The sequence below is a fragment of the Antechinus flavipes genome, chromosome 1, assembly GCF_016432865.1.
Source record: "Antechinus flavipes isolate AdamAnt ecotype Samford, QLD, Australia chromosome 1, AdamAnt_v2, whole genome shotgun sequence".
NCBI lineage: Eukaryota > Metazoa > Chordata > Mammalia > Dasyuromorphia > Dasyuridae > Antechinus > Antechinus flavipes.
The window spans coordinates 245,478,501-245,622,679 of NC_067398.1; the positions used below are offsets into that span (position 1 = coordinate 245,478,501).

Below are 144,179 nucleotides of genomic sequence, written 5' to 3' on the forward strand. Positions count from 1 at the left end.
TAGAATCAAAGATTTGGTTGTTAGGGAAAAAAAATCTTCACAAAACCTTTCTTCATTTTACAGATGATCAAAATGAGGCTCCAAGAAGGTGAGCTGCTTGCTAAGGTCACATAAGTCATGGCAATGGCAAAGCCAGAATTTGAATCAGGTCCCCTGAAAGTCCCATCCAGGACTCTTTCTATACTCCCCCATTATGCTGCTACTCTTCAGATCTTATAGCAGCTAGTGACTCAGAGGGAGAGGGATCTCCCTCTAAGAATAGGCCTCTCCCCAAAGAAGTAATTGGAATATCTACTCTTGGAATTTGAGTCTCAAAGATAATAGGCAACCTAGGTGGGAGATGTGGGGGACACCTGGTAAAATTCAGAGCTATAGAGAAATGAAACAGAATATTTAAACATACCCTGATTCAAGCAGACACCCACTTCTTCCTTCAAGGCAGTTGTCTTGGGAGGACACATGCATAGGGGAAAGACTACTCAAACTACTCAAATCACATTTAGACTCCATGGTGTACAGTGGAAAGAATATCAGCTGTAAGAATGGAGGACCTGAGTTCAAATTTTGCCTCTAAATACTTACTAGAGTCACTTACTAAGGGCCAGCAGGTAGAGCAGAACCTGGAGTCAAGAAGACCAGAATTCAAATCTGAACTTAGACACTAATTGAACTTCCTTTTGCCTCAGTTTCCTCATCTGTAAAATAGGAATAATACTAGAACTTATCTTGCAGTAGTCTTGTAATATTTGTAATAATATTACATATGTAACAAAGGTCATATTTGTAAAGGGCTTAGCACAGTGCCTGGCACATAGTAGGGACTATATAAATGTCAGCTATTATCATTACTAATACCACCATCACCACCACCACTACTGCTACTAGTACTTCTTGTGTGACCTTGCTTAGGTTACTTAATCTTCTTGAACCTGTTTCCTATAAAATTAGAGGAATGGACTAGTTGGCCCCTAAGGTCCCTTCTGAGTCCACAAAAAGACCAGCTTCACCTTATATATTCTCTTCAATTTAGATCCCAAAGGTCCCCAGTTTGACCAATTCTCACTTCATCCTTCAGTCCTGGGAGAGAATATTAGCCAACTTTGTGTGCAAGCCAAAGATAAAGCATTTTATTTCCCCTGTATCTCAGTTTCCCTTGCTATAAAATAAGGGAATCGAACAAAGATGATCTCTAAGGCCCCTTTCAGCTCTAATTCTGTGTTTTGGCTGATTTTCAAAAACCCAGTCTGTGGACCAACAGACAAGTCTATCTATAAATGACAGATGGACCCTGGCCAAGGGCTTGTCAAGAGTCAACACAGCATAGCTGTCAAACCCATCTCTGGCAAGCACCTCTGAAAGGTTTCAGTATTTTGTTTATTTTAGGTGGATCAAATACTTTAATGTTTATATTCCTATCAATCCTCTTCTAAAGCATCCTTAGTGCCTTAGGGGACTCAAAATAGTCAACAGGGCTGCCCATCACCAGAGTCCTTAATGATATGCTCTAATCTCAATTTTACAAAGCATTTATATGACTGTATAGGTATATATAAAATATGAAAAATATTTACAACTAGAAATAAATTTTTATTTATACACATATATTTATATATACCTACTTCTATAAGTGTCAACATATATGTATCTTCCTTCTGCACATATATTGAATATATAAAAATATATTTAAAAATGCTCACACACAACCCATAAATATTTCTTATACATATACATACATATATTTATAAATTCTCACATATTACATACATAGTACATGCACACACATATATGTAATGTTGGGGTTTGGCACTAAATGTTGGGGTTTGGTCATATGAAGCCTTCACAATTGCCTTTGTCTTTGGTAAAAGATACACATATTTATAAGTTGTTACAGTCAAAATTATATATAGCGTACATATATAATATATAACCTAGATACACATATTATACATTTCTACAATTTGTATTACACACTTATAATCAACACATAAATGAACATATATTTATAAATATCAAAACACAATATATGTCCATATACATGTGTATGCAAATATTAATGTATGTGAATTATTATGCTCATATATTACATATACAGAGTACACATGTATTTAATGTATATACCCAGCTATCAATGCTCACAAACTATATATGGATACTATATAATATATGTATAGTATTTAATACATATTCCTACACAAGTATATAGCCAATACTAACTACGAACACATCCACAGCCAAACCTTAATCCTAACCCGAGGCCTCTAAATAGTTCTTCCACTTATACATGCCTGAACATGTGTATAATATATGTATGTATATGCATAATATATACATATAAACATACATTTTAAAATACTCAACAATATGTATATTACACATATACATATCTACATATATTTGATTTATACACATAGATATATCTAAAAAAGGTGAAATACAATATATGCATATTAATAAAATCTAAATCTATACATATTTACCTGCATCTATTTATTTTTTCTTCAATTGTCCATTTTTTAATGTGTTTATTTGGGGCTGGATCTAGCTTTCCTGCTTCTAAGAAACTCCTAATGAGGAAAGTCTCTCTTACAATACTGGGTGGCACTTTTTACTTCACCTTCCAAGTTTTAGAGGGCTGCTTAGGGCCACTGAGAGTTTAAGTACCTTGTCCAGGGTCATTTAGCTAGGATGTGTTAGATAAAGGACTTGAATTCGTAGGGTTTTCTTGATTCTAAGACCAGATGTTCTGTTTTACATTCATTTAAGTTTACAAATATTCATTTAAAATCACACACTTATATTGAGTATGTGAGGTATCCCCAAAGTCTGCTAATAGCTTAAAACTGCGCTAAGACTTTGGGGATATCCTGTATAATGTAGAGCATACTTTATATCAAAAGCGCTCATATAACATTAAACACAATATGTAAAGGAAATCATATAAGCATAGTTTGCTAGAGTATCAGAATAAATGTTTGCATAACCAATATGAAACACCAATTTAGTATATTAGATATGTGTGCATGCTTTATTACAAAGCTGGTGTAAAACTGTTTGATAAAGGGAAGATCTTCATCTAAGAATTCCCTATACTATTCAAATCACAAGTCCAGTCCTGCCCCATTTATTCACACATATTTTTTTATGTTGGTCATAGACTGTAGTAGAATATCTTTGTTAAACATATAATAAACATATAAACATAAACATATAAGCATATGTTGAAAGTGCTGCATGAGACTAGGGGCCTAGGGGGAAGGTATTCCCAGTTAGGACAGTCTGGAAATATATTCTGGTTGGGGAGACCATTCGAAGTCTGAAGCTTTATTATTTTGGGGTTATTCTAGATCAGTGATTCTCAAAATGTCCTTCAGAGGATCCTGGGGATGTGATTGAGATTCAGCACACCAAATAATGAGATTGAGGAGAGCAATTGGCACCAAATGTTGGGATTTGGTCATATGAAGAATTCATAAAGACCTTTCTCTTCGGCAAAAGGTACATTTATTTATGATAAGAGATTACAGACAAAATGAAGAGGTAAAATAGACAGTGGGAGTGGTAAATATGAAATAGAATTGGGAGAGCATATGGTTAGCAGGAAAGTGATTTTAAGAATTAACAATGGAAAAGACAAGTCTCCCTGTGGAATTTATAATTAACCAGGAGAAAGGGAATATACCATCAAGTGGGAGGATATCATTAACTGGCAGAGAGGAGTTTAATACCCCAAAAGAATTACTTAGCTATAAGAAGGAGAGAGACACTGAGCATGGTGGGATGAGAAGAGGAATGACACTATAAGGCATAAGGGAGGGGGCAAGATGAAAAATACCATGAAGGAACGTTGTGGCTGGCTAACCCAAAAGGAATTCAGCAAAGAGGGCATGGATCATAGGCAGATTTATAGGAGAAATTTAACCTCAGGGGTTTGACATAATAACTTGGCTTTCTATTGGATACAGTAAAGTGGGATTACCCAAAACCTTGAGTTGTTCTCTTCCCTACTTACCTCATGGAAAAATCAGGCTTTCTCTGCCAACCCCACCTAGTGACCCAGGACCTCAGCACTGAGGTATCTGAAATCCTTCCAAAGGGTCTGCAAATTAAAAATTAATTTTTATTTCTAAAATGGTAAATATCTGTAAATACAACCCACACAGACAAAACCAGTTCCTCAATAAATTTCAGTATTATAAAGACATTGAGAAAAAGTTCAAGAAATACTGTTCTAGGTGGATCAGATATATTGCTATCAAATATCGGTGTATTAAATGCATATAATTTCATTTCAGTAAGTACGCGTTGAATACTGCTCCTCACTATCATAGATGTTGTCTGAAGTAAAAAGTGCTATGTTAGTAGGCGGTATTGCTATCATTATTAATATTATAAAAGAAGCACCTGATCTTAAAGAACTCACCATCTAATTGAATAAATAAGACCTTACTTTATAGATAGGAAAATGATTTATAGGGAATGTAAATAACATGACCGAAATCATACAATGTCAGTGATAAGGCCGCGACTAGACTCAAGTAAAAGGTGCAAAAGTAGAAATAAAATTCTGCTGTTATGAAGCTTACAGTCTAATAAGGGGTAAATTCATAGGTAACAATAATATACATTAATGCATTAATGATGTATTAAAAAATAAAGGAGCCAAATGAATTTGAGGGAGAAGTTTATTACTAAGGAAATATCATGGGACACCTGGAGCAAGTGAAGTCTGATTTGGGTTCTAAAGGATGGGTAGGAATTTAACAGGGGGAAAGGGAGGGGAAGATATTTAGGAAGAAGGAACAGGGAGAAGATGAAAGGCACTGGGGCAGAAGAGCACAGGCTATGTCCTAATTTGGAAGGGAAAATTCCATTTCTGGAATAATGAGGATATGGAGGGTACTACAGAAGTCTGAAATGTTCCATAGCAGTAGATTATGGAAGACTTTGAATGCCAGACAAAGAAGTCTGAACTTTATGGGGAATCATTGAAGACTTTTGAGCAGCAGCGTGACCTTTCTTACTTTAGACACAATTCCTGCCTTTACGGAACTTTTGGCTATAAATGATTTAATGCCCAAGTGAGAGATAAAACTACTGCTATTAATAGCTAGCCTTTATATAGCACTTCAAGGTTTGCAAAATGCTTTTGATTCTCACACCAACTTTGTGTAGATAGTATTGTTATCCCCATTTTATAAATAAGGAAGCTGAATCTGAGAGACATCACTTGACTTTGCTCAAAGAGAGCTCTAGATAGTAAGGATAAAAAGAGTTTGGAGGAAGATGAAAGCATTGTGGGTTGGGTGTTAAGAAGAAGCTTCATGGAGAAGATGGGATTTGAATTGGCCCCAAAAGAATGGGTAAGATCTATTTACACAGAGAGGCATAAAGGGCATAAGAGGAAAGGGGATGGCATGAATGTGGAAAGACATCTGAAGTTGGAATTGGCATAGAGTGGGCACAGTAGTAAGGAGTCTTTCCTGAAGGGATTCCAGGTTTCCTTTGCTGGTTGGGGTTGGTAAAGAAAAATTCAGGATACTTAGTCAGGGTAATCCACGGGTATACTGGAGCTGGATCTTACCAACTCTTAAGCTGATTACTAAATTTGCAATGTAAACATTTACACCTTGGAAATCAGCAAATACTATGTATTAGAGATTAATTTATCATTTTGTTAATTGTCTAAATTTAAGAAAATGATGGAGAAAATGTTAATGATGTGGATTAAACTCAAAAGTATGTCATGTGTTTATCTCCTCTCTACCACTACCTCCTTCCCAAACATTTACCAATACACCCTTGGTGTACTCTGAAGGTGAAAACACTTAACCAGCAAGGGCTAGTTATGAGTCCATCTATTTCTTTTTCTATACACACACATATGTATAGTTAGGTAAATACAGAGATATTTATTTCTATAGATAGAGAGATATTTCTGTCTCAATTTCTATAGATACCTATAGACACATATAGATAAACATGCCTACAAATATATAGATATATAAATAGATATGGTTTGATGTAGATATCTATAGATCCATATATATTCATCTATAGACATTAAATATAATTATAGATATAGATTTCTATTGCTATTTCTATAGATACTTATAGACAAATATGGATAAACATGCCTATAGATATAAAGAAATATAAATAAATATGATTAGCTATAGATATCTAGAAATCTTTTTTACTAAAGCTTTTTATTTTCAAAGCATATGCATGGATAATTTTTAATATTCAGCCTTGCAAATGCTTGCATTACAAATTTTTTTCCTCTCCCTTCTATCCACTCCATCCCCTAGATGGCAAGTAATTCAATATATGTTAAATATGTGCAGTTCTTTATATTTCCACAATTATCGTGCTGTACAGAAAAATCAGGTCAAAAAGGAAAACAAAATGCAAGCAAACAACAACAAAAAGAGTGAAAATACTATGTTGTAGTCCATACTTAGTTCCCATAGTCCTTTCTTTGGATGCAATTGGCTCTCTTCATTATAAGACCTTTGGAACTGGCCTGAGTTGTCTCATTGTTGAAAAGAACCTTGTCTATCAGAATTGATCATTGTATAATCTTTTTGTTGACGTGTACAGTCATCTTCTGGTTCTTTTCACTTCACTTAGCATCAGTTCATGTAAGTTTTTCCAGGCCTTTCTGGAACCATCCTGCTGATTGTTTCTTATAGAACAATAATATTCCATAACATTCTTATACCATCTTTGAGATACAAGCCTAATAGGAATACTGCTGAATCAAAGGGTATATGCACAGTTTGATAGCCCTTTGGGCATAGTTCCAAATTGCTCTCCAGAATGGTTGGATTCATTCACAACTCCACCAACAACGCATCAATGTCCCAGTTTTCCTTCATCCCCTCCAACATTCATTGTTATTTTTTCCTGTCATCTTAGCCAATCTGACAGACATGTAGTGGTATCTTAGAGTTGTCTTAATTTGCATTTCTCTGATCAATAGTCATTTAGAGCATTTTTTCATATGACTATAAATGGTTTTAATTATTTCATCTGAAAATTATTTGTTCATATCCTTTAACCATTTATCAATTGGAGAATGGTTTGAATTCATATAAATTTGAGTAAATTCTCTATATATTTTAGAAATGAGGACTTTATCAGAATTCTTGAATATAAAAATTTTCCCCCAATTTATTGCTTCCCTTCTTATCTTGTCTGCATTGGTTTTGTTCATACAAAAACTTTTTAACTTAATATAATCAAATTTATCTATTTTGTATTCAATAATGAACTCCAGTTTTTCTTTGACCATACATTATTTCCTTCTCCACAGATCTGAGAGGTAAACTATCCTATGTTCTTCTAATTTGCTTATAATATCACTTTTTATGTCTAAATCATAAAGCCATTGTGACCTAATCTTGGTATATTGTGTTAGGTGTGATGATATCTACAAATCAATATATATCCATAGACAATGAATAAATATGATTGTACATAAAGATCGTTCTCTATGGACATATAGTTAGCTCTCTATTGCTATTTCTATAGGTATCTATACCTATACACACACACACACACACACACACACACACACACAGGTATCTCTATATAGAGATACCTATAGACAGATAAAGATATATTTACAGATATATATATATATATATACATATATATATATATATATATATATATATATATACATATACATATCTTTAAATAGATATGGTTAGATCTATTTATCTCTCTGTCTCTATTCATCTCTCTCTGTTTATAGATAGATACAGTTGTACATATAGATTTATCTTTTTATCTCTAATTCTATCTCTGTCATCCCTTGGGAGCTATTGTAGGTTCCTTTTCTTTTTTCTTCCTTTTTTTTTTTTTCTCTCTGAGGCAATTGGGGTTAAGTGACTTGCCCAGGGTCATACAACTAGGAAGTGTTAAGTGTCTGAAATCAGATCTGAACTCAGGTCCTCTTGACTTTAGGGCTGGTGCTCTATTCACTGCACCATCTTGCTGCCCCTATTGTAGGTTTCTTAAAGCAAGGCTGTGACGAAACAAAAGGGGTACTTTTTTTTTTTTAATCCAATTTTAAAGTGGTACTTTAAGCAGATGAATGTGGCAGGATTATTTAGAGGGAGAAGAGATCCTGCATTTGGAGCTAGAAACACTGTTTTAGTGGTAGAGTGTCTAGAGAATTGATCATCAGGAAGACTGGTTCAGGTTTTGCCCCTAATTCTTTCAAGTTAGTGTGACCCTGACTTGACAAGTCCACATGATCTCTCGATGTTCTTTACACACCTGTGTACAAGTTGCCGAAAAGATATATTGGTAGAGGGAATCTCTTCCTCCATGAGCAACTTTTTTTTCAATGAAATCCAACTATGGCATCTATCACTAAAGAATTAAAAGAACAAGGTTTGAATTCTTAGCTTCCAGCTTTCCTTTTTCCTTAGCTCCTCAGGGTCTCTGCTTCCTTCTCTGTTCAAATGGAACAGTTAGAATAATACCCCTTGCAGCTCTGACATCCTGTGATTCTGGGATCAAATCAGCCTGTTGCCTGGATGAGGTCACCCTGAACCTTTCTGTTCCCCGAACACCTACGTATCTTGGATGGAAAGACTTGTTTCAACACATAACACATGCTTAGAAAAGCCATTTATAAAGCCTGTATCTCTCAAATACTAACCAATAGAAAGAAACTCCATAGGATTGCTAGGAGGCAGAAATGATCCTATTTCCTAATATAAGGATCATCCTGGTACACCTTAGCCCTTGGACTTTTGACCTGCCATCTAGTGGCCATGGCACATGATATGTGCCAATTTTCCTTTTGCTTTCTGCACTCCCCCCCAAATTTGGCTTACCCCCAAATTGGTATTTAAAAAGGGAGCAAATGTAGTCTGTTTTCCCTTAAACAACTTGGGTAATTAAGATGCAGAGAGACTACCTGATTTACCTAAGAAAATTCAGATAATCCAGTGATTAAGGCAGCACAGCAACCCAGCTAACACTCCTCCTTAGGTGTGTGCATATTCCCCTTGTTCTATTTGATCAGGTGGAGACCTAATTTGTGTCTCCCAAACAAGGAAGTCAGCAGACCCAAATTCTCTTGCTCATTCTTCCCGTGACATTGTGCATGACTGTTTAAATCATTTTGCCTCCCAGGGGTCTCAATTTTCTCATCTATGAAACAGAACTACTCATCCCCAGCATCTCCTGAGTTCATGGACTTGGTATGAAACCAAATAAGATAATGAGTATGTATTTTTTAAAGATAAGGATTATTTATTATTAGGCTTTGAGTATTTGGGGATAGAATAGGGCCCCATCCAGTTACCTGTTGGTTTACATTTAGAATTCTAGGATGACTGAAAAGGAAACTGAGGCACTTAGAGGTTAAATAGTTTGTCAGATATATGAAGTTAATGGAATATTAGTGTATTTTAAGAAATGATGAGTAGGCTGATTTCAGAAAAGCCTGGAAAGACTTATGCATTGATGTTGAATGAAGTGAGCAGAACTAAGAGAACATGGTACTCGGTAACAAGAAGATTATATGATGATCAACTGTGATGGGGCTTGGCTCTTTTCAACAATTCATGGTGATTCAAGGCAGTTCCAGTAAACTGGAAAGTGCTATTCACATCCAGAGAAAGAACTATGGAGACTGAAAGTAGATCAAAGCATAATATTTTTGCCATTTTTATTGTTTGTTTGTTTCATTCTTGTGGCTTCTTCCCTTTTGATCTGATTTTTCTTGTCCAGCATGATGAGTATTGAAATATATTTGGAAGAATTGCATGTTTAACCTCTATTGGATTGTTTGATGTCTTGAGGAGCAAGGAAAGGGGAAAGGGAAGGAGAAAAATTTGGAATACAAGATTTTGTAAAGATGAATGTTGAAAACTATCTTTGTATGTATTTGAAAAAATAAAATCCTATTAAAAATAAAGAATTAATATCTAAAAAACAAACAAATAAATAAATAGCTTGCCAGGATCAGCAGCATAGTAATTAGAGTATGACATTTATGATTTATTTATTCCTTTTAAAATATTTGTTCATTATTATTGTAATGAACTTATTTATTCATTTATTTATGAATCAGGAGTTCTGCATTCCAATTCAGCCTCTGATGTTCAATTCGTGGCCTTCATTGTATTACTCATTAAAATGACTTCATTTTAATTATCTATGGTTGAAAATACATTCCATATCCCTCGCTGTTGGGAAGGTACTTTATAAAAATTAAAGAGATAAAGAAATGTGAGTGATTATTATAAACCTGACTCATCACTTAGTCCGAAATCAGGTATTGTGGGGTAGAGGATAGAGCACTCAATTTGGAGTCAGAAGATGGCTCTTTCATTTATTAAACTTATGATTTCAGGAAAGTCACCTGACTTCTCATTTCTTCTGTGAAAGAAGTCGATAGACCAGATGACCTCTCATCTCTAGATCTATGAGCTTCAAAGAAACATCTGCTTATTTGGAGCCCATATCTGGGCTGGATCTTCAGCAATGCACAGAACAATCTTTAAAGTTTTTATTTGGACACCCCTGAGTATCTACTGTGGTAATAGGGCTGCTGGAGAAAATGCTTTAATTCCATATTTAATTAGATAAGAGTTTAAGAGCACATAGAGTTTGGGAGACGGCTGAGCTCTTGCAGAGGCAATTAAAGCATTCCTTTTATTAAGCTGCCGAAACGTGTATGAGTCCAGTATGTTTTGTACAGGACAGGGCCATGTAAATTTTTTATAGACACACAAGCCTATCACAACAGGTTAATTACAGAGTCATTAAGGATCACTAAAGAGTTAAGTTTGATTACTTTTTTCCTGAAATTCTTTGGGGTTCATTGGTTCTTAGTTATCTTGAAGAGGGCCAATACACCTTTTTGCCTGGAGGGATACTCTTTTCAGCTGAGCCTCCTGCACCCTCTTAACTGATCCAAAGCATTTGGTGAAGATTATATCTGACTGGAGGACCAGCTGTGATTTCCATTGAGCCAGAATTAGGAGCTAGGCTTACCCCACTTCCAGACATCCTCTTTAGTTCAATAGGGAAATTGTATCAGGAGGGATCTTGCTTTTCCTCTTGGCTGTGTGTTTTAGGATCAATATCCTGGGACAGGGGATGCAAGGGTATCTAAGAAGACTATTAAGAAGTGGAACGTGGGGCAGCTAGATGGCACAGTGTACCATTCCTGGAATCAAAAGGACCTGAGTTCAAATGTTTCCTCATTTACATAACACTTCCTAGCTGTATAACTCTGGCAAGTCACTTAACCCCAATCACTTTGCCAAAAAACAGAGACAAAAACTCCCGTCCAAATAAAACCCTCCAAATAAACAAATAAGCAAAAAACAAAGAAGGGGAAAAAGAGCAGCACCGGTTTTATCCCATATATTTTGCTTTATAGAATCAGCTGTTAGAGCTGGAAAGGGCATTAGAGGAAAAGGCCTTAAAATGACTCCCTCATTTTTATTGTTGTTCAGTCATTTCAGTTATGCCTGACTCTTTGTGACCCCATTTGGGATATTCTTAGCAAAGATACTGGAGTTTGTCATTTCCTTCTCGAGCTCATTTTATAGATTAAGAAACTGAGGCAAATAGGTTGAAGTGACTTGCCTACAGTAACAGAGCTAGTAAGTGTCTGAGGCTAGATTTGAATTCTCCCAATTTTAGGGCAGACACTCTAGCCACTATGCCACTTAGCTTCCCCTTATCTGTGATTTGATGACAAATGACTTGCCAAGGGGCACACAGCCAGGAAGTGTCTGAGGTAGAATTTTTTTTTCTTTATCAGTTGCATCACAGCTTTAAAATTTTTTTTCTTAATAATACATGCAAAACAATTTTTAGCTATTAAAAATTATTTGAGTTCCAAATTCTCTCCTTTTATCCTCTACCTCCTCCTTGAGAAAGCAAGCAATTTGATATAGATTATATATGTATAATCATGTAAAACACAAGGTAGGATTTAAACTCAGGGCTTCCTACTTCCTTATCTACTAGGCTATACTACATCTTAGCATAGAGAAAGAATCGATTTTTGTGGGAGGAACCATCTCTTTTTTTGCTGAAAAATTAAAATGAGCCTTTTAGACTCTTTTTTTTTTTTTTTTGCTTGAGATCTTGAGAGTACAATAGAACTGAAATAAAAAATCAAATTCATGCCAATACAGAAGCATATGGGAACTGACCTTCTTTGTCCAGAGGCACCCAGAAGAGGTTGTCTGGCTGACTTGGATTTTCTTTCCTTTGTTTTTCCTGTGCTTTTCTGAGCGCAGATCCGAGACCAGAAACCTAAGAATAGACTTTTCAGGTCTTAGAGATAGTAGCAGCTGGGAAATGATGGAATATAGTGGAAGCTCTCTATATGTTCTCCAATACACGTTCCAGAAGAGTCCAGGGATGATGTCATCCCTAAACTCTTGGAGGAGGGGGATTTCCTAGCCACCTGATCCCAGAATGTTAGTTTATTAACTTCCTGACTCTACCAAGTTCAGTTCCCTTTTGAGGGGAGTCTAAACAATGGTGTGTCATGGAATTAGAAGGTTTTCATGACCCTGGTGGAAATGGAAATGACTCATTTGAGAAGACAATTATGTTGTTTACTTATGGGCCATTGTGAATCTTTTGTGCCATCTCTATTTTCTATGGGGACAGGTAGAGAATAAAGACTGTCCTGTACCCCATATACATTTGTTAATCTGAGCATTTATATAGGATCTGAAAATTCTGTTAAGCCCATCTGTGGAAAACTAGATCTAAGCAATCTATGTCTGGTGATTTTCCTATGGTAAATTTCTGAGTTGAGGTAATAAAACAATGAGATATTACTCTCTTAAGGCAAAATCCCCTCAAACTCCTCAACTGACCCCTCAATATTGAACCCAATCTAAGGGAGCCCAGAGTTAGGGTGTCCCAAGCCTAGGGTCACATCCATTTATTTTTTTCTCCCCCCCTATTTAATAGTGCTTCCCCTCTCCCAATTACATGTAAAGATAGTAAAATAGTTTTTAATATTCATTTTTGTAAGATTTTGAGTTCTAATTTTTTTTCTCTTCCTTCCATCCCCTCTTCCCAAGATAGCAAGCAATCTGATAAAAATTATACATGTACAATCATGTTAAAAATATTTCCACACTAGTCATGTTGTGAAAGAAAAATCAGAACAATAGAAAAACCATGAGAAATAAAAACAAAAAAGTGAAAATAGTATGCTTCAATCTGCACGTCTATTCATTTTTAAACCCCAAATATTTATTATGCTGCTATTAAATGCAAGGCCTTATGTTAAATGATCAAGGCACAGTTGGATTACTTGATTACTGATCAAATTTAATAATAATAATAATAATACCTAGTATTTAGATACTATGAGCCGGGCACTATGCTAAATGACTTATAGTACTTGGATGAGGACATGGGGGGAACAAAGACTAATTCTGGCTCACTTTTCCCTATTGGTCCAAATGTGCTCCCTCCTCCCTGACTTTCTTTCTGTTAATGTCATTACTCCCTTTCTAATCACTTAGAATTTGAAAGTAATTTCTGACTCTCCTTTCTCTTACAGCCCCTTTATCCAACCAGGTCTTACTGAATTAATCCTCATAATATCTCTCATACTGTGACCATCTGAACTAAATCATTTGATCACCTCTTCTCTGGACTAGTAAAATCCACTTCTTCACAATACTTTCTTAACTTACTTTCTGAAGAATCCTAAAGCTAAATGCAGCCCATATTATAACTTTTTAATTTTTAAAATTCTGAACTTAAACACCAAAAAAAGAGCATTTCTATATTCACAGGAAAACATAAAAAGATTGCATATGAAACTCAAAATCTTTTTTTTTTTTGCTTTTTAAACTTAACTTTAACTTTGAAAAATTAATATTTTATTTCTCCCTAATTACACATAAAAACAATTTTAATGCCTTCTTTTTTCCCTTCAAATTTTGAGTTCAAAATTCACCCTCTCCCTTTTTCTCCCCTTCTCATTGAGAGACAAGAAATTTGATATAGGTTATCCATGCTGTTGGGTTTTTTTTGGTTATTGTTAAAATTTATTTTATTTTATTTTGTTTTTTTAAAAGCAAAAAATATAATAAATCCTATATGTTATTTTCAGAACTATTCTGTTTATTTTTGCTTCCTGCTGAACTTCCTTTTTTGTCTTCTGTGCATATATTATAAACTTTGACATTGGTATGGTGTCTTACAGTTTATAAAGTGTCTTCTCATCTGTTATTTCATCACTTGATGTTCCCAAGAAACTTAAGGTAGTCAGAACAGGAATTGATATCCCCATTTTTTATATGTTAACTTTATAGAGAGTTAAATGACTTGCTCAGTTACTAAGTAGAAGAGCTAGAGCTTGAATTCATCATCTTCTTGTCTTATGCAATTTACCAAGCAAATATAATTTTAATTATCTGTTGTGATTTTAAGTCCAGAATTAAAAGGTAATAGAGATCAGTCAAATTCAAAGTTTTCATTTTAAAGAAAATTAACTTTTTTTTAATGAACGAAAATTTATTTTCTCTTCCTCCTCAAAAATGGCAAAAAGAAAATAAGATTCTTCTTCTTTTTTTTAATATTTTATTTTATTTTATTTTATAATAACTTTATATTGACAGAATCCATGCCAGGGTAATTTTTTTTTTTTACAACATTATCCCTTATAATGTTGTAAAAAAATTATCCTGGCATGGATTCTGTCAATACAAAGTTATTATTAAATAAAATAACATTTAAATTTAAATAAAAAAAATTATCCCTTGCACTCGTTTCTGTTTTGATTTTTCCCCTCCCTTCCTCCACCCCCTCCCCTAGATGGCAAGCAGTCCTATATATGTTAGATATGTTGCAGTATGAAAACAAGATTCTTCAACAAATAAACACAGTTAAAAAAAAAGAAGTAAATTCCTGAAAAGATAATGTCCAAAAATATATTTCAGTCTGCACATTGAGTCTATTACTTCTCTATCAATAGACAGGTAGTATACTTCCATTATGAGTGCTTTAGAATCATGGTAAGTCATTGGGTTGATCTGAAGTTCTAAAATTCTTGGAAACAGAGTAAAGGGTTCTTAAGTTTTTCAAAATTGTCAGTCCCTTTATTTGACAAGTAGAGAAACTGACGCTCAGACAGCCAAAGGAATTTTCCTAAAGTGTTACATGTAACAACTAGTAGATCTAGGATTTGAACTCAGATCTGATGACTATAAGGACATTCTTCAAAATGCCATGTTATTTTTGCATTTTAGATTGTCCATGACCTCTGTTATTATTTGTTTATTTATTTTTTAATAAACCTTTTTATTTATAAAACATGTGCCTAGGTGATTTTTCAACATTGATCCTTGTAAAACTTTCTGTTCCAAATTTTTCCCTCCACTCTTTCTCCTAGAAGGAAGGTAATTCTATATGTGTTAAATATGTTAAAATATATGTTAAATCCAATATATGTATATATATTTACACAGTTATCTTGATGCACAAGAAAAATCAGATCTAGAAAGAAAAAAAATCTGAGAAGGAAAACAAAAATTCAAGCAAAAAAAGGAAAGTGAAAATGCTATGTTATGACCCGCATTCAGTCCCCACAGTCCCATATTCTAATCCTCCAACCTCCACTTCTTTCTCACCCCACATATTCACTGAATCTGTTGCCAAATCTTGTCTTTTTTTTTTTTTAACCTTTATAACTTTCTACTCATAGTTACTACTTTAAGCCCTCAACTCCTAAGAGACTATTGCAATGATGTTACTGGTCTTCCTGCCTCAAGTCTCCCTACTAACTGGAGTCAAATATCCTTTGACATTTAAAGCTCTTAAATTAAGACAACTCTGAGATACCACTACACACCTGTCAGATTGGCTAGAATGACAGGAAAAGATAATGGGGAATGTTGGAGGGGATGTGGGAAAACAGGGACACTGATACATTGTTGGTGGAACTGTGAACACATCCAGCCATTCTGGAGAGCAATTTGGAACTATGCTCAAAAAGTTATCAAGCTGTGCATACCCTTTGATCCAGCAGTGTTTCTACTGGGCTTATACCCCAAAGAGATACTAAAGAAAGGAAAGGGACCTGTATGTGCCAAAATGTTTGTGGCAGCCCTGTTTGTAGTGGCTAGAAGCTGGAAAACGAAAGGATGTCCATCAATTGGAGAATGGTTGAGTAAATTGTGGTATATGAACATTATGGAATATTATTGTTCTGTAAGGAATGACCAGCAGGATGAATACAGAGAGGACTGGCGAGACTTACATGAACTGATGCTGAGTGAAATGAGCAGAACCAGGAGATCATTATATACCTCAACAATGATACTGTTTGAGGATGTATTCTGATGGAAGTGGATCTCTTTGATAAAGAGAGCCTTAATTGATCAAAGATGGACAGAAGCAGCTACACCCAGAGAAAGAACACTGGAAATGAATATAAACTGCTTGCATTTATGTTTTTCCTCCCGGGTTATTTATACCTTCTGAATTCAATTCTCTCTGTGCAACAAGAAAACTGTTCAGTTCTGCACACATATATTGTATCTAGGATATACTGCAACCCATTCAACATGTAAAGGACTCTTGCCATCTGGGGGAAGGGGTGGAGGGAGGGAGGGGAAAAATCGGAACAGAAATGAATGCAAGGGATAATGCTGTAAAAATTACCCTGGCATGCGTTCTATCAATAAAAAATTATTAAATAAAAAGACATTTAAAGCTCTTTATACCCTCTTCCCTTCCTATCTTTCCAGCCTTCTTAAAATTTACACCCTTCTACCTACTGTATGATCCAATGACACTAACGTATTTATGGTTCCTTGAATAGGAGGCTCCATTGACATCTTCATGCATTTGCACTAACTGTTCCCCATGCCTCTTTCCTCATCTTCATCTTTTGGAATCTCCAGCTTCTTTTAAAACTCAGCTCAAATTTTACTTTCTAAAGGAGTTCTTTCCCAATCCCCTCAGATACTAGAGCTTTTCTTCTAAAGTTAGTTTTCATTTATTCTGCATAAAACTTGTATATATGTAGTTGTTGATATTAGATTAGAGTAACATTAGGTTATAAACTCTTTAAGAAGAGGAGCTTTTTAAAAAAAAACCTTGCTTTGCATTCCCAGTGCACAGTATATAGTAAATGCTTCATAAATGCCTACTGACAAAGAGATTTACTTTTTGGATCCTCACTTATAAAAACATGAGACATATCAGGTGATCTCTGAAATCCCTTTCAGATCTAAATCAATAAAATATGTGTGTTTTAAACACATGGTATTTTCCCTCCATTAAAGTCTTGTTCTGCTGCCTGCCTCCTGGTGGCCCGTAGGTGACCCTGAGTAGGTTCTTGAAGACCCTGCCAAGATGGTGCAAGTTCTGGAAGGCCAAATCTGCCCACCTCTGCCAGCTGGCAAGGCCTCCAGCTCAAGCTTGGTAACAGACTGTGTGTCATCTAAGGACCAGCCTGGCTAATAATACTAATATTAGCTCATATTTATATAGCTCTTGCAGGTTTACAAACAACTTTCTTCGCCACAGCTTGGTGAGGTAGGTAGCTAATTTCAGAAGGGCTCATCACTTACTTAGTTGATGAATATTTTTGGCCTTAGCAACTTCTGAAAATCATCTATTAAGGCTGATTAGGTGTCTTTGTTGGGATAAGGAATATCCACACTGATGAAATAACCTTGGAAGAAGTATGATTATAACTATCCTTCTATACCAAAAGTTGGAGAACAAGTCCTGAAGATTAAAACACACACACACACACACACACACACACACACACACACACACACACATGGAAAGTTTCAAATATAATCCTATTATACTTCATTAGAGGCTAAGTGGGACAGTGGCATAGAGCACTGAAACTGGACATCAGGAAGGTCTGAAATTAAATTAATCCCATCAATTATGTGAACCTGAATAACTCTGTGACTCAGTTTCTTCATCTGTAAGCTGTGGAAATTGTACTCAATGGCCTCTGAAGTCCTTTTGAATTCTAAATCTATATTCTCATTACCATTAGGAATATCTTATTCCTAATTTTGGGGGAGACTTATTAATATTTGGCATCAAAAGAGATGAACTTTTTTGGCCGTAGAAAATTTGGAAGACCATCTAGTAAATTATATTGGGGTTTTGATCTTGCCAGCAGAGGAGATTCTATATAGATAAAATGGAAGATTCTTGAAGTATTATTAGTTTCCAGTAAATCTCCTTCTATTGTCCCATCAGAGGTAACCGGGGGCCCTCACAGTCTATTCCCTAACTAAGAGTCTTTAAGTATGGATCAGTATCTGAGAACCAATCTGGTCATATGAAAAAAAAAAGACTCATTAAAAAAGTTTTTTTTTCCCCACCAGGCAAAGCTTTTAAAAGTAACCAGAGAGACTTATGAAAGTTATCTGTTAAGGAGGCAGCAGGGTACAGTGGATGGGAGTCAGAAGACTTTAGTTTGAATCCCACCTTGGATTCACTTTAGATGCACATTATCTTGAGCGACTTGGAGCAAATTACATAGTTTAATTGGAGTATAGTCTCTACCCTTAAGGAGCTTACAACTTAATGAGGGAGACAACATGTAAACAAATATTTACAAAGCAAGCTATAATATAGGATGAAAGGGAAAATGTTAGCAGAGAAAAGGCACTGGAATTAAATTGAGGAAGGCTTCTTGTAGAAGGTGGGATTTTAACTGGAACTTAAAGGAAACCAGGGAGACTAATAGTAGTTGGAGTAGTTGGAGTGGAGAAAAGAGAACCTCTCTCTCTCTCTCTCTTCTCTCTCTCTCTCTCTCTCTCTCTCTCTCTCTCTTTCTCTCTCTCTCTCTGTGTCTGTCTCTTTCTCTTTGTCTGTCTGTCTGTCTGTCTGTATCTCTGTCTCTGTCTCTGTGTCTCTGTCTCTCTCTGCTCTCTCTCCCTCTGTCTCTGTCTCTTTCTCTCTCTGTCTCTGTCTCTGTCTCTTTCTCTCTCTCTGTTTCTGTCTCTCTCTGTCTCTGTCTCTCTCTCACACACACAATCTATACATATATTTATATATATGTATATATATACAAGACACACGTAATACACAAATGTGTCTGTTGTATGTATATATGTATACATGCTTATATACACACGTGTATATACAAACATGCATATAGGTACATACAAACATGTGTATATATGTGTGTGCATACACATGTATTTATACATATAAAAATATTTTAAAGGTTCTTACAGATGCATAGAGAATCTTGTAAGTAGGGATTGGAGGTGGTCAAGGGGATGGGGAGGAAGGGCAGAAAAAAGGTTTTGCAAAGCTTGGCCACTAGATGGCAGTGGCCCAGCAATTGAAACTTCTGAGAATCTGCTTCCAACCAAGAAGCCTTTTCTCTTTTCCTGGAGTTAGGCTGCACTTGTATGGGGAGAAGGGTGGACGTTTTTCTGGCGAAGAATAACATCAGTCTATAACAACAACAACTTGCATTTACATACTTACCAAGAAAAATTAAAAAACGTCCCCACAGTGTTGAATAGATCCCATCCTAAAACCACCCCATGGATGGGAGGACACAGATAAGAGTCCCATTAAGGGATGGACTGCATTTTTGAAGGGAATGTCCAAGTCAATGAAATCATTGGTCTTATTATATGAAATTTTAAGTGTTTAAGATTTATAAAATTATTTCCTTGTTTTCCCCTCAATATTATTTTTATATTACTAAATAAAATATTATTTTATTTTCCCAAACACATGTAAAGAGAGTTTCAACATTTATTTTTGTAAGATTTTGTGTTCCCAATTTTTTTCCTTCCCTCTTTTATCTCTCTCCTTCCCAAGCAAACAATCTGATACAGGTTAAACATGGATAATTGATTTAAACATATTTCCATATTTGTCATGTTGTGCAAGAAAAATCAGACAACAGGGGAAAAACCACAAGAAAGAAAAAGCAAACAACAACAATAACAAAAAGTTGAAAATAATGTGCATTCAGATTCATGTGAATCTGCATTCAGTCTTCATAGTTCTTTCTTTGGGTGTGGATGGCATTTACTACCCCACATCTATTGGAATTGTCTTGGATCACCGCATTGCTGAGAAGAGTTGAGTCTAACATAGTTGAAAAGTGATTCCCTTGTGAAGAAGATAGGGACTATATTAGTATGCCCAAATTATAAATGAAGGAATTGAGGCTTAGGAATTATGTAATTTACTCAGGGCTACTCAGGGAAAGTGTGGAACCTTGAATTTAAACTTTGTTTCCCAGACTTCACATTCAGCTTTTATTCTTTTACACTCTCTTACCTAAGGAACAAGGATATGAGTGCAGAACTGCTACTCTTCTTGACTCTGGATTCTTCCTGGCCACTAGGAGAGTAGCTTTAGTCCATTCTGCAATTGTTGCTAGGTTACTGTTCAGGAAGCAGAAGGATTCCTATTATTCCTTTGATTACAGATCTACAAGGGCTACCCACTGTTGACTACAAATGGTCTTTTCATTTTTGAGAGCCCTGCCTAACATAGGCCCTCTCTCCAAGCTTATCTCGCACTATTTCTCAAGGTAACAGTCCATTCCAGTCAAGCTAGTCTTTTTGCAATTAAGTCAGAGGATTTTTAATTTTGGAAGAAAATTTTGTAGTATAGTGGATAGAGCATTGGATCCTACCCTTGTGATTCTTTTTGCTTCCGCAACTGGCATTTATATAGATACCATAGTAGTGGACAAAAAGCTGATTTCAGAGACACAATAACTATATAACTCTGCCTAAATCACTTAACTTCTTAGTAGCCCCTAGGGAATTCTCTATAAATTATAGATCAGCAGCTATCATGGACAAAGAGTTTCCACAAAGGAAGTTTCCCACAGGTCTGACTAAAAAGGACTATATAGTGCTTTGAAGTTAGCAAAGGGCTTTATGGCAGGGGTTCCAATCTCACCCCTGCCACTCACTGCCTCAATGACTTAGGGCAAATAATTTCCCCTAGCCTCTGTTTGTTCATCTGTAAAATGTGTGGGCTGAATATGATTATCCCTGAGGTCCCTTTTAGCTCCAGATTTTATGATCCTGTGGTCTAATTATCTGGAGTCACCAGATGCTAGGGTCTAATTTGTCATTTGCTAATGGGGATCTCCAGACCCCTTGTGGCTCCAGGGAACTGAGACAGGAACATAATAGATGCTTAGTAAATGTTTCTTCATCTGGATTAAATAGGGTAGATGTACCTTCTCTATCCTGGTCAAAGACCACACAAAGGTATATAGGACATGTTCAGTATTTTCATCTCCACTGTCATTTCATCTTTGAAATAAATGACTCAGTAGGGCAGGTACTATTTTCATTTTTTTTTTTTTTTTTTTTTTACAAATGGGATGAAAAGAGTATTGGCTTTAGAAGAAGCAGCCCTGGGTTCAAATTCTGACGATCTGAGTATTCTTTGGAATATCTCTGCTCTTCCTTTGACTCTTAATTTCCTTCTCTGTAAAATAAGGCCATTCAACTCAATGAGTTTAGAGGTCAACCACAATAAAAATGTTCTAAAATTCTGAAGGAGAAAACTGAGATCTAGAGTGGGGAAGAGATTTGATTATTGATCTATGGCTAGCAATTGGCAAAAGGGCCCGAATTGCAGTTTTTGTTTTGTTTTGTCTTGTATTGTTTTGTTTTTTGCTTTGTCTACAATTACGACACTGACTACAGCTCATGATGAAAGTGGATGAGAAACTAGGTGAAGACGTCCCTGGCACAGCTGGTAGAGATTGACTTTATCAATCTGTTGTACACATTGTCTTACATAATGTCCTAGCTCTAAAGCATTTTGGGGTGCTCTGACGTAGGTCCTGAGGCAGTAAGTCATACTTAGGTATGTCACTTCTGACACTTACCTCTCTGTGTGACCTTGAATAAACCACTTAAAAAAATAATACCTAACATTTACATAGTATTTACTATGTACCAGGCACTGTGCTAACTTGATCCTTATAACAATCCTGGGAAATAGATACTATTCTTATCCTAATTTTACAAATAGGGAAACAGAGGAAGACAACTACAAAGTGACTTACCTAGGGTCACACAACTGTTAAGTGTCTGAAGACACTGGTCCTTCTGACCCCAGAACTGTCACTTTCTCCACTGTGCCAAATACTTAATCTTCCCAGACTTTTGTTTCCCTATGTATAAGACAAAAGGGTTGAAATCAATGGTGTCTGAGATTCCTGTCATCTCTAGCTCTAGAATCCTGTGATCTAGGACAGTGCTTCTTAAACTTTTTCTACTCACCATCCCTTTTCACCCTTGAAATTTTTATGTGGCCCCTGGTATATAGGAATATAAAATAGGTATACAAATCAAACAAACATTTTCTGATAAACCATAATTTTGTGACCCCCCCCCTATATTCATGACCCCATATGGAGTCGTAACCCACAATTTAAGAAACTTTGATATAGAATAAAGGCTGAATGGGTTGAGTCAGGATTGGGTAAAGTTTGGAGGCAACATGATATAATGATTCTGAAGCCTTGGGTAAAATTTCTTCTCTCTGGACCTCAGTTTCCTCATTAATGAAATGAGAATATTGTATTAGATGATTTCTAAGATCTCCTGTTTTTCTAATAATTAATTTTACAGATATCTTTAAGGTTTACACAGTACTTTGCTATTGATTTGTGAGGTAGATTGCTAGTGGCAGTATTATTCTCATTGTCATTTTACAAATCAGCAAACTGAGTCTTGGGGGTGTTAAGTCATTTTCCCATGATTAGAGTCAGGATTTACCTAGGCTTCTTAATTCCAAGCCCCTTGATATTTTTGTACTTTATTCTCCTAGAGATTAGCACAGGGCCTTGAATTCAGATAATGCTTAATGAATATTTGTTGCCTCAACTAAGGTTTTAGTGAGGTAGGCTACTTTGCCAATGTGTAAGTAGGTCTGGCTTTGACTATAATCACTATATGGCTCAATTACGCCCATGGGTACTAGAAGAATAATTCTGGAAGAGAAAGGGAAAGGGAAAATTGACAACCCATATTCTTGCATTCTGGGTTGTATCCTCCTTTTCCTCAAAGATGAGAGCCTCCCTGTTTCATCCCAAGTCTTCTCATCCATGGACGCTTCATGGTATGGGGGAGATTCAGAGCCTTGTAAAACAGCATAGAAACTCTCAGGAAAACTCAACCAAAGGGGGATAAGAAGGGAGGTAGGGGGTATAGATGTATGTATGAATGTATATATGTGTGTACATGAGACAGAGACACAGAGACACACACATACACACACAGCGAGAGAGACAGAGACAGAGAGACAGAGACAGAGAAACACACAGAGAAAATAAATGAATGAATGAAGTTCCTGCCAGTTTGAGCTGGTAGACCAGTAGGCCAGGAGAAGACAAAGAAATGTTTCTCAAAAACTGCATTGCATTTTTTTGTGTTGGACAACAACAGGCGTGTGTGTGTGTGTGTGTGTGTGTGTGTGTGTATAGAGTTCTATTCTAGATTGACAGAATGTTAACTGGAAGGGAATCTTATCAATTCTCTGAGTATATCTAGGGGTATCTATGTCTCTCCATCATATTCTTCTCCCTACTTTGGTCAGGTACAGGCTAGATACCTGTATCTCTCAAATCTAGTAATTTTTAAAGGCCTAGAACAAATCCCACCTCCTCTAGGGGATGAGCTTGATGTGTGTCCTTTGAAATGCTTTCTTTTTTATCTGTACCAGCATTCTAGATAGTGAATTTTTGGAAGGTGACGATTTCATCTTCCTTCCTCTTCTTTTTTTCCAGGGTCTATCAAAGGTTTTTCAGCACATGGTATATGCTTAAAATAAACACTTATTGATTGAATTTGCAGGTCTGTTTATATATATTATTAAGTATGTTTATTTTTGAGTCTGTATTTGTACATGTGCATGTGAGTCATGCCTTTTATATACAGTGTAATGGGAAGAGCACTGATCTTGGGGTCTTAAGACTTTATTAGGACTTCTACTTTCAAGCCCTACTGGTTTCACTTCACCCGGTTGCCTGGGTGGGGAAGTCACTTAACATCTTTGTGTCTTTTTTTCCACATCTGTAAAGTGGTAATGATGATATTTACACGGAGACCACTTTGCTAAACTTAAAACACTATATAAATGTAAGCTGTTATTAAAATTTATCAGTCAGATGACCTGGAGTTTGCCTACTCACTCTGACACTTATTAGCTGTCTGATCTCTCCAAGCCCTTTCCTTTAAAGAAAGGAACTCAAGCCTTCTTGGATGAAAAAAGGGAAGGGGGTGTGCTGGCTTGGGAGATTCTCATTGTTAAATTTTCGATGTCAATATTTACACTTCGGATATTTGCAAAAGCTCTGAATCAGGATTTGGTTTATTGATTTGTTGACTGTCTAGACTTGAAAAAATTGATGGAGAAAATAATACAGATTAAACTTAAAAATATGCGGTGTTCATTTATCCTCGGGAGAGCCGGTTGTTAAATATTTGTCAACATATTCTTTCAAAGAAGTCATAATCCTTGCACCATCTACTTCCACAGGCTGTAGGGAAAGCGCTAGGTCAACTTTAGAGCGCGACCAGCAGGCAGGCGGGCTGGCTATTATTAGCAGTACATACCTAACTCTGCCTGGGAGGGTGATTAGGGCGTGTGCTTCATTCAGGAGGCGGGGCCTAGCTTTTAAGAGGTAGAAGGCGGAGTTTCGGGGAACGTGCGGAGAGTCGGCTTTCCATTGGGCGGGCCGACAAGAGGCGGGGCTTTGCCTCCCGCGGTGCTGTCCCGCTCCCCAACCTCCCTCCCCGCCGCTGCTCAGTCTGGCTCCGGCGCCGCCCTCATCGGACTGACGGCGCTAGCTTGTCTGCTGTCCCGCAGCCCCTCAGCTCGCCACTCTCCGTCCAAACCCAGCCGGCCCCGGGGGCCTGGGGTGGGGATGTATTGAGAGGAACCCCCTTTGCTCCGCCTGTCGCGGGAGGAGAGGTATGACCCTGCCTCGAGGTGCCGCCGCCGCCACCTGCCGCCCCCGGGACTAGACACCCCCGCCGCGTTCTCCAGTCGCAGCCCTTGCCTACCTCCAGTCTCCAGCCTCCAAGCCTCCAGCCTCCAGCCTCCACCCACAGCGGAGTCCGGCCCCGCGCCGCCGGCCTCAGCATGTCCGTCCCCAGAGGTAGGTGCAGGGCCTCCAGCCGCACCTCGGCTCTCGGGGCACTGTCCCCAAGCCGAGCTCTGCGCTCCCGGACCTCCCTTGGCCCTCCTTACCGCTGGTTCACTTGCACCCCTCTGTTCCTCTTCTCACCCCTCAGTTTCCCCACGCAGATCTCAGGTTCTCTCCCCAGTCACTCGGCAGCCCTCCTGGCATCTAGTTCTGCAGAGAGCTCCCCCTCGTTTTTCCCTTCCTTTCCTTACTGCTACCCTGAACTCTCCCCCCACCTTCTTCACAGCTGCAAACTTATCTGGAAATTACTATGCCTGTTCCTCCAGCCTCCCACCGCCTCCCAACTCTCCTTCCTTTGCTCCCCAGCTTGCAGCGAGCTCCTCCTGTCTTTTCAAGGCCTCTGTGCGCCCTGGCTGCCTTACCCTCCCTTCTATACTCGAGTTGGGGAGGATAACCTATCTTATCTAAGCCTTTCAATTTCAATTCCACATAATACCGCGTTAATCACTAAGCCTTGGTCGCACCCTGCGGAGTGTGCAATTGCACAGTCCCTTAATTTCTTGAATTGGGAGAAGCAGCGAGTTAAGGGTGTTGGGGAGCATTTTGGTGATTCTTGGGATCCTCCTCGTGAAGAACTCGGCTACTTTGCTTTGCTCCTAGGCTGGCTGACGCTTTCTGGGAAGGCTAAGGAGTGTTCTAATCTCCCCCACCCCCTCCTGGCTCCTTCCTGGAAATTTAGAAAAGGCAGTAGCAACAGAGAGGGATTTGTCATTCTGAGGGGAACTCAGGCCTGGGAGAAGCAAGAAAAGGGGCTTGGAAGGGGGTTATTTTGTGGTAAGGGAAAATGATGATTTGGCATGTCAGTAACTTGTATGAATGTTGAGTCTCTTTGAGCAATTTCTAACCTGACAGAAGAGTAGATTAATGTATCCTGCTAACAGGTTTTTCTTTTCTTAATTCACTCACTGTACCTTGGGGAATAGAAAGACAGGAAGCTGTTGGATGGGACCTGTTGCATAGGGGCAAAGGGAGAGCTATGGTGCCCAATGGTTTGTAAGCCCACTAGACCAGTAAATTAGGATCTTGGGGAGAGAGCAGCAAGTACCTGGACCTGTTTGGGTTTACATCCTGAAGATTGTGAAAAGGGGGGAAGCCCTGGCAAGCAGGGTTTGATCCTTCATTGGAAAATACACAGCAGAGGAAAATATGTACTGTAGTCTGTGTTGGTCATCAGTGGGGTGGGATGAATGTGTCATCACTTAGATTTCTGCCACCTTAGGTTTCCGTGACTTGAGCACTGAAGTATGGATTGGCTGGGGGCTGTACATTATTGAGGTCAGCAAGATTTTAAACTGTAATTACATCTTACATAAATGGGGATGCCAGATACCTGACCGTTGCCCAACTGTTCATGAGTAACAATCGAAGTACTTGGTGAAGGAGCATGAAAGAGGCAGCACGTGCCAGAGAATAACATGCTTCTCATAGTTGTTAAGGTATTTCAAAGATGTTAAATAAGAGATTTCTCTGAATATTCTTTGTCAGTGGTCAGTGGACAAACGAATTTATTTTGTAGAAGGACAGCTTTTTAGCATAGAAAGTCAGCTTCATAACCCATCTGGGGTTCAAGTCTTTTGTAATTAGGGTTTAATGAGAGCAACTGGCTTTAAATGATGATTACGGTTGCCTAGGGAGAGAAGTAAACAGGTTAGGCTGTTTGGTGTCTTTGAAAAAGAGAGAGATGATTTAATACCTGGTTGTCCCAAGAAGCATGTTTAGAAGACAGGAACGCTTGCTTTGTCCATCACTAAGGTATTATAAACAGGTTACTCTGTCTAGAGGTAAAATTAACTCTGGCACTCCTACTAAGCTTTTCAAGGGATCTTTTGAAGGTAGCCCAAGTTAATCTGTCATACCGATCTTGGCTTTGTTCTTTTCCTGTCTAATAAAAAGCTGTAAGATGTTAGGTCTGAGCAGAGCTGCTTTTTCCTGACATAAGAGTGTGTGTCATCAGTTTGAACCTATGAATGACACTGTGACCGCTTCTGATTCTTACCCCCCCAATTGGAATTGATTCTAGACCAGTTCTTTGGCTTCTCTTCATAGATGGGAGGGATGCAAAAGAGCAGCAAATAAACCTTGAAACAGGCTGCAGCACAGCTGGCTTTCCAATTTTGCTTTGGGAGTGGGGAGCTCCCCACTCTGAAGACTCCAAGGAATTTGAACAAAATAGGGAGTGGTTGTCGCTTGACCTTAAGGCTTTTCTTTGGCTTTAAGTCATTGAGCTTCCTTCTTTGCAGCTAATGACAGGGCACACCTTTTTTGGGGGGGCTGGTGGTGTATAGGTAGCTCTGTGGGGTTAAGTGCATTTTGAAAGTTTGCTGTGCAAAAGTGCAGCCCAGCCTGCTTAGCAACTGTATTTTAAGATCTCATCTATTTGATACTCTTTCTTTTTAAATGTTACAACTTTAGCAATCAAGTTAAGAGCTGTTGCATTTACAAAAGATAAATCTCTGTCACAGTCTAGCAGATTTGTATGTTCCTTTTGACTGTGGTGGTGGAGGATTGACTCTCCCAAGACTGTATCACCTTCAAGTCAAATACATGAGGTGAAAATAAAACCTTCAGGGGTCCACTGTCCTCCTGTTAGAGTTCTTTTTTAGGGACCCGAACCAGCTTTTGAATTTCTGGACTGATGACCAGCAGGCATACCACTTTGTCTGTCCATCTTTAACCCTTTTTATTTTTCTTTTTTGCCTTGGGCTCTGCTTGACATAAGAGTGTGTCATGGACCCGGAAATACATGGTACTTCATCTCTGCTGCTTTTTTTTTCCTTGATGGCAGCAGTACAGAATGAGTGGTAGAGGCAACACCGAGGGGGACTTCCCCCTCCCTTTGAGTGACGCACAGGAAGCGCTATATCAGGGTGCTTATGACTTGGGGTTTTCATTGAGCAGAGTTCTTAAACTGCATTTTTTTTTTTAAAGTGGGGAAAAGTGGACTCCAGCTTCCTGTGTAGCCAAGGTATGAATCAGCAGCAATAAAATGCTACTGAATGGGTTGCTGACTCACAGGCAGAACATGCATGTTGGAACCAGCCTCTTGACACAACAGGGTTGGATTGGCTGCTTAAAAGGGCGATGTTTCACCCCTCCCGGCCCCTCACCCCCACTTCCCCATAGATTCCCTTTCTAGGACTCTTGCTTCCTGGCTCAATTTGGCTAGAGCCCGGCTTTCCACTTGAGCAGCCTCTCACTTCCCATTTCAATAACCCTGATGCCATTCAGTAGTCCAGGAAGTTCTCCTCTGTGGGCTGAGCCTCTGCTTTCTTGGGAGAGCTTCCCTGAATTGAAAAGAGTGATTGCTGGTTTGATCTTGCACATGTTCCCCTCATTTGGGCAGAAAATAGTGACATCCTTATTTCATTCTGTCCCAAGGCATTACAGCTAATGTGTGGTCCTTTACTCTCTGAAGCAACTGATTACTAATATGTATTTGCACAGCCAATGTTTTTTAGCCTTCTGTAAGTGCAGAAAAATGATGATGAAATATCTTCCTATTAGGTCATCATCATGGCATCAAGGATTTGGAACTGGAAGGGCTCTCAGAGTTCATCTAGCCCAGGTTCCTCATTTCCCAGATGAGGAAAATGAGGCCCTGAAAAGTTAATGAACTTGCCTATGGTATGCAATAGGTAGCAGAACTGGGATTTGAACCCTTGTCTCATGACTATGTTGTTATCATTGTACCACACTACCTTTTCCCAAGTGCATAAGAAAAATAATTTAGGATTTCATAACCTAAGTCTTTTTTGGCTATGGATAGATTCCATTAAAAAATAATTCTCAAAGTTGTTTTTTTTTTTTTTAATAGTATTCTTGCTTCCCTCCCCCCTCCCCATCCCCAAATTCCAGGCATGCAGTCCTATGGTCTAAATCTCTGTGTCTGATTACTTCACTCTTGGATGAACTATTGCTAATACATATAGATGTGAAAATCTTTGCCATAGCACAAGGATTGTGAAGGCAGCAGGATGGCCTTCTGTTTTGCTCTTATGAAAATAACTAGGTTATATAACCGAGGGCTGTTATATGGAAGTGAACAAGGGAAAGGGAAGGGACCCAAATGAAATGAAGAAAGCAAAGGATCAGTATTGTTCTTGTAGGCCTATTCTGCTGGGCGATCACTTTCCCCTGACCCAATCTATTCTTCATGTTTCCTGTTTCTGATTCCTTCCTCTTTGGTCTTAACTAGCAGTAATCATAGAAACCCTCCAAAAGCAACACTATGAAAGTGAGCAGGACCAAGGATAGGGTGGACCTTTTAAGAGCCTCAGAGTGAGTTAGATGATAACCAGCAAATGCTTGACTTTATCTCATTGGTAGGTTTCTTTGGAAATTTTCGAGCTCTAGTGCTACTACGATCTGTCACGTTGCCTTATATTTAGTTAATGATGTGTGTGTTTTGAGCTTTTGATTCCTAATGGGAGATGCTGTATCATTTCCAGATGACAGTGCTTTTTGATTGAGTGAAGCACCAATAACTTTTCCCCTATCCCTCATTGAGTTCTTTCCATTCCAGATGCTAGTTCACACCTGGACAAGTCTATCAGTCTCCTGATTCCCCAGATGTTTGCACTTCTGTATATTGTTAGAAAGGGATTCCTAAAGCACCACTTCTCTCATGTTATACCCCTGTTGAAGATCCTATTGCTTTGGAAGAAAGCCCAAACTCTGAATCTTGAAGACCTTCCATTGTCATTTCTACTAGGAGACATTTGTTATATGGTAGATTTGAAATGAAGAGATCTAGGCTAAGATTTTAGCTCTCTTACTTTGGACAAATAACTTTGAGTTTGTATACCTCAATTTCTTCATTTGTAATGTGAAGATTTTGGATTGGATAATCCAAAGTACTATTAGAGTCCCACTATATGCTCAACAAACTACAATTATAGTTCCAACATGTCTTTTCAGCCTTTATTGGCCATTTACCAGACCAGGTCTATTCTAACCAGGCTGGTTTTCCTCACTGCATCCCAAATATACCATATTTATTTCTACCTCCATGCCTTTGCTTGTGCTATCTGCCTCATGAGCTTACCTCTTAACCTTTCCTTTGATTGTTAAGTCCTTGACCCATCTTTGAAGTCTTGACTTCTCCATGAAGCTGCCCTGACTTTCAAATCCTACTGTGATAGCTCCCTTCTTTGAACTCCTGTAGTCCTTACTGCAGCTAAGGTTTGGATTTAATTCTGTAATGAATACCTGTTAATCATGGGTTATGGCCATGCTCATTGTGCATTTAATCCTACACAGCTTTGAGTTGTTGTTTAACTGGTGTGTGTCTTTTTTCCTTAATGCTGGTGTAATCTTCTAAGGGCAAGGGCCACATATTATACTTTGTAACCCATAGCAGAGAGCTATGCACAGAGTGTAGGGATGGCACAGTTTATGCCCTTGTCATAGACTATCCTAGTTGGTTGCTCCTAGTTGGCTTGGTGCATCTGGTAGTGAAGAAGATCTGGGTCTAGGACTGGGCTAATTTGACTCCCTCCCCTCATCCACCTAACCCTCCTTCTCTTGTTCTTGGAATTTCTTTGCTGAGGTTACTGTCAGGGGGAACTATTTGCTTTTGGATCATAGATCTTATTATAGAATTGTAGATTTCAGAAGCTCATGGTGTTTACCTCAAATTGCAGGTACATTTTTGATATGTGTTATAACCCCTAATAAGTGCAAATTTCTTGAAGGCTCCTTCCCTTCCCTCCTCTCCCCTCCTCTCTCCTTTCCTTTCCTCCCTATTCTTCCCCTTTCCTTTTCCTTTCTTTCCTTTCTCTTTTCACTTCCTTTTCTCTTTCCCTTTTCCTTTTTCACTCCATTCCTTTCCTATCTTTCCATCCTTCCTTCCCCTGCACCCAGGACTGTCTGGTACACAAGACTTATTCAATGTGTGTTGATAGAATGACCCAGAAATTAACTTGCTCTAGGTTGCATAGGAAATAAGAAACACAATCAGGATTTGAATCTAGAACCTTTGATTCCAGAGTCAATGCTTTATTTTCTTTCTTTTTTTTTTTTGAGAGAAAATGTGGTTGACTTGTCCAGGGTCATATGGTTAATAATGTCTAACGCTAGATTTGAATTGAGGTCCTCCTGCCTCCAGCATCTATGCTCTATTCACTGCACCACCAAGCCGTCTCAGTTACAGTACCTGCAAGTATATCATACTTTTAGGATGGTTTATTTTATTGTTGTTCCATCCCCAAGATACCTTGAGCATTTTTAGCTCTGGAGCTTGGTGCTCAGTCTCTCTTTCTGAGTATAGTTATGTTCTCAAGGATCAAGGACCTCCAGCCATTAATTTTTTTTTTTAATGACTCCTTCAGTATGAGTTTCTGGTTTTTTTCCTCTTGGCAGTTTTTTCCAAGAATATTTTCATTCAACTTGCAGGATTTGACATTGTGTATGGAATCCTAATTGCCCCCCTGCCTGAGAAACTTGTCACTGAGGAAACCCCATCAAACAGACCAATGCAAACATTGTTTTCATATGCCACTTTGCTTCTTGATGGCTTCCTATAAGCTGTCATAGGAACCATCACCCTGGAGCCCAAGTATAAAAGTGACCTATCCAAGCTTCTTTGGGTACAAAATCTGGTTGTTGCTTTCTACCCATCTCTAGCCATTTGTGACAGTTCTCCAACTCTGCTGTCTGAGAAGGTTAGTGGGACATTTTTGGTCATAGGAGCACAGAAGAAGAATGGGTGCTGTTAGCTTGATGCCCTTTTTAAAGAAAGATACCTGACCCCTTAGCCAGGGGCATCACATCAAAACATTAGACTCATAGAAATGGTGTTGGAAGTGTTACATATTAATTGGGGTTCCATGGATAGATTTCACGAGGTCCTGGAAGAAAAGTGACATCTTTATTTCAATATAATTGGTTTCCTTTATAAACCTTTGGTATTTTTATGCATTTAAAATTTTTCTTCTGAGAAGGGTTCAGACACTTCATGTGTATATGATTCAAAAAAAATGAAACATCCCTAATTTAGACTAACTTCTAACTAATCCTCTTTACCTCTTTGCCAACTGTCCTCTACTTGAAGACCTCCATTGATGAGGAGCTCATGACTAAAGAAGGTCTAATTATTTAGAAATGTTGCTTAATTTGGAGCTGAAGTCAACTTTTTTGCCAACATTTACCCATGAGTTTGGATTTTGTCTTTAGAGGCCCAGCAAATAAATCAAATTTCTCTTGCCCCTGACAGTCTTAAATAAAGATATTTAAAGACATGATAACATTCTGTTTAAGTCATCTCTTCTGACTCCAGATGTGGATTAACTGACAAAGATGTAGGATAGGATAGGTGTTCTTACTTCCTTTAGTTTGGTTATTTTGTCTGTCTCCCCTCAGCTCAAGAGCACACACCAACTTATTTGAGAACATCATCACAATATTGACTCATATCAAGCTTCCAGGCCACGAATCTCCCACTACCTTCCCCCAGATCATTTTACATACATTATTTTGTCGTGTCATTCTCTTCACCATCCATATTCAATTTATTAACCTTATATTTTGAACACTCATTTGGTTTTTACATATATCCATTTCTTGGTTTTCTTTCATTGGATTCATCTACCATTCTAACCTTTTAAGATCTTTTTATTTTTTCCCCCATTCAATACTAACTATTCTTTTTAATTTTTGTCATATAAGTGTACCATTTATGATTTTTATCCAGTTTTAAAGAACAGAGGACCAAGGGCAGATTCTTGAAACGTCCTTCCAGAATGGAATCTGTTGCCTTTGGAAGTGGTTAAGTTCATTCTTACTCTAGGTCTTCAGACAGATATTGGATGATCGCATGGCAGGCATGTTGCAATTTTCAGTGTGGATGGAACTACTGGACCACTGAGTTCCCTCCCAATTCCAAATTCTGTGATATGTTGACATTGGTTATGATTTTGGGGGTTTAGTCAATCAGCATAATTTGAAGCTGTTATCTAACCTCTATCTGTCTATCTTATCCATGATGACATTGTGAGACCTTTTGTTAGCTCTCTTGCTGAAATCCTGGTAAGAGATATCTGTGGCATTTCCCTGATCTAATCTGGTAGATATTAAAAAGAAAAAAAATAAGGAAATGAGTTTAATCTGGCATGACCTGTTCTTTATAAACCCATGATGATGGCTTTTAAGTGATCAACATTTATCCTTCTGAATATTCAAAAATGATTTTTAAAAATAAGTAAAACAGTGCATATAATAGATGAGTATATATTACATATAATATATGTAATATTTGTGTATAAATGAGTGTATGAAATAATTGAATCAAATAGAATAGAAAAATATATAATATGATAGACAAATATCTAAATATTTTATACACACACATATATAAATTCTTATGTACATATGTACATCTGATAAATATGAAACTGATAATAGAAATCACATCATTTAATCACTTATATTGTTATTTTTCATAGGTTGGTGCCTGGCATTATGTTAAATTCTGGGTACAAAAAAATTAGCAAAAAGGATCGTCCCTGGCTTCAAAGAACTTATATATTCTCATGTTTTAGCTTATATGTTGTGATAAGGGAAGGTAACACTTAAAAGGGAAGATAACACCCTTGTAAAGCAGGAGTGTAGAGGTTACCTGCACTTGGGCAAGGCTGATGTGAAGGAGGTAAAGAAATTTGGAGATAGGAGGAGGGGAAATGAGCATGACCTCATGAAAAAGTCATCTAGCACAAGGACTGACTAGTTGATGCCATAGAGTCTAGAAATTAGCTCTAGAGTCAGAAATTAAATGATTTGCCTAATGTTACACAGATAGTAAATATCAGAAGCAGAATTTTAATTCATGTTTTCTTACTCTAGAATTAGATCTGTTTCTACAAGGCATGCACTTGTAGAAGGGATACACTAAGGGATTCTTTCAGTCCAGGAAGGATTTTTACATTAGCAAAAATCATAGGCTACCCTTGGAATGAGTACGAGATGAAGCTTAGAATGTGAGGTCTAACTTTGTCATTTTATGGATAAAAAGACTTAACTTGTCTAAGGTCATGAAACTAACTAGCTAAGTAATCCATGAAGGTAAGAATAGAGATCAGCTATTGACCCATAATCCATTTTTTTAAAAAATAATTTTTATTGACAGAAACCATGCCAGGGTAATTTTTTTACAGCATTATCCCTTGCACTCACTTCTGTTCCCATTTTTCCCCACCCTCCATCCACCCCCTCCCCCAGATGGCAAGCAGTCCTTTACATGTTAAATAGGTTATAATATATCCCAGATACAATATATGTGTGCAGAACTGAACAGTTCTCTTGTTGCACAGGGAGAATTGGATTCAGAAGGTATAAATAACCCGGGAAGAAAAACAAAAATGCAAGCAGTTTATATTCATTTTCCAGTGTTCTTTCTTTGGGTGTAGCTGCTTCTGTCCATCCTTGATCAATTGAAACTGAATTAGTTCTCTTTATCAAAGAGATCCACTTCCATCAGAATACATCCTCAAACAGTATCGTTGTTGAGGTATATAATGATCTCCTGGTTCTGCTCATTTCACTTAGCATCAGTTCATGTAAGTCTCTCCAAGCCTCTCTGTATTCATCCTGCTGGTCATTTCTTACAGAACAATAATATTCCATAACGTTCATATACCACAATTTACCCAACCATTCTCCAATTGATGGGCATCCATTCATTTTCCAGCTTCAAGCCACTACAAACAGGGCGCCACAAACATTTTGGCACATACAGGTCCCTTTCCCTTCTTTAGTATCTCTTTGGGGTATAAGCCCAGTAGAAACACTGCTGGATCAAAGGGTATGCACAGTTTGATAACTTTTTGAGCATAGTTCCAAATTGCTCTCCAGAATGGCCAGATGTGTTCATAATTCCACCAACAATGTATCAGTGTCCCTGTTTTCCCACATCCCCTCCAACATGACCCATAATCCATTATTCTTTCTTCTTTGTGTTGGAAGCACATTATCAAGTGTTTTCCTGCAAAATCATCATGGACCATTTCAAATCATGGCTTCTCCATTCAATTAAGGTCATCTGCACACAATTCACCTTAATTTAGTTTTTCCTTCCTCTTGGAATGCCTTCCTTCCTCCTTTTTTTCTTTTCTGCCAGTTCATGCAAGTCAACCAATCCAATACCTGACAAAGAATGTTTATGATTTCCTCCAAGATCTCAACGAAGCCTTTGACTAACTCTATTCTTTTTGGGTTACTCTTACTCTTACCCACCTTCCCCTTCCTTCCCCAGCTTGACCCTTTAGCATAACTTTATTATTGTGTCTTGCCTTTACTCACATGATATTTTTCAAATATTCTCTTTTTGTATCGTGTATATATTTTATCTCCTTCACTGCTATAGATGGTTATTTCTTTGAAGACTAGATGTTCTTTGGACATATCTCATGTAAGATCCTTAATTGGTTTTAAGGAAATAGGATGTTTTTGAAATGATGGGATGTTCAACTCTTTAGGAAAACACTGTCAGTGTTGTAAGTAAGAAGTTTATCAGAGTATAATATTATAGAGTTTCTTGATTTTATAGTGATATTTGATTATAATAAATTAGTGAGGTTGTGAACTGTTTTTGGCCAGGATCTGCAAGGGGCCTGGGGTTGGACTTTGTAAGAAGCTTTATAGAATCACACACACCAGAACTCATCTGGTGTAAATCCTCCTCCACTGAAGTATTTTGCTGGTCAGTGGTCATCCAGCCTGTGCTCAGATGCTTTTTACATTTGAGAGAGCTTCCTCTCTGTAAGATATTCCATTCCATTGTTCAATTATTTTAAATATTAGGAGCTTTTGTCCTTGTACTGACCTGAAATTCTCTCCCTGGAACTTTTTCCCATTCTCTAATCCTTGCAGGCCTTAAAAAAAAAAATGCTTCGGGCTTTTCTTTTGTATGACCATGGGATTTTCTTGGAGTGGCTAGATGACAGTATATATAGAGTGCACAGCCTGGAGGCAGGAATACTTGAATTCGAAGCCTGCCTCAGATACTTGCTAGCTGAGTGATCCTGGGCAAATCACTTAAACCTATTTGCCTCAGTTACCCCATCTATAAAATGAGCTGGAGAAGAAAATGAACTACTCTTGTGTCTCTACCAAGAAAACCCCAAATGGGGTCATAAGAGTCAGACACAACTGAAATGCTTGAACAACAACAAACAATAATTGTGTAGCATTTCCATTTTAAATGGAATTTAATTTCCATTGGAAATTTCCATTTATTTCTTAAATTCCTTGAGTGTGTTATATATCCAACTAAATATAATCCCTTAATTTATCTTGGTTGATTTGGTTTTATATCTCTTTTGCTTCTGATAAAGTATCAGATTCATTTGTTCTACTTAGCTTCCCCTACTCTGCTTTTAAGATGAATTATATTAGCTCTCTTTGCTCATTTAAAAATTTTTGTTGTTTTATTTTCTAGATTTCTCTCTGTCTTTCTTTCTCTGTCTCTGTTTCGTTCCCCCTGACTAGATTAATCTCATCTCTGTAACTTCTACCTCTTGGTTCTAGTTCTCCCTTGTTGCTGCATGAAATTAACCCACTTCCTCTTCTAGATGATAGTCCTTCACATATTTGAAGACAAATTTCACATATTTGCCTCTGGATTGAGAGTGGTGGGGGATTTTCTCCTTGAGAAAGTGAATTATTAGAGGCGATTTAAGCCTGATTTGTTTCATTCATCTGCTTTTTAAAATATGTTTTCTTTCTTATAATGAACTTAACAGACCCGAAGATGTCAATACAAAAAGAATAGAAAAGAGAATGGGATGTGGAACTATGAATTTCTGTAATGTACAGTTTGTTTTTTAAACTGTATATATTAACATAATTGCCCTGTTTGTCTGTGATTCTTTCTGATTTTCCTTTTGCTCTCTATTTTGTATTTTCAAAAATTTTAGCTGGGTTTTTTGGCATCCCTGTTACTGTCCATTAATTCTTCTCCCCCTATACATAGAAGTCTTCTCTTATAATAAGTATATTATTTTTAATAGCATTTTATTTTTTCCAATATCATTTAAATATAGTTTTCAACATTCAATTTTTATAAGATTTTATAAGATTTTGAATTTTTCTTCCTCCCTCTTCCACAAAACAGCAAGGAATCTGATATAGTTATACATATGCAATCACTGTAACAAGTATATTTGAGCAGAACATTGGTTCATCTCCTGTTTAAGAGGTGGGAGACAGGCTTCTTTGTCTCTCTTCTGAAGATTGGACTGGCTTCTGCATCAATCAGAGTTCTGTAACCAATTTTTTTTGATAGTAGGATCCTTCACTTGTTTGTGTATAGTGTGGTTTCCAGACCCTCCGCTGAGGATCCCCCCCCTTTTTTTTTTCATCTACCGTATATACTCGAGTATAAGCCGACACGAATATAAGCCGAGGCCCCTAATTTTAACCCAAAAATCTGGGAAAACAACTTATATCAGTAGGTTTAGGTAGCGCACTGGTGCCCGCAGAGGAAGAGAGCGGGTGCCAGTATATGTATATAGAGCAGTTGCCAGCATTAGTATACAGTCCGGTTACCAACTGTGATACTACAGGAACAACTGCATCACCGTAGCACTGGCCGTCTCTGTAGTATCACAGTCGGCACTCATGCTGTATACTACACAGCAGGGGGGCATTCAAAGGGATAGTTACACATGTTTTATCTAGTGACTCGAGTATAAGCCGAGGAGGGGATTTTCTGCCCAAAAATTGGGCAGAAAAACTGGGCTTATACTCGAGTATATACGGTAGTTTGTCAGTGTCTTTCAGGATGATTTGCTCTGAAGAGATGCTACATTCCATTTGTGGCTTGATGAGAAGAGCTGGACAAATTCTCAACTATTTCTTTCTGGGTGTTAGATTTCTCTTTATACATAGGATTGAATCAGCTTTTTTTGGGTAACCCCATCATAGTGTTGATTCATTGAGCTTATTTTAAGTAAATAGCCGATTAAGGATGGATTTCTGGATGGGAGTTTTGGAGATGGGTGCTAGAACAGAATTCCTTTCCTTTTGTGCTCCTGTCTTTGAGATGCTGCTTTCCTTTTATTCTTTAATTCTGTCCTTCTGGTCCTGCCCCACCACTCCTTGCTAAGCCCAGCACTTCCCCCCTGCATTCCATAACTTTGGGTGCTCAGGTTCGGCCAGCATCCTGCAGCTAAACAAATTGGGGGGCGACTTGCAGTCTGCCAAGAATTGACCAGGAGTGTGAGCCAGACATGCTAGGACTGGCCTTTTGAAGCGGGTATTTTGCAGAAGGAGCATGTTATGCATGGGACCTTTGTCTGACAGAGGCAGGATATTGGGTTGCACCTGCAGTCTTGGCTAGGCAGCTGTTTGTAGGCTGAGGGAGTCCAAGTGACTGCTGGCCCTGCAAAGTGATATCCTCAGCTCCTAATTCAGAGAGTGTGAATACAGCTCACCAGAGCTTAGTGACAGGTGAGAGATCCGTTGCTGCAGAAGTCAAGGTTAAAAATTCCATATCTAAGGGCAGGTAGTTGGCACAGTGGATAGACCAGCCCTGAAGTCAGGACCTGAGTTCAAATTTGACCTCAGACAATTAACACTTCCTGGCTGTGTGGCCCTAGGCAAGTCACTTAACTCTAATTGCCTCAGAAAAAAAAAAAAAAAAAAAAAAAAGGTACTGTATCTAGTAGCCTATGTTCCAAAGTCCTGGCCTCTCTTGGGACAGGAAAAGAGTGAGGGTGGGACTGCCTCTTATCAAGGAATATGTTTTAAATCTTGATCTTTTAAGATCTTGTCAAGGAATGTTTTTCCCTTCCCTCTCTCCATCGTGGAAACATATTTGCCAAGAGTAGGACTTGGGACCTTCAGCAGCACCCTGTCCCTTTCCCGGCTGTTTCCGGGAGATTCTTTAATGATTTACAGGGTGAGGCACACATATGGAAGGAGGTCATCTCAGTTGAAGGTGCCAAGTCCTGTTCTTGGCAAGAATCTGATCTCCCTCCCTCAGGTGAAGGAACTGCCAAGGCCCTGGTGCAGCCTTTGAAATCCCAGCTTTTTAGGCAAGAGATTTTTTTCCCCCTCTAGGCAGGTGGGTCATTGGTAGTCACACAGTGGGATACAGGGCCCACATACAAGAAGAAATCAGGGGCTTGGAGCAGTGGCAGTCAGATACTGATTGCCAGACACCGATTCCCACCGTGAAGCAGTAGGGTTCAGAAATTTAGTGATCTCTCCTTAGAGGAACCATGTTTCCTGCTGGTTTCTGAGTTCTGGCCTGGTGCCATTAGTCATTGGACTGAAGTCCCTAGGATCAGGGATGGAGGGGACAGGAGTCATGGCTATTAGCTAGATATTGTTTACCCCCAGGCCCATGTGGAGCACATGCAGGGAACTCCTTTTGTCCTAAAGAGAATATTCTGGTGCATATCAAAGAATTTGGGACTGAATGGTTTCTTCCATACAAATTTTTTTTTTTAAAACAAAGTAACTGTTACTGATATTTTACCTGTCAGTGTAACAAAGAAATACATTAAAATGGAAAAAGTGGCATGATAAATTTTAGTAAGAGACTAAGTAGATAACATTTCTCAATTTGGTAGAAGATGGAATGCAGGATGGAGAGAAAATAGAGTATTGATAATTGGGGGGGGGATATAATAATTTTTTTTTTTAAGTCCCAGGAAAGGCAGGCTAAAAGAAACTTCTCATTCTTTTACATGATAGTCAAATTGCAGGGGCTTAAGTCTCTATAGAGTGAAGAAATAAAGAGGGAGGAGGTCAGATCTTTACAAATAAAGATTTATTCTCTATTCCTTTCCAAAGGCAGGACCTGAATAGAAACAAATACAATAAGCTCCAAACTGCTGGATTAGTGGCTTTCATAAGGGTTATGTGGAAGGGCAGGTCATCCCCCCTCACTATTTTAGCCCTCTGCTGGAGTTTTTACTCTGAAACCCAGCAGTAGGGAATGAACAATGCCCTTTTCCCCTTGAAACAGGGAATTGGCCTGCTTGGACAAAAGAACCAGGACTAGGTAGTTGTTGTTTGCTCTCTTTGAGTATGGTCCTTGGCAGTAATCCCACTGGGTGTGTGCTCTTGCTGAGTAGGTCCTCATTATGGGCTCTCTCCCAGCTCTTTTACCCCAGAGGGTCCAGGATTAGGTTAAAACATTTAAACAAACAAACAAAGGAACAAATAAATATATGACATGTATGGACGGATCTATTTGCCTGTGGCCTTTTTATATGTATAGGGGATGGAAGATGGGGATAGTGTCATTTTGCCATTTGGGAGTCTATTATGAAATCTAGGGGTCCTCTAAAAAGAGAAGTCAGGATTTCTCTAAAAATTTCTCTCTCTTCCTCTCCCCTCTCCTTCCATCCTTCCCCATTACCTTTGGTTAGTGAGAAAGTTACTATTCTTGCTCAGTAAAGATACTGTAAATGGCTGGGGAATGCCCAGTCTACTAGGAACTCAGTATGTATTTGGCAGATGGTCTTTGGGATGGAAAGGTTTTTGTTGTTGTATTAATTTAAAAAAATTTTGGCAAGAAAATTTTGCTTGTTTTAGAGAACACATTTCTTGCAACAGATGTGTGACTCAGAAGGGCTGGGATATGAGCATGTGTTGGTCAAAAGATGTCACCTGGTAGACTTCTTGGTTAAAAAAAAATTATTATTTTTTTAATGGTGAAAGGTGAATAAGTGTGTGTTTTAATGTTATACGTTTATCTGTGGCTGATAATTTTTGTCAGCTTTCTAATCTGCTCTTTGGGGAATGGACATAATGAATATAGGGTGTAAATGTGCATGGGAGTTGTAAAGGGTTTGTCTCCAAAAACTCTTGAAACTGTCTGTTTTTTTGTCAGCCTGTGGGCTCAGGGAGCTGAGTCAGAGTAAGACTATGTAGGGACTCTTCTTTTTTCCCCATAGTGGTTTAAAGGCTTAAGAAGCCCCTAGCTGGGTACCTGTTTTGTATTTTGAAGGGACATTAGCCACAAGATATGATGAGAAAATTGTAGATCTGAAGAGCTGCCCCTTTTTTGAAGACCCAGTGTTTGCAGGTGGTAGCAATAGGAAAAAGAATTCCCCCTCCTTACCTCACTTTGTTTCTTTTTTAAAAATTTAATTTAATTTTAAAAACATTTTTATTTTCCCTATTTACATGTAAAAACAATGTTTTTTGATTATACACATATATTCATTTTTAAAACAACACATTTCTTTATGAATTATGTTAGGCTTACCTTGGTTTCTAAATGAGAGTGGAGTGAGCAGGAATCTAGGTATGTCAAAGAAGGGAAATGGGGGCTCAATTACTTCCACTTCTCTTGAGATTTAGTGTGTTGTGGGGGCAGAATTCTGGCCTGGGTTTAGAGACACCTTCCTGGCTAATACTTGTCCTCTTGAAAAAACTCTCTGAACTCTCTGAGTCTGTAACAATGTTTTCTCACCTGTAAGATGAGGTAATTAGCTTCCTTGCAGTTCAAAATAAATTTTGCATTTCCTGAATCCTCTCTTTGGTGTCTATTTGGAAATCCTAATGTGTAAATTATGAATACATTAAAAGTCTTCAGGGTAAGCATTAGCTCCCTATTGTCTTTGCATTCAGTGCCAGCACAGTTCCAGACACCCTAATGCTTAGTAAATATTTGTGGATTGATTGATTAATAACACCAGTTATCTTTGCTTGGCATTTTATTGTTCAAAATACTTTCTCCTGTTTAGGTATTATCTCATTTGGTCCATCTAACAAGCCTTGTGAGGTGGTAGGAAGGATAGTTGTTAACCCTGTCCTACAAATGAAGAAACTGAACTTCAGATAAGCTTTTGCTCAAGGTCATACAGCTAATAAATGACAGAAATGTATCAGACTGCTGATTTGAACAGATACAGGTTTTAAAAAATCTTTTTATTGTACTTTTCAGTTAAGAAGCCTTCCTTTGCTTTTCCTCCACATTTGAAAGAAAAAAAAGAAAGAAAAACAAAGTCTTATGACAATTATATATGGTCAGGGAAAACAAAAGGAGGTGGGCAGTATAGCTTGTCATGGCTGGTCACAGCATTGGTTAGATCAACAGATCCACTTTTAGAAGGACTCTCCTGTACAAGAATTGCATGTAGAGAAGAACCTTCTCTCCCTTCTTAGCAGGGAAAAGTACATTCTCTCCAATCATAGGAAGGAGAATTTGCCTTGCTTTGCTGGAATTGCTTTGGGGCAGGCCTATATAATGAAGCCACAAGAAGTGGGAAACTTGGTTTCCCCAAGATCTTTTCCAGAGCCTGATTTTCCTTACTGATAGTTGCATAAATGTGTTCCATGGAAAACAAATTACACCCCATTTGTAGCTTTTTTTTTTTCCTGTTAGCTTAAATGCAAATATGCTTTTCTATTCCAAGCCCAATTCTGATTATTGAATAAAGAATTTCCTCTTAGCAGGCTGGCTAAAATGAGCAGGGTCTCCTTTGCAACTTGACAGCTCCTATAGGCTGGGATTCCAATTAAATGGGCAGAATGAAGCCCATCAGAGGAATCCTGGGAGGGTCCCCTGGGAGAAGGCTGTGTAGTGTTTCAGAGAGCATTCTTTGGAGAGAGGCTGCACTGGATAGCTGCTGTGCTTGGCTCCGTGCCTCAGGCCAGACTCCATGCACTCGAGATGTTGTATTATCTGGCAAAACCACACACCTAGCTCTTCTACTTGCTTGTGCAAACTCCTTATGAAGCTGTCTGCAGCCAGACAGCTAGTTCAAAGGCAGCTGTTTTCCTACCAGTTCTAGTTAGAGGCAGCGGGGCCTGCTGCCTTGCATTTGCCTGGGAGTTTGGGGTTTTGTTTGCTTACAGTCCTTTTCCAGGAATGTTCCATTTTGTGACCACCAAAGTGGGGTGGAGGCAGCTGGCAGGAGCATTCTGGGGCATTGCTTTTGAGCTCTTGCCCTGGGCAGGCAGTCAAACCACCTTTCTGAGAGCCTGGGTTTTAAATGCAGGCCTTAACAGTGGCAAGGGGAGGAGAAGGAGCATCAGACCTGATTACCCTTTGGTTATTTCCCATCCCTCTCCCCAGCTCTGCAGCCCTGCAGAAGGTCTAAAACCTGCAGAGGGGACCCATGTTTCTAAGTACTATCCAAAGCCAGGACATTTTTCAATTCCTTTGGGGGAGAGCTGTAGTTTCCATTTCAAAACTGGTGAAACATTGTATCTGTGCAGATGCATGCACAATACATGCACATGTGTGTGCAATGCATGCATAATGCACGTACACATGTGTGCAAAGCATGCACGCACTCCCTCTTGTATTATGTAGAGGAGCTGGCTCCTTGGGGCACCCTGCAGCCTGGAATGCAGATGGAGAGTGGAATTTCTGTTGGGACGAACTGGCCCCTGACCAAGTGGAATGTGTGCGGTGTTTTAATAGGAAAATCTTGATCCTACCCAGCAGCCTTGGTCTTGTACGCTGACAGGACGTTCCCCCTGAGCTCTGTGCAGTAACTTAAGAATTCTTTACACTTCTACAGAAGGCCTTTTGTTTGCCCATCTGTCGAGCAGCCTTCCTGGGGAAGGTAACACTTCCCCCCATCCAGATTTGGAGAAGGGTGGTGAAAAGACCCTTCCTGGTTTGGAATCACAGCCCTGCCCCTTTGTGGCTTTCTGTGAGTTAGTACAAGTCACCTAACCCCATTCTTAGTTTAAGCAGCGTCATTTATAATATGGAAGTAAAACCATACATAAGGTGCTTGATCCATGGGAGCTATTATAAGATTTTAGGTTGCCAGGGAAGTTTTGTTTCCTAGGGCTTGTTGATGCTGCTAAACAGACATCTGTTAGTTCTTACTGTTCTGTCTGGGTGGCATTTGTGTTTCCAGATTTCTGTCTGGTCTAGTCTAAATAGTTTTCAGAAATCATTAGACTGCAAAAAATTTTCTCCCGGCACTTACCGGTCTTGTCATTGCTACCACCACTTTAATGCTTCCCAGGTCAGTAGGTTGAGAGAACTTAAGCTTTTGTCTCCAGCAGAGTTGCCATTCCTTCCTCCCTGGGTCCATGACACTCCTGAGTGCAGCTGAACCAGATTCAAATTTAATTGGGAAATCTTTAATAAAATAAATAAAAATATAATAAAATGTAGAAAACTTTACTTTTTTTATAATAACATTTTATTTTTTTCAAATACATGCAAAGATAGTTTTCATCATTCTTTTTTTTTTTTTTTTTTGGTGAGGCAATTGGGATTAATAAGTGATTTTTTCCAGGGTCAGTGTTAAGTGTCTGGGGCCAGATTTGAAATGAGGTCTTCTTGACTTAAGGGCTGGTGCTCTACCCACTCCACCAACTAGCTACCCCCATCATTCACCTTTGCAAAACCTTGTGTTCCAGCTTTTTCTCCTTCCTTTCTCCCTCCCCTAAATAACAAGTAGTCCAATATAACTTATTACGTGTTCAATTCTTCTAAACATATTTCCATATTTATCATACTGTGCAAGAAAAAATCATATCAAAAGGGAAAAAACCCACAAGAAAGAAAAAAAGCCAAGTAAACAGACAACAACAAAAGGTGATCCACAGTCAGTCTCTACAGTTCTCTCTTTGAATGGTGATGGCTCTTTCCATCACAAGTCTTTTGAAATTGTCTTGAATCACCAAAAACATTACATTTAAAAATTAAGCCAATATTGTGGAGGAGGTATCCTTTACCAATTAGTGGCTCCTATTTCTATTTGATTTGACTCCACTGGATTACAATAAACACATTTATGGTCCCCACTCCCTTCCAAAATGCAGACCTTTTTTTTTTTTTTTTGAAAATTGATTAAAAAAAGCAGACTAGGGGATAGAAAGTATAGAGTTAACTTTTGAAATTATGGATAAAATGTTTTTTGTGAATTTGGAACATATGATATTTATTTCCTTCTCTGGCCCATTTTACTGATGATAAACTGCCCAGGTAGCACCAGCTAGTTGATGTCATTCTTGATTCCCTTAATAGTTAACATTCTTTCTTCAAATCACTTTAATCAGAATCCAAGTTACTCTTCTCAGGAGGAGTAGGATGATATTTCCAGGAACTGTACTAGGTGCTGAGGATGCCAGAATCAACAGGAAGACATTGCTGCCCTCAAAGAGTTTACAGTCTTTTAATAAGGTTACAAGAATACCATAACATATGTAAGTATATAGTAAAGTACAAAGGTGTCCCAAAAGTCTTAGTGGAGTTTTAAACTGTAATTACTTCACAAGTATAAATGCTGCCTTAACAAAAACCCATGAAAAGTTTCTACATTTAAAATAGTGCTATATTTCTTATTAAAATTCAATATAACCACCATCTTGTGCCCTGTTTTACTACAGTTAATTTTTGAACTTTGTAAAATCTTTTATCAGCGCTGCTCAGCAACTGAGAGGATCTTACGGTCATCCAAAAAATGAAGTTTGAGTGCAAGTATGACAGGTTTGATGTGATCCTGTAAGGAAAAGTCTAATGGCAGAGAACCAACAGTCTGAAAAAGTATTATCTAGAAAACCATCACACAAATAATATGCTATATAATGACACTATACCACATTCTATTAAAACAAAAATGAAAAATTCATTTTAAAATTAATGAATAAGTCAAATAAATTTTTTTGGAGGCAGTCAGGGTTAAGTGACTTGCCTAGGGTCACACAGCTAGGAAGTATCTGAGGTCAAATTTGAACTCGGGTCCTCCTGACTCCACGGTTAGTGCTCTCCCAGCTGCATCATGTAAAATAAATTTAAGCTTTCAAAAAAATTTGGGAGGGGGCAAGTTTGTAGTATTAAAACTCTACCCCTCAATAGTATTTGATTTTTCCGATTACATATAAAGATAATTTTCAATGTTCATTTCTGCAGGATTTTCAGTTCCAAATTTTTTTACTCTCCCTTCCCTCTCTCTTTCTAAGACAGCAAGCAATCTGATATAGGTTATATGTGTGTGATCATTCCAAACATACGTCCTTATTAGTTATATTGTGAAAGAAAAAAACAACAAAAGCGAAAAATCACTTTTTTTTTTTTTTTTTTTTGGTAAGGCAACGAATCTAAGTAACTTCTTAAGTGTCATACAGCTAGTGAGTGTTAAGTATCTTAGGTGCAGTTTGAACTCAGGTCCTTCTGACTCTAGTACCAGTGCTTTTTGTACACTGTGCCATCTAGCTGCCCCCAAAGGAAAAAAAAACACAAAAAAGAAAAAGCAGGCAAACAAAAAAGATGAAAATATTATGTTTTGATCCACAGTCACCCTAGTTCTGACTCTAGATGCAGATAGCATTTTCCATCCTAAATCTATTGGAATAGTATCAAAACTTCTAAAGTTATTAAAGTTTAAAACTGCATGAAATATTTCTAGGACACCTTGTATAAAGGAGATAGAGACTAGACTTAGAGTTTTGTTGACACAGGTTATTCCTGTTGAGATAACTCATTCTATCAATAAAGAGTGTCAACTTCTTTAAAAGTAAACTGGGGCAGCTAGGTGGTGCAGTGGATAGAGCATCAACCCTGAAGTCAAGAGGACCTGAGTTCAAATCTGGTCTCGGACACTTTAACACTTCCTGGCTGTGTGACCCTGGGCAAGTTACTTAACCCTCTTTGCCTCAGCAAAAACAAACAAATAAATAAATAAACTCCTGACTTTCTAAAAGTAACTACCTGAATCAGATTAATATGCAGCTGAGAAACAAACAATAATAATAAATAAACAGAATACATTTGAACATCATGAAGTTAATATTTAGTTTTCTAAGTCAATCTATGGAAGCCACAAGGATTCTTATGTATGGCTCAATGGTCCCTTTATCGCTTTTTTTGAATCTGATACTACTCACCTATAGCAATAAAAGATAGAGGGACTTACTTGTCTTAGATCATGCTGGCTCTACCTCCTATCAGAGGTAGAATTTGAACTCAGCTCTTTCTGGTTCCTGGCCAGATCTATATTCATTACATCATTCTGCCTATTTCTAATCAAAACAGATACAAGGTAATATTTTGGAGGGAGGCACTAGTGAGAGAACAGGGTAGCAAGCAAAGCCTTTTTAGAGGAAGTTATATAGTACAATATAGCACTGACTTTTGGAGGATCTCAGTTCAAATTCAGTCTTAAATACTTACTAGTGGTGTGACCTTGGACCAGTCACTTAACTCTGATTGCCTCCAGAAAAGAAAATGAAGAAGAAGATAGGCCTTACCTGGGAAATAGGACTTAAACTGAACGTTGAAGGCAATCAGGGATTCGTAAAGGTCACAGGAAAATCAGCTTCACATGGGCCAAGCTTGGATGCTGTTAGTGTATTTGTTGTATTCCTCAGGCTGCTAGGAGATGTAAGCCCTTCAAGGACATGAACTTTTTCCTTTTGAACTTTGTATCACTAGCACAGAGCCCTGCACACATTAAATATTTAGTGTTTGTTGAATGAATAATTCATAATTAACTATGTATAGCAAAAAGAGCTCTGGATTTAGGGTATGATTACATGAATCTGAATCCTCAGCTCCATCAGGTAGTAATTTTGTGACTGGGGGCAAGTCATTGCACTCCTTATAATCTTAGTTTCCTCTTCAGTAAAATAGAAGTAATATTTTTATATTGTCTCCTTCACAGGTTGCTATGATGATCAAATGAGATGAGAAATTAAAGCATTATGTAAATGATTGTACATGTATAAGCTATATCTGATTGCTTATTCTCTGGAGATAGGGAGGGAGGGTTAGAATTTGGAACTCAAAATTTTAAAAAAAGATTAAAAATTGTTTTTACATGTAATTGGGGAAAAATAAAATGTTAAAAAAAATAAAAATAGATATTGTGTGTTACCTTAAAGGTCTTTGTAAATGCCAGTTGTTATAATTATGACCGATAGTTTTCTGAGGTAGATGGCTTCATGGGTTAGTGTCTATTTTCATGGAGGGGTTAGACATTACTAGTCAGTCTGTAGACATTTATAAGGTCCTAATATGTGCCCACACTATTATAAGTCCTGGGGATAGAAAGAGAGCCAAAAAACCCCCATCCCCACTTTTAAGGAGCTCAAATAAGTCAAATAAAAAGTCAAAAACAATAAGTGGCTATCTGATCATCTGGAGCTTAATTTGTTTCCAGAATCAAAATATTTGGGAATATGGGCATCAGATCCAACTCTGAATCTGGTATAACTCGTTAGGTAACTTATGCTTCCATATATTCCTCAGTTGCGAATTAAACCATAGAATCATAGAGCTGTTAGACCTGGAAAGGAACTTCTGAGATCACCTAGCTTCCTTGTTTTATAGAGAAGGAAAAGAAAGTCCATTGGAGATTGAGTGATTTCCTTTTCTTTCTCTCTTCCGGGTAACTTCTCCCTGAGCTCCAGTCTCACATCACCAACTGCCTCTTTGACATTTTGAACTGACTGTTCATAGACATCTCAAATTCAACATGTCCAAACCACAATTCATTATCTGTCCCCTTTTGTAAGCCTTTCACTCTACCCCCAATCTTTCCCTCTTCCAGATTTTCCTATCCTTGTTTGTTTTTCATTCTTGAAGAGGACCAATGACATGGGGTGGAGATGAGGATATGGGGAGTGATGTCTTGACTTGCAGCTGAGTTGGATTTAAGTGATGCAGAACTGTGAAAAATCATCAACTTTATTCTCTTTTCTAGGGTCATCTGAGTCTAATGGCAACTCATAGATCAGGATGACAGGAGATGATATCAGATGTAGTAGGAGACCTACTTCTCCAGACTTGCAATTTCTGTGTCATTCATAGTTCCTCATTCATACTTATCCCAATTTGTTGGCAGAAATGATCATTTCTACCTTTACAACATCTTTTTTAATACATCTTTTCTCCATTCACATAATCACTACCTTGATATCACTTTATAGCTGGACTATTGCAATAGTCCTTGCCCCCTTCAGTCTTTTCTCCCTGAAGTTGCCCAAGTAATTTGCCTACAGCACAGGTCCAGACCATGTCATATCCTTAACAAATTTTGAAAGCTCCCTATTATTTCCAGATTCAAGTATAAAATATTTGGTTTGGCTTCTAAAACCTTTCACAATCTGCTTTTCCCTATCTTCCAGTCTCCTTACACTTTACATTCAGAATCCAGTGATTCTGAATCATAAGCAAATCATAAACAGTCTTGTTCTTCCTTGAACATGACACTCCATTATGCCCCCCCCCCCCCCAGCCAAACGGTGCATTTTCACTACGTGTTTCTTGGACCTGGAATTCTCTCCCTCCTCATTCTATCTCCTATCTTCCTAGGCTTCCTTTAAGGTTCAATCAATACAAAGTTTTGCAAAGGTGAATGTTGAAAATTATCTTTGCATGTATTTGGAAAAATAAAACTATTTTCAAACAAAGATTCAGTTTAAACCAGGGCTGTGAGATGGCACAGTAAATAGAGCACCAGCCTTGGAGTTAGCAGGACTCTAGTTCAAATGTGGCCTCAGATATATATAGTTGTGTTACTTTGGGCAAATGTCTTCACCCTGATTAGATTCAGTTCCAATCCCACTTTCTTTAGGAGGTCTTTCCTAGGCCCTTTCTCATCATCCAAGTGCTAGTGCCTCTCAAGTGCTAGTGTTGTGTCTATTTGCTGTGGAGTACCATTATTTGCCTGTTGGAATGTGAGCCCCATATCAGTGGGGACTGTGTTTTTGCCTTTCCTTGCATTTTCCCTGCTTAGTAAGTACTTGCTAAATACTTGTTGACTGGGATTGATGGGGAAAGATTGGGACCGGGATGTTATCACAGAAAGAAGAAAAGATTTGGAGTGAAAAAGTGAGTTTAGACCAGGCCTTCGTGATGCTGGGCAGGCTTTATTGTTCTAAGATATTTAACAAAGAATTAGTTGGAAAGTCAACACTCAGACCTCTTGGTTTCCAGTCTTGGGCTGTTCTGACAGCTTTTACCACATCATCAACAGGACTTGGTTTGGAGGTTAGGCTGGGGCAATGAGTGGTTTGGGCATCCAGAAATCATTATTTGCCTTTGGGTAAATCAGTCAAATGAGCGGTGGGTGCTGGGAGAGATCTCTCTTCTCAGGTGAGCCTTTTCTTATTATTATTTCATTTTTTCCCTTCCTATTAAACAGGAAATTAAATTCTGGCTATTATTACAAAACTATTAATAACTTGATTTCCATATTCCTTTAGGATTTGCAGAAGTTTCCTTATATAACAACATTGTGAGACATATAGAGTCATGAGCTGTTAGAGCTGGAGGGAGACTTAGAGTCTAGTACTTCTTATTTTAATAGGAGGAAACTGAGGTCCAAAGCAAGAGAGAGGTCTGCTCAGTATCAAATAGATAATCCAAAATAGCTTGCACTTATATATATATTTATGTATAATGTTTTATATATATATATATAAATGGGAGTGGCTTATCCAGTGTCAAGTAAAATAGCTTGCATTTATATATGTCATATATATATGTCTTACCCAAAATACAGTAATGCAAAATTGCTTGAATTAATATATAATACATTTATATATAATATGTCTTAAATTAAGTGGCTTACTCAAGTAGTTAATACAAAATGCTTGCATTTATATGTATTTATGTATAATATGTCATGATAGTATATATGTATATTACAAATATAATATATATTTAAATTTTAGGGAGCTTTTTACATAGATTCTTGCTTAAATATCAGAGCTAGGATTTGACTTTTGTTGCCACTGGACTTTGGAAGAGAGAGAGATTGATGACATTGTACAACTCTGCTTCACAAGGTCAATTCAACCCAGGAGTTAAGATATCATCCCATGATGTCATTGATTCTCTTTGAAAATGATGGATAGACAATAACATACCTCTCAGTCACTATGCTGAGTAGAGGATATGAGGAAAGCATATAAGGACCATGAACAAAGTAATTTCTATCAGCAAGAAAGTGACATTCCACTAGAGGGGAGATGGTCAGAACTATCCAGATGGAGAAGGAAATAATGAGTGTTCCATTACTGAAGATCTTTGAGCAGAGATCCCAAATATTCTCAATGGGTCTAGAAGGGATTCCTGTTCAGGTATTGGTTGTCTAGTCCCATCCATTTTGAGATTCATTGATTCTTTCCATGGGTTTTTGTCTCTAAGGCTTTTAACTTGTAGAGCTTAATGTGTGGTCCAATGCCAAAAATGTTTCCCTGGGAGTGAGGTTCTTGAGTTTTTTGGGTTCTGCTGATAATGCTGTGTGGTCAAGAACAGCCCATTTTATGTTTCCAGGTCTCCATTTCTTTATATGTAAAATGTGTAGATGGTACTAGATCATCTTTCAGGTTGAATTTTTTTTTTTTTTTTGATGGGGTAAGGCACTTGGGGTTAAGTGATTTGTTCAGAGTCATATAGCTAATAAATGTCAAAGAGCACATTAGAACTCAGGTCCTCCTGACTCTGAAGCATCACCTCAGGTTGCATTCTAAGATTCCCTGCAGGCTGAAATTTTGAAGTCCAATCTTTTGACTCTCTACAGGATTTGGTGTGTAGTGTAGTGTAGTGTGTGTGTGTGTGTGTGTGTGTGTATGTGTGTACAGACGAATAACTAAAAAGAGTTAAAGTACTGGACCTGGATTCAGGGAGATCTGAGTTCAAATCCCTCAGACACTTAGTAGCTGTGCCACTTTAGGAAGGTCATTTAACTTCAGCTTACCTCCGTTTTCTCATCTGTAAAATGGAGATAGGGCTGTGCAGTGGATAGAACACCTGGAGTAAAAAAAAAAAAAAAGGGCTTTGGACACCAGCAATGTGACCTTGGATAAGTCACTTCATCCTGTTTGCTTCAGCTTCTCCATCTGTAAAATGAACTGAGAAAGAAATGGGAAAACACTCAAGTATCTTTGCCAAGAAAATCCTCAAAGAGGTCATGAAGTCAGATAAAACAGCACCTATTATTTTCTAGGATTGTGAAGATCCCATGAAATTTAATATGTAAAGTACTTTATAAACCTTAAAGCACTTTACAAATGGTAGTTGTGATGATCAGATGCTGAAGTACTTGTTGAATAATACTTGTTAATTGCCTTCTGGAGTTTTTCTTCTTCTGAGATTATTGGAAGGAAATAGTTTATTTAGTAACTTTTTGCTTTGTAGAAGGACTAACTATACTATACCAAATGAAAGAGAGCCAAGTAGATGGGTTAGGTGACTCCAGGATAGACTAGGGCTGTGAGCTGTGAGATTTTCTATTACTCCTTCTGTGTTCTGTCTATGGGATAAGTATGTTTTCACACTTCCTTGTCTGACAGTCTATGAGAAACTCTCCTTAAAACAAATTTAGCAGATAAATAGCAGAGTATTTCTACATACTCTAGTGGAGTCAAACTCAGATGGAATTGGTCTTTTAAACTATATGTAAGGATCCCTGTAGCTACATAAAACCACAGATTATCATCATCTATGTTCTCTTATTTATTTTATTAAACATTTCCTAATTACATTTTAATCTGGTTTGAGTAGTACCTCGGTTGTTGACTATTTCCAGAATTTTTTATATTGTCCTTAACTCATTTTGGTGGACTGTCTTCCGTTTAGGAAAGGCATATCTTCCCTTAAGAGATAGATTCTCATGGGTCTTGTTGAGAAAGATTAGATTGAATCCTTGACTTATGTAACTTGATCTCAAGAGTCTTTTGCTTATAGGTATCAATGCTTTCATTTCTCTAGTTTTTGGACATACATTTATCAAGCACCTATTATATATGTATATATGTCATTTTATTGTTATATATTTTTATATATTATCATATATTATATATGTATAAAAATATATGTGTGACCTGCCAGGCACTTGGGGGAAGGGGAAGGATTTCCCCTTTATTTATTAAGTGTCTACTGTGTTCCAGGCATTGCACTGAGCACATCTTACAAATGTTTCATTTGATCCTCACCATAACTCTGGAAAGTAGAATCTCTTTTTCTTCACATTTTGTAGCTAATAAGTGTCTGAGTTTGAATTTGAACTTGGGTCTTCCTGACTCTAGGTTCAGTTCTCTCACTACTGCCACCTAGCTACTTTTAGGTATACAAAGACTAAAACAATTCCTTCCCTAAGAAATTTAAATTCTACTGGATCTTGGATGATACCCAAAGTTACACACACCTTGTCAGACATACTGACTTTAGAGAAACCTGAGCTGAGGACTTCACTTTAAATCAGGAGTTCTTAATTTTTTTGTGTGTATTACATGCCCTTTGGCAGTGTGTTATCCAGGCACCAGACCAGTTAGTCTGGTGAAGACTATGAACCTTTCTCAGAATAGTGGTTATAAATACATGAGATAAAACACAGCATTAAAAGCAAGTCAATTATATTGAAATAAAAATATCAATATATTTATTTGAAAACAGCAACAACAAAACCCAAACACATCACACACACAACTTGATAGACCTGAAGTGAAGAATCTTATGTTTTAAACTGAATAATTCCTGCTTCTTTTCTAGCTGATTATCTGCTACCATATGACTCTGTTCCAGGAGTTTCTCTCTTGGCGTTTCATACAAGTACCCCATATGCTACATTTTACCGGCTTTTGAAACAGGAGTAGTCTGTTGGCAAGAAAACGTGCATGCCGGGTTTGTTCCTGTTAAGTCTTTGCAAGGAACCTGATTTGAGGAATGGGGACACTTGAGTAAGAAGAATGAAGAAGAGATTTGATAGGGGTGGCCAGGAGACACCTGCAGTTGAAAGGCATCATGCCCTGACTAAAGCCAGCCCCAAAGTGCTTATTTTCTCCAACTACCCCGACAGATTGTTTTTAGGACATGCTATGTCACAATTCTTTCTCAGACACTTATAAGCTGTGTGATCCTGATTGGAAAACGTAACCCCTGTTTGCTAGTCTACAGAACGATGTTTTCATTGTTTGTCCCTGTCTGTTGTTAGGACCCTAGGATTTGCACAGTACCTGCAGGACAAATAAACCAGATCTGTTCACCTCCAGATGAATGCCGGGGCCCTTTGACATCTGTGCTATCCAGAATAAATAATGTGTGGCCCAGTGCTCCCCGTTTCTTATTCACTTTAAACAAAGCTGATGTGTGAGTGTGTGTATTTTAATTTTATTTTTCAAAGCTGTTAAATTGGCATGGCAGTCTGTACTTCTTCACATTGGCAGCTGGTACTCTCAGCCTCCAAAGGGCTCTAGTTTCACTCTTGACGCAGGTTGCCGTGCTGTGGGTTGGACTGCAGGCTGCCCGAAACTGATAGGGGAGGTGAATCATCAGAAGGGGGGAAATAAACACAATTTCTCTTGCAGAACAGGCTCCCGATGGCTTTTCTGTTTCTGGAGAAACTCCGAAAGCTGCACCGATGAGGAGATGTCTGGATAGTTTAGAAAAGAGATAGTTGTTGCCTGATCGGGCTGGGCACATTATCTCTCCAAATTTAAATCCCTTCTTGTAGGTGGGTCTCTGCTGTCTGATGCTGAATTAAATGCAGCCAGCTGCTTTTCATGCACCAGCATATTACTCTAAAGAAATAGTCATGTTGGATCCTGTATTTTAAGAAATAAAGAATTCTGCTCCTGAAGCATTTTTCCTGGGGACCTAGCCAACTTTTCTAGAACTCTTCCAAACTGGGCTCAGCAGTCTGCAAGGGGGAGCTGTACATTTTGTCTATTGAAACTAGGTGTGCGGTGGACCCAATCGGCTTCTAATAGAACCTGGAGGACAGGAGGGACATTTCCCAGGGTACCCGAAAGGGGTATTTCACGAGGCAGGAGAATTGCAAAAGTTGGTTTAGGTGTTTAAAATTCAAACTCAAGCCAGAGGTAGTGCACGTTAGAAACAGGACGCTGCAACATTCTTTGGTCTCCTTTCCAGAAAAAAAGAGACCTTTCAAAAAAGAACCTTTAAAATAAAAAGCACCCAGCTAACACGTGTCCCGATCCAGAAAGTTTTTCTCTCGCTGTGTGTTCCTTTTTTTTTTTTTTTTTTTTTTTTAAACAATCCTGTGCTTCAGCGCCTCCATGTTTTCTGGCCTCTGTCCAGTTTCCTGTTTTACGTCACTTGCTAGTTAACTGCTGCAGCTTTTACAACTGTGCTTTCAAGTGTAATCTGAGCTGGAACTGCCCAACTTCAGCTGCCACGGCTCCTGCCTACGAGAGAGAGCTCTGAATCTCCCCTCTCTCTACCTTTCCAAGCTTCAGATTCTTCCCTCTGCCCCTTTCGCCCCAGGCTGCAGGACTAGGAATCCTGCGGCGATCAAATTGCTTGGGATAGAGAGAAAGAAGGGCAGCGGGGCAAAAACCCCAGGTCACTTGCAAAAGGTCATCAACCTTTCCGGTGCGCCTACCTTTTTTGTTTGTTGTGCCTGTGTGGGAAGTAAGCCTTAATGATGTTTTGCTGGAAGGGCTTTTGAATTCGACTACTGGACTGCTTTTCCTACTCCTCCTCCCTCCAGGCGCTCTCGTTCGCTACTTCATTTCTGGGAAGCCATGGACAAAAGGCAAGGTATATGTTGCAACGTCGGAAACCTGTGGAAATGGGGGCAGGGTGGCGAGGGGTGGGAATGGGTGGGTGGGGGGACTCTAATGTAATCTAGCTCTTTAAACAAGGATGATTTCAATTTGGTGGTGTATTCGCTTTGATTTAACGTTGCATTGGTTGCTTTTGCTCTTTCTCTTCCCCTGGAGGGTCCTCCCAATGGAAAAGGTAAATACATATTGACAGTGATTTGCTGGGAAAGTCAGTGTTGGGTGGATAGGTAAAGAGTTTACTGGGATGATTTCTGAGGGAAAAACCCAGTCACAACACTACCCAACAACAACAACAAACTACATTTTCTTCGTTGCAAGATTGACTGGGCGTATTTTTTTTTTTTTTAAGTTGGGGCTTGGTGGGCTAGGGTGGGTGCTAAACTGGGTGTTTCCTGAACAGCCTGAGGCCCCTCCCTCTCCCCACCTCCCTCCCTTGAATTGGGCTGGCCCTGCGTGGATGAAGGGACCTGCAGACTTTGCAGTTCATTAGCCTGATTCAGCAGAGGTGGAACAGGTGATGAGTACAATAGCGGTGGTGGAGTTCATTTTTTACTGACTGGTTATGAATGCAGATGGGATGTGTATGCGTCTATAGAATGTTTTTTTTTTCCCCCACTCCCCACCCCGTTTCTCTTAATTTCCCGTGTGATTATCTATTTACATGTGCATAATACTTTTTTTTAATCCCTAACTAGGAAATAATGTAATTTGTCTGAAACACTTTGCTCCAACACAAATTATTCACTAGCATTCTTATTCCCCTAAGCACACTGATTTGCTCATTTCTGAGCTATGGTATTGTCAGCTTTGCTTAGGGTCACTGCAGGAACTTGTGCCTCTCCCCCTCCCCCCTCCAAAGCTTCAGGGCAGTGTTTCCTTAGCTAAAACTGTTTTAAAGTTGCTCAGTTTATCCATGGCTACCCAGATCCTGTTTCTGTATCCACTAAAGTTCCTGGCTTTCCTCCTCTTTTTCACTTCCCTAAATGCACACCTACTTCTTTTCTTTATCCTTTTCCTTCCTTAAACCCTGTTCCTAGCATTTAGTGGTATTTTCCTTGTGCAAGAGATCAGTTAATGGCAGTTGATTGATGGGGCATAAGAGTTCCAGGAATTCAAAGGTTGGAAGCTCTCAAGCTTTGTTCTGCACCTGTAGTGTTTAGGTCCTGAGGAGAGGAAGGTTTTCCCAGATTTACCTGCAGGTGGCCTGGGCATTGGGCAGGAAGTGGTGTTTTAAAGGTCATTTGGGTCAAACAGTTGCATTTTCTGATGTTGGCTTGGTGCTCTGGGCTTCCCTGTGACTGATGCACTGGGACCAGGTGGAGTCAATGAAGTGAGTTGTCCATGCCAAGAAACCTGGGATACAAAACAGAGAGGGAGTATGTACGCAGTTTGGGTGACAAGCAAGTATGGTAGACATGTCAGTCAGGGAAGTTAATAGATCAGTTAAGGCTGGAGACTGCAGGGACGCCTCAGAGAAGGAGCCCAGAAGGAGGAAGTGCTTGTTTTTGAGGTCATGTGATTTAGGAAACAACAGAATGACTTCCAAATCATTGAGTGCTTTTTAAAAATTTTGGTGGGAAAGGTTTCAAAAGAGGAGAAAGACTGGCTTATAGGAATGTAGATCTAGAACTGGAAAAGACTAACCAGTGCAACTCCCCATTTTACAGATGAGGAAACTGACTTTCCCATGTGACACAGCTAGTAAAGTGGTAAAGGTAGAACATCAGTTCAGATCTTCCTAATTCCAAGCCCAGTCCTTTCTAAACTGTATCAGTGAATTTTAAGAGGCTGACCAGACCAACCTCTCTGTTTTAAAGATTAGGAGAGTGTGGTCCTGGTAGGTTAAGGGACTTATCTAAAATCACCTAGGAAGCCCCAGAGATAGAATTCAAATCCAGGACTGGCTCTTTCTACTGAACCATGTTACCTCTGGGAGAGGGCCACGACCACACTTCCCCTTGCTTCTCTGCAGGCCTCTTTGATGAGTCATGGGGGGCTGGGAGCAGGTGGGAGGGGGAGGGGCAGCCTCCTTCAGCCTGGTTTCCTGTTCCTAAGGTAAAGGCCCGCAGCTGCTGGGATGGCCTTGACATCATACTCCCAAGTGCTCATCACACTCGACTGAGATGTGCTGAGTGGGAGTCTGGCCAGCTGTCACACACAGCCTGCCTACCCCACCTCTTAGGCGCCAGGCTTGGGCTTGGGGTTCAGGGCAACTACATACATGCATTCAGGTTCCTTATTTCTAACCTTGTTAAGAGTAGCAGGAAAACTTGTGGCTTGGAGCAAACTGTGACTCCAGGGAGGAAAGTGTCTACCCTTCCATCCACCCCAAAAGAGAACCAATAATCAGTCAGTAAGCATTTATTAAGAATGGCATTGCCAGTCACTGTACCAAGTTCCAGGCTGAGCTGAATCAAACTTGTTTTTATTGATGTTTCTGTCTAGGTTAGAGACTTTCTTAAATACTTCAACCAGCCATCCTTTCTTAATTTTTTTTTTTAATATTGATACCCTTTGTTTTTATATCACTAGCATTTCCCAGAATTTCTCTCCTTTCTTCCCACTCCCAGAGGGTCTTCCTTTTAAACCAGGAATTTTAGAAAGGAGAAAAAAAAACACATTTCACCAAATTAACAACTAATCAAATCCAAAATCATATATAGTGTTCTGTATCTGTACTCCCAATACCTGCAGTGCAGAAAGGAGGCAAATTCTCAAATCTCTTCTTTAAGGCTAAGCTTTTGATTATTATATTTTAACTTCATGACCTCACTTTTTTAAAATAAAATTTTATTGATAAATATTTGTTTTTAACTTTGCCAAAGTTTCTCCCAGTATTCCTCTGCTTTCCCATGGAGCTATCCCATATAACAAATACTAAAAAATGAGAAAAATTGATCAGTACCTCAAGAAAGTCTGAAAACAAAACAAAACAAAAAACACCAAAATCTGAAAACATATGCAGTGTTCTATACCATGGACCTCTGCAAAGGAAAAGGATAGGAATGTCTTTTCATAGTTCTTCTTTGGGGCCTTGCTTGTTTTTTGTAATTTTACAACATTCCTTTTTTTTCTTTTTAAAGATTATTATAGCTTTTTTATTGCCAAAACATATGCATGGGTAATTTTTCATCATTGACCCTTTGGAAATCTTCTATTCCAACTTTTTCCCTCCTTCCCCCCACCCCTTCACCTAGATGGCAGGAAGTCCAATGCATGTTAAATATGTTAAAGTATATGTTAAATACAATATATGTATACATATTCTATAGTTGTCTTGCTGCCCAAGAAAAATTGGATTTAGAAAGAATGTAAAAATAACCTGAGAAGGAAAATTAAAATGCAAGCAAACAATAACAGAGTGGAAATGCTATATACAACATTCATTTTTGATTGTTTTGTGTTTATTGTTCTTTCCATTCCCACTGTTATAATGATTCTGTATATTATTTTCTTGAATTTGCTTAGTTCACTCTGCATCAGTTCATTAAAGCTTATCCATGGCCTCCTTGTAATATATGCCTAGTAGCAGACTCTTTGGGTGGAATGGGATGGACATTTTAGTCACTTTAATTTCATAATTCCAAAATGTTTCTACTAATTCACAGCTCCACCAACAGTACTCCAGGGGGCCTATCTTCCCCCAGTCCCTTCAATATTGACTTCCCATCTTTTGTCATATTTGCTGCTTTATTGGGTGTGAGGATTTAAGACTGCTTGGATTGGTGTATTTCTCTTATTAGTGATTGGCAGCATGATTTCATATGGTTACTAATCATTTGTGATTCTTCTTTTGTTCGTATCTTTTAACAGTCTTTATCCTCCTGCTATGTAGAGATCAGCTCTGCAGTTAATGGGTGGGATGATGTAGTGGAAGGAGCAATGTCTGTGGGAGCTATGGCTTCACTCCCAGTTTGACACATACTTTTAAGCCATGTGACTGTTTTGCACATTTCTAATGTACTTATCATGTATTATTATTTTGTATTTTTGTCATCTGTTTGTCTTTTATCCCCTCTCCCATATTCTAAGCTTTATGAGACTAGGGATTGATCATATCATATCTTACATATGAAGACAAAAGCAAAATAACATTATCTGTCTTCAAGAAGTTTGTATTATAAGAGACAACATGCTGGACAAGTTTCTAACAAAGCAGAGAGATACATGGTAACCTTTGAAGGGAAGGGATTAGGAGTTGGGGAGGAGGATTTGAAAGGATATTTACAATATTGCAATCATGAGTCAGTGGAAAAGTAACAAGAGTGGAGATGGTGTGTGGTTTGTGAGCAAGTGGGGTAATATGGTCAGAGTGAGGGGAAGGGAGTCGTTGCAAAAAGACTGGATGGGTAAAAAAGGTAGGATGGGATTAAATTGTGAAGAATTGTAAAGGCTATCCCCTCATCCCACCCCCATCCCCATTTTCTATTTGATCTTAGAGGTAATAGGGAACTAATGCATTTTACTAAATAGGAATAGTGACTTGGTCATCCTGGAGAAGAATATTTTGCCATAAAACTGGGAAAAGAGATTTAAATAAAAAAATTTAAAATCAAATTAATTTTTTCATCTTTCATTTGTGAGATGTCTTAGATATACACATATATACATTAGAATGAGAAGGGACTGATTCCAACCTTCCCATTTTACAGAAGGGGAAACTGAAGCTCTGATAGGTCCTATCATAACTCAAAGTGAGTTAAGTATTAAGGAGTAAAGCTGGGATTTAGAACCAGAGCTTTTGATTTCAAGTTGTCTTGCTGCATCGAACTGGCCTCTGCCTAGAAAGAGGGATTTTCAGGCTCTCTAATTCCCCTTTGCTAATGCTATAATGTCTGGAGTCACTTCAGGGTGTATTTGCTGGGAGGGTAGCCTGCCATTATAAGTATGGAGTACTCCAAGTAAATTTATGCAGTGGACAACTCTGTCAGGATTGTAACTCCATTAAATGAAGTAAGGGTTTCTGTTAGATCCCTTTGACATTTTTAGGAAGATACCACTTTAGATCCTGGCAAGTTATAGGGATTTAAAATTTTAGGGCAACTAGGTGGTATAGTGGATAAAGCAAAAGACCTAGAGTCAGGAAAACTCATCTTCCTGAATTCAAATTGGACTTCAGCAGCTGTGTGATCCTGGTAAGTCACTTAACTCTGCCTCAGTTTTCTCATCTGAATTAAGCCAGAGAAGGAAATGGTAAATCATTCCAATATCTCTTCCAAGAAAACCCCAAATCGGTTCCAAAGAATCAGGCATGACTGAAATAACGGAATAATAAAAATTTTAAAACAGATCCCCTGCCACCCAGTAACATTTCATGGATCACCGGTATGCTAGAAATTAGTAAGTTAGTAAGAACCAGGTTTGATCCCACCCCATGAACTTACTAGCAACATGACCCTCGGCAAATCACATAACCTTTATTGATTTCATTTTCCTTATCTCTAAATTGAAGGAATACTTTGTGAGCATCAAATGAGAAAATTTATCAAAGCACTTTGCAAATCCATAAACTTATATTAATGTCTTCTATCAGCAGGTGATGATACTTAGGAATATTATGTCTTCATTGTGCAAGATGCTATCAAAAGATGCTTAGAAGACTGGCCCTGTCCTTAAAGAGTTTATAGACTAGTTAGAAAGCTGAAATATATACAGAAAATGGCGTATTACTTATAAGGCAATATACTAACAATTTTTAACAATGCAAGCATTCATTGTGCAGACAGTTACAAAATGCTAAAGAAGGAAGAGATCAGATTTGGGTGAGTAAACCTATAGTATACTAGTACTTTTTTTTTTTAAACAAAATAATTCTTTGGATTTTTGATTGATTCATGAAACACTGAGCTTCCTAATGCATTTAAAGTGATTTATAAAAATAGATTTTGTATATATGTGTACACGTGTATATCTAGAAGCATATACACACATGCCTCTAAATTTAATGCAGTCTTTAGTTTTAATAGGAACATGATTCTTTTTGTCCTGGAAAGCTTCTGGTCATGTGGGTATATCCCTGGAGTGCTACTGGTAGGGATGACATTAATGACTCTCCGGGGTTTCCAGGTCCCCCGAGGAAAGCTCTAGGTCTAGCTCCTAATTCTTACTTGATGAATTTAGGATGGGCCAGTTTCTTTGGGGTCTTGATGGCCTTTGGAAAGTTCAGCCCACAGAAGGCCTAGTCAGTGTAGGATGTTAGATTTTAGGCTTTGAAAAGTGAGGTAGGAGAGGGTTATTACTGGGATACCTTAGGGAGCCAAGCTTTCCAGTGGGGATCCATTCAATCAGTGCATTTCTCTTTCTCCTTCCAAATTCCTGAGAGGGGGGACTTGGTATGTTTTCACATTGCTTGATGACTTAATTTTTAATGAGAGGAGAGTTACTTCTCACAGTCCCAAAACTTGTCCCCCAACTTAGCAAAGTCTAATGGTTCTCTTTTGCCTCTGGAATAAAATATACATTTCTGTCTCTGTCTCTCTGTCTCTTTCCCTCTCTCTCTCTGTCTCTGTCTTTCTCTCTCTATCTCTCTTTCTTTTTTTAAAGGGATATTTAAAGCCCTTCAGAATCTGGCTCCAGTTTACCTCCTCTGGCCCTTAGTGTAATTTACTTTTTTTTTTTTTCCTCAACATACTCTATGTTCTAGTCAAACTGGCTGTCCCTGGTATACCACATTCCACCCCCATGCTTTTGTAAAGACTAGGATGCATTCCCTATTCATCTATTTCTTAGGATCATCCAAACACCATCTTGGGGCTAGAAGGTCATTCAGACCCATTTTATTCTCCTTATCCCTGCCCTTCATTTTACCAGAAGTTGAAAGAAGTGATATTGTCCAGGCTCACATCTCTCTCAAGTGAGAGCTTCAGCAGGATTTGAATCCAGGTCTTTCTAATTGCAAATTCATTATGAAATGCCTAGCAAATCTCCTTCAAGGTTTAGTTTAAGTGTTAACCTCGACATGAAACTCTCCCTGTATCTTCACTTGCTAGAGAAGTATTTTTCCCTCCTCTCAAGATTTAATTTACTTATTTTGTAAATATTTTCTGTTCACTTATCTGTGTAGGTATTGTTTCTCCCAAAAATGTCTCTCTCAAAAATGTAAGTTCCTTGAGGGTAGAGACTGTTTTGTTTTTGTCTTTGTACCAAATGCAAAGCACATAGATATTTCATAGATGTTAGCTTAATGAATGAATGGAGTGAAGAGGAGGGTTGGAAGGTGGCCCATGGCCAGGAGAATGCCCTCTGCCTCTGCTGTGCCAGGCATCCCATAATCTTTTACAATTACTTCTTGCCAGACTGCTTATATCTTGAATTTTATAAGAGTAAGTACCTTAAAAAGCAATACCAATTAGTCAGGGGATTTCTTCTCCTGGGTCATTGAAAGCTGAATTGATCTCCACCTCAGGTCAGCTGAGCAGCATGTTTCTGGTCCTATTTATAGCTTCCTGATTTTTGGGACCTGGAGGTTAGTAGCTCCTAGGAGGGGAATCTTGCTTGTTGGCCAGAGTGGCCTTGGAACAGCTGGGCCCTTAGGTACTTCCCACATAAATGGATTCTTGGGCATTGAAGGAGCCGGGGATGGTAGCCCCAAAGGCCTGATTTTGTGTATTTTTCTTGAAATGGGAACAAGCTAGCTATTTGTATTTGGAGTGTCAGAGATGTTTGGGGCAGTGCTGTATGGGGAGAGCTCTGGACTGGAGTTAATGTTATTCAGCTCAGGAGACCTTTACTTTAAGCCCCTGTTCTGTGTGTAAGGTATCCGGATAGGTGGTAGGGACCCAGAAACCACAATAAAACAATCCCTGCTGTAAGCGAGCTTGGTTCTGCTGCAGGGGAAACCTGCCCTCACAATCTGCATCTGACACTAATTAGATGTGGAGTGGTTTCCCATCTGTAAAATAGAACCAAGGATAGTCGATAGTGAGCACAGGATTATTGTGAGATTCTGAGGAGATGGAAGAATGGGGATTGCTGGGTAAAACCATAAAATTATCCTTTATGCTTCAAAATATGCATTATCTCAATCTAGTCTAACAAAAGCATGACAGCTATGATTACATGCCCATCTGAGAGACCAGAGCCACTGAGGGTCACAAAACAGTGACCAAGTAGGAGCTTGGACCTCTCCAAGACCCCACTCACTTTTTTCCCCTCTATTATGTGGCTTCCCCAGCCCACTTTGACAGAGGGATCAGTTATGCGTCTTGGGAATCCTCCTTCGTTTCCTGCAGAAAAAAGGATGCATATCCTTTCTGGGCCCTGCAGGAAGTGGGGAACAGACCCAGATTGTCACTACCACTCCTTCCAAATTGGGACCCGTGCCTTATGTCTGCAGATGTGTTGGCTTGGTTAAACTTCCTCTAGCTTTAGACCTCTCCCTCTTGCAGCTGAGTAAAAACAGCACTGGTAAATAGGTTCTCTTTTTGTGATCCTCGGTCAAGGAGGAAAAGGCAGAGAATAATGTTAAGGAGAGGAAGTGGATTACATGGTTGCAGAAGGCTGGGTACTGGGCAAGGGTCCTTGACTCTTTATGGCTTCTGAGGACAAGGTCTAATTCAGTGAGCTCAGAAGGGCTTGGGATACTGCATTTAGTCAGAGCTGTTCTGCCTTTCAGAAATATTCTTTTTCGTTTTCCTGTGCTTAGTCCAAATTGGCTATCTTGGGATGTAGTGGAGAGGAGGCTAGCTCTTTTCTCAGCCCATGATATTTCTCTTCCTTTTCTGCTCTTGCCTTCTCCATTAAGTCACAGGTGGGAAAAAAAAATTCTGTCCTATTTTCCAATTTGTTAAGTCTTCAATTTAAATCAATTTTCAGCATGGTTACAGAAAGAAAACATTAGATTTGGAGACACAGAGCCTGAGTTCAAGTTCTGCCATTGATTACTTAGTATTAGATGGCCATTCACTTAATTACTCTGAGCTTTCTTTACCTCAGCTGCAAAATGTTCCCAGGATTCACTAGGTTTCTTCTTGATATACCTTTCCTATCTAGATCTGTGATCCTTTGATTGTGTGAATGCTTTCTTTTCTCTTACCTTTGCTTATGGCATTATGTTTGTAGGCCACATACCTGGGATTACTTCCCCTTCTCTTCTTTCCTTTCCTTTTATTTATTTAGGCAAATACAGTGAGTGTGTATTTGAACTCAGGCTTTCCTGACTCCAGGGCTGGTGCTTTAGCCACTGTGCCACTTAGCTGCCCCATTTTCCTACCATTTTAAGAGGAGTGTGCTCTGTTGCAAGGGGGAGTGGAAGTCTAGGTGTAGAGTTTTCAAACTTGTAATCTCTTTAGCTACCCTTCAAAGTCCGACTTATATGCTACCTCCTTCAAAAACCCTGTGATTCCCACCTTCTGGAACCATTATAAATATTATTTCCATCTTTGTATCACTTTGCATTTCTTAAACTTGTTGTATAGTTTGTTCTGCAGTGTCACTGCTATATATTTGTTGTATATATTGCACATTTGTGTTATCAATTTCCAGTGCATTGTGTGTCCTATAGCAAAGTCGAGCTTTTGGTAACAATGAAGTGGAGAGTAGTTTGAAGAAGATAAAAACTGTTTGGAGTCTAAGGAGAGTGCTAAGTTATTGCACGAGTTCAAGGGGAAGACAGCTAGGTGGTACAGAGTACTGGCTCTGGAGTCAGGAAAATCTGAGTTCAAATTTGACCTCAGATACTTACTAGCTGTGTAATACCTGGGCAAGGTATTTAACCTTGATTGCCTCTAATTAAAAAAAAAAAAAAGGCAAGAGTTTCAATTAGATGCAAAAAGAAGGACCTATCTGTACTGGAGAGTTGGAGTATGAGTAAAGAAAAAAGGACAGATTTAAGGAAGAGGGAGGGAGAATAAGCAATAAAACATCACAATTGATTGGATATGGGAGTCAAAGGATCAGAGATCTCCACTCAAAAGAATCTCAGAGGCCTTCTAGTTTAACCTTTTCATTTTATAGATAAAGAAATTGAGACCTATATGGCACTTGCCTATGGTTATCCAAGTAATAAGTTTCAAAGGCAGGATTTAAACCCCGAACCTCCAAAGACACTTACTTTATCAAAATTAAAGTGAAAATCTGAAGTTGACTTTAAGTTGCAAACATAAGTAACTGAATGCATGATGATGCCTTTGACAAAAATAACCAAGAGAAGAGAAATGACTTTAAGGAAAAGATAATGAGTTTACCTAAAGGACATCAAATTGGAAATATTTGATAGACCATTGGTTCCTTATCAGTTTTGGGATCAGATATGAAATCCTCTGGCTTATAAAGTCCATCCTACCTTCCCAGTCTTCCTAGACCTTATTCTTCTCCACTTACTATATGATCCAGTAACCCTGGCTTCCTTGCTGTTTCTCACACATGACACTGTTCTCCTAATTGCAGACATGTTCCTTGGCTGTGTCCCATGCCTAGAATGCTCTCTTCTCATCTCTGCCTCCTGGTTTCCCTGACTTCCTCCAGATCTTAGCTAAAATTTTCCCTTTTCCCAGAAGCCTTGCCTAGTCCTACCTTACCTCTAAGACTGCCCCCAATTTATCTTGTATGCATCTTGTTCCACATAGATCTCGTTTGTACACATTGTTGTTTGTGTGTTGTTTCCTGGCTAAGTCTATGAGTTCCTTGAGAGCAGAGACTGTGGTTTGTTGTTTTTCTTCCTTCTTTCTATCCTCAGCATTTAACATAGTGCTTGGCATGTAGTAGGTGCTTAATAAATGCTAGTCAACTGACTGATATAGAAGTGGAGTTCAGAAGAGAGAGCAGGGCTAGATAGATAGATATGAGAGTCTGATGAGATCGAAAAGAGGACAAAGTTTTGGATACATTCAGAGTAGTCAGGTATGCTATAGAGGGGTTCTTTTTAGGATTTCGGTTGAACTATCCCCTGAGGTTATTATCAGTTATAGTAGAACCCAGGGCAGCTGGGCAGTACAGTGGATAGAGCACTAGGTTTGGAATCAGTAAAACTCATCAACGTGAATCCAGATCTTACCTCAGTAAGTGATATTGGACAAGTCACTTAATCCCGTTTGCTTCAGTTTCCTCATTTGTAAAATGAGCCGAAGAAAGTAGTAGCAAACTTCCAGTATCTTTGCCAAGAAAACCCCAAATGGGATCACTAAGAATCAGACAAATCTGAAATGACTGAACAAAAAACAGCAGAGCCCAGTTTCAAATAGTGGTAAATTATTTCTGTTACAGTGTCATTACTGTGGAATTTAATTGCTCTCCTTAAATCCTTTGGATTCTTTAAGTTTTTAGTGGAGAGTGTCACATATGACCTCACTTCTGAGCCTATTCTTTTAGCATCTCTGGTTCTCAGAAAGGTTTTGCTGTGCATTTGCTTTGAAGTCAAAGAGCCTGAGCTCTTCTTATCAGTATTACTATGTGCTTTTAAGATGTAAATAGTAATACTGTGTAATACAATCTATTTAAATAACATAATGTCAGTAAGCTTGTTTGTCTTGACTTGTAGATCTATCTAGCAATTCCTCAACTTTCCTTGTATCTTCTCTCATTCTGATTTCTTGTTCTCTTATTTTCCATGTGTCTAATCCCCTGTTACTATAAATTATGTAAAATGCTTCCTTTGAAGCAGCTCTGCAAGATAAAATTAGTAGCATTATCCTCATTTTTATAGACTAGGTAACTATATGACTTGCTCATAATCACAAAGCTAGAGAACAGAAGAGTGAGATTTGAACTCAGGGCTTCTTCTTGTTCTCTCAAGCTTGTTCTTTACTATATATCCTGCTGCTTCTCCTGGTTCATCTTTTTGTGCTTTTTGTGCCTAGGTCAGTGTGCTGACCTAGAGTAGAATTGTGGGCAGCTGAGTGATGTAAGGACATATAAATGGCACAGCAGATAGAACATTGGGCCTGGAATCAGGAGGACCTAAGTTTGAATTAGGCCTCAGCCACTTACTTTTTTTTTTTTTTTAATAACTTTTTATTGACAGAACCCATGCCAGGGTAATTTTTTACAGCATTATTCCTTTCAGCCACTTACTAGCTGTGTGATTATGGGTAAACTATTTAAATCTCTGTTTGCCTCAGTTCCCTCATCTGTGAAATGGGGATAATAATAGGACCTTCCTTCCAGAAGGACCAAAGGAGATAATAAATGTAAAGCACTTAGCTCAGTGCTATATATGTTTGATTTTTTGCTGAGGCATTTGGGGTTAAGTGACTTGCCCAGGGTCACACAGCTAGTTAAGTGTCTGAAGATAGATTTGAACTCAGGTCCTCCTAGATTTGAACTCAGGTCCTCCTGACTTAAGGGCTATATATGTTTTTAGCTACTACTCTTATTGTTTTCTGTGATCTCATTGATGGGATTGCTCTGTTGACTTCACTGCCCATCCTGTGGCTGCCCATCCTACATGACTTTTGCCCATTTCCTCCTTAAGTCCCCCACAAAATGTGCTGGAGGCCTGCCTTGATTCCTCTTGATGTGGGGAGGAGAGCCGCAGGATGTTTAGCAGTTAACCCTCCCTCTCCCATGTAGCCAACTCATCTTTTTCATTCAGACTTTTCTTTGACAATCTTATGCCAATTTTTAGTTCCTTGTTTCTAATATGTTACAAAATGGACACATCTACTGTGTACCCCTGCACATTGTCTTGGAGTCATAGATCTAGAGTTAGGTGGGGGCTCAGAGACCATGTGATCCAATCTCCTTATTTTATAGATAAAAGACCCTCTTTTTGTGAGATTGGGTAAATCATAAGTAACAGAGTTCACATTTGAACCCAGTGAGTCCAAAAGCATTTATATAGCCAGGCCTTGTGCTAATCTCTACAGAGCCATAGAAAGACAAAAACAAGTTCCTATACTTAAAAAGCTAGAAGTCTAGTGGAGGAAACAACATATAAGTAACTATGTAAAAATGAAGTATGTAAGAGGATAAAGAGAGGGGTAGTTTTAGAGAGAAGGCAGTAAAATTAAGGAGGCTTGGAAAAGACCTCCCTCAGAAGGAAGAATTTTTGCTGGGACTTGAGGAAAGCCAAGAGGTAGAGATGAGGAGGCAGAAGAGTCCAGGTTTGGGGCATAGCCAGTGAAAATGCCTGGAGTCAGGAGGGAAATGGGGTATTCCATTGGAGCCCAAGGAGATCCTATAGTAAATGTAGAGGATTAATGTGGTTGTGGTGATTGTTCTCAAAGAGGACTGTGACATCAGGGAGGAGATGGCATGACATGCAACTGTACTGAATTTAAGTGAGGGGAGCTGTGCAAGATCACCTCCCTCAATTTTCTCTCTAGAGCTCAGCTGGCTCCAATGGCAAGATATAAGGATGCAGTGGAAGACTGACTTTTTAAAAGGGGATTAAGGTATAAGAAGACGGAAAGGTAGGAAGGGCTAAAGACTTTAAAAGGACATCTGGGTAGCACAGTGGATGGAATGCAGGATCTACAGTCATCTTCCTGAGTTTGGATCCACCATCAGACACTTACTAGCTATGTGATTCTGGGCAAATTGCTGCGAATCCTGCTTGTCTTAGTTTCCCCATCTGTAAAGTGAGCTGGGGAGGGAAATGGCAAACCACTCCACTATCTCTGCCAAGAAAACCTCAAATGGAGTCACTAAGGGTCAGACACGACTGAAAAATGACTGAACAATGACAAAAGCTAAAGGATTTTATGTTTGGATCTAAGGATAATAGATAATAGAAAGCCATTGACTCCAAAGGCTTTCCAATGTTCTCTGAGTCAAGACTTACTTGAATGTAGTAGGTGCTTAATAAATATTTGTTGAACTGAATTGGACTGTAATTGCTTCTCTGTAATTGTTTATTCCTTATGAAAGTTAACCTTGACAACCATGGTTCCAACACTGATGCTCCGGATAGACTTTTTTTTTAGTGTGAACTTCATGTAAAGGAGCTGAGAAGAACTTGGGGGTGCTTGGTGGCTCTCCTGTCCCCAACTGCCTGGGGAAAGCAGGGTCCAACCACAATTCCAAGGCCATGGCGACCTCTAGTGCCTCAGACTGAGAGGGACAGGTAGCAGACCTGAGGGACACACTAAGTCTCTGGCAAAATTTCCTGTCTGTATCTGAGGATTAGCTGTGCTTCTGGGGTGATCGTGGGACTTTGAACACCTCCACACAAGCGCATTCATCAAATGAATGTTTGATGCCCTTGAATGAGATCTCGAGAACAAATTATAATATAGAATCCTGACTCTCCATAAATTGAGAATGTTTGGGGACATGACACTGACACACACATTGGTATAGGGGACAGTGTGCTGGGTCTAAATCCTGCCACTGGCACTGACTGTCTGTGTATCTTGGGGCAAGTTGCTTAATCTCAGTTTCATGGAAGAAATGGGTCTTAAGACTGTACAAGATAATCGTTTATTTCCTTAGACAAATGAAAACTTTGGTAATTTGGGATGTTGGATCCTGAGGGATTTAAACTGAGCCACTTTTTCCTCTCCATATTAGAATATGTAGGTTTCTCATAGCTGCAGAAACCCGGGAAAATGACTCATTTGTAAACTTCTTGGGCTCAGGGACTATTTTCAGTTTTTGTCTTTTTGTGACCAGCACAAAGCTTGTGCCAGGCAGGAGGTACCTAATAAATGCTTGTTCAGTCAAAACGGATTATTAAAAAAACACCAAACTAAAATGGCTTGTTGCTGGGAGTCTGCATAATAGCTGTGATTATAGGAATCATGGATGGAGACAGTGTGGTGTAATAGGAAGAGCTGCTTCTCCAATCAGAGCACCCGAATTTAAATTTCAGTAACTACAAACTTTTATGGTAACTTTGGGTGAATGAGTTAATCTCCCTGCCTCAGTTTCTGAATAAGCTATTGCAGAGGAGCCCTGAGGACTCTTCCAGTGGTAGACCTTAAGGCAGCTCTAAATTGCCTAATAATTCTTATAGTGGTATTTTTCCACTCTGGTCTTGCCTCCCTTCTTTTCCCTCTGTATTACCCTTTAATATCCTACTTAATTAGTCTTGTAGCATTCACATTTCTAATGGAGACTGCAGAGTCCAGAAGAATAATTCAGTGACTGTGTTAGGGACTTCATTAGAGAAGAAAGCAGAAAGCTTTGTTTGGTGGTCCCAAAATGGCTCCACTCATGGCTGTCCCCCATTGGAGGATGGAACTTCAGTCTTTTTTTTTTTTTTTTAATGACATAATAAGTTGTGTTTGAGCCTTAGGTCTCCAAAGTAAGGGATCATAGCCTTTCTTTTATTGCAACAATGGCTTTTTTTTCCCCTCAGCATCAGGGATCTCTTTTATTCTAGTGTTGGATAGAAGTGATTGTATCTAGAAATATTTTGGGAGGATGTGGTCTGTCTGTATGAAGGCTGAGCTACTGAAACTCTGGCTCCTTCCACTTTTTTTCCTGAAAAAAGTGTACTTTTTAATACCTTTCTTCTGAGGACCTGAATCACAAAATTTGAGTCATTCTTTGACTCATTCATTCTCTCTTCACTCCTCCCCCATCTCACCTCAATGAGGTCATCGTTTAAGCAAATGGGACTTTTTTTTTTTTACACATGGGGAAAACAAGCACAAAGATTATATCTACCACCAAGTCACTAAGTGAACAGGTAATAGAAATGGTAGATTCTTTTCTCTTACTTTAAGGTTTTAACTTTAAGTTCTATTATTGCTTATCTAGTGAACCTGAGTTTTTAAATCAATTTTATCTCTGGAAAGCTTTTGAACTTGAAGCTTTTTCTATGTAGCACATTCCAGGAATTCAGAAGTGGCCTTTCCTCATAATTCATTTCTATAGGGAACTCCAGCTTGGGAGAGAATAGCTATGTGCTGGTGATCAGGTTCTTAGAGGGGTGGGGGATAGCAGGTTGGGAGGAAAATGTATTAATACAATCCTCTCTCAGGGGAGAGAACTCAACTTTCTTGATGTTAGGTGGAGTTGTTTTTGATCAAATATGTAAAAGTTTTGATCTGAGGGAGTTTTGTGTGTGTGTGTGTGTGTGTGTGTGTGTGAGAGAGAGAGAGAGAGAGAGAGAGAGAGAGAGAGAGAGAGAGAGAGAGGAGACAAACAGACAGCCAGAGAGAGACAGAGAAAAAGAGAGAGAGACAGAGAGAGAGAGAGAGAGAGAGAGAGAGAGGGAGAGAGAGAGAGAGAGAGATAGACAGACAGAGAGAGAGGGAGGAAGGGAGAGAGAGAGAGAGAGAGAGAGAGAGAGAAGAGAGAGAGAGAGAGAGAGAAACTGTGATTCTTGGAAATGCTAGCCTGAGGGTCCCCTGAAATAGGGAACCAACTCTGAGTTGTGGGAATCATGGATGGAGGCAGTGTGGTATAATAGGAAGAGCTGGCTCTTCATTCAGAGCACCGGGATTTAAATTTCAGTAACTACAAAACTTTTATGGTAACTTTGGATAAATGAGTTAATCTCCTTGTCTCAGTTTCTGAATAAGCTATTGCAGAGAAGCCCTGAGGACTCTTCCAGTGGTAGAAGCTTAAGGCAGCCCTATATTGCCTGGTAAACATCACTTGAGGGTGACTCCAAGCTAATGTAGTCATGGAAGCCTTCTCTGATCTTGGGTAGCTGGAAAGAAAATGGCGTCTCCTGCCTTTTGAAAAAGATGGCATCATCTCACAAGACTGTAATGCTGTAGTTCCCCCTCATCAGTCAGTCTGCCAGATTCTTTCTTCTTGTGCCTGCCTGATCATGTCCTGGGTCTCTGTGGCAAGCTAGGTGGATGGAGGTTGACAGCTGCCTGGCCCCCAGAATGCCAGACCAGGTGGAGAAGCTGATTGACAGGGGCTGTGGGGCTCCAGTTACTTCATGCCTGAGGCATGGGCCCGGAGCGTTAGCAGGGGACAAAGACTCAGGAGGACATAGTTCTCCCTTTGGCCAGCTTCTGAGATTGACCTTGAGAATCAAGTCACCTTCCTACTCTAGTTTCCTAATTTTAACCAGCAGATGGTCCTTGCTGGGGGTAGGGGTAGAGGTGGAGGGGGAAAGAAAGTTCCTGACCAAAATCTTCCTTTCTAGATTCAGATTTTGCTTCTGATACTTGTTTGGTCATAGAGCAAGTCACTTCATAATTCTGAACCTCATCTATAAGATAATTCCTTTGTACCTGCCTGTCAGAGTTGTTATGAGGCTCAAATGGAATAAAATAAACAAAGTGCTTTGCAAACCTCAAAGGTGCTATGTGAATGCCAGCTATTGTTATTACCTCCTATTCAGGGGTTCTTAATCTATTTTTTCTACCCTGAACCCCTTTTTGCAGTCTGGAGAAACCTATGAATCTTTTTTCAGGAAAATATATAGGATTAGAAAATAAACCAGTTACATTGAAATATAGTTTAAAAATTTTTAAAGTACACACCCCAATTTAAGAGCTTCTGATTTCTATGAACTTTAAGAAATGTCAATTTTTTTCATTTCTTTTCTCATTTCATTTCTCAATTTTTTTCTGTTTTCCAGGAAAAATCAAGAACAGAAAGGATTTAAAAATATCATGTGTCTCCAACAAGCCACCCGTCTCCAACCCAACGTAAGTTTGTTGCTGTCTTTTCCCACATACTCAATCTTGGGTTTTCATAAGTGGTAGCATAATCGGGGAGGGCTTTTCCAGTTCTACACGAATCTTGTGTGTGCTTGGTGGGAGGAGAAGCGAAGCTCTGTAGGCCTTTCCCTTGGGAAGCTTCCAAATTGGTAGGAGCATGTGAAATATCTACAAATAATTTATAGTATAAGAAAGCTAGTTCTTGATAATTCCCATCTGAAAAATAGCCCTTTGCATGGACAGAAAGAATGGAAAGGACTTGCAGATGGGCCTAACTAGCCCTGTCCTTTGGAATGATGCTCTGTGATCTTCTGAGAGGCATTTCTCTCTGAAATGTTTTCACTTGATATCTTTTGCTCTGCCAAAATGTTTTTAGTCCACCACAGTTAAGCCTAAGTGTACCTTTTTATGGGGTAACTTGAGACCCTGAACCTTGTCTCATCCAGTGTAGTAATTGGTCAGGGCCTGTTTTTGGAGGATTATGGGGAGCTGGATTAACTAACCTCAGTGACAAATGACCACTTTGCTCTTATTGGGAGTATGAGACCCGATAGGTAGTGGGTTGCCTCTTCTTGAGAAAATGTAAATGTGGTTTTGTGAAGTCAGAAATAGACCCTTTAATTCAGACTTTTAAGCCCTCTTTTCAGGGCCATTTGGTCAGGCTTTATCACACTCCTTACTCCTTGTAAAGTACTCAAATCCAGTACCCTCCCTCACTTTGGCTCTAGAAGTATTTCAGTTAATTCAACAAGTGTTCGGTGTGTAGTTTAGCATTGTGCTAGATGCTGGAGATGCAAAGACAAAGGTCATCAATCCCTGGCCCCCCAAAGAGCTTATGCTTTACTATACAGGAGGGGAAGGGAACATTGTGTATGTAGATAAATATGCACACAATCTAGATAAAGTAATTTTAGGGGTTGTGATAGTTAGGAGAGCGCTAATTGAAAGAGTCCTGGAGAAAATGGCGCCTTAAACTGTCTTTTAAAGAATTCTAGGGATTTTACAAGATGGAGCTGAGGTGAGAAAACATTGCAGGCATGGGGGGTGGAACACGACAGTTGTGGAAAGAAAAGGTCTAGTGGAGGCAGATGGAACGTTCTTTATGGAGAACAGCAAATTGGCTGGTTTGGCAGGTGCACAGTTTGTGAGAGAAGAAGTAATTAGTGAACAGTCTAAAAAGATTGTTTGGAACTAGAATGAAAAAAGTTAGATAAGATTGTATTTTATTTACCCTGAAATAAGCCAGTGGGGAGAAAAAGAAGAGGGGGACATTGCAATCTTTGAGTCAATAAGCTGTCTGTCCACTTATTGTGAGGTAGCAATGTGATTTAGGCTGAGATCATTCCCTTTTGAGTAAAATATTGGTGTCAGCTTTCAATGAGTAGGGAGGCTTTTCTGGTGATTGCTACAACTAGCCGATGTTCTGAAATTATATTTTCACATATATCATTTCATTTGAGACTTACAATGACCTTCTAAAGTAGATAGGTATCTCCATTTTCCAGAGGTCAGAAATATTAAGTGAGGATTTTAGGGCCACATAGCTATTGAGAGTTAGAACTGGGATGAAAACTCAGATCTTTAATCTATATTGTCTTGTTTTCTTCTGATCATGACATTCAGACACAACTGAGCATTTGGATGCTCAGTGAAAAGACTCATGGGATTTTCTTTTGTCTTTCCAGGCCTCCCAGGAACTTGGACTCTAGGACCTTTATTACAATTGGTGACAAGGTATATGATGCCATTTTTTAACCTGTAAAAATGTTTATTTTTGTCACATTTGTCTTCTTGGGACAAGAAAAGAAAAGCTTTAAAGAACCAAAACAAAATATGCTTTCCCCAAACAATGACCTCCATGGACATTTAAAAATCTCTGGAATAACTTTTTCCTGTACCCTCCCCTGGGACTTGAGAGTTGAAGTGTTTGAATAGTTCCTTCCCCAAAGAGAAATTTTTGGCCTCCATCAGACCCAAAGCAGCCCCTTTCTGTTGGAAAGATCCCCACCATCTTCACCCTCTGTAGGAACTGGTTCTTTGCTGGGGGAGGATACAATATCAACATCCTTCTCCAGCTGTGCTGGGTCCCTGGCTGTCTGACCCCCTGGTGTGGAGGGCAGAGAAGAAGCAGCTTTTGTGTTCCTTGCCTGGGTGTGATTCATGTTACAGGGCGAGGGCCCCGTCTCTAAGTGAATGAGCAATTTATCCAGGGCTTTGACTCGTGGACTTTGTCTAGGATGTGTGTAGAGACCCTGTAAGCAAATATTAAAGGGTGTTTGAGGTTTTCTGGGGAAGCTTTTCCAAGCAGCGTCTGGGGCTTCTGCTCTACGGAGTACTGTATAACGAAAGGTCAGGGACCTTTTCCAACTCTCTCCACCCAGTTTGTGGTGAGGGGCTGAAAGGGCTGCCCTCTTAGCTCTGCAAGACAAGTCCATCATTGTAACTCTCCCATTCTTTCCCTCCCTCCCCCCAAATAAATTTAATCCAAACCCCAGGACCTCAAGGGTCTGCCTTGTTACCCATCTAGAGAAGTCAGGGCAGGGAGGATTGGTTGAGGAGTACTTGGCTGGGTCCCGAAGCAGCTTCTTTCTGCCTAGCTCCAGGAGGCTGATGTATTGGCTAGAAATAGCTTTTGGGTTTTGTTCTCCCTGTTCAGCATCCTCTAGGGAATGCTTGAGTCTGTGTTCAGGGGGACTATATATAGACCTTCTTATGCATGGGATCAGAGTTATATCTGACTGCTTACCTTCCCATGGGCAGGTGCGAATTTGAATGGAATTTGGACTCGCTCGCCTTCTGCTGACTTGATGGTACTGGGGAGCTAGGGAGAGAGAACTTGGCTTTCCTTGCTTGAGTGGATTACACAAACTATCCCCAGGTCATCAGTTACTAACAGAGACTTTCTGGAATAGATGCATCTCTAAGTGGTTCTATTGGAGGGGGAAGGGATAGGTTTTTGAATATTTACCTTCTGTCTCTAAGACCTTAAGTCTTAAATGGAGATTTGCCAGTGGAGTGTAGAGTTATTAAGGAGACAGTATGATGTCCTTAGGAGATAAAACCAAAACACTAAACTTGATAGTCAGGCAAGACCTGGATTAGAATCTCATTTTTCACATCTATAGAATGGGGTTGATAATAATCTTTGCTATCTATTTCAAAGAATTTTTGGGTCAAATGAAATATATGTGCTTTGTAAATCTTAAAGAACTATATAATATCAGCTGTTGCTGTTGTTATCAGTAGTTTATACTCTGTATAAGATTCTTTTGGGAGGATTGGGGGCATCCTGGAAGTCTGTTTTATTTGGTGTAGATATGTTTCCTTTTCCTGCTCTTCTCAGAAGCCTTCTACTGGGGCTTCTGAGACTTGAGAGAAAACTGCCAGGAATTATATAATAACTTGTGTGCCAGAGTATGCCCCTGCATTTGCCTAACCTGACAAGAATTTGATTGAGAAATTTGATATTCTGAATCTCCCAGAGGCTACAGAATTAGCTGTCCAGGCTCTGTTACACCTGAAAGCGGTACACCTATAGCCTATAAAAGGATCTTAAACTTTTTTTGTGTCATTGACCCCTTTGAAAGTCTGTTGAATCTTAGACTCCTTTCTCAGAATAATTCTTTTAAATATGTAAAATAAAATAGGATTAAAAAAACCCAATTCTATGAAATGAAGATGTAATTTTTCCCTCAAGTACAAGTACATAGATCCTCCCTTGAAATCTAGTTATGAATCCTTGATTTCATGAGAGAATGTTGATGATAATAAAGGCTGGGTTGGAGCTGAAGGTGTGTATATGCATGCAGCTTGAGATCCGGGAGACCCATGGTAGAACTGAATTAGTGGATCCTTTCTGTAGGAGGATAGTGCCCTTGTCTCTGCTAAGGGAGGGAACTGCTGACTTTCTGTTAAAGTTTTGGCAGGCTGGGGCTACTGGATATTCCCAAAATAAAACATTAGTCAGAACTGGAAAAACAAAAACCAAAACCACCCTTTAAAAAAATTTAAGTTTTTTCAATGAATAAATATCTATTTTCTATCTTTCCTATCTCCCATTAGGAAACAAAAAAGAAAGAAAAAGAACGACTTTGTAACAAATATGCATAATCAAGCAAAACAAATTCTTACATTTATCTTGTTCAAAAAAATGTTTCATTTTGAACCCCATATCTATCACAATCTCTGTTACAAGATGTATAGTATGCTTTACCAGAGGTTTCCTGGAATTGTGGCTCATACCTGAGTTGATCTGAGTTAAGTCTTTAAAAATTTGTTTTCTTTCTGTGTTGAAAAACTACCTTTTAGGGGCAGCTAGGGGGTGCATCAGCCCTGAAGTCAGGAAGACCTGAATTCAAATCTGGCCTCAGACACTTCCTAGCTGTGTGCCCTAGCTGGGCAAGTCACTTAACCCTAATTGTCTCAGCCAAAACAACAAAAACAAAACCAAAAAAATCCATGAAAAACTGCCCTTTAAAGTCATACATTCTGGGGGAAACCAGAGCCTCTTTTCCTCAGCCTGCTTGCTGAGTAGGTAGTAGAGTAATGTGAGTCACTGGGCTTCTTCCTGAGGCTGTGATCACCCCCTTGCCACACTGGATGTTTCCTGGGTGGGGCTAATATATGCCAATGGAGTTCACTAATGGTATGGCTTATCTCCCTAACAGACATAGAAAAATTACCTTCCTGTAACTGCTTTGCAGAAGTAGACATAGTAATTTTTTTTTTTTAAACTAAAGAAAGCCTGCTGGAAGGGTCCATTTTCTCTGTGCAAAATTGAGTGTTTATACCTAGGTTTCTATTAGTTCATGTGTGTGCATGTGCAGCCTTTTGCAGCTGTCACTTGGGGGCACAAGCCTGCCTTGCTTGTTTGGCCAAAAGTATGTGTAATCTCCTGAGCTCTTCCAGCACTTCTGTGCTCCTCACTCAGGCTGGTCCACTTCTTTAATATTCCAGTTTTCTCCAATGAAAAGAAGGGAAAAATTGTTTCTAATGAGCATTTTGAGTGTTTGGACCAAATAGCCGTTCCCCCCTTGTCTGCCAAACTGACATTCCTAAAACAGAGCCGGCTGTGACATCGCTCCTCAGAAATCTTGCATGATTCTTTATTGCATCTAGGATTAGAACACAAGCTTCTTACATGTCAGTTAAAGCCCTCCACAGTCTGGCTCCAACCTACTCTGCCAGTGTTTGTTTTTGTTCAGTCTTGTCAGATACTTTGTGACCCTATTTGGCATTTTCTTGACAATACTGCAGTGGCTGGCCATTTCCTTCCCCAGCTCATTTTACAGATGAGGAAACTGAGGCAAACAGGGTAAAGTGACTTCTCCAGGGTCACACAGCTAGTAAGTGTCTGAGGTGAGCTTTGTGCTCAAGAAGATGAATGTAGACTTAGCACTCTATTCATGGTGCCGCTCTACCTGTTCTCCTGTAGTGTTACTTCATGTTTTTCCCTTTCATTAACACAAGCAAACAGTTATTAAGTACTTACAATGTGTCAGGCACCATGCTAAGTGTTGGGGATAGAAAGAAAGGCAAAAACAGGATCCCTCCCCTTAGGAAGCTGGCATTTTAATGGCAAGGGACAATAGGCAAATGATTGTGTGTGTGTGTGTGTGTGAGAGAGAGAGAGAGAGAGAGAGAGAGAGAGAGAGAGAGAGATAGCCAGACAGAGAGAGAGAGACAGAGACAGAGAGAGAGAGAGAAAGAGAAAGGAGGAAGAGAGGGAAGGAAAGGGAGGGAATGAAGAAGGGAGAGAGAGATAGGAACAGAGACAGAGAGGGAGGAAGGGAGAGAGGGGAGAGGGAAAAAGGAAGGGAAGGGGAAGGAGGGAGACAGAGAGAAAAGAGGGAGAAAGAAGGAGAGGGAAGGGAGGGAAGGAGAGGGAAAGAGGGAGGAAGAGGGAGGGGGAAAGAGAGAGGGAGGGAATGAAAGAGGGGGAAGGAAAGAGGGAAGGAGAGAGACACACACAGAAAGACAGGGAAGGAGAGAGAGAGAGATGGAGAAAGGAAGGGAGAGAGATGGTAGAGGGAAGGAAAAAGGGGGAGAGAGGGATAGAAGGAGGGAGGGAGAAGGGGGAAGGAAGGAGAAGGAGAGGAAAGAAAAGAGGGAGGGAGGGAGAGACTGAGGAAACAGAAACAGAGAGACCAAGAGACAAACAAGACAGACACAGAGGCATAGACTGAGAGAGATAAAGACATAGAAAGACACATACACAGAGAGGGGAGACACAGAGACACAGACTGAGAGATACCTACACACACAAATAAACACACGCACACTGAGGGACAGACATAGAGACAGACTAAGAGAGACAGCGAATTAGAGACACAGGTCAGACAGAGACCAGAGAGAAACACACACATACACACACACACACACACACACACACACACACACAGATAGAGGAGAGAGAGAGACATAAAGACAAAGACTGAAAGATAGATGTGCACACACAGAAACACACATGCACATAGAAAGACACAGACTAAGAGAGACAGACAGACAGACACAGACAGACAGAAAATGGGAGATAGTCTTCATTACGGTTACATTGGCCACCTAGTTCCTTGAACACCAGGTTAAATACTGTTTGCCAAAGGTAAAACAATTTCTAATCCTGGTTTTGATAGTCTGTTAGGAAATTGGCTTTAGAGAAAAATCTTAGTAAAGGAAACAGATTAAAAACTTATTATATTTAAATTCTTTTCTTAATTTTTTCTCCTCATTATAGGAGGGTCATTAAGCTACTGGCTACTTTCTTTTCAGAAAGCTTAACCTTTTCTTCCTGTCAGCCACAGATCTAGTGTGGGGGAAGAGACCAGAATTGTGCATTGGAGAAGAGTACTGGGTTTGGGGTCAAAGGATCTGTGCTTGAGTTCTGGGTTTGCCACTTACTCCCTGGATGATCTTAGGCAAGCTGCTCTCTTGACCTCAGTTTCCTTATTTGTAAAAAGAATCAGCTTTGAAGTGTGTTTTGGCTCTAAATCTTTGAAACCACAAATATATGTGACAGGTAGCATAGCACAATGGATAGAGAGCTGGCCTATGACATATACTGGATGTGTGACCTTGCTAAGTAGTTTAAGATCTCAACTCTAAGGAGACTAATACTATAGCTTAAGATTATAAGTATCAGAGAAAGTGTCAACTTTATTAGTAGAGGAAGTGCCTCTTTTGGAGCTTCCTATGTCCTTGAAATCATATTTATCCACATCCTTTTGTAAAAACAAATGACTTAAAAAAAATAAGATATGTAAATAAAACAAGATTTATAATGAATGTGATTGGAACAGGACAGTAGCCTTTTTAAAAACCTCTAAGATGCACACCCAACAATTTGTTTTTTATTTATTTTGGGGGGAAGGCAATCAAGGTTAAATGATTTACCCAGGATCACACATCTAGTAAGTATCCGAAGCTGAATTTGTATTCTGGTTCTTCTGACTCCAGAGTTGGTGCTCTAGTTGCTCCTATACCCAAAACTTTATTATTATTATTTTTTTTTTGTGAGCTTCAGCATTAAAAATCTTTTTTTTTTTTTTAAATTGAGGATCACTTTTTTTTTTTTATTTTTGGTATCATTTGTTGAGGCCTTTGACTTGATTTCTTTTTTTTTTTTTCATAATTATAACTTTTTATTGACAGAACCCATGCCTGGGTAATTTTTTACAACATTATCCCTTGCATTCACTTCTGTTCCGACTTTTCCCCTCCCTACCTCTACCCCCTCCCCGAGATGGCAAGCAGTTCTATACATGTTGAATATATCACAGTATATCCTAGATACAATATATGTGTGCAGAACCAAACATTTCTCTTGTTGCACAGGAAGAATTGGGAGAATGACATTTTTTTAAAGCCATTGTTCTGACCTTCATGCTAGAATAAGACACCCAACATTTTAAGTACTTTAAACAGTGTGTATATAACTTATATGTATACACAGTTTCCTAAGGCTGCTAGTAGATAAAGTTTAAAGGTACAAGAGGGGTCCTTCAGTCTCTGAGCATTTTGTTGCCTCCAGGATGTGAGAAGGAAGTTTTGTGAGGTGACACAAATGAGATATCTAGGTATTTGAGAGGTTTCCTGGTATCCTGAGGTCCTTTGAATCAGTAGTTCTCATTTGGTTATAAAACCCCATTCAAATGACTTAGCATTGAGTTATTTTTTTAATTTCTAAGAACAAAAAGAAAACTTACAGAACAAACTTTTTCTTGAGACTGTCAGTTTGCTGCTATATGTTTAATTTGAGAGGAGGAAATAATCAGCAGTGAGAGAGTGTTGCTTCAGTTTTTCCCCAGTCACATTCACCTGACAAAAATTAAGCCCTAGTCCAGGCTGGTGGCTGCTAATACTCAGGCTTCCCCCTGAGTTTCCCTGGAGGCAGTGGAATGAGTGGGAATAATGTCTAGTGAATGGAAGGGGGATTCCTCTCTCCCATAGCAGGGGCTGCTCTAGCTCCTCACCCTCGCTGTTCTCTCCTATCCCTGATAGTTCCATTGACAGTGTGAAAATTGTTGGCAATTATGTACGAGATAATAACAATCCTTCATGGTTTTCCTTCCCTTAGGAATTTTTCTTCCAACCAGTCTCTACTTTTTAGAAAAAATCCTTCAGTAAACATTTATTAAACACCTAGTTTATTAAGCATTTATTAAGCACCTGTACTAAATGTTGGTGGCAAAAAGATACACACACACACACACACACACACTCTTACACATCCCATATTCACACACAAAATATCCTTGGAATGTGTTAAATCTGGATTGGTGGTTAATACACCGGTAGTTTGGAGTAAACAATCATGGTGTTTCCTTATTCCGGCGGCATCTGACTCATTATCACTTAAAAATTCCTGAACCTTTTTCTGTCTGTGTGATGGCACATGCTGTGGGCAGGGTAGAGTTAATGAGACCAACTAGATTTCCAGCTCATTGATTTCCCAGGGGGTACAAGGACTTTTCTGTCAGCCCAAGGATAATGTCTGGACATTTGTGAAGGGGATAAAGTCCAGTTGGCTCTCTGAGGTCATGTGAGGGTTTTGGCTGTGTCTGTAGAAGGTTAAGCTGCTAAAGTTTTCCTATGTTGTATCATATTATATATGTGTATATATATTATATTTATTATAGCCGGATGGTGGCTCTTGATGAGGGGAGAGGGAGCTGAGAATAGCCATATGTATTCCTTGGGGATGAGGGCATTGTTCAGGCGTTGGACCCTTACCGATTTTCTCTTTTCTGTCCCTCAAGAACTTTGAAGTGGCAGCCGATGATTTAGTTTCCATATCAGAGTTGGGTCGGGGTGCCTACGGAGTAGTGGAGAAAGTTCGACACGCCCAGAGTGGAACCATCATGGCTGTCAAGGTAATAAATGGAGCCCCAGAGTCAGATGATGTGGCTGATGTATGAGCATTAAGACCTGTTGCCTGACCTGGCACCAATTATTACTGCTCTGAGATGAACCTTGCCCAGAGGGTGGAGTGTTCTGAAAGAAGGGTTTTCATATTGAAAAATAGTAGGAAAATGGGATCTTAGTCATGAAAAGACTCACAGGTCTGAAAAGAACTTCAAGAAATTCTCTGTTCATGGGTCGGATGAAATGGGCTCCCCTGGTCTAAGAGAGTTTACAGCTCTCTCCTATTGATGGCTTTCAGAGGAGATTGTATTTCTTTCCACTGATAATCACAGCTATCTGACAGTGCCTGTGGCCAGGCTTTCTCCCATATCCTACCTCATTAAGAGGATGTGCAATGGACTCCAATAATAGGATTTACTCAGAGGTTATTTCCCTCCCCAGAGGATCCGAGCGACTGTGAACACTCAGGAACAGAAGAGGCTTCTCATGGATCTGGATATCTCCATGAGGACTGTTGACTGCTTCTATACTGTCACCTTCTATGGGGCCCTTTTCAGAGAGGTAAAAAGAGGGGTGGGGGAGAGGTGAAGACAGATCTGATTAAACTATGGGTTTCCCCCATGCTTAGTATGGGTGGATGAAGCATGGGGATGAATGGAATTTCAGAGGAACAGAAACTCAAGTTAAGTCAGCAAACATTTGTTAAGTGCTGGGGAAAGGCAAAAATAGTTCCCACTTCCAAGAAATTCACAATTTTTTTTATTGAAGCTTTTTATTTTCAAAACATATGCAAGAATAATTTTTCAACATTGATTCTTGCAAAACCTTGTGTTCCAATTTCCCCCTCTTTCCCTTCAACCCTTCCCTTAGATGGCAAGTAATCCAATATATGTTAAACATGGTAAAATATATATAGATCGAATATAGGCATATATTTATACAATTATCTTGCTGCATAAGAAAAATCTGATCAAAAAGGAAGAAAAAATGAGAAAAAATAAAATGCAAGCAAACAGCAACAAAAGAAGTAAAAATGCTATGTTGTGAAACACACTCAGTTCCCATTGTCCTCTCTCTGGGTGTAGATAGCTTTTTTCATCACAAGATCAGTGGAACTGACCTGAATCATCTCATTGTTGAGAACAGTCACGTCCATCAGAATTGATTATCATATAATCTTGCTGTTGCTGTGTACAATGATCTCCTGGATCTGTTCTTAACATCAGTAGGAACTCACCATTTGATGAGTATATACAACATGCAAACAACTATGTACAAACAAAATAAGTGTTTGTGTGTGTGTGAAATATAATTTGCATATATATACATGCACACATAATATAATATATGTATGTAAGACAAATTTGAGTCTCTTCTTCCACTGTAGCCAGATCCACTGGACAGCTTGATTAGTCTGTGACATAGTTATTGAATAAAATCCCATAGTAACTACCTCTTGGGTTATAAGTTAATGGAGTTAGAGTTGGAAGGGATCTTAGAGGTATTGAATTCAACACCCTCACTTTATACATAAGAAAGCTTGGGCACAGAGAGGCCCAGGATCACATAGCTACTAAGTGTTTGAGGTGGAATTTGAATCCAGGGCTTTATAATTTGTGGTCCAGCTCTCTTTTCTTTTTTCTTGGAAACAATGGTCACTTCTGCCAGGTCTGTGGCTTGGTAAAGCTACCCTAACATTGAGTAGGGGTTGGAGGGATACTGGGAGTGGGAAGGGAATATTAAGGTTTTCCTGTTGATTTCCTTATTCTCTGCTGCCACCAGGGTGATGTATGGATCTGTATGGAACTGATGGACACCTCCTTGGACAAATTTTATAAGAAGGTTCTGGAGAAGGAGATGACCATACCAGAGGATATTCTAGGCGAAATAGCAGTGTCTGTAAGTGGCTGAGTTGCTCTCTTTACCCTTTTGAATTTGGGGTGTTGAAAGGGTGGGGGATGAACAAGGAGATGGTGCTTGCCATCATAACACAAGAATCCTATCAAGATATAGCTTTGAGATGAGGATCCCAGCCTGGAAGAGGAGAGCTGTGATCGATCATTCAATCACAGGGAAGACCTGGATCTGCTTGACACAGCCTTCTAAATCGTTAGACTGGTCAATTTTTTAGTCATCCATTGGTCTTTATGAAGTCCTTGGCTCTTGGATTAAAATCTTCTTCGTGTGGGAGATGTGCTTATGAGTGACATAGTAGTCCCGCCACCTTGGGATGTTGGGGATTTGCAATTGGAGTGCTTTATAATTTTAAAGCAAATGCATTCCTGACCTTCTTCACCATAATTTTCCAGCTCACTTAACTCTATGTTCCCATTATTTTAGTCTCAGAATTGCCCAATGCCTTGTTTGAACTTGACTGCTGAGTTGTCACCTGTAGATGCTGAGCAGAGGCACTTTTTCTTTCCCCTTTAAATAAAAAGTGTGGAATTGCCCCTTCTCCCCTTTAAGTAACCTAGTAAGCCTTTTTATGTTTGAATAACTCATCCCTCTCTTTCTTCCTTCCCCTTTTTTTTCCTCATGGCATTCCAAGATTGTTCGAGCTCTGGAGCACTTACATAGTAAACTGTCTGTGATTCACAGAGGTAAGTGCTACCCTTGTGCTGAATCATTTGTTCATTCACTCATTCATTCATCTATCATTCTGCAATATGGAATGAACTGTCTGTGGATGATTCAGGGAAATAGGTGTTTCCCTTCCTTGTGCCAATTCTTTTGAATCTTCAGAGTCTCTGGAGTTAGGGGGATTTAGGAGGTGGGTACCCTTCTAGGAAGGGAGCCAATGTTTTATTGAGCTCCATTTGTTTCCTTGTATTATCTTGGCCAGGACTCAAGAGTGCCAAAAGACAAAGAGGAAACCCACTTGGAATGTGGCACTATTCTATTATTACCAGTGGAGGAAGGGTGGTGTGTGTGTATAATAAATGTTGGACTTAAGAGTCTGGAGACCTGGATTCAAATCCTAGCTCTGACATTGGCTAACTTGTTAAGTCATGCAACTCAGTTTTCTTATCCATAAAATATGAAGAATAATACTTGGACTATACACTTCATAGAGTTGTTTTAGGAAAAGTGCTTTGTAAATATGAAAGTGTTTTAGAAATGTATTTAGAGGGACAGCTAGGTAGTGCAATGGATAGAGTACCAACCCTGAAGTTAGGAGGACCTGAGTTCAAATGTGATCTTAGACACTTATCATTTCCTAGCTGTGTGACTCTGGGCAAGTCACATAATCCTATTCACAAGTGATTTAAAAAAAAATAACATTTTATTTTTCCAAATATGTGCAAAGATAGATTTCAACATTCACCTTTGTAAAATCCTGTGTTCCAAGTTTTTCTCCCTGTCTCCCTCCCTCTCCCCTTCCCAAGACAGCAAACAATCTGATATAAGTTAAACATGTGCAATTCCTGTAAATCTATTTCCATAGTCATGATGTACAAGAAAAATCAGAGCAAAAGGGGAAAAAACATGAGAAAGGAAAAAAAAAATCAAGCAAACAAATAACAAAAAAAGGATCCACATTTAGTTTTCATAGTTCTGTCTCTATGATTGGCATTTTCCATTACAAGTCTATTGGAATTGTCTTGAATCACATCATTCAAACAACTTTAAAATAAGCCTCAAATAAAATTTATGAGAAGCAGAGCCAGTGAAGGATCAGGGTAAGATATTCTTCCAGCTTAAGACAGTTCAGGAGATCAGCAGGAGAAGTCTGTAATACTGGGGTGGAGGGTCAGCCTGGAGTACACATAGATCAGCAGCAGGCTTTGGAGGTAACTGTGATAGCAGCAGTTTTTGGGAACTCTCAGCCCAGAGAGAGGGGTGTGTGTGTGTGTGTGTGTGTGTGTGTGTGTGTGTGTGTGTAGGCATTTTGTTTAGAAGGAGATTATAGGGGACCCTTTGTTGGCACTGGAAGTAGCTGGCACTGTTTGGCAACTCTTGCTTATACACAGTTCTGGGTTGCAGTTCCAGGGTGGAGAGGAGAGCTTGTGATCATTCAATCACAAGGGAGCATTTCCAAGGCAGAAAGGAACAGTAACACTTATAGCTGCAGGGGAACAAGGGACCTGGTGACAGTTCAGGAACCAAGAGGAACATTAGCACTTGTGGCTGAAAGAGGAGCAAGAGCCCTTCCTGGGTAATGATCAGAGCACATATTAGAAAGCAGTGATCAAATCTCTCCCCAGATCATACCACTTTGGAAGCACTAAAAACTTGCAGATACTCAGAATTAGCTCTGAAAACAGCAGCACCAGAAAGCCTGGTGCTTGGGATAGTGCCTTCCCATCTCCAAGTGATCAGAGCCGAAGTTTAAAGTCAAGAAATGGGGTGGAAAAAATGAGCAAACAATAGAAAAAGAACTCGATCATAAAAAAAACTACTGTGATGACAGGGAAGACCAAGACACAAATCCAAAAGACTTTGTGAAAATACCTATAGTGAAAGATGTAGAAAAATACTGATTGGACACAAGCCCAACAAGAATTCTTGGAAAAGTTAAAGAAAGCTATGTATAGTAGAGGAAAAATTTAGAAAAGAAATAACAATAATGCAAGAAAATTATGAAAAGAATAAATTCTGTGTGAAAGAGGCACAAAAAATAACACCTTAAAAATAGAATTGGGAAAATGGAAAAAGAGGCACAAAAATTAGAATTGGGCAATGACTCCATGAGATATCTCAAGAGTCAATAAAATAAAAATTTAAAAAACAAACAAAATTGAGACTAGGTAAAATGTCTCACCAGAAATTAGCTGATCTGGAAAATAGATTGAGGATTTGTAACTTAAGAATTATTGGATTAACTGAACCATTATCATAAAAAGAGCCTTGACATCATATTTTGAGAAGTTAGCCAGGAAAACCATCTCAGTATCTCAGATCCAGAAGGCAAAATAGAGATGGAAAGAATCCACTAATCACCTACAGAAAGAGATCCCCAAATCAAAATTCCCAGGAATATTTTAATTAAATTCCAGTGTTCTCAGGTCAAAGAGAAAATACTTCAGGCAGCAAGAAACAATTCAGATATCATAGAGGCTCAGGATCAAACAAGATTTGGTGGCTTATACATAAAAGGAACAGAAGTCTTGGAATATGATATTCCTGAAGGCAAAGAAGCCAGGATTTCAACTAAGAGTAATCTATTCCCCCCAAATAGGTGTAAAACTCTGGGGTGGGAGATGGATATTTAATGAAATTGGGGAGTTTTAAGCATTCCTTATGAAAAGATCAGAGTTGAGTAGAAAATTTGACATTCTAACACAAGATTCCAAAGAAAAATAAAAAAAGCAAACATGAAAAATTATGAGACTCAATAAATTAAAACTGTTTACATTCCCATTTGGGAAAGTGATACATATAATTCCTAAGAACTTGATCATCATTAGGCCATTTAGAACCTTCTTGGAGAAGGAAATGGCAAAGTACTCCAGTTTCTCTGCCCAGAAAACCCCAAATGGGGTCATGAAGAGTTGGACAGAACTAAAATGACAAAACAATAACAACAAGAGCAGAACCAATCTACTTAGGCAAAGAGAATGGGTGTGAATTGATTGAATAGGGATTATGTCCTCCCCCCCCCCCAAAAAAAAATGAAGGGGTAAGAAAGATGCACTGGGAGAGGGGGAAGTGGAAAAAATTATCTCACATAAAAGAGATGCACAAGGACGTTTTAGAATAGAAAATGGGAGTGAGGTGGGCAGTGCTTGATTCATCAGAATAGATTTAGAGAGGGAGAAAATATGTGCATGTTTATGTGTGTATATGTGTTCGTGTGTATATATACATACATATACACACAAAGTTGTGTATAGAAGTCTATATTTCCCAACAAGGCAATAGGAGGGGAAGGAGGTAAAAGAAGAGGGGAGGGAAATGATAAAAGGGAAGCCAAATTAAGGGAGGCAATGGTCAGAGCAAAATGGTCTTTTGAGGAGGTACAGGATAAAAAGAGAGAGAAGAATAAATGGAAGAAAATAGGATTAGAAACAAGAATCCACAATATGTTTACAAGAGACACACTTGAAGTAAACACACAGAATTAAAATAGAACAGACTCTATTATTTTTCAGCTGAAGTTAAAAAAAAGGAAGGGGTAGTAATCATCATCTCAGACAAAGCAAAAGCAAAAATAAATCTTGTTAAAAGAGATAATCAGGGAGGCAGTTAGATGTCACAATAGATAGAGTATTGACCCCTGGAGTCAGGAAGACCTGAGTTCAAATGTGGTCATTAAATCCTTATTAGCTGTGTGACCCTGGACAAGTCACTTACCCCCAATTTTAAGAGGTAATCAGGGCAACTACATGTTGTTAAAAGATACCATAGACAGTGAAATAATATCAAAAAAATTTACAATAAAATTTTTTTTGGATAAAGACCTCTTTTCTTAAATATGTTGGCAACTGAATCAAATTTATTAAAATGAAAGCTATTCCTTGATTGATCAATTGTCAAGGGATGTGAACAGGCAGTTTTCAGAAGAAGAAATCGAAATTATAACTATGAAAAAAATGCTCTAAATTACTATTGATTAGAGAAATACAAATTAAAACAACTGTGAAGTACCACCTCGTCTATCAGAAATGACAAATACTGGAAGGGATGAGGGAAAATAGGTACACTAATGAATTGTTGATGGAGTTGTGAACTGGTCCAAGCATTCTGGAGAACAATTTGAAACTGTTCCCAAAAGGCTATAAAATGACATATGCTTTGGGCCAGCCATACCACTACTAGGTCTGCATCTCAAAGAGACTTAAAGAAAAAGGATTAGTACAAAAATGTTTATGTACAAATCTATTTATAGCAATTCTTTTTGTGGTGACAAAGAATTGGAAATGGAGAGGAAACTTGTGAGCCTTCATTTCTTTTGATGGGCTTGAGTTTCTTCCTCTCTAAGATACTGTAGTATAAGAAATAACAAAGGGGATGATTTCAGAAAGACATGGGGAAACCCATATGAAATGATGCAAAGTGAAATGAGTAGAACCAGATCATAGTACACACCATTACATAATAATGGTGTTATTATGTAACAACATTGCTGTTACATATGATCAGCTCTGAAAGACTTGGTTACTCTGATTAATACAATGATTCAAGATAGTCCCAAAGGACTCATGATGAAAAATGCTATCTACCTCCAGAGAAAGAACTGTGGAATCTGAGTGCAGACTGAAATTTAGTTGTCTCACTTTTTATTTTGCTTTTTGTGTTTATGTGATATGACTGAGGTGGGAATATATTTTGCATGATTTCACATGTATAATTAATATCATGTTATTTGTCTTTTCAGTGGATGGGGAAAAAATTTGGAATGCATTTATGTTCCCAATATGTAAAGCTATTTAGAAAAGCTAATGCCGACCTCTTTAATTAAATAAGCATTTTAAAGAATTTACTATGCACTGGGCACTGATGCTACCAGAACAAAGTGGTTCTGGAAAGAGAGTTGTGCCCCATATCTGACATAATCTTTATTTTACTATGGATGCTGGAAAAGCTGTTGGGAGTCAGGATGGCTTAATCCTGTCTGTCACTAGCTGTGCCATCTTGAGTGAGACTTCATTTCTTTTTTCTGGGCTTGAGTTTCTTCCCCTCTTAGATACAAGGATTGTATTAAATTAAGTGGAAAAAGCATTGGATTTAAAGTCAGAGAACCTGAATTTGAATACTGGCCCTCATGCTTAACCAGCTAATGATTGTGGAACAAGCCATTTACTTTCTGTGAAACTAGGAAGCAAGATCTATTGAAGAGGTGTCTTACACACTCAAGAGACTCATGGGGAGAGGGAAGGAAGAAAGGTACAAGAGATCAACCCTGAAATTATATCACTATCTCCTAGTATGGCCCAACCAGATTAAAATGTGATTGTTCCCCAAACTTAAAGTGCTCTATAAATGTCACTTTTGCTATTAAGGCCTACTATAATAGACTTTAGCATCCTCCTTTTTGCATCTAATGTAGAATAATATGACTGCCCATAGTTATTTTAGGCTTATTGATCTTTCTCCCTTCTAAGCCACTTTTACAAAATACATTTACAAAATATGTGTATTTTACAAAATACATACACCTCTCTTAGCAGGAGGTGCTCTGATATGATGAGGACAGTGATGTAATTTCAGGGCTGATCTCCTTGTACCTTTTTCTTCTTCCTTCCCTATTGCCCTTTTTCTCAGCAGCTTCAGTGGCTCCCTATCAACATGAAAGTTCCCTAGCACCTGACATCTTTCTATCTTTCCAATCTTTTTTTTTTAAAGTATGTTATTTCCTTCATTATACTATATATACTTCAGCCATACTGAACTACTTGTGATTCTATGAATATGCTGCTTCATCTCCTTTTTTTTTTTTTGCACTGATTGCTTTTTATGCCTACAATGCTTTTATTACCTTTGCCTTATTTTTCCTTAGATCAATTTTTACCTTCTCTAGGACCCCATTTTCAACCCCTCCAACTTCAAGTACCTTTTGAAGTTACCTAGTATGCTTTCTCTCTGTACCTTGTTATCCATGTTAGAATGTGATTTCCTTGAAGACAGGAACTGTTTTTGTCTTTCATTGTGTTTGTAGTACTTAGGTGTAGTAACTGGTGTCTAGTAGATGCTTCATAAATGCTTGGTGACTATTGACTGATTAACTCAATGTCAGTCACATGAAATGCTTGTTCACTGAATTCTAAAATGAGGTTTCATCATGGGGTGGATTTGGTACTGTGGTTCAGAAGTGGTGTCTTGAGTTTGCTAGGACTAGAAGAAAGGGTCCTGGAGAAGTCATCCAAATTGGCAGGGAAACTATCCTCATCAAGAGTTTCTGATATCAATGAATTGCCCAAAGGGGTCACGACTCTTTATGAATCTTAGTGGCCCTATTTGGATTTTCTTGGCAGAGTGCTTGGCCATTTCTTTTTCCAGCTCATTTTATGGATAAGGAAATTGAGACCCATAGGGCTAAGTGATTTGCCTTGGAGTCACACAGCTAGTAAATATCTGAGACCTGATTTGAACTCAGGAAAATGTATATTCCTTACTCCAGGACTGGCCCATTCACATTGCTTACTTCTTCAGGGTACACCATTTCATTTTCATTAATTGTCCTATATAAGATATAATTTTGAACACTCTTCTGCACATACTCATGTTTGTCAAGGTCCCTTTTAAAATGTGGCACTTAGACTTGAAATTAAGTGTGGTCTAGCCCTGTGTCATAGCAGCAATCTAGCTGGGAAAAAGGAAATGTGGGTTTTAGTTCTGACTCTGTCATTAACTGTGTGATCTGGGGCAGATAATCATCTGGAAAGCCTTTTTCTTTCCCTGACTTTTTCTTCTTCCCCTTTTAAAATTTTTGACCATGTTTCTATTTCCTTTCCTGGCTCCTGTTAGATGTCAAGCCATCCAATGTTCTTATCAACAAGCAAGGCCACGTAAAAATGTGTGACTTTGGGATCAGTGGCTACTTGGTGGATTCAGTTGCCAAAACCATGGATGCTGGTTGCAAACCCTATATGGCGGTAAGTGGAGCACAATCTAGATCAGAAGGAAAGCATAGTTTTCTCACCTGCCCTCTCTCAGAACAGGATAGTTAGTGGCCTCCCATGACAAGCTTCTGCTGATAAAAACAGTAGCTTGGGACCAGATATAAGGCTCTGAGTTAAATCATTTTCATATCTGTTAAATGGAGATAGTGAAACCTACTGAACCAGTAAAAGCACCATGCTGTGGATTGTGGGTTTCCTTTTTCTCAGTTGTTCATTCTAATTCTGACACTCTTGGGTCCTGGGGCCTTGGTCTAAACTGCCTGGCCACCTCAGAGACAAAGCTTCTGAAAAAAGCCCTAAAGAAGCATGTAGGAGGATTGCCCACAGCTAATTTTTAACCCTAGATCATCTTCCCCCCTTCTACCAAAAGGGCTTCTAGTTTCCCTCATCCCTCTGAACCTTGTGTCTCTTTAGAGACTGCACACTCTAGCCAAGCTAAAACATAATCAGGAATGAGTTTTGGGGGGAGTGCAAGGAAAATTTTTATCACAAAACCAAGTAAGAAAGATTTTAGGATTATCCACTCTTTGGTATTATTCATGCCTCTGATTCTCTTCTTTGCCATAGCTGAATGAAACTTGCTAACTCCAAACAGTACAAACTGCATGATTCTTCACTGTGAGAATGATATTTTTATTGGCACCAAATGCTGATACTTTCCTGCTATCTCCTGAGTATAAACAGTCTTTTTTTTTTTTTTTTTTAAACAAATGCCCACTAGGAAATGTGGAACAGATAATCATCTGGAAAGCTGTTTTCTTAACCTGACTTTTTCTTCTTCTCCTTTTAAAATTTTTGATCATGTTTCTATTTCCCTTCCTGGTTCCTGTTAGATGTCAAGTCATCCAATGTTCTTATCAACAAGGAAGGCCGCATAAAAATGTGGGACAGTTTTCTGTCCACTAGGACAGCTGTTCCTGACAAACTGAGAATTTTAGTCATAGTAGAGGGAGGGGGGAATGATGGAAAAGGAACTTCACTACATAATGTGGAGGTTCTACTTGGAATGATATTGAATAAATCAATTTTTCCCCTTTCGGCCAAAGTTTTCTCTGTAAAATGAGGGTATCAGACTTCATGATCTCTTGAGTTTCCTGTCAGGTCTCAGATTTGATTCTTTGAGTAAGTAGAATGAACCTTTTTGAATCTCTTAAAATGAGGATAATATTAGCACCTACTTCCAAGGGTCTCTTTGATGATCAAATGAGGTATTTTGGGTAAAGTGCTTTGCAAACTGTAAAGAGCTGTATAAATGCCAACTGTTGTTATTGAAAAGCCATTTTCAGAGTTGGCCCCCAGCTTCCCTGGTTCTTCCCTTCACCCTTGAGCTTCAGAGATGTTATTACAAACTGTATCCTCAGTCTATTGCGTATTTTGTTTTTGGATAAACCATGCAGTATGAATCCTCCTTGGGGCATCTTAAGCACACGAACTGCCTTAATTTCTCACTCTTCACTCTTACAGCCAGAGAGAATCAACCCGGAGCTGAACCAAAAAGGCTACAATGTCAAATCAGATGTCTGGAGCCTGGGAATCACTATGGTAAAGGATAGAACGTGTCCCTGGGCTGAATCTGCCTCTTTTGGGTCACTTGGGGCTGGGGGAGGGAGGAGAAGGAGGAAAACTTTGGGAGTACCCCCAGTCTCTATCATCCCTCCAGAAATCAAGTGAAAAAACTTCAGTGTACACATGAGAAAATCAGTGATTGGTTATGTGAGGGGCAGGAAGGTGTGGAAATGGGGCTGAAAATGTGGGAGCTGGGGAAAGTGTAGAGGAGCAACATGGTACAGTAATATAGTCCAAGGACTTGAATTCAAAACCTGATTTTTTTTTTTTTAAGCTAACCTTGTATGAAATGAATCAAGTCCCTTTAACTTCTTCGTGCCTCGTCCGCTCTCATCTATGAAATGGGGATGAGTGAGTGACTGAGTGTGTTTAACCAAATGGTCTGTGAGGTCCCTTCTAGCTTTAAATCTGTGAATTTTAAATAAGTGAGACCAAGTTAAAATGAGGATAGATTTCAGTGAAATCACAGCAACTATACTCAGTAGGATGGGAGCCGGCACTGAAGGAGTTTTTCCTTGGTGGAAGGTTTTATGGGATAGTTGTGTGTTTGGTCCTTAGATCTTTTTTTAGCATCAGTTGGTGGAACTATTTCTTCCCCCCAACCTCCACATCTTCTGAGTCACTGTCCTGTGCCACCAGTATAGGACATGACACCATGTAGTGGAAATGAATGTAATTGAATGAGGACATAGATTCAAATGCTGACTCTGCGGCTTGTTGCCCTCGGAGACCTTGGACACTCGGGCTTGGACAAATCACTACTTTTTGTCTATTTCCCTGTAAAATGAGAGGGTTGGTTTACATCTCTGAGGCCCCTTTGAAATCTAACTTCCAGTTCCCTCCTGCTTTTACAGCACATGTGTGGGGATGATGGCCCCAATTTTGAACCCTAGGGATGGCTCTGATTGCTGGACTCCTGAATTCTCTCCCATCAATGTTTTTTGGGGAGGACTTTTTGCCAGCTTATGATAACTTGGGCGTTTCTTTGTGTTTAAAAATAGAATTTAGGTGGTGCACTGTTGTTAAGGGAAATTCTGGGCATGCATTAATTAATATGGCATTTAGGGAGATTCTCAGGCCTTTGGCATTGACTCACTTCCCCTTTCCCCTACTTTATGGGGCTAAGAAAGAGGGAATAAGTTTGTATTTCTCCCCAGGGCATTTCAAGCTGATGTTTTATTTGTCCAGTGGATTTCCCCCAGACCCTTCCCTGGCATTGTTTCCTAGGTTCCCCATCTCCCCCAAAGTTTTCCTGCCTTCCGGCCAAGTTCTCCAAAATTTCTCCACCCTCATGACTCTGCTTTCAGTCCAAAACAGTGAGCTCATTGGCACCTTCCACTCCTCCCTTCTCTAGTACAGGAAGTGCCTTAACATTGGTCTCTGAAGGTCCTGGCCAACCCGATTGCCTTGTAGGAAGCCCAGCTGGTTCCTATTGTGGAACAGGGAAAACACTACTTAAGGCTGCCCTCCCGTGGCTGCTTCTGAGGCTGTTTCTAGATTTTCTCAAATGCAAATATATGCCTTAGTCCTTTCTCTCCCCCATCCCTCCCAGCAGATGCTCATAACCCCTTGCCTGAGTGAGGGAGAAAGGCAAAGGATCATAATCATGCCTATTTGGGATGCTCTAAAGGGGGAAAATGTCTCCTTCCTTGAAATAAATATTGTGCACATAAGGTTTAGGATTGAGTGTTAAAAGGGAAGCTCAGAGATAGTTGATCCCTTTTGTTGTTTTGACAGAACAAATGATTGCAGTGTTAGGTGCAGAGATAGGGTGTGTTGATAAGCAAGCTTTTGTTGACTGCAGAAATGTTCAGTTTCTCCAGTACTTTCTTGGCTCAGTCAGCGTTTACTGAGCGTCTACTATGTGCTTTTGAGCAGTTTTGATATTTTGCTTGTTTACACTATTGATTTCTGAGCAAACCAATTTTTTGGTTCAGCCTCTGCAGAGGCAGACTTCACCTTACTATGTGGAACAACCTTTATTTCCAGAATAGTGTATCTGAATAAATTAAGTTTTATTGTCTGAGAGATATGCATGCAAATTTATATGTGTGCATATAAATATATGTGTATATGTAACGTCTGTGCATACATATATAGACATAATTACATGTTATAGTTCTAGAGCTGCATAAATTATAAACATATGTGTGTCTTTTTAAACATGGAGTATGGGCTGATATCAGTGAGGAATTAGAAATTCACTAATTAAGAACATGTTTACTCTTTTATTTCCAGTTCTAATCATTTGTTTGAACTACAATCTCTTGAGCCCATTATTCACTTGTGCCTTTCAGTAACAGCTGAGGTTGAATTTTAAAAATTCTCTGGCTTTCATACTCCTGATCTTCTAGCAAGGTTTAAGGACGGTTTGTTATTTTCATATGAATGAACAGTTGTCATTTGACACAGATGACCTTCACTTAATGAAGATACTGTTTCTTCTTAAGTTTAAAAAATAATTCAAAACACTATTTGAAAATAATCTATTTCATGTGTCTTTATGACATGTAGTGAGTATGAGTATGGATCATGTGATTGTAGATTATGGGATTATATCAAGACTGGGGAGGAAAAAACCTCAAACATCAAATCTTTTTTTTTTTTAAATTCTTTAAAATAGTATTTTTTTTATTATAGCTTTTTATTTACAAGATATATGCATGGGTAATTTTACAGCATTGACAATTGCCAAACCTTTTGTTCCAATTTTTCCCCTCCTTCCTTCCATCCCCTCCCCCAGATGGCAGGTTGACCAATACATGTGAAATATGTTAAAGTATAAATTAAATACAATATAAGTATACATGTCCAAACAGTTATTTTGCTGTACAAAAAGAATTGGACTTTGAAATAGTGCACAATTAGCCTGTGAAGGAAATGAAAAATTCAGGCAGACAAAAATAGAGAGATTGGGAATTCTATATAGTGGTTCATAGTCATCTCTCAGAATTATTTCGCTTCAACCATCAAATCTAAAGTCTCTTCTCTCTCTTTGGGGTGAGGATTTTAACAGAACAGATTAAAATACCTATCCTTTCTATCTGTTCAACCTGTTGAAGTACTAAACCTAGTTTAAAAAAAAAAAAAAAGGACTAAGCAATTAAAAAAAAAATCCCAGTTCCTAGATAAAATCTGCTTTGACCAGATACTCCTTGATGTACTTCACTGGCTTGATGACCAAGTTCCCCATCTTTCTTTCTGCCTTCTGATTTCCATCTCAAGTTGAGCTTATTGTCTCTGGATTTTCTGTATGTATCCCATAAGTTTGGGTTAGATAAGGTCCTGTTGTGGCCAGGGACTTGTCTGTGTGGTATTTATGTCAAACTCCATTTCTGGAAATCTCCCTTCTTGGGATGAGAGAGTTACCCCCTATTATAGAAAGAACGATTACCAGCTTAGCTAAAAGTGCCAGCAGGAGAATCTGGCCCTGTGAGCCCAGTCCATTAGACTGAATGTAGTCAAGAGAGAAATGGGAAATTGGAGCTTCTCTTCTGCTTTGGCTGGCTAGGTTTTGAGTGCCTAAGTTTTTCTCTATTTGTCCAGTAGAATGGTATCAACATTTTGACCTCTCATGGGTTCAGGACTGGGTGAGGGTATAATCTGTGTGGGATTGTGGAAGGGTGAGGGGAAGTGGTTGATGAAAGTTAATGGTCTTATTCTCTGGGTTACAGATTGAGATGGCCATTCTTCGGTTTCCATATGAGTCATGGGGGACCCCATTCCAGCAGCTGAAACAGGTGGTAGAAGAGCCTTCTCCTCAGCTCCCTGCCGACCGCTTCTCTCCTGAGTTTGTGGACTTCACAGCCCAATGGTGAGTTTTTTTTCTCGTGATGATGATGATGGTGGTGGTAATGGCTTTTTGTGAGGCTGAGGTTTTAGACAAAATCATTCTCCTGGAGAAAGAGAGGTCTTTACCCCTTTCCAATGGGGCTGGCTAAACTTCCAGAGCTTTTCAGCAAGGCTAGTGGGTGCCATGTTTTCTCTGGGCCACACATTGTTCTTAAGCTGGTGGTGGTCTTGAAGGGGAGAGTGGGCAAAGAGCCTCATTTCTAACTACTTTAATTGAAACCTCATAGAGAGCCCTTGGAAAGGCTCTTAGAGGTCACCTACCTGCTCCAGCCTCTGCCTCAGTATAGGATAGATGATCAGCCAGCCTGTTTTAAACCCTGCCATTAAGTTTAAAACAGCCTAATCTACCTCTAACTTTAGGACATTCATATTTCTATTAAGGTAGTGTACATAGTGCAGTGGATCTCAACATTATTTTTGTTCTGTAAATCCCCTTCAGAAAAGGGTAAATTAATAAGTACTCATATAGTCTGAAATGATTTGCTACCTAAGATGCTATTAAAGAGTTTTAAGCATGAATCTCCAAGGGATATTCACACCACGAAATGGAGGAACTGTTGGCATAGTGAAAAAGGCACTAGACTTGGAGTTAGAAATATCTTCTTTAAGTCTTGCAGTATATATCAGTTCTTCCTTGCCCTCTTGGCAGGCGAAATCTCTCTCTGGGCTCCTAGGGTTGGGCAGGGAAGGGTTGGGGAAGGAATGTATGATCTCTTGCTCTTCATTCCCTGCTCAGAAGATTCATGTCTGTTCTGCTTTTCCATTGTAGCTTGAGGAAGAATCCCGCAGAGCGAATGAGCTACCTGCAGCTAATGGTGAGTGTCAGAGAATCGACTTCCCCATACAAAAGCAATACTTTGCAAGTGTAAAGAACACACCAGATGGTATTACCCTGGATGTCAGAGGCTATGACTGCCCTGGGAGGCAGGTCAAGATCCAGTTAGGGAGATTCCAGAATACCAGCCCATTCAGAATTCATTTCTCCTCAAATGAATTGTTTAGCCCAGGGTGGGGGTATATAGAATGTTGGCTGGTAAGCAGATTTCTTTTGCTTTCTTTAAACATTTTTTATCAATGTCTTTTGTTCTTCTTTCACCTTCATTTCCAAGTATATTCCTTCACCTTCCACATCAAGAGGGAGGTTTCTTTTAATAAAGTTCTTAGCTGTAGGAATTGGGGCACACTTTTGGGGAAAAATGGCTTTTGGCCAGTGGGAAATCAGAGGCATGGAAAGCCCAAAACTTTAATTAGCTCTGGGGGGAAGTGGTCTGGGACAGGAAAAGGCATGCTTAGTGACTCAGTGACTTTCCTCAAGTCCATGTGGAGCTTACACAAATCTTAGGGGAAAATTCACATACCATAGCCTGGACCTCAAGAGCAATTGGTTGGCTACCGGGTTTGCCTCCTGGCATGAGCCAGCGCCAGGGCTGGAGTCAATTCTGGCTTTGGGCACAGGATAGAAAAGCCCTCCACGTGATCGACTTTTGGTATAGCTGAGTACCTGCACCAGAGATGGACTGCTCACTGGGCCATCGCTTCTATGCTGGCACAGTTGGAGTTGTACTCTGAGGCGATCGCAGCTTGGAAAGTGGTGGATCTCGGCCTTTTTCCCATGGTGAAAGATTAGTTTGTGGGTCATGGGACCTTGAATTGATGGAGCTACAGCAAAGAGAGCTCACCTAGGGAATTAACGCCCACCTTCTAAGGAAGGCTTGTTTAACCCAAGGGTATGAAATTCTGGCCTGGGCCAGATCTAAAGGGGATTGCTTGGATCTGCAGAAATCCTCAGAGAATCAGCCCAGGAATAGGAAAAAAAAAAAAAAAACTAGTCTTAAGAGGCAGAATTTGAATTCAGATCTTACTTAGCCTCTCCCCCCATAACTGTCATGTGACATCTCTGTGCCCCAGTTTTATTTTTATTATAAATGAGGGAGAAATGTACTTAAGGTGCTTTTCTTTATAGGGTTATTGTGAGAAAGGGGTACTTGAAACTCAAAAGAACATAGAAATGCTCATTGACACCAGCCAGTCTTTGTTTTCTGAGATCAAATAATTCTGAGCCTGCCAGAGAGGCAGTCCCACAGGGCTCTCTGACCCTCGAGAACTTCTTACTTGGGGGATCTTAGAACTGGAATCAGCTGATGCTGCTTCAGTTAGGGCTTGTGGGCTTCTCCAGGATCTGGGAGATCCCCTGTATTGGCCAGAGTGATGGAGATACAGGCGGAGAAAGAGTAGCAGTTATCTAGACATCTGAGAGGGGACAATTCCTGCTTTGTTAGGTTAAATTTAGTCAGCATCTGTCTGGGGAATATACCTGCCTTCATGGATTTTGCACTCTAGTTAAGTAATCAGGACTTACCACACACACACACACACACACACACACACACACACATGTGCATGCATGCATACTCATACACATACTAATAAATACAAAATAATTTGGATGGGTGTGGAGATCAGGAAAGGTTTCTTGTAAAAGTACTATCAAACTCAGCTTCGAAGGGCACTAAGAAGAGGAGGTAGGGCAGAAGGGGGGATGTCTTCCAGACATGGAGGTCCAGCCTCCAGAGGTGGGTAGCAGATGGAATGCTGTGTATTCCTGCAATACCCTGGATAGTGCAAGGATTATTTCTTAGCCACATTTTGCTGATGAGGCTTCCCCACTATAGTTCTTAAACCGTTGACTTCATATCCATGCTCTTCTAGAATGATACAAACATAGGATAGGGACTGGATCTATGCTTTCATTGATACAGAGTGAGGAAACCTCTCTCTCTCCATCAGTACCCTCTCTGAAACTTAGGGTTTTGGGGGGAGTCGCTTGGAACTCTGAAAGATAAAGAAAATTGTCTAGAATCTCACAATATGTATCAGAAGTGGGATTGAATCGGAGTCTTCCTGACTCCAAGATCAGTTTTTGCTCCACACTGTTTCTCAGTAGTGATGTACTTGTTAAAATGTATATTACACTGTTTGGACATGTATACTTACATTGTATTTATTTTATACTTTAACATATTTAACATGGTTGGTCAATCTGCCATCGGAGGAGGGGGGCGGGAAAGGAGGGGAAAAGTTGGAACAAAGGTCTTGCAATTGTCAATGCATATATCTTGTATATAAAAAGGTATAATAAAAAGAATAAAATGTATGTTACAGATAAGAAGTACAGTGAGCTATCAGGAAGGGGAGCCATCCTTGGTGGGAGTCATTGAGGAAGCTTCATGAAGGATGGTAGGATTTGGAGGCAGTCATTCAGGGAGAGAGAATAGGGCCAGCAGCACCTCATCCTGTGCCATTCCTGATGAAATGACCCAGCCTGGCTTTTGTTTTCTCTCCAACAGGAGCATCCTTTCTTCACTTTGCACAAAACCAAAGAGACAGACATCGCCGCCTTTGTGAAGGAGATCCTGGGCGAGGACTCATAGGGAAAGGACATTATTGCTCTATGGAGAATCTTCTTCCCCTCTCCCTGGAAAGAAATGAGGAACAGCGTTCTCGGTGGTTTGCACAGATCACGTAGTCCCCAGCCCTGTCCACCTGCAGCCTGGAGCACGGCGTTAGTTTATCTCGTGTCATCCTGTGTACCTTTGAGCTAAAAGAGCTACCTAGCCAGCACCATGGAAATCCAAAGCCAAGAACAATGTCAGGTCGTTGCTTCCACAGAAGCCCATGTGACATTGGGCATGTGGAGTTTCTTCACTGGCGAGACTCTCACAACCACGACTCCCGAGGGCTGAGAAACCAGTCCTTTGCTTAGCCAGGAACTGGGCCTGAAGAGTTAAGATGTTGGGGTGATGGTGGTTCTGAAGGCAGGAGGGTAGATCCAGCAGGTCTTGCAATGTGCCATTTGTCCCAAGTGCCAAGAAAACTGACCTACTAAGCAGAGCTGTCCAATGTTTTGAGTAGAGTGAGTTTCTGGGACTACCAGCTCTGTAATTTTGTTGTTGTTGTCCAGTCATTTATTCATTACTTCCCCCAAATCTCTTTCTTTCTCTCAGCCTTGGAGAAACCTTTCCTCCTCCTGATACCTCTTACCCATAAGGTGTAGAAGCTCCTATCTCTGTACCGATACCCTTCATTTTTTTTAGACTCTGGAGTCCCTGTCCTTGGAGGGAGAGCTTTGAGCTACTGGGTGGTGGGATGGCATTGGCCAAGTAGCCTTTGAATAAAGCTATGGGAAGAAGCTTGTCCTGGGTAGTGATAGGAAGCTTAATACTAGGTGAGAAAGACAGTATGTCATCCTCAGTGACTGGTGAGGTCATTGTCCCTTTCCCTCTTATTGTTTCCAGCCCAGTACATCCCCTTTTCTAGGGCTTGAGTGTGTGGATATGTCATGGAAGTGGTGGGTGTGAGAAATGAGGATTTGGCCCTCCTCCTGTTCCCCAAGGTGCCGGGCTCTCAGAAGCTCTGCAAGTCCCCTCATGGGCCCAGTGACCTGCTAAGCTGTTCCAGAATCCACTCCCAAACCATCTCTTCTATACTAGCCTTGGGGATCAGATCAGGTCCTTTTTTTTTTTTTTTGTCCTTCTGACAACCCAAGAGTGTTATGAGCCTATATAAACAGTAAATTGTATAGGGTAGGCAAAACTTAGGTTGTATATTTTTTATATCTATATATAATGAACTTTTAAAATTGTTTCCTTGTTTTAATCTGATGACATAGTCCTCCCTCCTTGGGAAATGGGCGCTGGGGGTCATACCTGATTACTGTGAATACCAGAGGGTTGGTCCCATCCCCTATCCTGGGTCTTTGCCCAGGCTGCACCTCCTTCCTAGAAGACCCTTTCCCTCCTTTCCTCCCTCTCTTAGAAACCCGCAGCCTTTCTTCAAGGATTAGTTTAGGGATAACCTCTTACATAAAGCTTTTCCTCATTTTTCTGCTGAGAACTTCCCTTGGGGTGAGAAGGAGCAGAAGGAGCTATCTGCTCCCAGAAGGACTGTCTGTCCAGACAAAATTGTTCCAGATTATCTATAATTTTCAAGAAGAGTGAATGGGTGTGGAAATAAACTTTAGGACCAGTTATTTTCTTTGAGGAAGTGTCCAGCTTTGAAACTGCTGGGGGTGGAGATGGAGAGAAGTACGGTATGGATGCTGTAAAGCTGACTTGGTCAAGAAGCTAATGTTCACACAGTTCAGGGGTCCCTCAAACTTTTTAAATAGGGAGTCAGTTCACTGTCCCTCAGACTGTTGGAGGGCCGGACTATAGTAAAAACAAAAACTTTGTTTTGTGGGCCTTTAAATAAAGAAACTTCATAGCCCTGGGTGAGGGGGATAATCATCCTCAGCTGCCGCATCTGGCCTGTGGGCCGTAGTTTGAGGACCCTTATGTTAGTTCAAAAGATTTTAGGATGCTTACCTCGGAGTGGGGATGGGATGCCCCAGACTCCTTAGACCTGCTTTCCAACAAATAGGTTCAATTCCAACAGGTCTTGCCACAAACCTCTCTCCCTTTCTTCCTCTGTTTCTTTCTCTCAGCTTTGGAGAAATCTCTCTTCCTCCTGATACCTATCACTCATAAGGTATAGCAACTCTCTCTCTGTACCAATGACCTCCATTTTCTTTTTAGACTCTGAACTCCCTATCCTTGGAGGGAGAGCTTTCCCTTCCTCTGCCCCCTCCCAGTTTAAACTGAAGCTCTGTGCCCTTTGTTCAAAGGTGGTAGTGGAGGGGTCACCTTTCCTCTAAGGATTGTATAATCCAGAGGGGCTTTCAAATGATTCGTTGGAGAGAAATGTAATTATAGTTGTTGCAGCTGTGGGAGTTTCACTGTCTGAGCTGCATGGGGAGTTTTGAATGTTTCCAGTGTTTCTGGGAATGGTCTATATTCTTCCCTCCTTCCCCTTTCCCCCAAGAAAAAAAAAGAGTAAATGTGCAAACCATCCTGATTCTTTGAAATATGTGTGGGTATCCTGCTGCCTACACTAGGGTGTGAAGTTTGGTCATAAACGTTAACTTGCTTGGTTGTTTTGAGTTAATTTTTTAATTTATCTTACGTTTTGTTTTTCTCTTGCTTTGAGGGTTTGGCTATTTTTTCTTGCATGGATTAGATGCCTTTCACTCTTCCCTCTCCCCCAGTGGGTGTTAGCTCACCCAGTTACAAGGCATTGCTTTATCAAAATGTCTGGCTAACTATTGGTAGCGATGGGGGTAGATGGGGACATCACTGTGTCTCCCAAGGCCTCTGTTCAAAGAGGAGTGAGGGGCAGGTGAGTTCCTACCCATTAACATACAGCTCCTGTCCTGTGGATGCTGGTGGGAGTGGTGCCTTTGACTTCCAAGGGATGTGTTCTTCCACTGTGGAAGATTTACTTTGGGGATTGTTTAAAAAAATTTTTTTAAAGAAAAAATTGAGGGAGAAAATATATATATATATAAAAAAGAAGCAGAATTTGGAAAATACTTGTTCCAGTAAAGAGGTAGGGCCATCCCACTGTCTTGGTCTCTGTTCCACCAGTCCCTGAGATGGAACCTGGTTGCTGTTTTCAATAAAAAGTAAAAAAAAATAAATAAATAAATAAAGTCACGTGTGAGAATATGTCTTAAACCACTATAAGTGATAAATGTTTCTTTTTTTGGGGGGGTGGGAAGGTATCAAAAAAACTGCATCCTTCTAGGGTAGATATATCTATCTATCTATCTATCTATCTATCTATCTATCTATCTATCTATCTATGTGGATACTTGTTCTTATTTAGAAAAACCACCTGAGTGATTCCCCTTAGTGCTATTCCTTCCAAGGGAGTTAATACTATGGGGAGGAAAACATAAGATCATAGGATGTTGGAACTAAAAGTGCCTTTTGTGACCATCGCCAGTCTTTCTTTTTATTTTAGAGATGCTGTCATAGTTCTCGCTAACCCCTTCCTCCCCTCCATATTCCCCAGGTGAGTTTCCTCTCACTGGGGAGCAATGTTCTGGGGATGTGGATTCTGATTTGGAAGCTGGTTTAGAGTTTCAGGAGAGATGTCATAAAAGTTTCCAATGGGCCTCCCTCACAACACACTTGGAAGTTAGGCAATGCAAAGATTATTCTCTTTTGTTCTTGTAAAATTCTGTCCAATTCATCGTGACCTCATTTGGGGTTTTCTTGGCAAAGATGCTGGAGGGGTTTGCCATTTTTCTCCAGCTTGTGTTACAGATGAGGGAACAGGTTTTTGCCCAGGCTCACACAGTAAGTGCCAGGCTGGATTTGAACTCAGGTCTTCATGACTTCAGTGTGTGACCAAATTGCCTCATCCCTCTTTTACAGATATGGGAATAGCCCAGGGCCACACAGCTGGTCAAGTGTCAGAGGAAATTTACTCCTAGGGCTTTTGATCATTTCAGGTGTTCATAGATATAAAAGTGGAAAAAGATTGATGACAACCCATTTTGTTCCACCCTCCCTCCTTCCATCTTATATAGGAAAAACAACTTATCCACAAGTCATGATTTGCTCTGGGTCACACAGATAGGAAACATTACAAAGAGATTTCAAACTTCTGCAACCCCAAACTAGAATTCTATTTGCTTCACATGGTGATCAATTATGGAATGCTAATAGGCAGTAATTAAGAATTTAAACTCGGATCTTCTGCCTCCAATTCCAGTACTCTTTCTTCAGCTAAAAGGCTCTTAGTGCTGCTTTGCTCCACACCATAACCTAACTTGCAAAATCATCATTTGTGATTTATGACCCTGGGCTCTGATGGGGGGGGGCATTCATCTTATCTTCCCAATCTCAGGCCCACTCTACCACTTCTGACCTGTCTTTGGGCCTGTTATGATTTCCTTTCTTTTTTTAATTTTTATTAATAGCTTTTTATTTACAAGTTATATGCATGGGTAATTTTACAGCATTGACAATTGCCAAACCTTTTGTGATTTTTTTTCCCCCTTCTTCCCCCCACCTCCTCCCCTAGATGGCAGGTTGACCAATACATGTTAAATATGTTAAAGTATAAATTAAATACAAAATAAGTACACATGTTCAAACAGTTATTTTGCTGTACAAAAAGGATCAGACTCTGAAATAGTGTACTATTAGCCTGTGAAGGAAATCAAAAAATGCAGGTGGGCAAAAATATAAGGACTGGGAATTCAATGTAGTGGTTCATAGTCATCTCCCAGAGTTCTTTCACTGGGCATAGCTGGTTCAGTTCATTACTGCTCCATTGGAGCTGATTTGGTTCATCTAATTGCTGAAGCTGGCCTGCTCCATCAGAATTGATCATCATATAGTATTGTTGCAGTGTATAATGATCTCCTGGTCCTGCTCATTTCATTCAGCATCAGCTCATATAAGTCTCTCCAGGCCTTTCTGAAATCATCGTGCTGATCATTTCTTACCGAACAATAATATTCCATAATATTCATATACCACAATTTATTCAGCCATTCTCCAATTAATGGGCATCCACTTAGTTTCCAGTTTCTGGCCACTACAAAAAGGGCTGCTACAGACATTCTTGCACATACAGGTCCCTTTTCCTTCTTTAAGATCTCTTTGGGGTATAAGCCCAGTAGTAACACTGCTGGATCAAAGGGTATGCACAGTTTGATAACTTTTTGAGCATAGTTCCAAATTGCTCTCCAAAATGATTGGATTCGTTCACAACTCCACCAATAATGTATCAATGTCCCTGTTTTCCCACATCCCCTCCAACATTCCATATTATCTTTCCCTGTCACTCTAGCCAGTCTGACAGGTGTGTAGTGGTATCTCAGAGTTGTCTTAATTTGAATTTCTCTGATTAATAATGACTTGGAGCATCTTTTCATATAGCTAGAAATAGTTTCAATTTCTTTGTCTGAGAATTGTCTGTTCATATCCTTTGACCATTTATATGATTTCCTTTCATTTCCAACTCCACCCCTTCAGACTCAGAAAGGATGTATCAATCACTGCTCTATGACTTCAATCACTATCCCTGTGATTTCCCTAACTACCATTTCCTAATATGTGTTTATTCCCCTCTTAACCAATTGCTATCAGTGGGACAGGAAAGCAGAACACCCTGAGAAAGAGACAAGAGGCAGCATGTTGTCAGCATGTCAAACCACCACCATCACCTTCTCCACTCAAACCCTGATGGAGACAGTCCAGCACTCTGAGCCAAAAAGAGCCCTGCAAAAAGCAATGTCCCCCAGACTGCCATCCCTGCTTGTAACCTGGCTCCCAGAAGCTTTCATCCAGAGGAGCAATGTTTATGAGATGTGACATGCCAAATGTTTCTGCTTGTGCCCTGGGGGAAAAAGTGTTTTACCACCAGAGACCCTGTCACTATCAAGAGAGCCAAAAATCAAGAGAAGATATGATGACATTATGGATATGCCCTGAAGATCATATGCCATCTGGCTTGCAACTAAAACACTTATATGTTCTGTGTTCTTGAATTAGAATGTGAATTCCTTGAGAGCAGGAAGTGTATTGCTTGTTTTTGTATCCCCAGAGCTTAGGATAGTGCCTGGTTACAATTCTGTGATTAGTGTTTCTTTCACCCATTCTTCCTTCCTTTCCATTCATCCATCCGTCCGTCCATCTGTCCATCTATTATCTTTTTTTAAAAATAACTTTTTATTGATAGAACCCATGCCAGGGTAATTTTTTACAGCATCCCTTGCACTCACTTCTGTTCCGATTTTTCCCCTCCTTCCCTGTCTATCTATTATCAAACCATCCATCCATCCGTCCATCCATCTATTATCAAACCATCCATCCATCCATCCGTCTGTCCATCCATCTATTATCAAACCATCCATCTATCCAACCATACATCCATTTGTCCATCCATCCATCCATCCATCCATCTGTCCATTCATTTATTCATCCATTTATCCAAATTCCTCTCAGACTAGCCTCAGGCTTGGAGAATAGCATCTCTTTTGTCAGAAGATGAAACCCCTGTTCGGTCCCAGAATAATAATATGAGCTGATATTTATAGAGCTCCTCTAGGTTTGTAAGGACTTTTGTATTTATTATTTCATCTGATCCTTATGACAGCCCCATGAGGTAAGAAATCCAGATGAATAAAGCAGGGGACCAACAGGTTAAATGACTTCACTGATGCCCATGGTCATATGACTTGGGGGAGGTCTGATCCAGAGGCAACTCATGGTGTAGAAACTCCCTCCATCAATTGGCCACAGATCTGAAACTTGGAGCATTTCCTGACATACTGAAAATTGAGTCTTGTCCTTGTTCATATAGCTTGTATGTGCTGTCAAGAAGCAAGACTTGGACTCAGATTTTCTGACTCCAAACTAGCCACTAGTCCATCCATCTCTTCTGGTCATTCAACCAGTAAGGATCAAAGCTGGGATTTGAACTCAGTGCTTAGCACAGCAACTGACATATAGCAGGCACCTAATAAATGCATATTGACTGATTAGATTGTAAGGTCCTGGAGGGGAGGGGGACCGTCTTTTGCCTTTTTATGTATCCCTAGTGCTTAGCATAGTGTGTGATAGGTACTAAAATAAATTGGTAAAAAATAAATAGATACTAAAATAAATAGGTACTAAATAAATGTTTATTTACCGATTGACTTCAAATCCAGCATTCTTTAGCTTCTTCATCACCCTTCCCCAAACTCTCAATCTCAATCTGCTGTCCTCCCACAGATAGCTCCCCCTTTCCTCATCTGTCCAGGTGAGATCTTTGGGAGCAGCCCAAATTCAATTCATTCCTCTCCCTACATATGCTTAGGAAGGTCTGATCACTGTAAACTAGAGAGTGCAAAGTCCATAAGTATGTTTGTCATCTATCTACAACCCCAAAGTTAATCCTATTTAACTCCAAAATTCTTGCCTTTGTTTTGTCTCTGGTCTCACAGTATCATTTCAGAAATATTTCTTAGGGCTTAAAATGAATATGTGCGTTGTTTTTATGAGATCATTTCTATTCTGTTTCCAAATGTTATTTCCCTGGATCTGGAATTCTCCATCTGTAAAATGGATCTCTCTCTTTTCACTCTGCCTCTTGAGTCCCCTGGATTCTTTCAAGACTGAGCTTACATCCCACATTCTACAAGAAGCCTTTCTTGGTGTCCCTCCTCCCCTCTCCCCACCCTGGTCAGGGTCTTTTCTCCAAGATTGCCTCTCCTTTAAAATACCCTGTATTTTATATATCTTGTATGCATATAGTTATTGGCATGTTGTTCCTCTGTTACAATGGGAGTTCTTTGAAGATAGGGACCATATTTCTGGCTTTGCTGTGAATCCTTGCTGTTCAATATATAGTAAACACTTAAACATGCTTTTTTGCTTGGCTAACTGATTTTCTCCATCTTTAAGCTTTGAAGGAGAAATGTGAGGAAAAATGAAGGAGGGAGAGGAATAGGTTGATGAGACTGATTCCTTCTAGGTAACATAACTTGTTAGGTCACACACAATGAGTTTGGAAAGCAAGGAGGAGATTGAGTCACTGAATGTAAAAGACAGAAGAAAAAATATTTTTTTTCTGTCCAGCACCTAGAAGCAAAATGCCTGGGACATGTTAGTATCTGAGAAAGAAGCAACTCATCTCCTGTACCAGTTATCTATTTACAACATCCCTCCTCTGCCCCCATTTGCAGGATAACAGATGTGGAGAATCTTAGCCTCCAAAGCTAGAATCCTCATCCCTCCCAAGCTGGTGCCCTAAGAGAGTGTGGGTACACATCCAAGTATGCACATCCTCGATGCTCTTTCCTTGTTAAGGGGTGAGGGAAGCTGGGTTTGGGGGGACAAAGTCTGAGGTGGACCACGTGACTAAGCAATGTTATTCCGAGCACAGGGTCTTTCCTGAATATTAGGACTAACCCAGTCCTGGTCAAGATCCAGTTAATCCTTTTTTGCTCCTTTCCTAATGCACAGATTGAAATTCCTCTATCCTATAATCCAGTTCATTAAGACTAGACACTGGGCTCCCCAAAGCTGTGATTTTGTGCCATGTCAAAGGAGGAGACTGGATTAGAAAGATATGAGAACTTCAGAAATCAGAAAATTTTTTACATTGGACACACATACACACACATAGGAGGGGAAAGGGGAAATTCAAGTCCTGCCTGAGACGTATTCTCTCTGTGTGACCATGGGTGGTCACTTCATTTATCCAGGTAATTCTGAAATTCTGGAAGTTACTGACTAGGCAATGACTCAGGAAAGTAATCACTTAACCTCTCAATACCCCAGGTAGTTCCTTAAAAATATAAATTACCAAAAAAAAAAAAAAGAATATAAATTATAGATCAGCTGTGTGATCTTGGGATAGTCATTAACCTCTCAATGCCTCAGACATCAATCTATGACTAAATTGCAGATGATTTTCTGGATCTGCATTGGGTGGAGGGAGTTTCCATTGTGGGAACCTCCTACCACCCTGAAATTACAGGTTCAATTCTTCCCACCCCAAGATTTTAGATACAAGTATATTATGTTACTGCATGTGTGAAAAGTGAATGAATGTGTGTGTGTGTGTGTGTGTGTGTGTGTGTGTGTGTGTGTAATTCTAGGGTGGACTGTCTTACAATGTCTTGAGGGATGCACAGGAAAGATATTTCTGCGGTCAAAAATTGAGGCTAAATTCCCTTTATTGCCTCTGGGAGGCAGCAGAGACCAACTTATGTCCCTAGTCCCTGGGCTGATGCAGCTGAGAAGCTGGGTCTTGTGTTTGGCTGGGAAGTGACCCATACCCTTTTACAATTGAGGAAACTGACCCTCAAAGAGTGTTCTTGTTGAGGGATGAGAGAACCTGGGTGGTGGTGGGGAAAGTCTCAATTGGACTATGTGATTAAGCAATATTAATAAGAGCACAGGATCTTTCCTGAATATTAGAACTAACCCAGTCTTGGTTAAGATTCAATTAATACCTTGTTGCTCCTTCCCTAATGCACAGATTGAAATTTCCCTATCCTATAATTCAGTTCATTAAGGCTAGAGTCTGGGCTTCCTGAGGCACTGCTGCTAGTCTGATAAAAACATGCCCCATCTCTGTCCAAGTCCAAATCTTTGACCAGGACTTCTGTGCAGAATTTTGCATGAATATACTCTAGAAATAGGCAATAGTGCATTTTATGGGTCATATAATTAATGGCTCCATGTGTTCTTTAATTTTCATTAAGCTGGGCTTATTTAAAGGGGGTAGTAGCAGAGGTGAGGACTGGGAATGAGGGGAAAGAATGGGGAAGATGTGGGTCATAATTGGGTAAAGTGGGCTCTTCTCTCCTGAGGGAACCGGGAAAAGGCAGTGGGGACTATTAAAGAATTTTGATTTCAATAGTATTTTATTTTTCCAAATTAATGCAAAGATAGTTTTCAACATTCACCTTTGCAAAATGTTGTTCCAAATTTTTCTCTGTCCCCAAGGCAGCAAGAAATCTAATATAGGTCAAACATGCAATTTTTCTATATTCCATATATATTTCCATATTCATCATGCTATGCAAGAAAAATTAGTTCAAAAGAGAAAAAAACCACGAGAAAGAAAAAAAATTAAGCAAATAAACAAACACCAAAAAGGTAAAAATACTATGGTTCGATCTGCATTCAGTTTTAAACAATTGTACATGTATAACCTATATTAAATTGCTTGCTGTCTTGGAGGGGGAAAGAGAATTCAAAATGTTAACAAAATTAATATTGAAAACTATTTTTATATGTAATTGAGAAAATAAAATCCTCTTTGGAAAAAAAAATTAAATGGGAATTTTTTGAGAGTTTTGTGGAAATCATAGATGACATGTAAAGGCCAGCAGATGACACAGAAAAAGGTTTAGAAATTCAGAAATGCATGAAATAGATGTATAATATCAGCATATTTTACCTTTTAATGTCATAATAATTCAAACTTCTCTGGTATAAAGGGAGAATTAACAAATTTTATAGTTTCCAGATGTCAGAGTGCCACACTCTTAACCCTTTTATGATGTAGTGGGAATAATCATATATGTTGAGGGGACAGAAAAGAGTTTAATTTGGTCAGAATAGGGTGTGGGAAGGGGAACACTCTGAGAAGAGATGGGGGTAAAATTCTGTTAGATTAGGTAAGGTCCAGTTTTGAGTCTGGGAAGAAGACCAATGGAATAATTCCATCTTTTATTCTAGTTCCCCCCAAATTGTGAATCTGAGAAGTTTGCTTTAGGTTCTTCAGCCTCCATTTTCTCTGACCCTTTCCCCTCCACATTCTGCTGTCCTCTCCCTGGCTTTGCAAAGTTCTCATGTTACTCCCCAATCTAATCAAAATTCCTATTGCTCTGTTTTAATAAATTCATTCTTACTAAAAGGCTGTGTATCTGATAGTAGCTTTGTGTATTTACTCAGGGATATGCACCATTACAGAGGAGCCCAATAACTAAAAAAATGGCACTCTGGATACAATTTCAGGTAGTGTGCTGAATGGTTGATGTCTTGACTTGGATTTAAGTGGGCAGAGCTTTACAAAATCGTTAATCTTGCTCTCTCCTCCATTTATCAAAGTCCAGTGGTGAGTTAAAACAGTGACAGGTCACTTAATCTTACTTAGCCTCAGTTTCCTCATCTGTAAAATGAGAATAATAATAACACCAACTTCCCAGGTTACTGTTTTATCAAATGAGATATCATTTGTATGTGAGATACACATATGTAAATGAAAAGCATGTATATGAGCTATACATATGTAAATGAGATAATATATTGCAAATCTTAAGGTGCTATCAAAATGTGAGTTATTATTACGATTCCTTCCAAGGTCTGACATTCTAGGTGCTGTTGCTTAGCACAGTGCTTGGTTCATAGTAGGTGCTTAATAAATGCTTGTTGACTTGTTAACTGCTAAGGTCCCTTCCAACTCTGACTTTCCATGGCCTTTTGTTCTGAGTTCTCTTCCAACTCTAGAATTTATATTCCAAGACTCCTTCAATTCTTGATCTTCTGGGTTCTAAGTTCTAATAGCCGGTTCAGCTCTGACATGCTATGAGTTTAAGTTTCTGATTCCCCATTAGACTAGAGATCTTTAGGACTTGGTCAGCTTTTCCGCTTCCTCTTCAGTTGTTTTGGCCCCTTGGTTAATAGGGGCAGGAGCTGGGAAGGCAGGGAACCCTGTGGTCCTTTCTTGCTTTAGAAAGAATTTTGATTTGGAAGCAGCGTGTGAGTGGGAGCATGGTATGGGGAGGGGGCAGGGGAAGTGGAGCTGTCTCTGGTACTGTTTGCACAAAGGGCTGCCAGTCATCCCCAGCTTGCTGAGCTGGGGTCGATGTAACACGGTGAGAACAAAACCATCAAGTTAGGTAATTAGGGAGACAGTTCCTCATTGTCTGGGTGACTGAAGCTTGAGGAAATGAGCTATAATAACCTCCAAGGGATTATAGGGAATAGGAGGCAGGATTGCTTGGAGGAACACTCCCCCCACTCCATTCTTTTGGGTGGGGGGAGTAGAATAAGAATTTGGAGGTGGTAGTGGAGTGGGCTAGAATATGGAAAAGAGACAGGAAGCCTTTGATTCAAGGAACTTAAAGTATATTTCTATTAGATTGAGGTCTTCCCCTTTCTCTGACTCTCACACTCTCTAGCCCCCGAAAATAGCTCTCATGCTTCAGTATTCTGTTCTAGCAATGGAAACCACGTCTGGAAAGAGACAGACATTGGAAAGAAATAATTAGTGATGTTAGGACCTAGAATAGGGGTGTGGGCAAGAGAAAGTGGGAAGACTGAATTAGAGGGCAAGTTATCGGAGTCTTTGCAGGAGCTTCTTCTTCAAGGCAAACTGTCTCATCACTTTCTCTGTATCATCAGATTTTGAGCAGGAAAACCTTTAAATGTCATGGAATCCAACTTCCTCATTTAATGCATGAAGAAACTGAACCCAGAGAAGTTAAGTCACTGATTTAAAGTCACACAGTTAATACATTGCTCATCCAGGGACTGCAGCCCATAATTTAGGACTCAAAATTTAATACACTTTCCTCTGGGCCACAACTCATGGAGTTGTTGCGACGAGAATAAACTTTAGGGTGATAGAAAAATTTGTTTTTCAGAGCTTAGCTAATCAAGCAACAAACATTTATAAATAAATAATAAATAATATTCTATATGGGCACTCCCATATAAAGAGAAATCCTAGGACCACAGGAGGGCTGAATTGGAATGAACTTTAGAGCTCATCTTATTATTCACAAATAAATGAATAGAAGGTCAGAATAGATCAGTGACTCCTCTGAGGTCACACAATGGATGAATGACAGTGCTAGACTTACTATGTCTAGGTTCACCTTCTTTTCTCCTAACCCAGTGTTTTCCCCACTTCCCTGTTCCATTATATAGCTGGTATCCTTGGATTTTCTAAGGCTGAGAGTGAGTTGGATGGGGGTTGGGGATTTCTGGAAGTGGATTTGGGGGAGGAGAGGATATGCTTTATCAAAGTGATCTAAGAAAATGTGAGGAAGGAGATATCAATTTCAACGGGGGTTAAAAAGATAAGGGGAGAAATCAAAGAAGGTTCCGTGGAGGAGGTGGCCCAGCCACCTGCTCTCCCCTCCCCTTCTTCTGAAGAGAATAACAGGAAGCTCTAATCTTCCTGCTAGACTTTGAGCCAGAGAGACCTTGGGGAGATGGTAGGGGGCCTCAGGAAGAGCTTACATCAGAAACTGGAAATGATCAGTGTCTCGGGATGGCTGAAATCTGACAAAGCCCATCCTGACAAAGCTGGGTGAGGACTCTCTGTTTCAATTACAGTCTTAATAGCCACATCAAGTCACATTAAAAATGTAGCAGCCCCTGTCAGAGGCAAGGAGGCAGAGAGACAGAGGGACAAGGGATCCTACCCAAGTGGAAAACTCATTCGTTAAAAGTTTCTTGACGAAGTCAGAGATTTGTCTAATCTTTTTTTAAACTTAGCGGCTGAGGGGAAAAAATGGTAACAGCTGTCTGAAAACCCAAGTTAAAATTGGGGATCATGGAATGTCAAATGCTCAGTTACTGGGCACTTGTCATTAGCCTAGCAGTGGAGAATGGAGGAAGTCTTAGTTTGTTCCAACTCAGTTCAAACGTCCTTTATTAAAAGTGCTCATTGTTTGTAGAGTCTGGTGCCAGGTCCTGGAGGAGATATGAGCCATAGATCTTGCCCTCATGGAGCTTATAGTAGGGAATAAGGCAATGAGTAATAATATACAGAAAGAGTTTGCTTTGGTTTTGGTCTGGAATTATGTAGGAAACCTCCAGAATAGAATTTTACTCCAGCAATGCAAATAAATAACTCTTTTTTAACTATTCTGCCTTAGAAAGTCACATGGGGGCAAATAAGGGTAGCACAATGGAGAGAGCACCAGCTCTAGAGTCAGGAGGACCTGAGTTCAAAACTAGACTCAGAGACTAGCTTCGAGAATCTGGGTAAGTCACTTAATCTGATTGCCTCCACAATGAGTCATTTGGGGCATTTAGAGCTTGACTTGCCCAGGGTCACACAGCCAGGAGGTAAGAGAACAAGGACTCAGATTGTCTTGTCTCCAGTGCCAGGATGGCCACTCCTAAAATATGGTAATATATGATAACCTCATTAGAGAAATACAGAGTATCAGGGAGGATCTGGAGGGAAGAGACAGGAAAGGCTTCCTGAAGATGCTGACATTTGGTTTGGACTTTAAAGAATGGGCAGGAATTCAACAGGTGAAAGGAGGAGGAGGGAGGGAGGCAAAAGAGGGAAGGATGATAGCAAAGCCAGTGTAGTCAGGGGTGTTTTGAGACTCAAATGAGATAATGGATGAAAAGAACTTTGCAAATCTTAAAGTGCTGTATAAATGCCATTTCTTATTATCATTGTTATTAGCCTCCAGTCACTAGACCTGCAGTCTGGAAATGATTTTATTCCTTGACCCTTTTATTGCACTCCTGCTGGGCTCAAGCCATATTTAAAGAGCAATATGAGGGTATTCTGTTAAATGTTTAACAACCTGGCTCTCTGGGAAAAAATAAAGCGAAACAAAACTGTATATACAAACATTTTAAAATTTAACCTGCATTAGTAATATTTTCTTAAGACTAGACAATCAGTGAAACAATAAATCATGTTCTGATTTGTAGCCATTGCTAATTTCTGAATTATAAAGGCTTATATTGAAAACTCAACAATTAGCTTGCCGGGTAAAGCTGATTTGGGCACAACCCTGAATGTAGATTACTGTAAAAAGTATTGGACTTGATATCAGAAGGCTTGGGGTCAAATCCTGGTTCTTTTCTTTGTGATCTTGGTAAATTGATATAATCTTTCTTGGATTTAAGATTTAAAGTTGAAAGGTACTTTAGAGATCAACTAATTCAAACTCAAAGACTCAAATTCAAACTCGACTTAAAGTGATGAAATGACAATAAATAAATTTAATATAAATACTATATATGTATAAATACTAATACTAATGTACTATAAATACTAATAATATGCTACAAATAGTATAATAAAAATATAAATATTATATTAAAAGTTCAATACTAATTAGCAATGTGCCACTGATTAGCCATATACTACTAATTAGCCATATAATCAGTCTATAATTTTAATTAGTAATATGATTAATAATATAATGCTAATATTAGTATTCAACACACTATAAATATTACATATATACACATAATATACTTCTATAGCATTAATATAGACAGATGACACAATGGAGGAAGGAAAGAAGGAAACAAGCATTTATTAAGTGCTTACTATTTGCCAGGCACTGTGCTAGTACAACATGCTTCCTTGGGAAATAGTAGTAATAGTAGTTTTTTAATGTGTAAATTGAAAAAGTCGGGCTTACCTGATAGTCTTTAAGGGTCCTAAAGGTATGAAGGTAGAATAACAGAACAAATTTCCAAGGGGACAAAGAATTTGAATGAAATATAGAGAACATGAAGAATATAGGAAAGGAAGATTATAGAGGATTATTCATTTAACCATTGCCCTGTGCTCGGCAATATGGGGTATATTGAAATGAGTGACATGATCCCTATCCCTAAAAAGCAGGGGCCAAGCCTCAGTTACTAGCTATGTGATCTTGGGTAAATCCTATAACTTTTCTGGACCTCAGCTTTTTTGTGTACAAAATGAGTATTGGATTATTTGGTCCCTAAGGTCCCTTTCAACTCAAAGACTGGGATATAAAATATCTTATAAGAGATAAGAGGGGCTTTAGTTCAGGAAAAGAAGACTTCTGATGGGGGGTGGGTGGAGGGAGGTTTTATCAAAGAGGTAGCATTAAAGCTAGGTCTTGAAAAGTAGGAAGCATGTTGGGATCTTATAAACAGATCCCTATGCTGTGGACAATATTAATGCTGCCCAGAGACAGAGCCAACAGGACTTCTTTAGGTTGACCAGAAAGCCCAAATTTCTGTCTCAAACCCCCAAAGGTTTCTTTTTTCTCTTTTCCTGGTTAAGAGCAATTGTTATCCTTCAATTCTGCGCATGTAGGGACAGGTAGATCACTCTGTTTTCCAGATTGTACCAGCACTCAATTTCCAGAGACCCATTAGTAAGTCTGGTCTCTCTTCCCAGCATTTATAATAATATAGGTTTCCAAAAATGTGTCACATACTTGTGAAATGTATATAACATTGCATTTAACAATTACCCGGTTGAAGAGAGCCCCCAAGGGGAATTCTGCTCACTCCAGTGACTGCTCAGTAAAGTGGAGTCGGGCGGTAGCAGTTTTCTTCTGGGGCTGTAGGTACTTGGCACTGAGCCTGGGAAGAGGCGGCAGTAGTCAGGTGATTTTGTGGGGGATACAGGTTCAGGGCAGGTAGACAGCTTGGGGGATCTGCTAGTATCCTGAAAGGAATTAAAGGAAGATTTCTAGTGTGTTGTGTAGATCCTCTATGAACAATTTATGGAAGTCACGGGAGGAAATTACCAGAGTTGGAACTGGAACTGAGACAAATTCAATTTAGGGGAGGTAAATAGGGGATGGAGTGGGAGGATGGCCCATCTCTTTGCATCCCTTACCTTGTGAGGCTTGGGAAAATGGGCTTCAGAAGAGGGGTCCAATGATACAATGGAAGGGGCTACGCATTGTAATGGTGCTGGATGACAGAGAGCCTTGAAGGGAAGTGTGCTAATGGGGGGTGCTATGGAGAAGTGGTATAATTACCCCCTTTCCCTGAATATCCTTGAGCATCAGTACCATGAGTCAAAGTCCTGTTGATCCTGAATAGTTATAGCTCTAAGAACAACACAAGAAGAGAAAATATGGATGAACTGTAACTTGTGCAGATGGAGGGAGAATATACTGAATGTAATACTAATAATCTTAGCTAGCATTTATATAACACTTTAAGACTTGCAAAGTGCTATAGATGCTCTTATCACCCCCATTTTACAGGTAAGGAAATTGAGATCAAGTGAGATTAAGTAACTTGTCACACAGGTATTAAGTGTCTAAGGTAGGATCTGAACTCTTGCTTTCCTGGTTCCAAGTCCAACACTATTCACAGCAATACCTAGATGTCTTGTCTCTGAGGAAATTTGTGGTACACTGAAGATTTAAGTTGAGGGGAAAAGCCTAGTGAATTGGGATTAGCTGAAGTATAAATGCAAATATTATATATATATTTTTTTCCACTCTTTTTTTTTTCTTTTGAGGCATTGGGGTTAAATGACTTGTCCAGGATCACACAGCTAGTGAGTGTTTGAGACTAGATTTGAATATATATATACATACACACATTGAATATATATATATACACACACACATACATACATACACATACATGTATACATATTTTAAAATATGATTTTATTAATAACTCTTGCTTTTCTATCACCTTCACCTCCTCTTTTCAACAAGCCATGCCTTCTAATAAGAAGAAAAAAGAGAAGGGGGTAAAAAACCAACCAATCAAACTAATCAACCCAGCAATCAAGCCGGATGGTATATTTAATGTTCCACACCCATGGTCCCATACTTCAGTTGGAAGAGAAAAAAGATCTATTTTTTTTATCACTTCTTTGGGATCAAGCTTAATATTCCTATCTACATTTCTAATTGTATATATTTTGATGCCAGAAATCTCTGCTACCCTAACCCTAACTTGCCTTCCTCTCCTGGGTCTAACAATTCCTGGGGTGAAACCCCAAGGCTGTGAAAGTGCTTTGCTCTGTTATGGAAGATGCAAAAAGAGATGAGGATCAGCAGTTGGCCAAGACCCTGGAAACTCTGCCGGATGGTTTTAGCCCTGTGGAGACAGGCTGGAGGTAATGGAGGGGAATTCCTGGGGGTTTATGTGATAGTTTCATGATGTCCTAGGATTTAGAACTGAAGGGATATTAGAGATCAACTAGTTCACACCCTTCATTTTATTGATAAGAAAATTGAGGTTCAGAGAGATGAAATGACCAAAGTCACATTAATAGTAGCATTAGTAATACTGATAGCATCGTACTAACAATACAGTAATAAGTGTTATAGTAAGCATAATACTAATTAGCAGCACGCTGCTAATTAACAACATGCTGCTAATTAATATTTAAGCAGAATGTCATGGTAATTAGCAATATGATTAGTAAGGTGATGTGAATAGTGTATAATAGTATTAATATACCCAGGTGATAAATGGTTAGAAGAAAGGAAACAAGCATTTATTAACTGCCTATTATGTACTATTTTACAGTTGGGGAAACTTTAATAGAGAGGTTAAGTGACTTGCCCAGGGTCACAGAGCTGGATTTGAATTCAAATCTTCTTGACTCCAAGCCTAGCACTCTATATTCACTATGTTATCTCCCTGAACAATAATAATAATAGTGATGATAATTTACATTTTCCAGTGAATGAATGAATGAAAAAAAACATTTTTAAGTATGTATTATATATTGAGCACTCCATAATGAGGATACAAGGAGAAAGTCAAGGCAGTCCTCACCTCAAAAATAACACTTTAGTGATGGAGGAATACATAAATGAAGGTTTAGCTGCAATGTGGATGGAAGGGCCTGGTGGTCCTAAGGGGCAGATGACAGGACTTGGGAGTGTGGAGAATACACTGGCAGGGCAGATGACAAAGCTCAATGCACCTTAATTTGGAGGGGAAAAGCATTCTCTCTTCCGTCACATACGAGGAACGAGACTTTGCTTTGGCTTCAGAAGCAGCTGCATTCTCATGTCTGGGCTGAACCTCTGAGTGCCCCGCCATGGCCAGCCTCACCTTCCCAATTCCCATTTCTGCAGGAGAGAGTGGACTGAGAGACAGGCTGCTCGGTAAATGGCTGAAGATTTATGTCTTTTATCTTCAGTCAATAAGGAGGCGTCAGCCGTGCAGCAATTTGATTGACTGACTCCAATTTCCGTCAGTGCAATGGAGAATAATGAGGCTTAGAAATGCATCATAGGAGTGCTGGCAACAAGGTTTTTGTTGAATGGGAGGAATGCTCTCTCTTTATTTCTTTTTCTTTGTGGTTCTACCTCCTGGAAATCTTCTGATGTCTTGAAATATCCATTCCAGCCCGAAGGCCAGATGAGGGATTCTCTGGGGAGGGGTTAGGGGGAGCAAGGTCAGCCAGGACCTACCAGGGGCTGCTCAAGGAAAAGACATTTTTTGTGTCTTACTGGTGAAAAGACACACGATACAAATCATATTTTCACTCAGTCATGAAATCCTAGAATAAAAGAGCTGAGAGAGACTTTAAACGATAGGAAATTGGAAGGAAAACACACCTGGGATGGGGGATCCTCACATGTTCCTCTCTGTCTCCCCTCCCACCCTGCCTGGGGAATTTATAATGAGGAATGAAAGACATGTTCTCAGTACCTAGTTTATAAGTAGCATATATTTAGAGATGGAAGGGATCTCATAGCCCATCTAATCTAATACTTTCATTTTACAGAAAAGAAAACCGAGGCAGAGAAATTAAATCTTATTCAAGTTCACACCAACTTGGTTGCTCTAACTCCAGAGTCAATGAAGTCTTCTGTGCTTCAGGATTAATATCAAACCATATAATGTTGGAGTTTGAAGGAACCTTAGAATACAGAACCTTAGAGCAGGAAACAATCTTAGAGCATGAAAAGCTAGAGCTAGAAGGGAATTTAGAATTTAGAAAGTTGGAACTGGAAAAGACTTGAATGTCCAACTACTTGGTCTAACCTTAACATGGAGAAGGGAACAGAGCCAAACATATATATGTGTGTGCGTGTGTGTGTGTGTGTGTGTGTATGTGTGTGCATATGTATAAGATATACCCACATTACATATCTATATCTATAAATTTGTGGGTGTGAAAATTTTTTGGAACAAATGGCTCATTCAAGAAATTTCTTTATTTCACTCCTTTTAATAATAAAGACAATAAACATATAATTAAGAAAAATAAAATACTATTTAAAAATAAAAGGGTAATAAGTAGCATTTACATATTTCTGGGAGATATATGCTATTATTATCCCCATTTTACAAATGAGGAAACTGAGGCAGACAGGGGTTAAGTGACTTGTCCAGGGTCACACTGTTTGCTAGTAAGGCTGAGTTTGAACTCAGGTCTTCCTGATTCCAGGTCCAATGTTTTGTCCATTCTGCCACTTAGCTGCCTGTTTTTTTCTTTTTTCTTTTTTTCCCCCTTTGGTCTTTTTTCTATTAAGGGTTTTATTTGTACAGTTATCCACTGTATTAACTCTAACAATTAATTTTATTTTGTAATCCTGTAAATTATGTGCCTCCAAGTGGGGAATTAACCTCAGTTTACTGAGGCTGTATACCATGTAAATGTTGCTTCTGATTTCCTGGGGGGAGCCTCTAGTTAAGAGAATGGAAAAAATCCCTGCAGATGTGTTTATGGGGTGCTTCATGCCATGTGAGAGTTTTTGACAAAAGGGTCAGTAAATGTCCCAAACACCAAGAAGGAGTGTGATACATTAGAAGAAGCCCTGACTTAGGTCAGAGGACCTGTATTCAAATCTCTTCTGTCACTTATTTTCTGTGTGACTTGAAGTGTAACTTTTTGAGCCTCAGTTTCCTCATCTTTAAAATGGGAGGAGGAGAGGAATTAGCTTCTGTCATCCCCTATAGCTTTGCATCTATTATTCTGTGATACTTTTCAGGACAGTATTTCTAAATGCTTAAATAGCATTTAGATCATCTCTGGGAAATAGGCTGGCATGATGAGTTAAGAGACTTATCTAAGATCAGACAATAGAAGTGGGGGTCTCAAGGTCTAGACACAGAGGTTGGGATGCTCTGATTTCCAAAAGGTTTTTCCATGAGGCTTAGGGAGGGTAAGTACCCCAATATCTTCTCACCTTAGAGTGATTTTTATCACAAAATGGAAACTGAGGCCCAGGGAAGGTAAGTGCCTAATGTCTTTTCACTTTAGAATGATTTTGTTTAATTAAAGCTTTTTATTTTCAAAACATATGCACGGTTAATTTTCAACATTCACTCTGGAAAAACCTTGTGTTCCAAATTTTTTTTTCTTCTTTCCTCTCCACCCCCACCCTTAGCTGGTGAGTAATCCAATGTATGTTAAACATGTGCAATTCTTCTATACATATTTCCATAATTATCATGTTGCATCAGAAAAATCCAATCTAAAAGGAAAAAAATTAAAAAGCAAACAAACAACAACAAAAAAGGTGAAAATGCTATGTTGTGATCCACACTCCTTCCCCACAGTCTTCTCTGGTTGCAGATGACTCTCTTCATCACAAGACCATTGGAACAGATATGAATCATCTCATTGTTGGAAAGAGCCACGTCCTTCAGAACTGATCATTGTATAATTTTGTTGCTGTTTACAATGATCTCCTGGTTCTGCTCACTTCACTAACATCAGTACCTGTAAGTCTTTCCAGACCTCTCTAAAATCACCCTGGGAGTCGTTTCTTATAAAACAATAATATTCCATAACATTCAGATACCATAACTTATTTCTTGCCAGTTTCTTGCCACTACTAAAAAAAAAACATTTTTGTTCATTGGGTCCCTTTCCAGCTTTTATGATCCTTAGCGTGATTTTTATCACAAGAGGGAAACTGAGGACCAGGGAGGGTAAGTGCCCAAAGTCAGACAGGTAGAAAGCATTGAATAATCTATCAATAATCTGACTCATGGGGAGAAAAGACTGGGGACTGGTTTGTGCCAAAGGGAGAGGATGGCGTCTGTCACCCAGAAATCCCTATTCTAGGCCTTGTTTCCTGAATGTCCCTGTTCCCTTTCTACCTCCCCCAATGTTCCCCCTCGTTTCAGCAGCCCCAAATAGTCTATTCTGGTGGTAAATTGCTTTTTGAGTGGGAGAGTTAAGCTGTTCAACACCACTTACATCTCTAAGCGGTTTCCCCAGCCTGAGGTCATCGGGGCCTCTCTGGGTGATTGGAAATGTGATTGCAGGAGGCAGATCGGATGCTGCAAGAATTAAGGCTCCTAAGAAGAGCCAGAGACAGTCCCCGAATAGGTGTTTCTGCTGGCAAGGCCTGGATCGCTGCTTCTTTAGGCCCTGCTCCTTGGCCAGGGCCCTGGGGAAGACTGAGTTGGACAGAGCTATGGGAAGCAAACACGGGCAGATGGTTTGAATCCGCTCCTCCTTCTCCCCGGTGGCCTGCTTAAGATGGGAATATGTGAGCCCCAGAAGGGCTTAGAGGGGTTACTTAGCATGGTGTAATGAGTGTGCCCTGAATTTGTAGTCAGAAAGATCTGAATTGGGATCCTGCCTCAGACCCTTGCAGTTGTGTGACCCTGGGCAAATGACAGCTTCCATCAGCCTCAGATTTCCTCACTGGAAAAATGAGGGAGTCCGACTCCAAAATCTCTGGGATTCTTTCTAGCTCTAAGCCTGTGGCTGTAGGATTCTGAGATTCCCTGTGCAGGATCTAGGAGCAGTCAGACTTCAGGGTCCCAGAGAAAGGTGATAATCTCAACTCTGCTCAGCTAATTTTGGGCTGGTTTCTGTAGGATTTAGAAATGGGTGGGACTACTTGACCTACATTGAATTGTGGAAGAGAAGGTCCACCTGTACACAGGCCTTTCATAGCATTTTTCACAGCTGAAACTTTCGGTTTGCAGGAGTTTTATATCTTGAAATGTCTTGATTTTTTATTACAAGAAGAGGGAAACTGAGGCCCAAGGAAGGTAAGTGCCCAACATCTTTTTACTTTAGAGTGATTTTTATCACAAGAGGGAAACTGAGACCCAGGGAAAGTAAGAGCCCAATGTCTTTTAACTTTAGAGGGATTTTTATCACAAGAAGAGGGGAAACTGAGGCTCAAGCAGGCAATTGTATCGATCCAAGCTTGAGTGATGAGGGTCTGCCCTGGAGTGCGTTCGAGGTCAGGCTTGAGCCAAAATTCTGTGATCACACGAACTGCGTAACTTTGGATAGGACCTCAGTTTCCCTTCTATACAAGCAGTCTTTTGAACTAGAACTCTCTACTTCTATCCAACCTAGTGCTTCCAAACACTTACCATTCTCCCCCTTTTATCCTTTATTCCCACCTTTCCTCACCTTTGTCACGGTGGATAGGACACTGAACTTCTAATCAGGAAGAAGAATTCAAATTCTGCTTCTGACATTTACTAACTATAGTCCTGAACAAGTCACTTAGTCTCTCTGCGTCTCAGTTTCCTCATCTGTAAAATGAAGGGGTTGGTCTAAGTCATCTTTAAAGATCCTTTCTTGCTCATACAATCTATGCTAATGATCTCTGAGGCTACTTTCTAACCTTGCCCTTGTCCTTCCAGGGCAAAGAAACGCCCAGCAGTCATTACTAGGGACAGCAATGGTACAGGGAGAGTTCCATGGGAGCTCTCGGGCCACGAGATGATGGTTCCATGTTTAGTTCTGTGCAGGAAAGAGAGAAGGACATCAAGCTTTTTTGCCAGAAGGGCCCAGAGGGAGCAGGCTCCCAGGCTCTCTCCTGAAGTGGGGGTTTGGAAATCAGAAGGCTGAGGTCGCTCCCTGCTGTGCAGGCTGCTTGGTTTCAGGTTGGGAGTGGGCGGTAAGAATGAGTATGGAGCTCCTGGTGGGATTCCCCAATAGTTTCTACAATCAAGGAGCTCTCATTGGCCAGGCGCCCTAACAGGGGCCGTGGTTGTAGATTGGTCATTTCAGTCCTGTTTGGGGTTTTCTTGGCAGAAAGATTAGAGTTTGCTATTTCCTTCTCTGGCTCATTTTACAGATGAGGAAACTGAGGCAAACTTATCCAAAGTCACAGCTAGGAAGGTCTGAACCCGGATTTGAACTCAGAAGATGAGTCTGTGTCACCGTACCTCCTAATTATCCTATACTGGACTAGATCACCAACTACTGGAGCTGGGAAGGGACCTCAGAGATCAGGAATTGTGCCGAGGAAGAAACTGAGGTTCCAGCCAAAGGTGCACTGACAGTGCTAAACCCAGATCACCACTGACTTCTTATTTAATGCACTTATAGATAGTCTAGGATTGCCCTGAGGATTCAGAGGGGAATACTGGAAAAGCACTATCTTTAGTCAAAGAACCTGGGTTCAAATCTTGACTTTGGTGTTTACTTCCTGGGTGACTGAGCAATTCCCTTACCCTCTCTAGGCTACCTGCAATGTGAAAGGCTTGGACTAGAGGACCTGTGAAAACTTCCTTTCTCTCTCTGTTCCTGTCTTCCTGTCTCTCTGTCTCTCTGTCTCTGTCTCTCTCTCTCTCTCTCTCTCTCTCTCTCTCTCTCTCTCTCTCTCCCTCTCTCTTCTCTCTCTCTGTCTCTCTCTGTCGCTGTCTCTGTCTCTGTCTCTCTCTCTCTGTCTCTCTCTCTCTCTCTTTCTGTCTTTCTCTCTGTCTCTCTCTTTGTCGCTATCTCTCTGACTCTGTCTCTCTGTCTCTCTGTCTCTTTCTGTCTTTCTGTCTCTCTGTCTGTCCGTTTCTCTCTCTGTCTCTGACTGTTTCTCTCTTTCTCTCTCTCTCCCCCTCTGTCTGTCTGTCTGTCTCTGTCTCTCTTTGTCTGTTTCTCTCTCTCTCCCTCTCTGTCTCTTCCTCTCTTTCTCTGTTCTCTCTCTCTCTCCCTCTCTCTGTCTGTCTGTTTCTCTCTCTCCCTCTCTGTCTCTGTCTGGCTGTCTGTCTCTGTCTCTCTCCCTTCTTAGCTCAGAGGGAATTCTTTTCCCTCTGTCTACCATTTGGGCCTGGACAAAGTGGGCCCTGTGAGACTTTGATTCTTATTCCTGGCTCCAGTATGGGGACAGGCTGTCCCAGCATCAACAGAAGGAAGGCTTTTCCCCTTGAGAGCAGTTTTCTCTTTCTCTTCCATCCTCATGCATCTTCTAATGGGGAAACTGTCAGCAGCTTGGGCCACACAGGGTATCCTCCTAAATCCAAGTCCAATATTTTATTATACCATGTTGCCTTTCATATAGTCCAACTAATCATCTTGTTTAGGAGAAAACTGTCTAAGATACATTAGCAGAGTCAGGATTCAAACTGGAGTCCTCTGAATGGAAGAGAACATGATCCCGCAGAAAGAAAACTGGGTTTCATGTCAGCAGCTGGGAGTTCAAATCTAGCTATTGATCTTTGCCAACTGGGTAACCTTGAATGTATTATTTCATTTTTCAGGGCCTCAGTTTCTTCATGTATAAAATGGACTAGGTGACCTCTGAGGTCCCTTCAAGTTCTAAATCTATGAACTCGTAATCTCTTTCCATGACACTATGCCATTTTGGGGTTGGCCACCTGTCTGTCCTATTCCTGGTTCTTTGCGTACTGTTTGTTCTGTGGAAGGTTGACCCATGGCCCCCTTATGGAAACACAAACATTTGGAAAGAGAGAAAGAGGGGGAAGGGCCTGGGACACCAACTCTTCCATCTCTAGGGGCTAAAGGCTTGTGAGGGGCTGACAGCTTTCCAGGTTCCATGCTCTGATGAGAGATCTCAGGACCTAGGACTCAGAGTGCTATGATTCTACAGAGCTAGCTGCTGTTCCTCCCTTCTCATAGCCACAAAGTCCAGAGATGCACTTTCTCCATAATCTTTTGCCAAAGACAGCAACTGGAATCCAGGTCACTCCTGGGGGTTACTTCCAGATGGAAATTCTAAGGCCAGAGGTCCAGGGGTCTAGGCTGGCTGCCTCTTTCAGCCTCAGCTTTTTGCAAATTCATTTCCAATGTAAATAAGGGTGATCTTAGATCCATTGGGTTGAGTCCTTGGGTTAAGTGGAAGAAAGTGACAGAGGTCTTTCCTTGATTTTTGCCTGCTGCATTTGTAAATAATTTTCATTTCTACTTTCAGATTCTCTCTTTTCTCTCTCCCATCTTCTACCCCTTAGCTCTACCATCCTTCATGTGGCTGTCATTATGTGTCTTTCAATGAAATGCTCTTCTACTCTACCCCTCCACCCTGTCCTCCTCACCCCAAGTCTTGTAAATTCATGGATGGATTTCTAATTTTTCTAGACTGGGTTCAGGACAAAATTACTCTGAAGCAAAAGCTAATGTGAGATTCTAGGATATGAGAAGGTCAAGAACTTTCTAGACTCCTTCTTAGGTAGCACAATGAACAGAATGTTGGATTTTGAGTTGGAAAGACTCATTTTTCTGAGTTCAAATCTGTTCTCAGACATTTCCTAACTGTGTGACCCTGGGCAAGTCACTTAACCCTGTTTGCCTCAGTTTTTCTCATGAGCTGGAGAACAAAATGGCAACCCCCTCAGTATTTTTGCCAAGAAAATCTCAAATGAGGTCACAAAGAGTTGGACTTGACTAAACAACAGGTTCCCTCTGAAAGTCAATTCTTGAATGTCTTGTTGATATGGTAGAGCAAGAAGGAACCTTAGCTGCCATTTTCATTTAAAAATTCTTTTTATTTAAAATTCATTTTCTTCCCACCTCCCACAAAGAAAAACCAATCCTTTGCAAAATAAGAAGTACAAAAGACAACAAAATTGGACATGACTAAATAACAACAGACTCCTTCTGGAAGTCAATTCTCTTTTCTTTTCTTTTCTTTTTTTTGCTGAGGCAATTGAGATTAAGTGACTTGCCCAGGATCACATATCTACGAAGTGTTAAGTGTCTCAGGTCATATTTGAACTCAGGTCCTTCCGACTTCAGGGCTGGTACTTTATCCACTGCTCCACCTAGCTGCCCCTGGAAGTCAATTCCTAAATGCTTTGTTGAACTGGAGAGCAGGAAGGAAACTTAGCTGTCATTTTCATTAAAAAAAAAATTATTTTAAATTAAAATTCATTTTCTTCCCCCCACAATAAAGCCAGTCCTTTGTAAAACAAAAATTACAAGGCAAACAAAAAACTAACAACAAGCAAACTAAAGAAACCCAACCAAAAACACAGCAAAGCATGAACAGTCCTGTATTGAATCTGAAAAATATGATTCATTTTGCACCCTTAGCCTGTCACCTTTTTGTCAGGAGGTGATTTCATCATCTATCTTCAAGAATCACTCAATCTTATTTTACAGATGAAAAGTTACATGATCTGCCCAAGATCACCCAGCTAATGCATGGCTGCCAGGGCTTGAAGGGCCCCCTATTCCAATTCTAGCACACTTTACACCTGGGTTAGAACAGATCTTAGGAGATCCAAAAGCAACACCAGGAGGAGCCTGAGTGTAGGCACAAGGCCTGTTCTGGAACAATGGCCACTGTGGGAGATGAGAAGGTCAGGAGCTCACCTAAGGACCAAGGGGGAAGAGCCCGGTCCTGCTGTGACTAAGGATCAGCAGGACCTCAGCCTCCTGTGCTAGTTGGCTCCCTGGGTTGGTACTCAGAGATGAGGACTTTTAATTGTGGTTTTTATCTTCTTTCAAATGGGCTATGCAGCAGCCCTAAGGGCTTCATCAAGAAGATGAATATCATTTTATTAGCCTGTGAGCTGCACATGTAATGCTCCACCTATTTAACAGGGCCAGTGCTTTTCAAAGCCAACTTAGCCCTTAAGGGCTTTATGAGGATGCTGGGAAGCTTTTCTACCCTTTCTAATAGAGCAACAGCAGTGAGTGCCTCTTAACTAGTCCCTGTGGCTGGAGTTTCCCCCCACCTCCCAACTATTCCATAGGATGCTGTCAAAATTTGTTGTTTAGTCGCATTCATCTCTTTCTTGGCAAAGATACTGGAGGGGCTTCTCGTTTCTTTCTTTTATAGTCGAGGAAATTGAGGTTAAGTGACTCGCCCAGGGTCACACAGCTAGTAAATGTCTGAGCCAGATTTGAACTGGGTGATTCTAGGTCTGACACTCTATTCACTATGGCACCACTTCGCTGTCTGGCTTCCAAATATTCTTTTTCTTCATGTCCCTACCCTGTTCAAGAGCCCACAAAGGCTCCTTGTCGCTTTTGAATCAAGATGAAATTTTTCTGCTTTTTTTTTTTTTTTTTTTTGCTGAGGCAATTAGGGTTAAGTGACTTGCCCAAGGTCACGCAGCTAGAAAGTGTTAAGTGTCTGAGGTCTGATTTGAACTCAGGTTCTCCTGACTTCAGGGCTGGTGCTCTATCCACTGCTCAATTTTCAAGATCTACATTATTTGGCTCCACCTTCCATAGCCAGCCCTCTGCTTCTCTCAGACTCTGGTTCCTTATAATTCCTGACAAGGACCATACAAGTCTCCACCTTTATATTTTTATCCATTCTGCTCTCCCCTCTGGAATGCCATCCTTTGTGCCAACCTCAAATTCTACTTCTCTATCAAGTCTTTCCTTGACCAATTCAGTCCAAAATCTTTTCCTTGCACATTTGCTTATGTAATCAGCCTAGTTTAGCCAGTCTGCAGTCTCTTCAACTAGACTGGAGTTAAGTCTTTCGGGGGAAGGGAATGTGTCTATACTTCCTTAATATACTCCCATCCCCCTCCTCACTCAGCAGTTAGTTAAGGGGTGGGCTTGTAGTTAAAACTCAATGATATTCATGGATTGTTTGATTAGAGCCTTGTCTAAGCTCTGTCCAAGATTTAGCCTGCTTGATGTTAAAATCCTTAATTCCTAAAATGGGATTGGGTTCTTTCTTGGTTGGAGAGAAGATTCAGACCTCTGCTTGTCCCTTCAAGATAGACAATTAAAGCAATGACTTAAAAAACAATAGTAGTATGGTTTAGTGGAAAAACTCTGGCCCTGAATTTAGGAGCCCTTAGTATAGTTGAAAAACTACTGGTTCTGGTGTGATAGGGCATCTGTTGACACAATAGACAGAGTATGGGACCTAGAGTCAGCAAAATTTATCTTCCAGGATTTCAAATCTGACCTCTAACATTTCCTAGCTGTGTGACCCAGTTTGCTTATTTCCTTATCTATAAAATGAGCTGGAGAAGGAAATGGAAAACCATGCCAGTGTCTTCTCTAGGAAAACTTCAAAAGGGAGCACAGAGAGTCAGATACAACTGAAAAATGATTAAACAACAAGGACAGAGTGTCTGATGTCTTAGGTCTAAATCCCAGCTTTGCTGCTAACTCATTGTATGACTTGGTAGAGTTGGACTTCATGATATACTTGAAGATTCCATTCAGCTCTAAATTTATGATCCTAAGCTCCAGCTGTGTCACTAATTAGGTGATTATGGAAAAATTACTTCAATTCTTTGATAACACAGTATAAAGGAATGTTGAATTTGGAATGAGAAGAGCCAGGTTCAAATCTTGCCTTTCTTATTTACTATGTAATGGTAGAGAAGTCTCTCTCTCTTTTTAAACTTTATTGTTTCATTTTTTCTGGTTATCTATGTACATTCATTTTTTAAAATACACATTTCTTTATGAATCATATTGAGAGAAAAATCAGAACAAAAGGGAAAAAACAGAAGAAAAAGAAAAAAAATGAATATAATATGTGCTGATTTACATTCAGTCTCTATAGTTGTCTCTCTGGATGCAGATGGTGTTTTCTATCCAAAGTTTATTGGGACTGGCTTGGATCACTGAACCGCTGAGAATAACCAAGTTTTTCATAGTTGATCATTGTACAATCTTGCTGTTACGGTGCACACTGTATTCCTGGTTCTGCTTGTATTGCTCAGCATCAGTTCCTGTAAATTTTTTCAGGCCTTTCTAAAATCAGCTTGTTCATCACTTTTTATAGAACAATAATATTCTATTACTTTTTCATGCCATAACTTATTCAGCCATTCCCCAACTGATGGGCATCTTCTCATTTTCCAATTCTTTGCTGCCACAAAAAGAACTGCTACAAACGTTTTTGCACATGTGGGTCCTTTCCCTTCCTTTATGATTTCTTTGGGATACAGATCCAGTAATGGCACTGCTGGGTCAAAAGATATGCACAGTTCTATATCCCTTTGGACTTAGTTCCTCTCTATCTCTCTCTCTCTCTCTCTCTCTCTCTCTCTCTCTCTCTCTCTCTCTCTCTTTCTCTCTCTGACAGGCAATTAGGGCTAAGTGACTTGCCCAAGTTCCCACAGCTAGTGCCAGTTAAATTTTATGTGTCGGAGTTCACATTTTAACTCTGGTCTTCCTGACTCCAGAGCCAGCCTCTACAATTCTCTAAGACTGTATAAGGCCGAGAGGAGAGGCTGATTTACATTAGTAGAGTTTCCTGAGATACACAAATGAAATTACAGATCTAGTCCCTATGTCTAGTCACTGGGATGTGTGTGTGTGTGCTGAAAGGGACCGCGGTAGTGGAATGGATTAAATAAAATTTAGCCTTTCTTCGCATCTACTTTAGTTAGTAAATAAACCTCAGCGCCCCTAGGAAAGTGCTATGGAAATCGAGCCATTATTAATCTGCCAAGACTGGGCAGCGATCTGCCAGTTCACAGCTTTGTCTGAGGGCCAGAGCTCCCCAGAATCGTATTAGGTCTGTGTGATCAGAGACAGAGGCGAAGTGAGGACAGCAGAGGAGAAGTCGGGAGGGGGGAAATTTAAGAAGAGCTCTCCGTGCCACTGAGACCATGTGCCAGTGAGTGTATTCTTTCCGGGCTGCTGGGCCGGTAGCCATCCGCAGCGGGGACTGGAGGGAGGGCCCCGGGTCTCAAGGAGCCTTGGGGGGTCTGCAGGCTGGAGCGCCGGCGGAGAAGGGCAGCGTGTGAATGCTGCAAGTGTGTGTGTGCGCGCGGCTGGGTTCCTCCGCACAGCTCCTGCCTCCCTGGCATCCCAGCCCATGCATAGAGATGTAATTCAGTTACGGGGCCTATAATTAACTTAAATCATTCTTTGTGCAAGTGGGCCCTCCTGCCTCTAAAAATAAAGCAAGGCAAGAAAGTGAGCAAGCAAATTGGAAACAGAACAGAATGGGTGGGGGGAGAAAAAGCTGGAGCCATCAAGTGGCTTATTTGCAAATGGGGGGGAAAATAGGGGAAGGAAGGGGTTCCGATGGAGAAGGGGAAATCTGGGAGCTGGCGGGAAAGCTGGAGCAGGAGGGTAAGGAAGAGATAGCTGGAGAAGGGGGCAGTGGGAGATAGACCTGGAGTGGAGGAGATAAGCCCTGCAGCAGTCCCTGCCTCAGAATCTCTTTGTATACAGGATGTCAGAGCTAATTAATCACACCATCTCATTTTAGAAATTGAGGAACTGAGAAAACTTGATAGGTTAAGTGACTTGCCCAGTATCACACAACTAAGATGGGGGAAACCCAGGCCCAGAAAGGTAAAATGATTTACTCCAGATCACACAGGTAGAAAATGGCAAAGCCAGGATTCAAATCCAGATTCTCTCCTTCTAAATTCAGTGTTTTAGTTTGCTTTTTCTATTCAGTTCAATTATGTCTGACTCTTTGTGAACCCATTTGAGATTTTCTTAGCAAAAGTCCTGCAGTGGTTTGCCATTTCCTTCTCTAGTTCATTTTACACCTGAGGAAACCGAGGTAAACTGGGTTAAGTGACTTGCCCAGGGTCACACAGTTAGGAAGTGTCTGAGGCAGATTTAGAACTCAGGTCTCCCTGATTCCAGACCCAGCATTGTTTATAGCTAGCTATAGGTCAGGACTCCTGACTCCAAATACTACTGCTCCTTCTAATGTACTATGCTACTTAGAATATGATGTTCAGTTGTCACGATTCTTTGTGATCCTGTTTGGGGCTTTCTTGGCAAAGATACTGGAGTGCTTTGTCCTTTCTTTCTCCAGATCATCTTACAAATGAGGAAACTGAGGCAAACAGGATTCAGTGACTTGTCCAGGGTCTCATAGCTAGGAAGTGTTTGAGGCCAGATTTGAACTTAGGAAGAGTCTTCCTCATTCCCAGACTGATATTCTATCCATAGCACTATCTGGCTGCCTTAGTGAATGATCAGTGTTCTTTCTACTGCCCCATTAAATATGACACTTATCATTTGTAGGTGCTTCTGGCTTGATTCACAGAGTCAATCTTCTCGTTTCTTACAAAATTAGAAATTATTAAGTTCATTACTTGATTGACTTTATTACTTGAACTGGAAAGGATCTCAGATGTCATTTATTCCAAAATCCTTCTTAAATTTATTAGCCTCAGTTTCCCCATCTGTAAAATGATATGGAGAAGGAAATGACAAAATCCTCCAGGATCTTTCCCAAGAAAACCCCAAATGGGGTCATGAAGAGTCAGACATGACTGAAAAAAATGATTGAATTGAATAAAACAGAGTGGGGAAATGAGTCTCTGAAAAGCATCCCAAACTCCATCCACACAGATTTTTTTCCTCCAAATTTGCTGTTTTTTTTTGTTATTGGTCAGCTGTTCAGTCATGTCTGACTCTTTCTAACTTCATATGGCATTTTCTTGGAAAGGATACTGGAATGGTTTGTTATTTGCTTCCCTAGCTCATTTTACAGATGAAGAAACTGAGGTTAAATGACTTGCTCAAGATCACACAGTTAGTAAATGTCTCAGACAGGATTTGAACTCGGTTCTTTCTAAGTCCAGTATCCGTGCATTATCCACTGAGTCACCTTGTTGTCCCCTACTCTTTCTATTTCCCTATGAAAATTTTAAAAAAATGTTATTTCTTCTCTTTAGGTTATCTTTCCATTGAAGAGATATTGGGACCTCCTTGGTCTATTAATAAGCAATTTGGTGAGTTTCTGTAACTCCCAAATTCATCCCTTGGAGTCCAAAATTCTAGTGATGAGCCTCCCCCAATTTAGCTAGATTGGATACTAGATGTGGCCCTGTTGTGGCCCTCCTGGACTCTAAGACTTTCTTACTCTGCTAGGGTGTTTCAGACCTTGGGTCTAAAGGCATATTTTTGGAGAACCCAATATTCCAATGCTTCAAAGCATTAGAGAAAGTCTTTGGTGGAGGAATCCAATTATTTATAAAATGATGAAGTCAACAGTTGACTAATGAATACTTTGTTTGATTTTTTGGAAGGATTTGAGAGTTAGAGAGACTCAAAATGTCTAAGCTGGAAAGATCATAGATCATATAACTGAATAGAGTCTTAGGGCTACCTAAGTCAACTTCTTCATTTTAGAGATTACAATGATGAAGTAGTAATAGGTATAAGTGACATCCAGGGTCATATAGTGCCCAAAGGTGGTATTTGAACCCATTTCTTCCTGGCAGTAATTTCACCTTCATTAAGGTACAGGTCCTCAAAGAGATTCTTGGTAGAAAGGGGCAGGCCCAAATGCCTACTTACCTGTCAAGGTTTCCTTGAAGTTTGCTTAGGTCCTCTGATCTAAACTTGGGATTCTCTAGCTGATCAGTAGGGGTTGGGGATCCTAGAATACCTTTTTCTTCTTAGAGGGCTACCTATATTTTTCACTCAGAGACTCAATACAGCTTGGTAAGGGTGAATCAGGGCAGGCTTGTCTAAAAAAAGAGTGGGGAGCTGCTATGGGAGTGAGTGAAAGGGAAGTGGAGGAGAGAGGTGGGGCTTGATGACAAGGTTCCCACATCCTCTGCTTCTCATCCACGTAGCAAATAAAGGTTGTGAGAGAATGAAGGCTAGGCCTTTTTGCCTTCTTTAAAAAAAGTTTTATTTTTATCTTTTGTTTTTATATCATAGTCATTTTCCCTTAAATCCTCCTCCCACCCTAAAATAAACCATTCTTTGAAAAAGAGAAAAACATTTAAGCAAAAGCAGCCTACATCACAATGGGTCTGATAGTGTATCTCTCACTCTATATCTGCAGTCCCCCACCTCTCTACAACCAAGAGGCTGGTGTTTCCTTATCAGTTTCTCTGAAGTCAAGATTTTCCACTGTATTTAATCTGATTTCAGTTGTTTTTTAGTGATGTTTTAATTTACGATTTTGTACTTATTGTTCAGTATTTTGCTCACTTCATTCTGCATAATTCACAAAAGTCTTCCCATGTATTTCTAAATTCCTCATATTCATCTCTTGTAGCACAATAACATTCCATTATATTAATGTATCATAATTTGTTCAGTCATTTCCCTTTCATCTTCATCTACTACAGACAGACAGACAGAGACAGACAGAGAAACAGACAGAGGCAGAGAGACAGAAAGGAAGAGGAGATAAAGGAGACACACACATAGAAAGAAACAGAGAGAGACACAGATAAAGAAACACAGAGAAACACAAAGAAAAAGAGAGAAATTTGTTTGGATCCAATATTCTGCTCACTGTAAACTTTGCATCTAGCAATCTAGATGCATCTAGATGGAGAGCAAAATGATAGAGGAAGAGCAAAATTCTATGCACATATGAAAGACTTCATAGGATTTAAAGGATGAAGGAATCTAAAAGATTAGGTAGCCTAATGCTATCATTTTACAAATGAAATAAGGCTCAAAGATACACAGGTAGTAAAGCAAAGCTGACATTTAAATGTCATCTTATTTTAGAATCAGATCCCCCTTCTTCCTCCCCTCCCCCCCAAGTATTGTTATTCTATTGTGTCTGACTCTTTGTGACTCCTTTTGCAATTTTCTTGACAAAGATACTGGAGGGGTTTGCCTTTTCCTGCTCCAGCTCATTTTACAGATAAGAAAACAGAGGCAAACACGTTTAAATGAGTTGCTCAGAGTGTCTGAGGCCATATTTAAACTCAGGAAAATGACTCTAGGTCTGATACTCTAACCACTGTGCCAACTAATTACCCCAAGGATCATGATATCAATTTTGTTTAACTGAAAGGCTTTGGTAATTCAGAGACATTTAGAAAACCTTTTATTTCCCCCTTTTATTCCTTTGGTATTGAACATCTTTTATGATATCTTGGCTTTCTTTCCTGCCTTAGTAAGTATAGCACAAAGAAGTTTCAGGGCTTGCAAAGTTTCAGACTCAGATTTTGAACATGGATAAACACTGTCCAGAACAAGTGAAGGATTAGGGACACCTGGCTTAACAACAACTAATATAAAGAAGACTAAAAACACAACATGAATAAAGAAGGTGAAGTTGTAGCTAAAAAAAAAAAAACCAAAAACCTTATGGGATCTTGGATTATAGATTAGATTATTGTCTAATTAGACTAGCATTGCAAAGAACCCAGAATGAGAGTGATAACCGTCTCTGTACTCTGCCTTTTCAGATAATATCTGTAGTTTGTGTTTGGTTCTGGGTGCCATATTTTAAAAGGAATACTGGAGCATATCCAATAAATCAGGGTGACTTGGTGGATAGAGAACTTATCTTGAAATTAGGAAGACCTTTGAAGTCAAGTTCCATCTCTGATACATCTTAGCTGATCCTGGTAAATCTCTTAATCTCTACGTGTCCCCAGAAAATTCTCTAAGATGGTTAAGGGAGTCACAGTGATTTAACTTAGCTGGCACATGCTGCTTACTGACTCTCAGGATGCCTTGCTATTTCAGCTAGCCTCACTTGCTTATACTGCTGGTGACTGTCTGTGGTGGGAGTGGAGATGGCAAGTCTCTTTTCCACAATTTGCTACCTTGAATGATTATTTCAGGGGTCAGACTGAAAAGCCTGTGCTAGTCATATGTAGATAGGATACTCACATCACAATATCTCTAAGATGCACTTTGGCTGAGATTCTAAAAGAATGGGAAAAGGTACAAGTCCTTGTGTTGCCTGTATACTGTCTCCAGGACACAATCTGGAAGCTGTTTTTTAAGCCCTTATCAGTAGGTTGGTTTTCTTGTCATTTATCTATTTTTCCTGAAAAGGAACTACAGGAAAAAAATGTATTACTTGAGATTCATTGCAGAAGTTATGCTTTTAATGGGGCTATTCAGAGCAGTGGTTCTTTAACTTTTGTTTTCCTATTAAAAATTATTGAGGATCTCTCCAAAGCGTTTTTGTTTATCTGGATTATATTTATAGACATTTACCATATTTGAAATAAAAACTATTTTTGAATTTGTAGACCTTCTAAAAGGGTTTCAGAGATCCTCAGGATTCTCTAGACCATACTTTGAGAACCACTGATTCAGAGGTTAGTGGGTGGGAAAAATTACTTTTATATATAAACAAGATAAACAAGTATGATTAGGTAGTTAGGCCCTTTTTGGATTTTTAGAAAAAGTTTTCTTTCTAAAAAATGAGGGAATTTTGCTTTTGTTAATGTTAAAGAGGTAGTATGGCATAATGGAAAGAGCACTGATCCAGAAAGTTAAGACATGTAGGTTTGAATCCTGCCTTTGACACTTACTAGTTGTATGATGATGGACAAATCATTTGATCTGTCTGGGCCTCAGTTTCCTCATCTGTAAAATGGGGTTAAAAATCAAACCTACCCTGAATTGCTGTGAAGTACAAATGAAATGATGTATATAAAGCACTTGACAAAACCTAAAACTATGTAAAAATTAATTATTGTTATTACTGAGTATAAGTCAAGTGGGATTTTGAGATTGCCTCACATAGTGAGGCATGTTGCATCTGTTCTCTGGGCTTTAGTTTCTTCATCTATCAAATGAGGATGTCTTTACCTCCCTTACAGAGCTGGTGTGAGAATAAAAATGAGATAATATAAGTGGAACAGCTTTGAGAAGTATAAAGTGTCATGCTAACGTGAGAGATGGTTATTAATAGGATCAAAAATTTAGAGCTGAAAAGGACTTTGAAGGTCATTTAGGCTAACCCCTTATTTTATAGAGGAAAATCTCAAGAAGTTAAATATTTTCTCAAAGTCACACGGGCGGGGGGCAGGGGTAAGTGGTAAAAAGTGGAATTGGGACAAGTTGCTCTGACTTGAGATTCAGCATGCTTTCTCCACTGACTTCTTCCTCTGACAGGCTTATACTTCAGTTTATGATTGCAGTAGCTCCCCCATATGGCAGTATTTAATTCTAAGTCCCACCTGTACCTTCTAAAGGAAGAAAATACTTACCTGCCCCAGTCACTACACCTGGTGGCTGTATGACCTTGAAAAATCAGTCACTTGGCCTGTTAGGGCCCCTTGGGCAACTAAGCTGCAGATGGAGGTGGGGCAGACTTACACAGGGGCAGAAACTGAACTGGGCCTCCAGGTCACCCAACAGGACCACCTAACCTCAGAAATCTATGGAGGGAAAAATATCCATATAATGTCTGAAGGAGGAGTGGGCGGCCTCAGAAGAAATACAATATTAGAGAGATAGAAAAAAAAAAAAGATACTTATGGTAATAGTCACTATTGGTGGAAATTGGAGAGGGACTGAACCAGAAAAGGAAGGGATGGTGATGAAGAGGCACAGGGTACCAAAACTCTCTGTGAGGGAAGACATTCATACACTGGGATTTTTTCTTGATGAGGCAATTGGAGTTAAGTGACTTGCCCAGGGTCACAGGATATTCATAAAACCTTTGGCCTCCTCAAACACTACTTCAGAGCCTCACAACTTGCATAGATTATAAATAAAAGTCCCTGTATGAGACCCAAGAAACTAGGGCTGGCTGCAATTTAGCTTGTTAAAATACAAAATAAAGTAAAGAGCCCTTTTGTTTCTCAGAACTTCTTTTTGGGGAGGGACAAATGGGGACCAAAATGGGAGGCTGATCAAAGTTGGCCTTCACATCACATTGAGAACTAATTAAGGAATTTGGAAGGTCAGTAGCCATGAGGGCTGTCTTGTTCTGTGACTGGCAAAGTGTGGCTTAAAATTGGGGTCACAGCTGGGAACTGAGCCAGTCAGGTGTGTGTGTGTGTGACCAACAGGTGCTAAGCCATTAAGAGGGGAAAGAGCTTCCAGTGATTGAAGCAAACAATTCTGGAAACTAAGCTATTAAGTTGGGGGGAGCTTTCACAGGATAGATACTGAACTGGGCGTCCATGTCACCCAGCTGGACCATCTAAACCTCAGAAGTCTATGAAGGGGAAAATGTCCACACCATGGTGAGGAGAGAGAAAAAGAAAAGGTACTTAGGTAATAGTCACTCACAGTGGAATTTGGAGGGAAACTGCCCCAGAAAAGGGAGAAGTAGTGATGAAGTGGCAAAGAGTACCAAGATTGTCTGTGATGGAAGATATTTATAATTGCTAAAGACCTTTAACCTTCCCTAAAACTAGTCCAGAGCCTGACAACTTACAAAGATTATAAATAAAGGTCCTTGTATGAGGCCTGAGAGACTAGGGCTGGCTGTAATTTAGCTTGTTAAAATACAAAATAAAGTAAAGAGCCCTTTTGTTCTAGGGGTCTCTGGTACACCACTGACCAAGGAATTTGGAAGGTCAGTAGGCGAATGAGAACTGTCTTGTTCTGTAACTGAGCGGCAAAGTATGGTTTAAAATTGGGGTCACAGGCTGGGGACTGAGCTAGTCAGGTGTGTATGTGTGTGTGTGTGTGGTGTGAGGGCCAACTTTGATCAGCCTCCCATTTTGGAAATCCCCATTGTCCCTCCCCAGAGAGAAGTTCTGAGAGAAACCAACATCTTCTGGGGAGGAATTTTCAAGTTCTGGGATTAAAAAATGAAATCCTCTCTTCTCTGGGTGAGGCCTTCAGAAGTTCGCTTCTCAGCATCACCATCAAGAGCTGGGCCAGTAGAGGGGTTGAGAAATCTTGCGGTTGTATGCTTTGGCTCTGGCGGAGATGGCTAAGAGGCAGAAGGCTTTGAAGGGCTCAGAAACATCTGCCCTGAGGGACTGTCTGATGCAATATCAGTGTTTCCTCTTTAACAGTCACTAAATAGGAAATAGGTTCAGGCCAACATATTCAGGTGGGTGAAGATCATAGGGGTAGAGCCAGTGTGTGATGAAAATGCTGATGTATTTTTCTCAAATCAATAAGAGACAATGTGGTAGAGTGGATAGAGACCCACCTTTGGGGGACAGGAAGACCTAGTGTTGTCTTTTGACACCTGCTGGTTGATCCTGAGCAAACTACTTCTCATCTGAGCTCCCCCCAATCAACTCAATAAGTAGAAGAGTAGGTGTAGATCTGAATTGGTAGAAGGAAGTTCCCTGTATGAAAACACAGTTTCAGTTTCTTTTTTCTCTTTTTTAAACAGCTATTTTATTTTATTTTTAATAATAATTTTTCATTTTTAAAATATATGCAGATAATTTTCAACATTCACCCTTGTAAAACTTTGTGTTCCAAGTTTTTCCCTTCCCCTTACCCCTTCCCCTAGATGGCAAGTAATCCAATATATGTTAAACATGAGCAATTCTTCTATACATTTCCACACTGATCATGTTGCACAAGAAAAATCAGATTAAAAAAATAAATGAGAAAAAAAGCAAGCAAACAAAACCAAAAATGAGAATACCGTGTTGTGATCCACATTCAGTCTCCACAGTCCTCTTTCTGGATGTAGATGGCTCTCTCCATCACAAGTCTATTGGAATTGGAAAGGTTCAGTTTCAAAAGTTAAAAAAAAATGTTGGCAATTCCCCTAGCCACTGATTGACTTCAGGCTTCCTGGGTTTCAAGGTCTGGAAGATTGAAAAAAAAAAAGTCAAAAATCTTTGTTCATCAGGATCAGTGGCTGAGAAATGCAAGTCAGCTTGGCAGACCCAAGTGTGAATTCCAGTTTTGTAATTTGTTCCTTAAGTGTTTCCTTATCTGTAAAAAGGAGTTGAATTAGATGACCTCTAAGCTTTCTTCAGCTTCTATGTCTACGATCCTTTGAACTTCACCGTTTTAATCTCAAGGAGGAAGAAGAGAACATGAAGAGGACTCCAACATTTGCAGAGAGAGAGACTTTAGTTCCACTATGCTCATGTGTTCTTCCCTGCCCTTCTTTTCCTTCCCGAGGTTAAGGTTAAGAACACCTGGACTTATTGATTTCTGCATGGCTCATTTCTGTGTGGACCCAAGAATCCACTTCTTGGGTTAGGTTTATCACTGACTGTTTTAAGCCATTAATTCTCCTTTTCCAGTTGTAAATGGATATAGCTAGTATTAACCTGAAGTCCATAGTGTCCCAAGAGATTAATGGATAAATTTCAGGGAGTCTATGGACTTGGATGGGAAAAAAGTTTCTGCCTTATTTTCACTAATTTCTTATTTAAAAAATGAGCATTTCTTTTAAGTATATAAAAATATCATTCTGAGAAAGATTCTATAGACTTCACACCAAGCTTTCAGAGGATTCATGACAAAGAGTTAAGGACACTTGAGCTAGATGATCACTAAGGATCCTTCCAGATCATTCCTCAGCCTATCCCAGCATATTATTCTAACCTTATCTCTAATTATTCTTCTCCTGTTAGGCTGATCTATTTGCTGCCTTACTGCCTTGTCCAAAAAGGTTCCCACAACACTTTTCCTTTAGCCCCTTTGTTTAATATCATTCTGGCTGCCTGGGATATCTTGACTTTTCCTTTCCATTTAATCTGAATCCTCTCTGACCTTCAAGGCTCATCTCAAATCCTACTTCCTCTAAAAGCACCTAGAAGCATCCTCTGATCCCTATCTATACATCTTATTCCCCTATAGTAAATTAGTTGTTGCTCATCTATGGTGTTCCACCTTCCATCTTCTCCCCTTATGCCTTTGCACAAATGGTCCCCCAGTGATCTGAAATATACTCCTTACTGACTTCTGCCAGTTGGAAGCAATTATATTCCAAGCCTGCTTCTCCTTTATATTTGGGGCTGCCAAGTCTTGTGTGATTCTGACTGGGATGGCTTTATATTATTTTATTTATTTCTGTCTGCTTGAAATATTTTTTTCTTTGATGTGGAAGCTCTGGATTTTGGTTATGACATTCCTGAGAGTTTTCACATTTTGGTTTCTTTATTAGGTTGCCAGCACATATTTTCTATTTTCACTTTGCCCTCTGGTTCTGATAAAGCTAGATGGCTTTTATGATTTCTTAAAATGTGGTACCCAGGCTTTTTTTAGTCATAGATTTCAATGAGTCTATTGGTTCTTAAACTATCTTCCCTTAACATGTTTGCAAAGTCAAGTGATTTTGATAGCATATGTTTGACATTTTTTGTAATTTAAAAAAACACTTTTGATTTGTTCTAATATTTCTTGTTTCGTGGAGTTATTAATTTCTGCTTAGCTCATTTTAATTTTCAGTTTATTTCCTGAGTAAGGTTTACCATCTTCTGTTTTAAGTCACTATTTCTTTTTATCATCTTTAATAATATAATAATGATAGTAGCTAACATATATACACTTCTTACTATGTGCCAGGCACTGTGCTATGTACTTTATAATTATCATCTCATTTTCTCATTTGCTCTATAGTTCTCATTTAATCTAAAATAATATTTTGTATTGCTGGCTTAATTTCTTCCAGGTATTTTTACAGAATTATGGCTAAGTCATTCAATTCTCCAAAGCTCTACTTGGATTTGCAGTAGAGATACTGCCTTTTTTTTTTTTTTTTTTTAGATTTATCTTTTGGGCTTATTTCAATCCATATCATTGTGCTTGACATTTCCTTCTATTTACTCATATCATCAGTTTCAGTTGCTGGACTTTGTGCTTGGTCAGACTCATCCCTCCCCCATATTCTTTGATGGGAGGAAGTAGACCCTGTTTAGTCCGGGATACAATGGATAAGCCTAGCCCCCATCCCTTGCAGGAATCCTTGCATTAGAGTTCAACTTTTTGGTGTTTAAACTTTTATTTTGGCTTTTTCTCTTTCTCTCTTCCTGGCACAATCCAGGAAGCCCATATTTGGCTTTATTCCTTATTGTGATTGTGACAGTCCCAAATAGATGTTGATTTTGCTGATCACAAGACTTCTGGTATTTCTTAGGTAGTTCCTGAGCTTTTCTCAGCTAAGGCTCTTAGAATCAGCCAATCAATCAATTAATAAGAACTTATTAAGCCCTTATTATATATCAGGCATTATACTAAGCATATGCAGAAACAAAAGCTGAATAGCCTCTGACTTCAAGGCATATTATATTGTGGAACATGTTCCAATTTTTCCCAACCCCCTCCTTTAGATGGCAAGTAATCCAATATATGTTAAACATGGTAAATATATATGTTAAATCCAATATTTTGCGTCTATTTTTCACTTATAGGCATACATATTACATGTTCTAGATTTTGCAAGGGTTAATGTTGAAAAATTAGCCATTTTTGTTTTGCAAATTAAAAAGCTTTAATAAAAAGTGAAAATTATATGCAAAATAAAAGCAATGTAATTTCTATGAGGGAGTGAGAGAGGTTCCATCATTTTGGAGGGGGGAGACAGAAAAGGCTGCACATAGGAGGCAGCTCTTCTGTGGGGATTCCTTTCTGCATCTGGGTAAAACTTTGGTGGCCTCTGAGATTCCTTATACTCTCAAAGTCTGTAATTCTCCTAGCTAGTTTTAAAGGGAGCTAGGGTTTCTAAGGTACAGAAGTGAGGAAGGGGTGTCTTCTCGCCAAGGAATATAGCCTAGGAAGCAGCTAGATGGAGTGCAGAAGATAGAGCACTGGCTCTGGAGCAAGGAAAACGTGAGATCAAATCCACCCTTAGACATTTTCTAGCTGTGTGATCCTGGGTAAATAGCTTAGTTTGCCTCAGTTTTCTTAATTTATAAAATGGAGGAGATAAAATGAAATGAATATAAAGAAATGAAATGTAATGTTTGAAGAATAGTCCATAGGTTAGTTGGGCTAGACAAGAAAGTTTGTGAAGGGGATTCAAGTACAAAAAGCCTAGAAGGGAAAGTTGGGCCAGACTGGGTTTGGATTCAGGCCTTCTTGACTCCAGGGTCCATGCTCAGCCCACTAAGAATTTTATATCTATTTTATTTATATCCATACACATTATCTGCCCTGACTAGACTGTAAACTCTTCAAGAGCTGGGACAGTTTTCTTGTTTATCCTTGTATCCCACATGCTTAACAGAGTACTTGGACCACAGTTAAGAAATACTTGTTGACTCATTGGAAAACTTGCTTTTGTGTCCCTAGTTTAGCACAAGACCTTGAATACAGTAGGTGTTTAAATAGGTTTGTTAAATTGAACTGAACTGAATTGAGCTGGATTGAATTGAAAGCTCCAGGGACAGGAACGCTTACTATGAATCTTTGTGTCTCCCTTGGTACCAACTAGCCTTGATCTTCATTCAGATGGTGAAGCAGAGTGGTGGGTGCAGTGGTCAGGGCATTGTAGGAATCAGGAGACTCTAGCTGTGTGACCTAGGACCTCATCTAACTTTTCTTAGCCTCAATCTTCTCAACCCAATGGGAATAATAATACTCACCACCTATTTCATAGAGTGTAATCAAATGTTTTTTTAAATGTTAAAATGTTATAGAAATGTGAATTGTGGTCAAAGATGTTTGTTGAAAGAACAATGAATCTCTCACATCTATGGAGAGCCTTCCAATTTATAAAGCTCTTCCCTAAATCTTGTGAGTTAAGTAGTGTAAGTATAATTATCATCTCCATCATATAGAAGAGATAACAGAGAGGGAAGGGAACAAGTATTTATATATTGTTTCTATTATGTGTTCTATTCTGTGCAAAGCACATTTATAAATAACTCATTTAGAGTAGATACCCTTCATTTGGGGAATGGCTGAATAAGT

General features: G+C 39.5%; 1 protein-coding gene across 2 annotated transcripts; it reads left to right on the forward strand.

The window, feature by feature from the left end:
* Nucleotides 1–24,776: 24,776 nt before the first annotated feature.
* On the forward strand, nt 24,777–103,903 carry MAP2K3 (mitogen-activated protein kinase kinase 3). 2 transcript variants are annotated; one of them, XM_051999642.1, is made up of 12 exons: nt 24,777–25,168; nt 73,104–73,173; nt 74,871–74,919; nt 82,440–82,553; nt 82,987–83,106; nt 84,328–84,444; nt 85,094–85,145; nt 91,954–92,081; nt 93,573–93,650; nt 97,349–97,488; nt 98,296–98,341; nt 100,874–103,903. In XM_051999642.1, the coding sequence occupies exons 1-12, from the start codon at nt 25,153–25,155 to the stop codon at nt 100,955–100,957; spliced, it is 1,014 nt and encodes a 337-aa protein (XP_051855602.1). In that variant the 5' UTR covers nt 24,777–25,152; the 3' UTR covers nt 100,958–103,903. The 2 variants fall into 2 exon arrangements, with proteins under 2 accessions (XP_051855602.1, XP_051855609.1); XM_051999649.1 differs by lacking the exon at nt 24,777–25,168 and adding an exon at nt 55,186–55,649.
* Nucleotides 103,904–144,179: the final 40,276 nt, after the last annotated feature.

Bases quoted from the DNA above. Each gene is read 5' to 3' on its own strand.
- MAP2K3 (XM_051999642.1), top strand. The intron at 85,146-91,953 runs GTAAGTGCTACC...GGCTCCTGTTAG, and splicing joins ACTGTCTGTGATTCACAGAG to ATGTCAAGCCATCCAATGTT. The intron at 93,651-97,348 runs GTAAAGGATAGA...TCTGGGTTACAG, and splicing joins GGAGCCTGGGAATCACTATG to ATTGAGATGGCCATTCTTCG.